Source organism: Camarhynchus parvulus, chromosome 8 (assembly GCF_901933205.1).
Source record: "Camarhynchus parvulus chromosome 8, STF_HiC, whole genome shotgun sequence".
NCBI classification, from domain to species: Eukaryota; Metazoa; Chordata; class Aves; order Passeriformes; family Thraupidae; genus Camarhynchus; species Camarhynchus parvulus.
This window is the reverse complement of record NC_044578.1, coordinates 27256827-27359258: the sequence shown is the minus strand read 5'-3', so window position 1 is coordinate 27359258 and position 102432 is coordinate 27256827. Positions and strand designations below refer to the sequence as shown.

At 43.1% G+C, this 102432-nt stretch overlaps 3 protein-coding genes across 9 annotated transcripts; 1 reads left to right on the top strand and 2 right to left on the bottom strand.

Annotated features, from left to right (window-relative positions):
• Positions 1-2423: 2423 nt before the first annotated feature.
• Positions 2424-74345, bottom strand: CEP350 (centrosomal protein 350). Of its 6 annotated transcripts, none has more exons than XM_030953052.1 (39): positions 74189-74345; positions 61577-61662; positions 59922-59965; positions 58901-59015; positions 58165-58297; positions 56573-57159; positions 55954-56064; positions 53427-53540; positions 50030-50173; positions 48583-49238; positions 48113-48234; positions 45832-46883; positions 45060-45213; positions 43886-44040; positions 42790-42979; positions 41248-41459; positions 40971-41134; positions 40183-40293; positions 39808-39939; positions 38197-38321; positions 37698-37817; positions 37102-37268; positions 36418-36614; positions 35718-35902; positions 34717-34804; positions 34209-34355; positions 33204-33361; positions 29591-29713; positions 25841-26040; positions 23535-23746; positions 22189-22333; positions 19384-19544; positions 18655-18794; positions 17744-17826; positions 15071-17118; positions 14376-14777; positions 14142-14288; positions 12946-13068; positions 2424-6490 (listed from the first exon to the last, which is right to left on the bottom strand). In XM_030953052.1, the coding sequence occupies exons 2-39, from the start codon at positions 61647-61649 to the stop codon at positions 6326-6328; spliced, it is 9405 nt and encodes a 3134-aa protein (XP_030808912.1). In that variant the 5' UTR covers positions 61650-61662; positions 74189-74345; the 3' UTR covers positions 2424-6325. The 6 variants fall into 6 exon arrangements, with proteins under 6 accessions (XP_030808912.1, XP_030808911.1, XP_030808916.1 ...); XM_030953051.1 differs by lacking the exon at positions 74189-74345 and adding an exon at positions 72077-72228; XM_030953056.1 differs by lacking the exon at positions 74189-74345 and adding an exon at positions 72077-72228 and having other exon boundaries at positions 36418-36593.
• Positions 74346-76675: 2330 nt separating this feature from the next.
• Positions 76676-87221, bottom strand: LOC115906575 (torsin-1A-interacting protein 1-like). Its single transcript, XM_030953853.1, has 6 exons — positions 86950-87221; positions 86648-86716; positions 83737-83838; positions 82826-82885; positions 80280-80339; positions 76676-79221 (listed from the first exon to the last, which is right to left on the bottom strand). The coding sequence occupies exons 1-6, from the start codon at positions 87107-87109 to the stop codon at positions 78428-78430; spliced, it is 1245 nt and encodes a 414-aa protein (XP_030809713.1). The 5' UTR covers positions 87110-87221; the 3' UTR covers positions 76676-78427.
• A 2976-nt stretch (positions 87222-90197) lies between these two features.
• Positions 90198-97934, top strand: LOC115906603 (torsin-1A-interacting protein 2-like). Of its 2 annotated transcripts, none has more exons than XM_030953913.1 (6): positions 90198-90390; positions 91138-91338; positions 92959-93288; positions 93419-93733; positions 94081-94179; positions 95006-97934. In XM_030953913.1, exons 2-6 carry the CDS (start codon positions 91305-91307, stop codon positions 95764-95766), a joined length of 1539 nt encoding a protein of 512 aa, XP_030809773.1. In that variant the 5' UTR covers positions 90198-90390; positions 91138-91304; the 3' UTR covers positions 95767-97934. The 2 variants fall into 2 exon arrangements, with proteins under 2 accessions (XP_030809773.1, XP_030809772.1); XM_030953912.1 differs by having other exon boundaries at positions 94081-94245.
• The last annotated feature ends 4498 nt before the right edge of the window (positions 97935-102432 follow it).

Below are 102432 nucleotides of genomic sequence, written 5' to 3'. Positions count from 1 at the left end.
CACCCTTGGCAGGTAAAGAAGGTATCTGTACTCCTCTATGCCCCTGAACCTGCCCAACCATCACCCTCCTGAACAGAGCTACTCTATTCTCCTCCTTTTCCCCAAATTTCTGCAAGACCTTATTCATGAGAAGGCAGGAGGGTACAGAGCTGGGGCTAGGGGTTTTGTTTGCTCCAGTTTCCAGGTCTCACAGGGTGCCTTTCCCTCCCCCACAGGACCGGCATCCCGGAGTGCCCTACACTTTCAAACTCCATTACATCTCATCTGCATTCCTGCCAGGCAATGGCCCATGCTCCGGGCTGGGTGCCAGCAGCTGGGCAGCCCCCCTCCTCTCCTTCCTGCACTCTGAAGAGCTGCTGGTGTTCAGCAGCTCCCCACCAACTCTTTTTCTTCTCAGGGCTGTGTTAATGAGAGCCTAGACATTGCAGAAGCCCTTGTGCTAGGCAGGGCACAGCACGTCTGGAGCAGAGTCAACATTTCAAGCGCTCCAGTGCTCTGCCAGGCATTTTAGCACGTGGGATGGCTGCAGCTGGCACCACATCCCCAGGGAGGCACCTGGGAGTGGGCTGTACCTGGGAAGGGAGGCACCAAACAGTCCTATTCAATCCACAGTCAAGAAGGCGGCTGCTGGCCATTGCCCAACCCAGGAGTTTCACCAGGTCCACAGGTGAAACAGCTGTTAAAGGTAACCATGCTCCAAGGCTTCTGGGAAGAGTTGCACAAACACCATGGGTAGAAAGTCAGTGACAAAGGGAAGCAACGTAGACTTGCAAATGAGGAAATGAGAGCCTTCATCACGCTGATTGCTGGGCATCCTGGGCAAGGACAGCAGGAGCAATGCAGCAGTTTGCTGCGTCACCCGCCGGAGCACCTTGGCAGCACTCCCACAGCTTGAGCCGTTCTTAAAGGAAGCCTCTTATTCAGCCAGAGATGCACAGATCAGTTTGGGTTTTTTTCAATATAAAATGCACTCTGAGCCCCTTCCAGGGATGGATGCAAGTAGACAATTGTCCAAAAATACAGGACTCATGGAGTAAAATTGTTGCAGTGCAAGGAAAGGCACAGCACGGATGCTTTCCTGCTGCTCACTAATGAGGACACAGAGGCTGCAGCACCACTTGGCCTCAGACCTTTGGACATCCCAGGATCCACCACTGCGTTTAGCTGGTTCAACCACTGAGCTCAGAAGGCTGTGACGTCCTCCTGTCTGTCTGAGGGCTGTGACGGTATCTGAGGGCTGTGACGTCCTCCTGTCTGTCTGAGGGCTGTGACGGTATCTGAGGGCTGTGACGTCCTCCTGTCTGTCTGAGGGCTGTGACGGTGTCTGAGAGCTGTGATGTCCCTCTGTCTGAGGGCTGTGACGGTGTCCCCAGCATGCTCCACTGAGTACCAGCCCTGCAGCACACTGACACTGTGGGACTGCAGCAAAGCTGCTTCCATAATAGAAGCCTGAATGCAGCAAATCCTCCTCCAGGATGAGGTACCTCTGCTAAAGAAAAGCAAAGAACAAATAACTGTGATGGTTTAGCTCATACAGGTCCCCCCCCATTTAATGCACACCGCCCTCCCAGGCAGGTGAGGAGTTGACAGTCACACAGTGTCCTCCAAGCTGCAAAGACCAATGCTGGGTTTTGTGCAGGGTCTGCAGTAAATGGAAACAAAACCTTTTCTGCTGGGCTGTACATTAATAAAAGGCACCAAAACAAAGCAGAGGTACCATAGCAGGGGTGGCCACAGGCACTGAGGAGGCTCAATAAACACCTGTGCTCCCTGGCTCACACCTTCACGCTGCCACTCCATCACCACGTGCCCACACCTGTGGTTTGGCACTGCAAGTGCTTGGCTGTCCTCTTACAGAGCTCCAGGACTTTTCAGGTGTTAAAGTGATTTGTTTTTTTCTTGTCCTGGAAAGAAAACAGCAAAGATTTAGAAAAGTTCCACCAACACATAAAGTTTCCAGGGAGCAATATTTGCCCCTTGGTGAGGACGGGATTGGTGCTGCTAACAGCAGCTCTACAGAGATGTACCAATTTAGGAATACAAAACAAGACTGAGGTTCTGAAGAACTGAATTCCAAAACTGTTGTTTAACATAAAAATGTTTTAAACCACGAGTTTTTAAAACATATTTTAAATAAATATGTGCAAGGAGTAGTTTTCTCCCACTGTGAACTCCTGCAGTGATTGCTCAATGCTATTTTCTGGTGTTATCAACAGTCAGCTTTAACAATAAAGAAATTCTAAAAAAGTTATGATTATAATTAGGGCAACTCTAATGGGATTTTGTAGACTGTGATTGGCATCCCAAGTACAGCATCAGACAGAAAGTGGAACGTACAAGGGACAAATCTCCAGGACACCGTCAGAATTAGCAACTGCTTGGGTAATTGGAAAGCTCAATTTTATAAAATCCAGGAAACAAGATTAATTTATAAATCAGTTTATTTACAGATTTTGTTCTCTTAAAGTACATTTCAGTTACCAAAGATATTTACACTGGTGTACACAGGGACCATCCTGGTTATTTTACAGTTCTTAATTACAAAAAAACCTTCCCACCCCCCTCCACATCCTTGGATCTGTCTACTGTGCAAAGCTGCTGTGGATGTGAACATGAGCTGAAACTGGCCCAAACCCCAAGTTACCAGGTTATTTACACATACACAGTAAATGGGTTTCTTTTCAGCATTTCCACAACACAGTACATGGGGAGACCGAGCCTCCCAAAAGGCGGCTTTGCAAATGTGTATCAAAAGGCTCTGCAAAATCAAGGAATAAAACCCCCTAGTAAATGCAGGTTAATTACAGTATTCCTTTTTCATCTGTATATAATTTTGCATTTAACACTTAAATTACAAATAAGTTCAATAGTTTGCTTTTCTCCATTTTAGTTGGTTTGTAAACACTTCAGATGCACTAAATACCTTGTAAGATTCAACTGTTTGTCTGCTGAAAAGTACTTTGTTTTCCTAATATTCTTAAGGTAGCAAAGAGATATGAAAGTTGGAACTGCACGCAGTTCCTCGCAGAATAGTCACTTAAAAGGTCTCTGTCACTGTGCTACTTCTGCAGGTACACACTTATTCAAGTATTGCAGAAAGCTAAGGCCACTTTTTCAAGAAAGGAAAAGGAACAAGATGGGATTTTTCAATCCCTCATTCCACCTTGTGAGCAACAAGCCTTCTCTGAAAGGCAGAAGCACTGATACTCCAGGGCTCGGCTCACAGAGCATCCTGCTGTTACAGAGGTACCCACACTCACTGTTCCCACAAGCCTGGGCTTTCCCACCTGGCTCTGAGATCCTTCCAAAGATGGAGCAGCATGTCCCCAGTGATGACAGCTGCTGCTGCCCCAAACAGCTCAGGAGTCTCAGCAAAACGTCCCAGCCTTGAATCTTCTTATGTGGTTACACCGAGATAACCAGGATGCAGAAATATCATCTTGTTCTTACAAAGGGAAGGTTGGGGAGAGAAGCAGAAATTCAGCCTGTTTGTGGGACCCCAGGCTTCCCCATATCTCCTCACTAGCAGCCTGACCCAGCCTGACCCTTGCTTCATCGCAGTAATCATCAGTCCACAAGTACTCAACCCACTTGAGGTTTTGAACATACACTCAACTCAAAGCAACTCAACACACGTGAGGTATTGAGAAGGTAATTCACGTTACGTTCAAGTCATTTTGGGGTTGCTCCTAGCAAGGATTGCTACCAAAAATAAATCAGTGATGCCTGCAAAGGAACAAAGCCATTACTTAGACACAGCTTCCTTCTGTCCAAACATCTGTTAGAAACAGTTAGTGCTTCTGTGGAGGGTACTACAGCCAAAAGACAACAGGCACATGATCTCCAACAGACCCTCATGCCCTGTCAGGCCTGACTGCACAACCTCCCCACTCCTGCTGGACAGACCAGAAACACCCCACAAGCCCCTCAGAAGAGCAAAAAGCCCTGGGGATGCAGGACAACCTTCTCAACAATGGCCACAGAATCTACAGAATAGAACCTGACCTGATGCTCCAGGTACAACCAACTCTGCAGGTTTCTGTTCCTCTTTCCTTAATTGCTACCTATAAAAATAGCAATCCTTGCTATTGAAAGAGATACACCCAGGAAAGGGAATCTGAGGTGGTGACCCAATCAGTGACACCATGCTGGTTAAATCTAGCAGCTTTAGTTTGCTTCTGTCTTAAGCATCCAAGGGTTTCCTGGTTCAGCATCATGACATTTTACACGAACAAATGAATCACTTGAGGAAAAAAAAGCTGAGCAATGCTCCACCAAGACTATTTGACTTCCAGCCAGCCAAAAGGCCCACTACTGAGGGACAGACATGCATATTCCCAATGGAGGTGTCCCTACCCACCATTACCTCCTCCTTGTTCTTCCACTCACAGAGCTCCCATGGATATGGCTCACCACTAACTCATAAGTGAGGTGCTGGCAACACTACATCTGAGAATCTGTATGGACCTCTGGCAGATCCAACATTTCCCAGTGCTGTCCCTGAAGAATTACCAGCTGTGTGTCATTGTGCAAAATGCAAATATTCCAATGATAGCTTTCAAAAAATCCCAAACAATAAACAATCCAACCAAAAAAAAAAGGTGGAAAAGAGAAACCAAACTGGAGCACAGCAGAGGTATGCACAGCAGGAAGCCCAAGAACCAAGCAGATGAATGAAACAGTTGAGATGCCCCCTGCCATGCCTGTTGTGGGCTGCAGCATCTTTGGGGCACCTCTGAGGGCTTCAAAGTGTCTGTCTACACTCCAGTGTCTGGAGAATCTGATTTCCCTCTGGGTCTTGTCCCAGGTTAGCAAACAGGGACATCCACTATTAAGGCATCAACGTTTGACCCCAGATTGTCCATGTTCCTCCAAGAAAAACACAAGAACAAGAAGAACAGGTCAGGAATCAGCACTCAGCAGATTAATCCAGCCAAATCAATCAAAACCAACCACATAATATGGGGCAGAAGTTCTGGGAAAGGAAGGGAATAGAAAGAGCTGGGAATTTTCACACAATTTTTCAGCTCAGCCCCCTCAACATGGTCTCCGAACCAGGTGCTTCGGTTTTCAGCTCCACTCCTAGACCTGTCCTTGCATCCCACCCTTTGTCACTGAGGTTTGGTTGTTCCTACCTTCACCCCCTCGTATCTGCCTCATGAAGCTGGAGGTTTTGTGTGAAGAATATGGGGCTCTGGAAGTTTCCAAAGCAGATGCTCTCTCAAGTTTGTCTGTCTCAAAACAGAAGACAGAGCAGCCAACTGCACAGGACACTCTCCTGTAATCCACTTAATAAATTATCTGAAAATAAATAAAAACCCCACAAGCACAAAACATGCAGACAGTCAAGCACCAGACACTGCTTTCTTTGGTGAATACACTCTGTTCTCTAAATTGTTCAAGTAACAGCTTCTCCAATTTCATTAGGTGACAGTAAGGGAGAAAGCTGAGGGATTGAAGGCCAAATTTTTGCGAGGAAATATTTTCCACTCCTGCATGTCTCGTGCCTGAGAAAATCCTGAGTATCCATTATCTGGGAGCAGCTGGTGCTCCAGGAAGAGAAGTGCTACACGGTAGGAGGAAAGTTGTCCACGGGCTCATCTTTCACGCTTGACATTAGGCAGAGGCTTTATCTTGCTCTGCCTCAGAGCAAAGCAGTAAAAATTCTTTACTTGTAGGCAGGAAGAAACATCATCTAACTTCCCTGGACTGGGCTGGCACCATGCTCGGTACCACATCACAGAAAAAAGATGAAAACCAGCTTCACAGAGAAGTGAATTAAATAGGCTCTGAAGCAGAAGGAACTGATGCACATTGTTAGGACTGCAGGAGAAGACGTGTTAAGATTATAACACTGTTCAGTGTGGTAAGTCTCTGCTTATGACCAAAACCTGACCAAACTGTTGCTTCTCCAAATTACTCACATTTCTAAAGACAAGTTGAGTACTGATGGCTGACCACCATTCCAGCAAAACAGCCAATATCCCAACTTAACCCAACCCTTTCAGGGAACAAACCAAACATATCAAAGCCCCAGGCCGGGGCCCTGGGCAGCTGCTGACAGTTATGTGACATAACTGCATTGGCACATGAAGAGTCTTGAGCACTCCTCAAAGCAGCCTCAAGTGAGGGATCAGCTTGTTCCAAACAATAAATCTGGTGTGAGGTCTTGGCAGCCAGTTCAGGTTCTTTTCATCCCATCTGAGCTGCCTGGGAACCCCACGCGTGGAAGTCCAGCTGCAGCACGTGCAGGGAGGAGAGCAGGTCAGGAGTCAGAGAGGCCTGTGACTCCATGGTTGGCAGCTCTGAGCTCACTTCAGCACTGTCAGACAAGCAGCAGCCTCCTCTGTTTCTCGTTTATCTGGTTCAGTACATCAACAGTGTCTCTGATTAAGGCCTCGAAGATCCCATCTGCCAACTGCATCTTGACACACAGCTCATCCTCGTCGTAGTTCACCCACTGCGCTTCTTCCTCGTGGAGTTCCTGCACCTTGGAGGGGAGAAAAGCAATAGAAACATTACAATTCTGTTGCTTTAAAATAATATTGCCTGCAAAGTTCCAGAAAGAGTCCAAAGCAGAGTCTGTCTGTCAACAACATATCTGTCTTTGTAAGAGATTACAGGAAACGCTTGGAATAGCAAAACGAACACAGATCTGTTTGAAGCAAGCTATTTCACTGTATGAATGTTTTCTACTTTTCACTCTAGCATTCATTTTAAAGGCTTTCATATTCCTGCACAAGTTTTTCACTTGAAAGGACTCAGCTAATGGGAAAGTCTTAGCCAACACCAGAAGCTCTATTAATTAATTAGTCCCTAATTATGTTTTTGCAAGAAGCTGATTCCTTGTAGCTTAAACTGGTAAGAAGTAATGGAAAGACCTTGAATGGGGCAAGGGGGAAAAGAAAGAGATTTCACTGCAGTTCAGTTTATAAAGTAATAAGAAAACTTTAGGGAAACAGCTAAAGTTGCTTCTGCATAGGAAGAATGCTTACATGTGTTATAAGACAGCATTACAACTCATTTGCACAGAATACTCCACGCTTCATTGGATTTGACAGCATTATTACAAATGGAATTTAGCACCAGTACATTCAAAGAGTACTTATTTCCTTCTATTACTAAATTGTTGACAAAGAAAATCCCCTTTTACCGCTCACTGACAAATAGGTGGTTTAGTATCAGAATGAAATATATAATTTCATTCAGCAAATCAAGTCTTATTGAGAGTCTCTCCAAACTGAACATCTTCAATTAAACTTATTAAAAATTTGTCTTTCTGACCATTTCAGTATTACAGACAAACCTAAACACACTCAAACATTTTAGAAAAGAAGGAATGAATGCAAACATCACTTGTATTTAAAATGACAACAAAAACCTGTTAAAAGCTCTGTCTCTGCTCAGCTTCAGCAGAAACCTCCTTTGCCCATAAATCTTACACTCTGAACTGAAAATACATTTACAGTGTACAAGTGGGGCAGACACCTACACATTGCCAAATTAAGGTTAAACATACTGAAAAACCCACTAACCCAGGATCAGTATGTAATAGTGGTGTTTTCTGAGACAGAACATGAACTATAGCCCCAAGACACTCTCTTCCTTTTGCCTGAAGCTAAACCTCCCAGAAACGGGTCTGTTTTGAAGCTGACAGCTGCTGTGGCACAATGCTGATTCAATAACCCCAGCAGAGTGTGAAGCCCAAGAAAAGCCTGCTATGGGAACCCCAGGGAACTGGCACTGCTGCAGGGTTTGCAGCCATTCATAAGGCCCTGGTTAGACACGGGGCTTCAGGCTGACAGCTCCTTTCTCTCTCTCTTAAGAGAGCTTGGGGAGAGGGGCAGGGATCTCATCCTGCAAACAGCTTTGGAAGAGTCCCACTGCCTGCTTACAAATCTGTGCTACCACAGCAAGTGCCTCTTTCCCACACAGCTGTCAAGGAAGAGGCATTAATGGCTTCATTAGGCTTGTTACTAATAAGGAAGAAGCAACACTATTTGCAATCAAACTTTGAAGGAGTGCTGTAGGTGAAAGATAATTTAAATGGAAGGCTAACAAGTGATGGATAATTGGGTGTGGGTTTGTGTGGGGGTGAATGTCTGAAAGAGACTCCTGAAGTCCTGAAGACACAGAAATGTGCTGCTGCAACCTGTATGTGCTGGTTGTAAATTCTGATACAGTAAACAGCAGCATGTCCCAAGTCCTGCCATCAATAACCAGAGGCATAAGACAGAAGCAGCAATTTGCAGACTGATCATGTGGTGTGGGTCTGCTTCATAGACTATTTAGATAAGGAAGAGACAGGGGTCATGAAAAGAAGAGGTGATGCTGAAAAAGGATTCCCTAAAAGCAGAAGTGATTTGGAAAAAGCAACAGAGGGTTCAAAGAGAGGGGGTGAAAATGGCTGCTGCAGGAAAGATCCTGGAAATGGGGGAAGATCCTGAAGATGAAGGAGGTGGGTGGAGACAAATGCCAGGGGATGCCCAGGGACCTTGACTGACGACATCCAAGGCTGGTAACCTGGAGCAGCTGCATGACAGTGACTGATGGGATTTTCTGCCCAGCCCTCCCAGGCCAGCAGCCACTCCACTGCTGAAAAGTGAAGTCAAGAATTAGTTAAGGTAACACTGAGGGTGGGGGAAGCTAGTGAGAAAAATAATCAGGCAGGTTAAAAGCTCTGATCTCACTGGCCTTGAACAAACCCCAATGTCCAGATCCACACTAAGGTGCTGTTTATTCTGTCTCCCTGACAACTGTGTGATGAGACACTTTCTTTACTGTGCTCAAGCAGTGAAAAGAGATACATGGGGTAAAGAAGTAAAAGTAAACCAGAGAGGAGAAGGTACTTGATCCAGGCAGAGAAAGGCTGGATGTTTAACAGAACCAGAAAGAAAAACAGTATCAATGATTAATTTTCTCTTGCCTGTATCATTCCTCCCTCTCTCAGAGGCAGAGTGCACAATTTCCTTTGGCATTAGGAGGACTTCCTCGAGCATACTTTTGGAAAACTGTGAGAATGTGCAATCTGCAGCTGCAGGCAAGTCCTGTTTATAGTGCATTCAGAGCACGTGTGGAAACTGCTGTGCTGCTTTGCAGCCCTGGCTGCAACATCTGAGCCAAGGCAGTTGTGACTCCTTTGTCTAGGAAAGGTTTGATCCATTTGTTGTGTTGCCACAAACTGCTCCTAAGTAATTGAGACAGTTTCTTTAATAATTGACAACTATCATGGCTTGCATGGAAATGGGTTTTGCCTTTTCTTCAGTACTTTGCACTTTTTCATGACAAAAGTAAAACTTCACATATTTGATACCAGGAAGCAAGATCTCTATGTCAGAAAGAAACTGCTTTTGGGTGAAGTCAGGAAAACTACAGTTTTAATGTACAGTTTTAATTCCATCTACATGAAAACATAAAGAGCGATGAAATGCAGAAGGCTGTGTGGTATTTTTTTCTCTGTGTCCTTTTTTTTTTGTATGCACACTTTTTATTTGAAATAAAACATTTAAAGGGGGGCATGCACACAAAAGAAAAACTAGGAGATAACATGGTCACATGATCCTGCTGGCCCTCTACTAAATGTCACAGCACCTAAAAAACCCCACATGAAGTAATATAATCAGAAGGAAATTTAGAGATTGACTTAGCATGTTTTGATTTCTCAAGATTTCTGTTCAAAACCAAGAATATCTCGAAAATAAACTACATTTAAGGAGTAAGTAGACTATTAGGGAGACTGAAAAGAATAAGCACCCAGATATAAAGCAGTGTCTTGGATGAAGGCCAGCAGGAGGAAGGCAGGCAGGTGCATTCTCACAGCCCTTTGCTCTCAGTGTGCCTGGAAACCTTCAGACACAGCACACAAGCAGCCTTTCACTCTCTTCTTACTGTGCACTCCCCCTGGGTTTAGATCTGGGGTGCTACAGCAGCGGCACCTCGAGCTTTCTAATTAAGCCAGCTTGGTAGGAACAATCCTGCTTTGTTGCAGAGCTTCTGCACAGAGAGAAACATTTTGGCTGTTAAATCAACAGGTCAGAAGATCAAGCACTTTGCAGCACTCTGCTGGCAGGCTCCTCAGGTGTGAAAACCAAACACATAGGTTTGGCAGTATCATGTGAGCTCTGCTTTCTCAAGCTCCACATAAAAGAGAAAGGGGCTGGCAGGGAAAGCAATGGCAGAGTTTGTTCTAGCCCCATGCAAACAGATCAGCACAGGGAGTTTTGGCTGAAGACCCAAGTGGAAAAAAAAGGAGTGGAAACAACCTATTGTCAGTACCTGAACTTAAATAAGGAGATATGAGGGTTCTTGCTGTAGTTTAAAAACAGGTTTTGAAAGATTCTGGCAGCCCTGATGTACCGAAATGTACATTTGACATTCTCCACAAAGCACAGACAGCACACATGTGATAAAGGAACAACATGAAGGGACAAAAAGGAAGAAAGCAAATACTTAGACATTCCTTGAACTTGATTTTAAACAAAGTAGCTTTTCATAAATGTGAACTCCTGTACTTGTTTATTGAAAGCCAAGATTTGCTGCAAATCCTAGTAACTGGAGCAAATATCCAGCATATCAGAGGGATCCCTGAAGAATCACAATATAAATTCTTTTCTGAGGACAGAGATGCCAGATTGAAGACAAAAAGAATGCTGCAGAAAGGAGAAAAGGAAGATGTTCTTTTGTCACTGGCACTAAAACATGATTCACCACATTGGCGTCAATGCTGGAAAAACACAGACCGAAGTGAAAATGCAACTAACAGTGCAGCAATTGGAGGAAGCTGCAAAGCTCAAGGCAGAGCAAGGAGGCAAAGGATGAATCCATCTTGTTCTCCCTTTTGTTCCCAGGAGGTGTGATGGCCAACCTAGAGGTCCCAGTGTCACAGAGATCATCAGTGCTGCTTCTCCTGCTGTGCCCCTTCCCACAGGGATGAACCTTCCACTGGGAATTAAGTTTAATATGATAACCCAGAACAGAGTATCCAGGCATAATCAGGAGAGAATAAGTTCAGTCAAACAGCCTGGCATTTGTTTCTGTGCCTGCAGAAGAAATAAAAGTCACACCCAGCTCCTGGGTCAGACAGAACTGGACAGTCAGGTGTGTTCAATCTTCTCAATATCACTAGAATACACAGTTGTCTCAACAAAAAACCGTGAAGGGATGTTTTCATTTTAAGGTTAATCTGACTTAAAATGGAAACAAAGAAACTGGGAAGAAACTGTGCTCCAAGTTTAAATACAAGTAACAGAAGCCTAAGAATCTCTGCTTTAAAGAGATCATGTTTTATTTTAACAGTCATTATCTTTACAAGCATGAAAAGAAGGTGGAGAATCAATGAGCTCATGTGTGTATTCACATGACATCCCTTACACATTGCAGTGGTGTATACTGGCTACACCTTCACAAAAACTGGAACTAAGTATTTTGAATTGTGATTTTCAAAGATGACTCTACAGCACCTAAACCTACAAAACCAATCTTACTTCCTCTTTCAGGAAGTTTCTCTCTTGTACTACTTGAAGACAATTTCAACAAAATGTGAAGAATCCTAAACCTGGCCTCTCAGTTTAGGGCTACCTCATGAGCTACTGGGGATAAGCAGCAGGTCTTGCACCTGTACATCCTCTTCTGGCCTTGGATCTGTGCTACCACAGAACTCATGACCTTAATCTGGAGTTGACTAGGAGACAGAGAAAGCTGTCCAATACTTCATATTTCACAGAGATTTTAATAAAATAGAGTTCAGTTTTTCTTGCCTTATCTCCTTAGGTTTTCAGTTAAAAGTTCCTCTGATAGTGGCTCACATCACAGTATAAATTTGTAAGAAATGCCCCAGGGACTGCCTTATTCCTAAAGCATGGCATGCTGCAACCTTCACAGAGTTATTCCCAGTGTTCAGCTGAAGTTTTATTACCATATTCTTTTGAGAACAAAATAAAATTAAACACATTATTTATTAGGCCAAACTTGTCAAAGCTCCATTAATCTTTGATGCCTGGCTCTGCATGTAAATCAGACTGGATTGTCTGAACTTCAAACATCACCTGAAGCACTATGGATGCCTTCAACTAGAAGGAATCTTTCTTTCTAGCTATGTTGCAAAAACATTAGGAAGTTGGTACACATGCATAATAGCTGTAATATTAGATCTCTTGGGGATCTAAACATAGAACTTTTTTGTGCATGCTTTAACATTCTCTATGTCCCAGAATCAAGAGTATCAGGATGTATTGGGATCTATAAATATACATTCTATTTACATACAATTAAACCTCTGTGTTGAAAACCCACCAGTGATGGGCAATTAAAACACCACACGACCCACAACTCCAAATTACTCATATATGCTTGTTGTGTGGAATCAATTCCAGGTGTAATTAAGTGAAGCAGTGTTAATGACGACTCATATTCCCAAGCAGAACCTTCACTATCATTATAGCCAATAAAGATGTAAACTAGGCAATACAAGACAACAAAGTAACTTTCAAAAATTGTACAGAACCAGACATGCTCTATCTCAGGCAGTTTTAACACTGAACTGTCTCTGCCCCAGTGGCAGTTGCATTCACTAGTTTAATTACATTCTCTCTATTACTTTCTCAAATTAAATAATATTTCTTCAAAATAAAAACATTTTATATTAAAGTAAGAGGAAAAACATATTCCCATCTCAAAGAAAAAGTTTATTCTCAGTCAAATATTTCATTGTTTCCTTCTGGAAATTCATGCTTTAAACTTTTTGGGAGTGAGTGAATTTATACTGCAGTCAAACGAGTAGGCAGAATTAACTCAAGTCACCTTCTGTCACTGGCACTGGACTTCTGACAGCTCATGTACACTTTGTATTTTTTAAACAGCATGACTGAATACTGAAAATACATTCATGTGCCACACTTCAGTCTGGTGGACAGTACCTGACAAGACTGTTTGTTTTCATCCACTTACCAGTATGTGATCCACCCGGTCTCGTTTCTTCCGCCCAAATTTCATCATCTTCTGCCAGTCTGTTTTGTGGTTAGGCTCTTTCCTCAGGCTGAACAACTTCAGTACTTCAGCAGCAATGAAGTTCTACAGAACAGTAAAGGTGAGATTTATCACACTTGAGCTAAGAAATTAAAGGTATGCACAAAGCAGCTCCCATAAAAAAGTCACACTATAGAATTCACATCAGCTTGGCAGGACAATTATTAAACCCAGAACTGGGGGGGAAAACAAGACACCCACTGCTGCTTCAACCTTGAGAACAGACATTTTTAATACTACACAAACAGAGGATTCTGACAATTTATTTTATGGGAAAATATTAAAGAAAAACAGGGTGGGAATTTGGTGTCCTTGTCCTGTGTCCCTGCTGTCCCCAGCCACATGCTTTTGAAAGTCTTCTCAACTAACAGAGTGATTTAGATACTATTTCTTTCTTTTCTTTGCTTTGCTAGACAGTTAACATGCTGTATCTTCAGCAGGTTAATCAAAATTTAGTCAACTCTCTCAATTTCAGAAGAAACAGTGCAGGTGGAAGTTTTCATTTGTGTCCTGATGAGCCATATGGAAGGTTCTTTGTGGAAGGCTTTAAGGGAGACAGGTTTTTTCCCCAGTGTCCAGCCCTGCAAGTTTAACCTTAGGTCCAGTCAGGCTCTGTGATTTTGTCCTTCCTTGAGCACTACCACCAATACATAGAAGCCTCCTCTGGCTTGCCAAATACAACAATGCCCTCACCAGTCAAATTTTGGGTTCCTCTGAGCAACTCCTGCTGTCCTCAGAAAGGTTGGTATAGGTGTGTGCGTCTGAGGGAAAAATCTAGCTCATCCCATTTGGCCCAACCCTACCATTGGATCCATTCCAATTTAACCATACAGAAATCTGCTACAGCAGCAGGCTGTCAGTATACCAATTTTATAAGATCAAGGTCATCCTGGCAGTTCTGCACAGAGGACTGAGGTTTAAAAACAACCAGTAGCAGTCATAAGGACAGGGAGGCCAATCTGTTGAGTAAAAAAGGACCATTCTCACAAATTTTCTTTCTTTCTTTTCTTAACTCATCTCTTGCTGGATACACCTCTTATGATCTTCTAACACTCAGGTAAATGCCAGTTTGGTGTTTTTTATCTTACTTTCCCTGCTCAACAAAGACTTTGTCCTACCTTGATTTCATCCAGATCATTTGGATCTTTGACTCGGCGAAAATAGGCAGATGCAATCCTACACGGTTTCATCCAAATGGGCTGATTCAGATTAGGATCCTCAGCGAAGATTTCCCCAAAGATCTCTCTTGTTAAATCAAATACCACCTGAACAAACGAAAAAGTAACAGTTATGGCTTTTTTTGTCCATGATAAAAATTTGGAGGGCGAGACCAAAATGCCTGAAGATCATACCTTTCTATAAACCTGCTTGTTTATGGTGTCTGTGTCCTGCTCTTGGAGGGTACCACTAAGATCTGCTTTAAGGCTGCAGCTTTGAAGATCGTGACCCAGCTCTTTCAGTTTCCAGAGCTCCTCAGCTGCTGCATGCACCATCCCTTCCACCTCCACTGCAGTGTGAGGGACTGCCAGGGGCTCCTCGCTCGGCTTGGTCGGCACTTTCTGCGGCTCTGCCTGGGGCAGCACTGCTGGTTCCTCAGCTTCCTTCTGCTGCAGCTTACGGGAACTCAGACCATAGTCCTCATCAAACCAGTCCTGATCATCTCCCAGCACACTCAGGAACTCCCTGTTGAGCTCCAGCTCTGCCAGTCTCTTGGCAAGCTCCTCCTGGCCACTGGCACCAAACACGGGACTCTCCTGCGAATCAAGAGCCACAGAGTAAATGTCTAAGTGGTGTCACACTGTTGTGTCCCTCAGCTTACATTTTTAAATGCTTTACTGATGTAGTTGGCAAGAAATGGCTACCAAAACAAGCCATGCACTGGGATACACAAAAATGTATGAGACACATACAGAACATACAGGTAATCTCCACATCATCCAACAGAACCTGGGAGAACAACTGGTGCCACACCACATTCCTGATTCAATCATCCCCAGCCAAAGGCACAAGCAACTCTTAACATCAGGGCAAGATGTCTGCTACTCACCGGTCTGGGACACATGTCTGGAGAGGAAAGCTCTTCTCTGTCATCTTCCAAATCAGAACTTAGGAAGAAGTTATTCAGTCTGTCTGGAATCTGCTTTTCCACCTGCTGGGGTGGAGTAGTGGCTTCCTCCTTCACATCACAGAGCTCCTGGTTGCTGAGCTGGATTTTCTCATTTTTGATCTTCTTTATTTGCTGTAACTGATTGACTGTGTCTTTCACAAAATCTCTTAGCAGACTGTCTGTCAGCAAACTGACCTTTTCCAGTTGGTCTTTTGACTTTTCTTCTTCTCTAAGAGGCAGGCTGAGCTGTGCTTCTAACTGGTTCTTTTCTTTTGTCAGCAAATCCAGCAGGGGGGTTGCAGGCTTCTCCACGACACCAGGAGAGAGATCATCTAACTTTTCAGCACATTCCTCTCCCAGTGTCTTCTGCCTCTCCAGTTTTTCAGAAAGGAAATCCGATACATCATCCACCTGAACACTGGAAATCTCGTCCACAACACTAGAAGTGAGAGGAGTGTGGCCAGCCTCCTCTTTTACAGCATCCTTCAAGTAATTCACCACTGACTGTTCTTGGGCAAATGAACCAGTAGCTACAGAAATCTCTTTTATGCTGTTTGCTTTAGATGACAACTCCTCTTCAACCCTTTCCTCAGCTGAGGCTTCTGAAACAGCTGTGTCCATGGGAGCTTTATCCTGGGAATAGTTCTCCATTGCATTTCTGCTCTGGCTTTCAGCTTCTTTGCCAGGTTTAGAACTTTCTCTATCTTTCTGCTCAGCTTTGTGTTGTTTCTCTAGTCTATCATCAAAGAATGAATCTTCATCATCCTTATTTGTGTCTAAGTGGCTATCAATACTTTCTGTAATGTGAGAGATTTTCTGAGGGGGAGCAAAAATACCATGCTTTTCTTTGCAATCAAAATATTTAATATCATCATAAGTTCCATTATTGTTCCCTTCAGGTTTATCCAACTCCACACCAGCCCAAAACCCTTTGGCAAATTTAGTGAGCCCTTTGAACCGCAGTGTTCCAGGCTGGACTTTACTCACAAGTACTCTGTCTCCAATGTTGAAATTGGACAAACTATCTGCTTCCTCTGTGATTGAAGCCGAGGCCCACAGTGGTGAACAAGCAGGAGCCTGTTCTTGCTCCACATCTCTGCGTTCAGCATTTTTCATAAGTTCTGTTGGGGACTTAAGTTCCAGCAGCCTCTCTGAGTGCATGCTGCCAGAGAGAGACCTGTCACTGAGGCACTCGCTGATTTCCCCATCGCTGCCCAGGCTGGTGGATCTGCTCTGGCTGGCCTGGGTGTGCTGGGACTGCTCCCTAAGGGATTTCCCATTAGCAGAGAGCAGGGATCCCTCAAAGTCATCTCTGTAGCGCGCCCCAGGCAGGGTTTCTTCAGCTGAAGTTTGTTTTCTGGAAGAGGATCCTTCAAAGTCATCAGGGTATGATGGCTCTTTTTGACTGAAAAGCTGCTCAGAAAGCAGATCACCTTTTTCCTCTGCAGATTTGCTGAGTTTGTGAGAAGTCTCCTCTATGCTTGGGCCACTTACAGCATCTTTATTTGACTGTCTCTGTTCTAAGATTTCTTCTGTATCACGAAGACCTTCCACAGCTACATCTAACAGTTCCTTCTGAGAGAGTTTGTTTTCAGAGCAGTGATCCAGTGAACTCTCCTGTCCTTCATCTAACGTCAGCAAGACGTCAGAACTGTCCACAGGCTTAACATCAGAACCTCCATTCTCATATTCCTCTGACTTTATGTATTCCAGATCTTCTGTAATCTCAGATTCATGGCTAATGATAGGACCAACACTGGATGCATTTACCACTTTGTTCACTGACTCAAGACTCCTGCAAATGTCTTTCATATCTTTGAGACGAGCTGAAGAGCTATCTGAGGAATCACCAGATCCTGCTCTGGAACTCTCTGGTAACACTGAAGCCAAGGAAGCTGTTTCAGAAGGTTCTCCTGCATGGATAGCTGTCACAGCCACCTTCTTGGTGTGCACAGACACAGATCTCTCAATCCTTGATGACACAGCATCTTGAAGGAAAATAAAAAGTGAATTTCAGCAGATTGTATAACCCACATTGTTTTATTGCAAACTGCAATCACAGGGAACTAAATTAATATCAAAGTGTTAAAAGAAGATATAAACTGGTGCCTCGGAAACATATACTTCTGGATGTTCTATGAACATGAGCAACTTCCATTCAGTTCCAGGGTTATAAAGCTTGTTTTCTACTTCTGTTCCTTTAACCAGCTTCCCAAGGTAAGGACTCAGTTATTTGTTTGCAAGCCACAAATACAATGAGGATTAGAACAGGAGATAATGAGATAATCATCAACTGCAAAATAGTGAAAAGTGTCTGAACTCAAGTGGTAAAGGAACAAGAAACAAAGGTTTCACTTTAAAGGTTGCCACTTAATTATGGTTTCATATACACCTCAAAAAGAGTAAACTAAATACTGAATATACAAGGTATTCTGCAAAAGCAGAATCCTGCTAAATAAAACTGCAAAAAATACAGCTCCATCACTATCATTTTATGAAGTCTCCATCCTCTCTAAAAACACTTTGTGAATCAAGAAGGAAAAGGTTAAAGAACTTCAAAACAGTCAGTATTCAAGATCTTAATCTGTAGTATGGATTCTTCCAGTTACCTACCTGCATGTTCTGAAACGGATTCCAAAGATGCTTTGCATCTCTCCGACTCAGTCAGTGATTTCCAGTTTTTTGCTGTCTCAGGCCTAAATTGGAAAAATCAAATTGCATGAATTACAGTTACAGTAGAGGGTGATGTTTGGTTGGTTTTTTTAATAGATAAAAATAGAAATGCAGGCATGTATAATTGTAACACCACACCAAAGTGGCATTATAATTATAACGTAAGTAGTTTGCGTTGTCAACATACTATGGCCTTAGAAAATGGGAATGGGGACAGAGGAGAGCCTGGAGAGTCCTGGAAACTAATTTTTCAAAAAGAGTAATCAAACTTTATCTCTTTCCAGAAAAAAAAAAGGAAGGGAAAAAAGTTGGGTAGTTTCTGTTATTTTTTCATTTGAATGCACTAAAATTGCACCATCTGCTGGAGAAAATGAATGCTTAAAAATACAGTAGGAAGTGCAGAAGATCAGCTGAATTCTCTACCCTTTAAAACCTAAGATCTAAACCAGATTTAAGTTGCAAAGATGAACGGTTTGCCTCACACAGTGCAGTGGACATAATGAGTGACCAAAATGGGAAAAAAAAGCCTTCAGGCTAATAATCCACACACAGTATCTGGCAGAATTCTTGCACAACAGAAAATCATTATTTAAAAAAAATTGAAAATAGAGCCTGAAAGGCTGGGCAGGAGAGAACAGTGAGGTGCATAAGATTACAGCCATGGTAAATCTTATCTATTTTGGGTCTGGTGGGTGACAGCAGCAAATAGATCAATTGGATACTGCCAATGTCCAGTGCTTTAAGGCACAGCAGTTAGCAGCTTTTCTTGCATCTATGATTTTGGCTAAAACAGCAATCAGTTCCAAAATAATCGCAAAAAAAAAAAAAAAAGAAGGAGAAATCCCAGCTACCTATGGAGTGGTGGTGCCTTGATCTTAGGTTTTTCAGCAGCAGCTGAGGACGGAGTTTTGATCTGAGGTTTGGCTGTTGGTGATGCCTCCAGATCTTGGCTCAGCTCTGCTTCAGTCTTCTTGATAAACTCATCATAGGACTGCACATGGAAAATAATTCCAGCTGTTAATACACTACACCACAACAATTCAACAATCAAAGCCTAGTAAGTGAATAAAGAACACACTCAGTTTCTCTATAAACCAATCTATTTAACTTTCCCAAAATCTACAGCTGCAAATCCTAGAAATTTCATACTTCCAAAACCAAATTACAGGAGCACTCATCTTTAATCCCAGCTAGGACAGTAATGTGTATAAGCACACACAACCCCCAGAATGCTGCTAGCAACCCATTACAGATACACATTTTAAAAGGGAATGGCATTTTTGCCTCAAGGCTTTGGCTCATGATTGGAAATAGTTAAATAGCCAGGTTGGATGAGGCTTTGAGCAGCTTGGTCTAGTGGAAGGTGTCCCTGCTCATGGCAGGGGGACTGGAATGAAAGGATTTTCAAGGTCCTTTCCAGCCCAAACTGTTCTGTGATTCTGTGTAATAGTCACACTTCTATCACAACAAGGTGTCTTTCACAGCTGTTGATACAATATTTTGCCAACAACATCCATACTATCAAGATTTATCTAAGGCTAATAATCTGTTACTTTGCCCTTCTTTCTTCTATTCCTGACCTCCAGTTGTTTGATCAAACTGGCTTCCTGGGCCTTCAGTCTCTCCTTTTGTCTCTTTTTCTGCTCCTTTTTCAGCTGGTAAACCACAGATTTCCTTTTCCGTAGCTCATCCTTCAGGGCCCTGATGCGTCCTTCGATGTCACTTTGATCAGAGGTGGTTTCTGAAAAAGTTATTTTCAGTCTTTACAAACTTGCACCTCACAAAACAATTCTAAGCAAAGCAATAAACAGTCATTCAGTAATTACAAAATACAGTCCAAGAAAAATGTCAAAGAATGTAATGTCAACATATTATTTAACATAGCAAGACTCTTAAAGTGGGATTTCAGGTTCTAAACACTACTATGTGTGAAAGATATAAAAAGGTGTTGCATCTTGCTTAATTTAAAAGATATAGTTAGGCTGTGATACAATAACTTGTTACCAAGTTTATTCACACCAACCACACATTTATGCTCTTCAACATTAGCTGCTTGTCATGTTGGGTATTGCAGAAATTAATTTTCTGATGTGAAATATGACTCAGAGCTGCACACCAAAACTCTGAAAACATCAAAAATCTGAAACACAGATTTACAATTATAATACACAGTTTGAAATTGCAGAGTTACACTTCATTGATGAGAATGTCACTTGGGACAGTATACTTCAAACAAAGTTTCTGGGCCATGCAGATTTTCTATCACCTAGACTAAATACATCTATGAATACAGAACTGACTGGCCAACATCTGGAAGGGAGGTCAATTTGAACAATGCAGAGATTGTCACTGTCCCCAGATACTGAGATCTAGTCTCTGCATAGTAACCCAATTCTACCAATAACTGCGCTGATTTTCTTATTTCTGCTCTAACAGCTTTCCTTATTTCCTCTTAGTCTCTCAGACTCTACAGACAGACTGCCTCAAGTCTCTCATTAGTTGTTTTTTTCCACCCACCTGACCATGTCCACTTGTTTCTTGCTTTAAATGTATACCAACATAGTGCAAAACAGGATCCTTGTCCCAGATTGCTGCTACCAAAATTAACTATCAAAAACTCTTCAAAGTGTTACCTGACATAGCCTTACTGGAGCTCCTCCCTGAGCTGATGTGCCCCTTCCTCTTCTACAGCTGCAGCTCCCAAGAGGAGGATTTTGGCTGGTTTGTTTTTCTAATGCTCAGTATCACCCGTCCTGTTTTTGGATGCTTATAAATGCTGATTACTTTACTTGGTAGCTTAGAAAGTCAGTTACCAATATGCTTTGGTCAGCTAGCAGGAACAGCTGACATTTACCTAACACATCTCCTTTCTGAACATAACAAACCACCATAATGAAGGATTCCATTCTTCACAACAGCCAGTAAATGCAATCAAACTACTGTATTCTTTTTGCATTAACAACTGTTGTTAACCATTTAAAGAATTTTTAAAAACCCAAAACCCAAACAAAAAGAATGGAATCTCACTTGCTAATCAGGAGCACTTTGTGATGCCACTGGAATTAACAGCTCCTCCCTAACAGTAAGTGACCACTATGTAATTACAGCATTTCTTGATCAACTCATAAGGGAAAGATCTGCACATGCTTTCATCTTTGACAACCTTGTCTACGCATGCATCAGACTGACAGGGCAGTGACTTCATTGTTAGTCAGCAGGCCAGAACATTTGTCTCTTTACAATGGAATGATTTATTGTGAAACCAGCACCATCCTGATCAGCTTCCCACCTCTTATACCTTTCTTTAGAATTTGAAGTCAAAGACTGTCAATATTTTGTTTTATACAAGCTTATTTTTGTGATCACTGTTGACTGCTCTACATTTCATAATGGCTTCCTTATATGACTGCTGAGTCAGAGCTTTAAAATAACTTTTATCAAGGTGCTGAAAGCTTCACTGTGTTGGAAACTGCTCTCGAAACAGAATCCCAACACAGATTACTCAGTGCAAATATGTAGGTGTTTCCCAAACAACAGACAGTACACACAAGAGAACCTGCTAATTCTTTTTGCACTGAAGACTTACCATTAAAAATTCCAAGAAGGAAAATGCTATCTCATTTGCTAATAAATATTTTGTGGTGCTCTATCAGCTGCACTGTGGAAAACAAGATGTTCTAGAGACTACAAGTGTGGAAAGAGTCAAAACAGACTTCCCAGGTGAGCAGAGTGGATGATGGTGACCCACTGGAGGGAGCTCAGGAATCCCTACACACCACCATGACTGAGACAGAAGGGAAAGGGCTGCTCTGAATCCCTTCACTTCCAGTATTCCTCCCCTCAGCATTTACTGGCAGGCAGTTTGGGTACTGGATAAAGGGTATAGTGAGTCCATGCAGGAGATTTTATAGCTCAAAATGCCTCCTTAGGCCCTATTTTACTGCACATAGACCAAACCCTCCTCCACAAATAAACCTCTCTGTCCTGAAGCATCCAGTGATTCTGGACATGGCAGAGCAGCCCCAAAGGTCTCTCCCATATTGCCATGTAACAGAGCTGTTCTGCTTCTGGGTGGAGCTGGGTGCAGAAGGAGGGATTTTTAAATCCTAGGACCACCTTAATTATTGACTCTTATCTTTTTCACATGTGTTTGCAGAACCTGCACTGCTTTCTACAAGAGGATATCAAGTATAAACCTTCTTACATTAAGATCTTCTTCAGCTGAAGAGATTAAATTACTTAATGGGAAAATACACCCACCAACCCCAAGCTTTGACAATTTCCAGGAATTTATCTGCCTCTCCACACCTATGTCTGTATTTCAAGTTTGTTAAAAGTAAAAGCTTTGAAAGAGCAATATAAACCCAAGTGAGTATTACACTTACCTGACTGTGTCATAGATAAAGATTCATCAGACCAGTTGTGAGATGTCTGGTGGGACTTCACAGGAGAATGTAGCTGTCCTCCAGTTCTGTGGCTGCCTTTGCTGGAGTCTTGCTTTGATACAGATATGCTGCTTTTGGGAGGAGACTGAGAGAAGAAAAGGATAAATAAGTAATTGCAGTTTGAAAGTAAAAGATCACTGTCATCAGGAGCCACTTAAAAGGAAAGAACAGCATGACAAGAGGACATCTCAAACAGTGGTACCTATACAACAATCTTAATTCAATCTTCGCTAGAAAATAAAACAGTAATACCAAGAGCAGCAACAGCTGACTGCTTACTTTGAGTCTAGATTTCAATAAACCTGCTTAGACTACTCTGCTACCACCTAAGTGAACTGACATGGCTCTGACTCACATGTGTTCAATACATTTGTGTCATCTGCAGCAATAGGAACTCCCAGTAAATAAACTAATAAAATTAACCACTTCATGGAGAGGGTGCAAGACAACATTCTGAATCAGTGAAACAACAGAGCACTATTTTTCTGAGGCCAGGCAAAAACTCAAAGAGCAAATGTTCTTCTAAAATGCTGCTTAATGCTTCAACATCATCCTACAAACTTTTAACACACCTTGGACATAACCTCTGGCACACATTAGACATTTTATTATTATCTCCTCAGCAAATTTGTCAAGAAAGTATTTGTAATAAGTCTAGATAAGCAGTTCTTTTACCCCACAGACACTGAATTTTCTGTCTTATTGAGCACAGGGCAAAGTTATCAGGATGAAACTCATTAAAATTATCATCCAACTAGAAATAACAATTGGACTAGAACAATAGGGCAGAATTAAGCAGCAAGCAGACACAATCTGAAACCCAAAGGACTGTGCATGAGGTTACAGGTCTGCTTCTTCATCGTATAGCTCCACTTTGGGATACATTACTTGCAAATAAGGCAAAGTGGAAAAAACAGAGCATAGCTTCCATGGCCTCAAAGAATTTATACAATGGCAACAAGCTAGCCTACAGCTAATTCACACTGCTAAACTGGGTCAGTATTCCACCACTTAGCACTGCATACCTACGTGACATACGCAAAATGTTTTGCAAGACTACCAACAATTTTAAAAATATCTAAACTCTGTGTGGAAACAATATTTCCTCAAGACTTCAAAGCACACGTCTGATCACAATGACTACTGACAGTAATGTGAAATGGTATCATAAACACAGAAAACCGATTTAGTGAATAGTGTAATCTCTACTTTGACAGGTGGGATGGCTGTACTTGCCACTTCTCTGATAGTGTGTAAGAGTACCTAAGGCAGAACAGCTCACTCACCAGTTTGCCAGGTGATGTAGGGGACTTGAAATCTTCAGAATAAACTATTTCTTCATTAATTGTACTCTGGTCTGGACTTTCTGGCTGTCCATGGCCCATGGGCTCTGATGGGACAGACTCAGCAGCCAGACTGCCAAGATCTTCTGGGATAGAGCTTTCACTATTCAGATGAGAGCAAGAAGGCACTGGAGACTCTTCCTCACTAGCTGTTTCTGAGATTCAATGGGAGAAAAAACAAAGCACATCAGAACCATCTTATGTAGAAGCTGAAGGCATGTAAGGCTGAAGGCATATAAGGTTGAAAGGCAAATTTTCTATGCTGTCTGCAGATAAAGTATTAACTGCTAGCAGTACATGTCAAACAAGCACTGTTTCACTCACCTACAACTGGTGGCGAAATAGTTAGCAAGAACAAGCCTGTTTACCAGAGAAGTATGATTTAAAGCATGACTTGTGTTCAAGAAACAACTGGATGTGGCACTTAGTGCCCTGGTCTAGTTGACAAGGTGGTATCAGTAAGAGGTTGGACTTTATGATCTCACAAGGCCTTTTACAATCCAAATGATTCTGTGCATCTGTGAGAATTGCCCAACATTCTTAGTGATTGCTGAATATCGAAAATAAAGAGGTTTTCAGGATATTCTAACATTTTCCAGACAATACACCCTGAAAAGATTATTAGGGAAACCTGTCCTTCCAGTTGACCATACAGAAGCAAGAGTCACTATTAGTCTGAAGAAGTCATGGAGGAGCATATAATCTGCAGGCCAGATCTTGAATTTAAAATTGATTACTTCCTTTACAGTAGTTGCAGAAAACATTTTAATGTTATGATTTCATCATGAGTCTCTCGAATGGCAACAAACAAAATAATAATTTGGGTTTTCAATATTCCTGTTTACTAAATTCTGCAGGAGTCATGGCATTACTGAGGCAGCCATGGAGAACTATTCAGTGTTTGAGTAAAGGCTGGGGAGAAGGACTTTTCTTTCTGAAGCAGGGCTGTGCTCCAATGTTTACTGGTAGATACAAACAGCTCTCACTTATTGATAAGAATTCAGCATTTGTGCTGAATTTTTGTTCATTGGAACTTACTGACCCATACACATATACACATATCATTTTTTAAATGTCTTACAATGCCTAAAATCCACATAACTGCTTTCAATAACAAGTGTAATAGGGCATTACTCTGAATTCCCTTTCATACTCTAAGGATGTGCTGCCTACTTTCAGTAAAGTGGGGAAAAAAAGAAAAATAGATATGTTTTTAGCACAATCCCTGAAATCACTTTCTCTCACTGCAATTCTGTTCCCTGTGCTTCAGCATGATCCACTTAAGGCAGAACTGTAAAGCTGTACCTTCCAACATCTGGGAATTTTTCCTCACAATAGCATCATTTATACTAATTACATCCTAGCATACTTTACCACAGCTACACATTTCAAACAGGTGGCATTAACAATGGAGAGGGAAAAAAAATTCTTTCCATTTTTTGAAAACTCAGACAATGGTAAAGCAGCCAAGAGCCATCCTCACCAATAGTACTAAAGCTAACAAGGAGAGACACTTTGCTCACTACTGGGGAAAACAGTTTTAACAGAGTAAGCTCAGAATACTACTAGCAAAAGATCATGTGTGGGAAATTCAGGACTCCTGGACAACTAACTACTATGATTAAGTAGAAGCTGTTTAACATTATGCACTTATTTATACATTCTAACTCTACTGCACAGGCTGATAATGTATTTCTGATTGGTGCTTTTGCTTGTTCATGTGTTTTGCATGCACTTCTCAAAATAGGTGATTGGTTATAGTCCAGGTGCTTTGCTGCCCCTCGTTATCGAGTTCTTGTGGTTTTGGAATTTGGTTTCTCAGCTTCTTCTTTCTTATTTTAGCACAGTTTATGTCTTAGTAACCTTGATGAATTCCAGAGGGCCTTGAGAAAATCCTGGTAAGAACAGTAACAAGTGAAATGACTGGTGCACCTTGTAGCCTAAGTTGTTTAGACACATTGCTACAATCATGCCATACTCCAATATTTCTGCTTTGAAAGACAGAAATACAGTTTAAAAATCGTATATACAAGTGACTGATGGGCTTAGGCTGCACTGTTCACTTGGGAGGATACAGAGCAAAGAAGAAATACATACTTAACTATGGTGAGAAACAGGCAACAGAGTGGAGAAATTGAGATTCCAAGAGTGTCCAGAAAGCAACCAAAATAACAGAAGAGGAAACAACTGCAAACCTAAGCAATCCTTCACTCTTATCATATGTGTCACTCCCCCCCAGTCCCCATTACCTTTGGGCTCAGCTCTCTGATCCCCCAGCTCTTTCTTGGCTATCTTGGTTTTGAGCAGCTCTTTGTCCCAGGCAGCCAGAGCCTGCTTTTCCATCCTGCGGATTTCCGCCTCCTCGGCATCCAGGCGCCGTTTCCACTCCAGCAGCTCCTCCGCGTGCTGCCGGCGCTGCATCAGCTTCTGCTCCCGCTTCGTCAGGAACCTGCCAGGCAGAGCACAGGACAATGCCAAACCTGCCAGCCACACTGAGCTCCCAACACCCAGCTGCTCCATTGCCACCATTCCCAGAACTGCAGTTCAGTTCATTTTCTAGGATCATATCCACAATAACTGCTATCTCCCAGACTTCTGATGTGCTGCTGCAAAAACCCCACAAGTAGACAAAGGTTCTTTTCTCTGCAGGAAGTAATCTCTACATCATACTGTAAAGAGGCTGTTTATATTTTAAAAAAATCTTCAAAATCATTAAAATCATATGCACTAAACTAAAAAGAAAAAAAGTTCCCTATTTCAGGACATGAAATGTACCTGTGGTATTAAACTGGAACCTTCTAGAAAGCCACGACCGTTTGAAAAATGAACTTTTCTTTTCTGCCAATCCCAGTGACAGAAAAATTGTAACCTCAGTTGCCCCATGGTTTTTTCCAAATATGCTATTATAAGAGAAGATGATTCTATATTAATAGTCCTCCTGGAGCTTTAATCCTTCTTCCTTTAAGCATCACCTCTATGGACTGGTACCCTTGGAAGGTTAATTGTGAGCTCACAGCATCAAGAGAATAACCATGCCAGACTGTTTCTTCCTAGCTACTAACATATCTAGCTGGTAGTTTAAGAAGAAATAAAAATTAAAGCTCACGCTGAAAATTTGTAGATATTTTCTTTCTGACAAAGAGCTCTTAAGTGATCCATGAAACCTTAGAATTGATAAAACTCTCACAGGATTTGGTAGGTATGAATAGGTTTTTGTGGACACACTTGCTCTCTTTGCCAGCTCCTGTCTCATTTCTGAGCACTGAAGTAACCATAGCACTTAACCTTTCAGCCAGTAAATTGGAAGCAAGTTCAACATCAATTGCACACACTTCCTCTGGCATGCCAAGTCTCCAGAAGAGTGTCTATCAATCTATTAATCTCCTACACTGAAAGCTTTAAGATGTTACAGAATCACTCTGTAGAAAGTCCATAGTTTGCCATTGGTACAGAAGTTGTGGTGCTATAAAAGGCAGACTTCAAAGACTTGTGATACTTTGTTTTTGCAAATGTCCTTATAATTTTCAAGCCATCCCAAGTACTTAGCATCAAAGTTTTTAAGCTGCAAAGCAGATAATAATCTCATTTGTGCTTTTTAATCTCTCATGTTTCATAAAACCCTTTTATTTACAGAGTCTGGAATGGCCAAGTGACTAATGTGCATGTCTTGCCTGCTAAGGGACATTTCTCATTTGTTCACTCAGTGTTTGTTCTGTTCCCTGGAAAAGTGAGCTGGCAGTTGATCAGAAAGGTTGAGACTCAGATAAGTCCTCCTCTAAGACAGATTCAGACAAAGGGAGCAAGTTATGACATGAAGAGAAAAGTTTCAGAAGCCAGTTAAAGACGCTCACAATCTTCTTTCTTTTGGTCAAAACAAGAGGACGTGAAAAACAGAAGCACCTCAGAATCTCTGAAACATCTGCCACCTTCAAGCTGACAGATTCCATGATTTTGTGCATAATTTTACCACTTTCTATAGACAAACATCAAACATCATCTATGCTTATGCAAAACTGACAGGCTGATGTCATAAACAGAGCAAACTACCAACAGCAATTGCATTACAAACATGACAGGGACAGTCATGATAATGTTGTGTCTTTCACCAGCACTATCAGATCTATCCACTCTTACTCTCACACACACATCAGTTCCAGTTAGTCCAGATCATGCATGTGGAACTTGTTTTAGAGGTCATTATTACAATGACCTCAATGCAAAAAGCAACTTTTCCTTCTTTCTTCACCTACTGTTTGATTTCATCAGGAAGTTTTGCAGTTTACTGGGTCCTGAGAGAGGCACCTCAAGTTGAAATAAAATGCAGAGAAAGGCTGAAATAAATGGATTCAAAGGAGCAGGACTCCTTAAAAGCAGATGTCAAATGAATTAACCCAAAAGACCACAAACAGGAGGAGAATTAATGAAATTGCCATGAAAATAATTACCACAGAAGAACTACTTAATAAGAAAGATAAGTCAACAGAAGTGATGGGAGAGAAGGAAGATTCCAACAAAAAACCCACAAGAAGAGGAGGATCAAAGCAGCATGGCCAAAGATGCAGACCCTTTCATAACCCTGGGGTTTTAAAGGCCAGAGCCACAGAATAGCAGATGCATTGCCTTAATATTTACTGCAGTCTAGAGGGTTCCAGTTGCAACACCAAGCGTACACATTTATCCTCAAAAGCAGAAAAAAAATTTGCAAAAGCACATCTGGCATCTATGCAGCTGGCAATATGGGGGAGCAATGAGGAAGCAGCAGCACTCAGATTACAGCAGCATGACTTCAAAGTCTGTTTCTCTGATGCTAACATCACACATTTCATACATGCATTTCAAATATTAGTATTAACCTGCTGCTCTAAACTGTATTTGCACATTTTAAGGTATATTGACTATAAGCCCAAACTATGAGGTTTCAGCAGCTATTCTGAAGTAGTAACCAGACAGTGGGAGCAGAGTGAACTGTCTGTTTGCCACTCAGAACATAGTAGGAATAAGAGATTAGAATCCTGGAATGGTTTGGGGTTGGAAGGGACATTAAAGACCATCTAGTTTCACTCCTCTACCATAGGCAGGGACTCCTTTTGCTAGACCAGGTTGCTCAAAGCTCCAGCTGACCTGAACACTTCCAGGGATGGGTCAGATCGCTGTGCCAGTGCTTCACCAACTTCATAGCAAAGACCTTCTTCCTTATATTTAATCTAGATCTACTTTCTCTCAGCCTAAAACCATTATCCCTTGCCCTATCACTACAGGCCCTGGTAAGTCTCTCTCCATTTTTCCTATAACCTCACTGTATATGCTGAAAAGGCACAATAAGGTCTCCCTGGAGCCTTCTCTTCTCCAGATTGAACAAGCCCAACTTTCTCAGCCTGTCTTCACAGGAAAGGTGTTCCCTCTCTTTCATTTTTTTTTGTGGATTCCTCTGGACCTAATCCTACAGGTTCATGTCCTTCTTGCACTGGGGACCCCAGAGCTGGACACTGCACTGCAGGTGGGGTCTCACCAGAGTGAAGGACAGGGGTAGAACCACCTTCCTTGACCTGCTGTTTTTCCATGCAGCCCAAAACAGAGTTGCTTTCCTGGGCTGCAAGCACACACTGCAGAGTCATTCCCCATTTTTTGGTCCATCAGCATCTCCAAGTCCTTCTCTGAAGAACTGCTCTCAAACCATTCCCTCCCCAGGCTGAACTGATAGTGAGGATTGTTCTGCCCCAGCTGCAGGGCCTTGCACCTTGTGGACCTCTATGAGGGTCACATGGGCCCACTCCTCAAGCTTGTCCAGGTCCCTCTGGAAGGCACTCTTCAGCAAATCCCTGCACTGCTCAGCCTGGTGCTGAGGGGGGAGTGATCCCCCTGCCTATGTCATTGATAAAGATCTGCAAACAGTGAGGCAAGTGTCAACCATGTCCTCTGCTGAAGAACCTCTGGACTTTCTAGGACTGAACAGAGCATGCTCTATCAAAGAGTCTATCACTGGAGAAATATACAGTTACCTGACCAATTGGTTGTAGATATACAGCTGGAATTTGGGGTGGAGGTTGGGAAAACAGACACTGAGAGAGGCCCAGTGGTGAGACGTAAAGACAGAGAAGAAGTAGTGAACAGGAGAGCAGTGTCTACAAAATAAGGAGGAAGAGTTTAAAACTAAGATAGCAATTAAGGCAGAAAGAATGAGAAAAGGATAGCATCTGGCAAAGAACTTTAAAATTAATTGCATTTAACATTGTATAGTTAATACCCAATATCTGCAGTACAAAAACTATACACTGTTATGCAGAAGGTTATAGAACATACACTTGTAACACTTGGTTTTCTGTTAATGAAAGACAAGCTATTTTCACACTGCTGTATTTTTCTTTAAATTTTGGAGAGGTTTATTACTTTGATGCAGATTTCCACAGGCACCAGTTAACTTATCTCAGTCTGACCTTTCTCATGCTATTCTCTCAAAAGAGTGTGTTATTGGTATTAAAGAGCATGCTGGTTTTGCAATATCAACAATTTCCTGGTCTGAAACTTTAAACACATTTTCTTCACCTGGCGAAACCTCAGTAAAATTATTTCTACAGTAAGGTAAGCACCAGTGAAAGAGCAAAGAAAAAAGAGATTAAATAGTTTACTTTTAAAACACAGACAGTTCCAGATATACCTGTCATTCACATTATAGTTGCTAATTGGGATTTTTTGCAACAAAGTACAGACTTGATCTCAGAATGCTCATGTATTTAATTTGAAGTATTAACTGCAGAAATAATACCTATTGTTGTTTTTTTTAATCTACATAATTGACAGCTCTGCTTAAAATGGTATTTCTTAAAACTATTACCATTTTAAGCTAATTCCTAATGAATTATCTAATTTATAGAAAAATACCATGCTCCATTTAGCTCTATCAACTACAATGCAAGCTAAGAAGCACACTAAGGAAAAGCAAATGAAAATAAGCATTTAATTTGTTATTGCAAAAATTACCATTAATGCTGCATATGCAAGGAAAGCCAGGGGAAAGTGGTTAATTCTCTTTGACAGAGCATGCTCCTGTTCACATGCAGGCTACACAGACTCATCAGTCAAAATGAAAACAAAATGATCCATTCATTCCCCTTTTAGCACAAGACAAATATTAAAGCTGCCTCCTAAGTAAGGAAGCCAAAGGATTTCCACCTTGCTGTGGAGTACAGCAAATCCAGCATAGCAGGCTTTCCCAGTTCCTTCCTCAAGTTCCTTTATCATCCAGCTTCTTCCCTTGAGCCCTATTTCCCATCCTGATTCCCCTCAAATGGCAGCTTGCTACCATTAAGCCCCAACCCAAACATCTTTATGCTATTTTTATGTGCTTTACAATCAAGACATTAAAAAAGATGCCAAGTCAGCAGTTTTTCAATCAATAAGCACTGCTATCACTACCAAAACACCTGCCAAAGGTGGGCAAAAACTGCACAAGAGGGAAATCAAGTTTTAGAGAATCATTTATGCTCACACAAAATACTTCCTCCTTTGAACATATACAACAATCCAAGTCTTAAAACCATAAAACCAAAAGCACATGACCATACAGATCACACACAATTTCCACTTGTTCTGCCTAAAAGTAATTGTTCCATCTCAAATCTTGGTATCCAGCTTTTGAACAGTATTCTCCAGGTGAGAAATATTTCCAACTACATAAAATAATAATCAAATAATGACTAAAATATCTTTAAAGGCAGAACATACTTGATATCTGTTACTATCCCTTGTAATATATAAGTCTTTATGCAATTGTAAGTGTGGCTTAGGAATGAATGTACTTTGAAAAAATAAGATTTCAAGAACAATATTGACAAAGCCACTAGCTGTTAAAAAGTAGCAAAGGAAGTCCTGAATATACAAGTATATTTGTCATCTCTTTTAGTATTAACACTGTATCTCAAAATTCCTAAGCTGCAGATTGTTTTTTATCACCATTTGAAATGTGTTGAATTTGTTTGTGGGGAAAAAATAAGATAAAGATCCTCTTTTAACAAAAAAATAAGATCAGAAGAAAAACATTTCTTGCTTGAAACCCTAGAAGTCAGCATGGCCTACAACACACATGCTTTTCAAGTCTCAAAAGATACTTTGAGAATTTGCCACTATGATGATGGGGTGGTTTTCATAGAATTTGGAATGCCATGAGTTTAGTTTTAGAAATATGACACCACAGAATCTTTTAATTATCACTGATTTTGGCTGTTCAGTTTATCAGAGGAGTCAGAATAAAACAGCAATCAACTCAGGCTAGACACAAAGGCCATGAAACTACAACAGGTTTTGAGTTTTCCCTGCTCACACCAAAGCCTCCCTTTCTGCTGTTGGGTTTTATTTTCATCGTACTCAAATAAATGCAGGGGTGGGAAATGTGCTTCTCAAATGATTGCAAGCAAACAGGCTGCTAAATGTGACAAGGACAGCTGGCCTTTACATGGCACTGCTTGCTTTGGGATGTTTTATCCAGCTGTGTTTGGAGTCTCAAGAGAAAACACATTCCAAAGATCACCCACAGGGACTGAAGTGCAGTGACTGTCTTGGTTCTAAGCTCCAAAGAATTGTTTAAGCAAAGGCTATTTCTTGTGGCAACTGGCAGAAGCCAGACTTTCAATGAATTAGTCTCAAATAAGAATTTAGGACTTCAAACTAATGAGCACAAGCAGGTAAAGTATTTGGGATGTTTCATGCACACAAATAATTCCTACATTGAAAGGATGCAGAAATAATTTTTTATCTAAAACAACTTCATAGGCAAAATGAGGAGATTAATTTTAGGTTTTTAGACACAGGAACTGCACACAGATTTTGTTATTCCTCTGGAGCCTAACAAACATTTTCAACATTCTTCCAACCTGTAAACGAAATATATTCTTAGTCACATACATATCATCTCCATTAATAAAGAAAATATTTAAAGAGTTCATCCTAGCTGATTTTAATGCAATCAGAATTAAAATTCAGCAGCTGGATAATTAGATAGAAATCACATACCTGACAACTTCAGTGTCTTTCTGTGAACCAGATCTGAAACTCAGTTACTAGTTTTTGCATAAGATAATTGCTGTTATAAATTACATTTCAACTCAAAAATTTGCACTGTAAATTCCAGAGTCTCACTCCCTGTATTTTTTCAATCTTTAAGGTTAAAGGGAAGATACAAAATACAGGCACCATTTTGACCATTTGACTTCAGGTCTCTCATTGCAAGAGAAACTCTGACAGGATGTGCTGTGAAGCCACAACCTGTCCAAATTTCTTGTACCTACAAACATTGACATCTCTTAACCTGATGTGCTTTCACCAACTCTATCAAGTACAAAGAATATTAAACCAAATCTTCTTCAATAAAATCTTAACCACATGGTCTGCCATAATGTTTGAACATGCAAGAACTGTAGCTTTTAAATTATTATGGTCAAAGATTAATATAGTTTTATCCATGCTTCCAATCAGCTGTTTTTCAGGCAATTCAGATCAAGGTGTGATATTAACACCACCAAAATTTCTGATGGCCGTTTTTAGTGCAGATTTGGGCCAAACCAACTTGTTCCATTAAAATAGCAAACTTTTTAAAAAGAAATAAAAAGATATAGTTACTTTTCATCCATTCTGCTGCGCATTTTTTTAAGTTTCTGCATAATGCTGCTGGTCTCACTGCTGGAGATGGAGATTGGGGAAGGGCTGCGTGTTTCTGCATCAGTTGGGAGTGGGCTGGAACCATTGCTCTGCTTGATGTCATCCTCACTGGGAAGCTCCTGCAGTTAAAGGGTTAAAATATAAAAGAAGTATTACAAGACTATTCCAAAATCCTTTATAAATTGTGGTAGTGTTAATTTAACTTGTAATTCTAGGTTACATGAAATACTGCTTCTGTCCACTTGCAGATTTAACTTCATAACCTCATTTTTATTTGACACACAGCTTTTAGCACACCCTTTCTCTCCATAATTTAAGTTTTCCCCAAACTCTATCCAGAACAACGACAACAACAACAAAACAAAACAAACCCAAGAAAAACAAAAAAAAAACCCTACAAAAAACAAAAAAATCACCAAACCCCAAAACAAAAAAAAAAACCCACCAAAACAAAAAGCCCCCCAAAGCAACAAACCAGAATTCAGCTACCCAAACAGGAAATCAACCTTTTCTACAGTACTACTATTAAACTTGTGTCTTCTCAAAATTTTGTGAGGAGGCAAGTAGAGGCAAGAACCTTGGCATAATTACGTTAGCACACAGCAGGAAGTTTTGGGGTTAGTGCTTATATTTAGTACTTTGGGCCTGACAAATAATCAAACAAAAATCAAAGCCTGAGAGATCTAAGCATCAAAAATCTCACATTCCCAAAGTCATTAGTTCAGCTTGAGAATGAACAAACACCATCTACTGCATGTTTAAAGGATTTTATAACTTCTCCAAAGGCATTTCCTTAAATGATGTTCTAAAGAAATTAAGGATAAATTGCTGAGATGAAGGGCTGAGATCACTTCAGGCAGACAAAACTTCCAAGTGATAGGTCCAATCTAGTATCCTTCCATTCCCACAAGCACTGAAGCTGCATGGTGAAGAGGGAAGACTCCAGTTTCTGTGCTGAATGCTCACCAGCTTGTTTTCTCCTGCAGACTTCAGTTTTTCCTGCAACTTCATCGTAGTCTGACGGATTCGCTCGATTTCCGCCTGCTGTTTAAGGATGAGCTGCCTCTCCTTCCGAGCAGCCTTGTTTGCCTCCTGGAGACGTTTAATTTCTGCCTGTTAGGTGGAAAAGAGTCAGCATGAGAACACTGACAGACCTCTCTCAAGAACACACTCAAAGATGCCCCAGTGCCCTTGCTATGGGTTTGACATGACTGCAGTTACATGAGGAAGGAACCAGGCTGAACTTCAGTAGCAAAGAATGGGAGATCAATTAATCAGAGTCTCAATCATGAGTCTCTATTATTACAGATAGACAAGGACCCTTGAGAACAACGTGCTGAATATGACTGAAATGCAAATTAAAACTTACAGGTAAGAAATACTGCTGGTTCTCCATTCCTATATTTACAGTGTCTGAAACCTTTAATGGGTACACATGGCTTTCAACAGGACTTTCCTAGAGGGCATCCCTTACCTTTTCCTGCTGTAATCTCAGCAGCAGTCCACGCTGCCTCTTTCTAATAGGAGGCATCTTATCATCCTCTCCCTTGTCTCTCAAATGCCTGCAAATAGATTGAAAGAAAGAAGTATAAATAAAGTAATAAGATTGCTTTATAATAATAAATAATAACAAAGCAATATTTTTAAAATGCACAACAAGCCTTTTACTCTTTAAAGTGAAAAAAAAAGTTTACTTTTCCTATTCTGCAGAAGAGTATATACCTTAATCCTTGGCATCTCTATGGTGGAATATTTGCATCATTTGGTCAGACAGGCACATTAAAAAGGACAGTGCAGGTAACAGGAAATCACAAAAGAATGTGCAGAAGCTCTGCAGAGGTAGCATACTCACCATTTGAGAAACACAAAAGGAAGGGCATTTGGCTCACTACCTAATACCCCTTTGTCAAATCCACAATAACAAGAAATTGTAAGAAAATGTGTGGTGAACAATGGTACTGTCATGCAGAGAAAATTACTGATTAAATCTGGCCACTGCTGTTTACTAGTATCAGTGGGTACTTCAAGTGTACTTCAGGACAAAGCATATCTTAGATTGGAAACAAAGCAGTAAGTACAACATGTATCCAGATTCACAAAATGTGCCTGAGTCAACTAAAATGACTTCACATAGACATCAAGCAAAGAAAGGTCAAACTGTCTGACAGTTTTATATCTTCCTGAATTAAGATGTGTAGAGGAATGGTTGGCAACTACCTCCTCCAACTGACAACAAACATCTGCTCTTCTACTGTTTCACTGAAATTCTTAATCAAATCCCATTCAATGTAAATATCAAAGCACATTTATAAACTGGGTCCTGTTCTTCCCAAGTCCCAGTAACAACTGTACAGAATACTGATGTCAGAAGATTAGTTCAACCGTTAATAAGGGAGCAGTAAGGTGGAAACAAAACCTTGAAAAGTAGAAAGGACATGGTCAGTCAGCAGTTATGCGTATTCAGAGCTGCCTTACTTTTTCTGGTGTTCCAGCCATGCCAGCTCAGCCTTGGTCTTCTCTTTGAGAGCCTTCTCCCGGAGCCGGAGGAGTGAGGACTGATGAGCTGCCCTCATTTCTTCCTCTTTCATGTACTGTCTTACCATCTCCATGGTAAACTTAGAGAAACTGTCTTGCCCCCCTGAGAACGGCATGCTTAGCTCCTAGAAGGAAAGATACAGTTGGCACAAAACCACAGAAATGCCATGGCTTTTTTACAATTACAAAGTGCATGCCTGTGTGTGCACATACACAGATAAATAAAAATAGATGTAGGAAGGGAAGCTGTTTTTAATCTGAGCTTTGTGTAGACCAGCTATCTTTGCCCTGTGTGACAGCTTTGGGAGGTCCCCACGCTGGGAGAGAGATGAAGCATCCTCTTTTATTTCCTAGCTGTGTGTTAGCATAGTTGGAGGACTTAATCCACTTTTAAAACCTACCTCAAAAAGTCACTCCTCCTAAGCTACAAGGTAGAGGCCTGGATAGATTGTTTAATAAGTCATCACACTTGTACAACAGTGACATACAGCATGATTCACACATCTCTCTGTTTTGAGATGCTTAGAGAACCACAGGGAGGAAAAGAACCCTCAACTCAGCAAACACAGCTAAGAACAGCTCACTTGAAGCTTATCAGCTTAACCATGTCAGCTCAGTTAATTTAACTTAAAACATCTACCTTGATAGATGACAGAGCTGTTTTGTCTGGGGACACTTCCTCATCAGAATCATCACGAGTGCCCCGCTTCTTCTCCAGATTATTTCTGCGATGACTCTCAGAGGGCAGCAAAGACCGAAAAGATTTTTCTTCAATCTCATCCTCTGTCATGGACTCATCAAATTTCAGGGAATACTCTGTTGCAACAGAAGCGGAATCTGAGGGAGAAATCAGGGAAGCTGCTTTCCACTCAGTTTTGCACCACAAATGCAATCTTAGTCTGTCTCATCTCACTAATGTTAGGGGGGTCAGAAAGACAGATAGGAGATAACTAATGTAGAAAAATGTGTGTTTAGGAAAGAGTGATTTTGAGTTAGAAGACATCTATTATTCAGCTTTGAGAGACCTAACAGATTTTTGTACACAGGTATAAACATATCTGGAGTTGCTGAAACATTTGGTGTTGTACCTGTAGGTTCAGCACATGAGCATGTGGCTAAGCTAACACAGCAGAATCTCAAAGGTTCCCATCTCACTGTGCCATTCTGTTACCTCTTAAGGCACTACAATTCACCTGGGGCTCAGCTTTCTTCACGCACTTCCCCTCATTTATTTCAGAAATTAATTCTGAAACCGCACCTCCCCCTCCCTCCCTCCCTCCCTCCCCCATCTTCAGACCCATCACACACCAGCAGCAGAGCAAACCTTTTTCATCTGGCAGGGACAAAACACTGTCACTGGGCAAGGAATCATCTGCAGCAGTGTGAGCCTGCTCTTCAATACTGCTGGCTGTCTTCTCACGACGGGAAAGCTTCATCTCATTCTCCTTAGAAGATGGAACTGAAGGGCTCTCCTGGCGGCTGCTGGTACTACTGCGTTATCCAGAGATTATGTTTTTAAAAATACTTGGCACATTTCAAAATACTTATGTTACATTACTGCTGTACACACCACGATTAACATCACAACAATAAACAACACACAGAGGGTTTGAGTTTGGCTTTAAAATGCAGTTTGGCTATTTTTAAATTCCAAGTTTCATCAAACTACTGATTGTTGGTTTTATTCTAGCTTAAAATCCATGTGATCAGAAGGTATGCACATCCTTTACCTGGCAATGAGCAGTAATGATAAACAAATGCAAACAAATCTTCTTCCAGATTTTAGAAGAATGGGTAAGTTAGAAATTCTGTTTTAGAGAGGACAACATTTTTCCAGTTCAAGATCAGAGAAGGGCTGTGAGAAACTTCAGGGCACCTAACTATATCAGGTAAGTGAACAGGACACAAAAAGCTTCTTACCTCTGATCATGAACCTTTGATCTTGAGGACTCAGAGTAACTATCAAACATTGGTGAGTATGTCTGTTTGGAGTCACCTGTCTCCTCTTTACCTTGTGATATGGCAGTAGACTCACATTTCCTGGAAATGAGAAGCATTTGGGGTCAATCTGCATTGTCTTAAACATAGGAGTAATACAGTTTTCATGAGTTTTCATCAGTTTACTAGAAGTAGTAACAGCCAGAATTTCTGAAAAGATTTCCTAAAGCTTAAACTAGGTTAAATCATCCCACAAAAATTTAGATCATCTTTTTCTACTCTTTTTTTATGTAGAGTTTCACAGAACCAGTTAATGTCACCTTTGGTGTGTGTACGCTATTAAGGGCATAAAGATGGACTCCCAAGTTCATCTTAAATGCTCACTCATTATGACATCTTAACATTTTCTGCAAAAATAGGTGAAGCAAAACCTAACAAATCCCACTTCCCCACTCCCAAGATATGAAACATTAAGCCAAACCTGTTTGTATCAGCTCGGGCCCTCAGCTGCTTCATGAACTCTGAGTGGTGCTGCCGCTGGTGGTCAAACAAGGCAGAGCTGGGAGCAGCCAGGGCACTGACAGTGTCCTGTGCTGACTCTGTCACCTGAGTACAGTAAAAACATGGCAATACAGTCAGTTTATCAGCATCAAAATGCTTCTGCAAGGGAGAATAATCATTCTGGCAGCCAATTTAGTGATTTATAACAACTGTGTAAGCTGTGAGGTTACAATGGTTTGTAACAACACATGTCACTTCTGGTGGTAAAGGTGCATACTGCTCTGTGAATGCATATTCCTCCATACTCCATTCCTTTACACATAATAAATTACAGTGTACGTTCAAAAATATTCCCAGCACATTGGTTAAAGATGTTTCCACTGCTGCATTACAGTTAAAACAAATGGCTGTTCAAGTGAGTACCTGGAGTCACTTGTGAACAGAGATGGAAAAGCTACTCTGCTGACCCAGCATCAGTGACCAGGTCATCCCCATCAGCCTCTCAACCAGCACCTCTCATGCTCAGACTTCAAACTCCAATCAAAACTTGATGAGGTTAAAACCCTACACCAAATAAAAGCTGTCTTCTCTGCTTCGTCTCTGTTGTTTCTTAACTGGTTTCTACTCAGTTTAGCTCTGAAAACTACAAATGTGTCCTTGTCTTTATCCAAGACTTCACTACCTACTCTCAATGACCAATACGCTGCATCTATTTGAGGTGTCTGAGCTTTTCTCCTCCTTTAACCCATTTTTGTCTACTCAAAAATTACTGAAACTTCACATATTTGGCAGAGCCCAGAACAAGTACATCAGTATTATTCTACAATTCCATTACTCATCATAAACCCAGACTTGGTGAGCACCAACATGTGCACAAGCTGTGAAGAAACAGTTCTGTTCACACACATCAACCTTTTGCACTCCATCCCATAATACTGACCCACATCACAGTGATTTCTAAACTGTGATGGACTAAGAGCATTTCTTGGTTACTGTATTACTTATCCATGTTTGAAGCGGCTGCTACATACTGGAAACAAGAAGTAAAAAAACTGATAAACTGATATAAAAACCTGAAAACTAGTAAATATTCTGTATAGCACAAGAAGAACAAAGAGATTCAAAACAAATCTGGAAACTGCAAACTCTGTACCAAGTCAAAAGCTTTGCTGAAGATTCTCCCTTCTCCTTTTTTTATAGATTTTATTTGTTGTTGTTTTACCTTCAGCAGTAAGCAAAATTGTAATTCTCTGCTTTTCTAATTTAATTTGCACATGAAACAGATATAGGATCAATTCTTGATGGAGAGCAACTCTTACAAACTGAAGATGCTGTGTTCACTGTCATCAATCTGTCCTGGAAGAACAAACTTCTTAACAGTTCATTAACTGGAAGATCATAAGAATATGGAACAGGGATTTAAAGCTGCTGATTGACTTCTAAGTAACGATGCCAGAGCAGCTCCTTTGAAGTCCTATCATTTGTCATGTTATGAAAGTGAAGAAGTTGTACCAAGAATGACACCAAACAGAAAATAACTTAAAAGGCAAAAAAGTAGTAAAACAGCTTTTCTCTCTCCCTGGGGCCTCACCTCACGGAGCTGGTGAGTCGCATCTGTAGAGAGCAGTGCAGGTTCTGCCTGTTTGCCCGCAGCCTTGCACAGGGGCTCCTGCCCAGCCTCCTGCCGTGACTGCACCAGCTGCTGCAGTGACTCTGCATGGACCTAGGCAGAACACACAGACAGTTCAGCTCTTCAAAATTGTCTGGCCATAGAAACTACAGATTTATTTCTCAAAATCTGGCAGAAAAAAGTTTGAAGCAGGCCCTTGAGAGTTTCTTTTAGTGTATTAAATCCTTTTGGCACTTTTGTATGTTCACAGTTTCAAATTAAGAATACCTGTAGGCATGGATTTACTGACAACATTTTGCCTCTTACACACTCCATATTTTTAAAGGGCAGTCTTACCTGGGCTGCCTTCTGTCTTGCCTCTTCCATTTGTCTCTGACTTTCCAGAGCTTCTTGTTCAGCCTTGATTTTCCAAAGAGCCAAGTCCCGTTCATGGCGCTGCTGTTGTGCCTACAGATCAGGAAAACAAGTTTTAACCATGCAAGTTCAACATGAAGATGTGATTTGCTTCAGCCACTGGTTGCAACTACCTTCTTAAAGATCTGGATCTACTCTGCTGGGGGTGTCTCTTGTGCTTGAAACAGAATTTTTAACCCACAGACCCTCTTCCTTTTTGAGGCAATGCACATTCCCCATACTCTTCCACCACAATGCAGAAAGGAGTTTAGGAGATCAATGAATTCAACAAACTAGAATAAACAATCTTGTCAACATAAGGAAACTTCAGCCAAAAAATATTGCTTTTGTGGAATAAAACAAATCATCCAGCCCAAACAACTACACTGCATGGCACTGGAACTCAACATCAATCCCAGTAAAGAATCATGCCTTTATCTGAAGAACACAACCAAAATAAGAAACACAACTAAAACAGTGATTCCAGCTAAGAGTATATTAATGGCACATATCCCAGAGTAGTTACTTCCTTGCTGTCAACTTAAAATAAGGAAGATAACAGACGTTCATCCTAAAAAATGGCCATTATCAATGTTCCCCATCATGCCCATTACAATTTCTCTGCACTGCTAACAAAAGCTTAACTTGCCCTAACTTGATAAATTTTTTTGCAAACAAACAATAAAAGAAAAAAAGAGCAAGGTTAAGACAAAGAATTATTTTCCCATTACCTTGAGAATCTGAGCCAAAGAAACACTCTCCTGCTGGGCGAGGGAGATGCCCCGTACCCGCTCCAGGTCCGAGAGCTGCCGCACGGACTCCTCGATAGCGCTCAGGTAGTTCAGCTCTGCTGACAGCCGGTGCTGCAGCCCCGCGGGGGAGAAGCGCATGCACCCTGCAGGGCAACAAACACTGCTCACCCTCACACACCTCAGGCTCCCACAGCAAAAACTCAAGGAAAAATGCTCTAGCTGCTGTGGCACCAGCATGGTTTTTACAAATACTCACCGTTTGCTCCTGCTGCAGACCTGCTGGTTCCCAGGCCCCCGTCAGGGAAGGCCACGTTTGGCTTCAGCCCTGGGGCTGAACCTCCAGAAAAGCCAGCAGGTGACTTGACTCTTTCTGCTGTATTGCCTGCAGAATCCAACTGCAACATTTTCTGGGAGCTAGAAGATGGGGAAGAAGTTGGTGTCTTCTGGGGTCTTCCTTTGTCTGAGAAACTGATAATGAAACAAAAACCAAAAGGAGTTAATAATTTTCCTAATGCAGCCATTTGATAAAATAAAGGAATAATCTTGTTCTTTCATTCCTGCACACAAACAGATCCATGCAAAGGGCACAGTCTGTTCAGTTTGCACAGGCCCAGTCTATCTTCAGGAAATGGCCTCATGAGATGGGTTTTGTCCCTAAATCCCGGTTCAGAGTTAAGTTTCTAGAGCACCCTATTTTTCCCCAATTATTAAGCCTAGTTAGCACATACACAAACACACACATTAATTTTTTTTTAAACATAAACACAGTATCTTCATGTTGTACATGACCAGACAAGCAGTTTCAGTGCCTCCTGTTAGGAGCCTGGCATGAGAAAGTCAGGATGTAATCATCTGCACGTGCATTTTAAAAAGTGAACAATTTACTATCTGCACATGGATGCAACTGATTGTGACAAGCCACTGCCCTGAGTCTTGATCTCTCTCCTAAAATGCAATGGAGACCAAAACTTAACTTGAACAATTCTTAAGATACTATGATAACACTTTTTGAGAAAAGACATTTCTTTTTTAAACAGAGAAAATTATACAGATGCTTCTTAAATTTACTATTTCAATTTTAATAGGTTGAAGAGGGTTAACAATGGCTGTTTAAATCCTTTGGGAAGAGATTCTGCTTTACTTGGCACATCTCAGGAGGTCAAAGGACCTTTCAAACTCAATCCTGGATGCCAGCAACAGTCACCAATAGAAGCCAATACCTCAGAACTGGTCTAAACCAACACAAAAAGAGAGATCATGCAAATTGTTTGATGCTTTTTAGAAAAAAGTGCAGTGAAAACTGAGTGTTTCATAACCATATTCACTGGACAATTAGCAGAAAAACTGCATTTTCAGCTAGACAAAAAGAGGTTGCAACAGAAAACATGTTTGCTTCTTTTTTTAATACACTCTTTTCCAAGGATGGGTTAATCTCTGAAAAGGCATCAACTCACAGAGCTGGACAGGCTTTGTGAGTATTAGCTGAACACAAGTAGAGCCAAAATTGTCTGTGTATTTACTGAAAAAAGAAAAGTGACTGCACAGGTTGAATAAACCTTGACACATTCCTAACTGACCTTTTCTCGAAGAGGGAAACAAAAACTGTATTTCAATGCTTAAGGTACTGAACATGACAGGACACCAGGTTTCATATTTAAAATACAGAGAAGACATGTTTTCTGCATGCACATCCTACTAACATTTGACCATTTCTGTTACTTCCCTTTTGCACATCCAAAGACATGGCTATTACCAAGCATGATTATATTTGCATAAAGTTTCACAACAATCCTGTTACCTCATCAGGGAGTGCCCAGACAAGTTTTCCAGTGTGCTGTCTGTATCTGGGTTCTGCTCATGCTCTTTATTAGACATTCTGCTACTCAATAAGGATTTCTTAGACTGTTGGGATCCCCTCTCCAATTCAGACAGTATTTTATCTTCTTCCACAGAAAAGTGGTGAGAACTTCCATTGAAAGTGTCCAACCCTAAGGAGCAACAGTAGTGTCAAAAGTTTGTTTGGTTCTACATGTGAATACCATACCATCACAAGCCCCAAAACAATGACTTGAGAAGTTTTTCCCTGATATAAGCAGCCTTTGAGTTAGAAGTCTATAGATCCAACAAGCAAGAAATGTAGAATTGGCAATGAATTCTCTTCTGTATGTTGTGTTCACTGCCAAAACAGTCACTCAGCTTTCATTCCAGTACAGTATCAGTTTAAATAAGGAAAATACATATTTGATCCTTTACTACTAATAATCAGAATACAGCCTAGCTTTTGGGGGGAAAGGTAAAGAATTTTGAAAAAATAGGAAGAGAGATAATTTAGAATGCCTAATCCTATTTTGTCATGTTTCTATTGGCTTAAAACCTAGCTTTTTTTAATCCATTGCTTATATACTACAGGTTCACCAAGCCTCAAGTTTCTTCATGCTTTTGTAATGTACAGGTTACCACAGAAACCAATGTATTTATTAATTTGTGCACTGGTGAAAACTAACTGTGATCCAAAGACAAGGCATTTAGAGAAATTTGCTGTCACCTTCACAAACATGGCCATAACTCAGAAGCCTACTTGCATTTTCTCACTACAGAATCTAAGGGTAGTTCCCACACAATATTAAAATTAACTTGTTTATTAGAAGGCTGGTTTAGGAAAGGAAATTTTACAATGCTGTTAACAACCTCTTGCTTATTCAACTTTAAATTACTGTATTTGAAGGTTAGAGAATAACCGGAGTAAAAAAGAATCTAAGGAGGAATCACTGGAGGAATGAATAAATCATTCTATCAGTATTAGATTACAGTTTCCAGATATGTAGTACTGCAATTTTCCTAACAAGAAAAGCCTTAATAAAAAAAGACCCTCCAGAGCCAAGTGTTGCACTTACTTTCCTTTTTCCCCCTCTTTTTGGAGGAAGCAGATGAGCGGGAAGACGCTGCAGACCGGGGTCCAGAGGAGTGCTGAGAACCAAGGGGAGGCTCAAGGGGAGACTTCCTACTGAGAATTTCTTCCTGAATGCTTGAATTACTGCTGCCACCAACACTAGAAAGGAGCACATTGTTGTTGATTAAGGATTTCCAGCTCTCATGTTACACTGTGCACAAGGAAACAACCACATTTTGAATTAGAGACAGGTGACTAAACTGCACTACTCAGCCCATCTAGAAAAGCAATGGTTTTGAGATTAAAAACTATGACAGCTAAGGCATTGGGAAGTTTGGTATGATATTGAACATACTGAAACATGCTTCCAATAATATGGAACACTAAAAGATGGATAACAACTGTCCTCTCCAATCTGAACTCTTAAGAGCTGTTTGACTCCAAACCTGAACAACATAAGAATGACTCAACATGTGACTGCATTTCAGATAATCTCTGGGCATACAGATATCAGCTGCCAGAAATAAGAGCAATTTTCAATAAAGGATTACAAAAGACTTGCAAAAAAGAGATGCCAATGCATCATACATTAAATAATACCAGAAGAAGAAAGAAGTTTTAATCAGAAAGAATAAGAGTCTAGGATCTACAGTCTTCAAATTTTAATCTGAACAAAAGCTTTTCAAAATTCTTACAGACAGTTTATGTATCCATTACTAAGTAAGCACTGACAAATGCTTACTGAAAGCAATTACAGATTTACCACAAAGTTTTGAAGTACTGAAGGCATTTTCAGACTTAAAATAGCTTTTCTATTTTTTCTGAATTACAAGACTACCCAACTGAGCATTATTGCAGCCACACAAGTCAGAGAACTAATTTTCACCAGACTACAAAGGAAAATAATCTTGTCTAAAGCTACCTGTACAGGCTAAAGAACAGCAAAAATTAGACAGGGAATGGGAATACTGGACTCTAGAAGAGGAATACTTGACTCCACCTAAACTCTGTTGGCTGCTCTATTAACTGCAAGGTCCTAAGAAAGTACTTCATCACTTTGACTAGCATAGTACAGCACAGCAGAAAAGATATCCAGTGTATTATGAACCAAATCTTGTATTAACTATTTTCTCTTGAATTCTGCATTTTTATTTTTCTAGGAAGTCTAACACAGGTACCTGAGGTCACGTGAAATCTTCTTGTCTGTTAAAGTGCTGCTTCCCTGTGAGGAGGCAAAGTCATCCTCGTAAGAAGCCACGCTCTCCGGAGGGCTCATGGCAGGGAGCAGAGGGCGCAGAAGGGCAGAGCCTCCGTTCAGCCTTTCTTCAAACACTGAAGTGTGGAGAGAGAGGGGAGAAGACAAAGATTATAACAAACATACATCAATTGGTAATAGGAATTTAAATGCTCTCAACAGTGAGTTACAATGACTTCCTTTCAAACACAAAATCATCAGGAGAACAGCAGTACAGCTATTTTAACACAATGGCAGTTTTAACACAACATAACTAGCACAGTCCTCCTCTTTTGGTAAATTATCAAATTCTTTACTTCATTAACACACTCCAACCAAAACATTCTGGAAGACCACTGTGCTTTAGAGTAGAGCCGTCGTGCGGAAAGTTTCATGCAATCATCTTTAAAGAAAATAATATGGAGGTAAAAAAGAATTGAGAAAAACCACAGGACAAAAATCAACTTCTCAGAAAACACTCCTCCTCAGAATGAGGAGTTCCAGGGTAGAGACAAAGTACTCATAAAAAGAGGAAAAAAAATGTGCAAAAAACGAAAGTAAAAGAGCATGCTGCATGAGACAGTTGTAAATCATGTCTTGCACAGATTCATGTTTGAGACCTCTGAAAGCACATTCCTTAACTGTAAAGTATCAAGTACATGGAGCATAGGACTGGGAAAATTCACAAGAGCTTTGAGAAATGCTTCCATTTTTACCTTTTCCATGAAGTTGGTAATTCTTTGCAAAGATGTTGATGACACTGTGGGGACTTCCCTTTGCCAGTTCGTCCCAGGGCCCCTTGCTGTGTGTATCACTTGTCTGAGTGAAAAGTGGGGAGTACCTCTCAGCTGCTTTCTGAAACTCCTTTATGGGCTCAAAAGCATTTCTTTCCCGAATGCAAAAATCCTTCTCTTTTAATGTCTCCAGCATCTTCAGTGGCAGCTGCTTTTGCTGGCCTCCTTCCTCTTCTGAGAGGTTTTCATCACTCAGGAGAGGCCCTTCACTGATGGAGTCAATGCTGGACTCGTGAGGAGTAACAGCTTTGCTCAGAGGATATGCCTGGTTCTCACGCCCTGGGGAGTCCATCTGCCTCTTGGATAAATGCCCCAGGATCCCTTCATGCCTGTTAGCAGCAGGAGACCTCAATCCAAGGCTGATTACATCAGTAAGAGGTCTGATGGTCTCAGGCAGCTTTTTGAACTCACTAAGGTTGCCTGCCCCAGGAAGGCTGTCATCAAAGGCTGTATGAGACACGCAGGCACCCAACATCCTTTGAATTCTGGCTGAGAAAGTATTTTCATTTTCCTCCCTCACAGGAGGACTCACAGCCTTTGCCCACCGTCCCTCATCCTGGTTTTCTTGCACAAATTCTGAGTTCCACGTGGTACCATAGTTGATACCAGCACCAGCCAACTTTTTGGCTTCAGTTTCAATCCTGCTAGAAAGGGAAGCAGCTGTAGCTTTCAAAGCTTCAAGGCGATCTAATTTGCTCTTATACTGGCTGGCAGAAGGTTTTACCAAGAGGTTTTCCTGTGCAGCAGATGAATTCATGTACAACTGAGGCATCAGGGACCCCACAGGGGCAGAATGGCTCCTCCTGCCCGCCAACATCGCATCACACTCCTTTGACAGAAGGTCCATCTGCTCCAGACTCCAGTGCTGGGAACAAGGGCCTCCACTTGAGCCCAAGAGAGCTTGTGGGTGGGGGAGCTGGACTCTTGGGCTCAACCTGTCTGGCTGTACCCATGGAGGCTCCATCAGATCGCTCCTGAAATGAAAAGCCAACATTTAGTTGATGATTTACACGAGTATTGATGTCTTAGATTAAAGCATTGTTGCCACAGATTTAATTTCAGGACAAAATACTTTTTGGTAGAATCAGAGGGGTGGGGAATAGGACAGTAAACACAAAGTTATTTAGTAAAAAAACCAACAAACCAAACAACACAGCACCTCCCAAATCTGAAATGCCATTGATGGTGTACTCTTTGTTTCAGGGTTTTAACAAGCTGGGGTTTTTCACTGTCAGCAGTCTTTTCCAAAAACTTCCTGGCTCCAAAAGGGAGAAACTTTTTTCCTTATCACCTGCCCATGTCCAGAACACCTCATAAGTTCCCCAAAAAACCCTTATTTTCTAACTATTATGAGGGTCTCTGAATACTTTATGCAGTCCTGTGAGTCTCATCTCTCCTCCACTACTAGTAATTTTATCTTTTCTTTATGATTTTACACTCACAGTATTTACCATATTGTTTATTTCATTCTACACATGGTAGTACATGGCATTCCTTGAACTGTTCCAGAAGAGAAACAGGTCTCATTGCACTTACTAAGTCAAGTACAGATCCTGAAGCAAGTATACATTTAAGAAGCAGACATTCATTATGTAGTTAAAAATGAAGACACTTGCACAACAGGGTTATTAAGGATATCCAAGACACTTCAGGATTTTTAGTTCCTTACACCTAAGTGTTTGGTCAGGCACCTTGACTTGCAGTAAGAAAACTTTGATAATACACTGAACAATTCAAAATTGGGAAAGCTGCATGAAAAGAAAGAGGCAAAGGCTAGTTTCAAGCAGAAGCAGAGGTGTTTGTTACTTCATAGAGAGCAACTAATGGCTGAATCTGAGACAATAGATCAAACAGCAACACTGAGCAAATCAAGTAAGAAAAACCAACAAATACATTCATATGATCTTGCACAATGGCAGAGGAAATAAGACTGTCCCAATATGAAATACATATCCCACTGATGTCAACAAAACATTATCAGCAACCACTATTCACTTTATCTATTTACACACTGGCAAATCAGCCATAGCCAAAATTTTCATATGTTTTCCTGCATCAGCTTCCTCTTTACTGCCAGGAAAACGCTGTAATTGACATAAAGACAATTACTCTCACTGGAACAGGAACTCAAGAGCCAAGAGCTCCTCCCAGAGATGAAAAGCAGGAGCACTTTCCTCTCTCCCCCAAGGCCCCATCTACTCACCTCAGTAGTGGCAGCTGCGGTTCTGAAAGGGACATGTCACTACTGGAAGATGCACTCGGAGGACGCTCTTGAGCCTTGTTTTCTTTGTCAGATTCCCCAGATGGTTGATAACCAGGTCTGGGCTAGAGATCAAGACAACCAGAAAAATGCATTTTCAAAAATGTGTCAGAGTTCAGGAGCTCTTGTTTGATTACAATTGAGAGGGCTAATATGCAGAATTCAGCTTCTCTTTAAAATAGAAAGATGATTTCCAGTCAACTTTCTAGTAGGTCTTGCTGGGCCAAAAAGCAACCACTAGCAAAGAGGCTGTACACTGAAATCACTCTGTTTAAGCAAAGCTACACGTTTTGATTTGTTCTTTTTTCTTAACTGATAACCACCAGAACAGCACAAGTCCCAATCGCCCTAAACAACCTAGCTCCTATTCCTGCAAACAACTGCAAGACCTTAAGTTAGTGAATCAGCTGTACCTGTGTTTCCTGCACCGTAGGCTGCTGAGGTGGCTCTTCTAAAAGTGTTCGTTCCAGCAAGAGTTTGGAATAGGTTTCCTGTAACCGTTTGGCTGCTGAAGGCTCAGGAGGAGGCACATTCTTCACTTTAGTAACAGCCTCCTTCTGCTTTCTGTAGAGCTCTTGGAGCCTTTTGTTCTTCTGTTCTGTTGCCTCCTTTTGTGCTTTCTTCTCTTCATTCTGCTTCTTCTTCCTCTCCTCCTGCTGCCTGATGATGTACTGCCGAACCTCATCGCTGTCATAGTGGCGTTTCTTAGAGATCACCTGAGGCTCCTCACTGGCTGCTACCTTGTCTGGTTTCCTTTTGGTTGGACTGTGGCTCCTCAGAGTTTGAGTTGGCAAAACAGATTTGTGATTCTGCTTTTCCACATCTGTCTCTTGCTTTGTACTCATGGAATCCAACTGCAGGTCATCAAGAATTCCACGTATCTCCACGGGCAGGAAGTCCTTGTTTACAGAAGCATGATCTTCTTGGTTATCACCTGGAAGAGCAGCTTCCAGTTTTCTCAGATTGGTCTCAGACCGAACTTTACTTCTTGACCTTTCAGAACTTCTTGAAGAGCTTTTACGGGTAACATCCAATCTAGAATCAGAACCTGTCCTTCCAATACAGCCTGCTGAAGAATGAGATGTCAAATATGTCAGGTAACAATCAAATTTGGGAAACAGCTGCAAAAAGAAGGATGAGGGAGGAGTGCAGATCTCGCTCTAAACACGTCTTTGCTTCATCTGGTGTCACAGTCTGAATGTGGCAGCCCTTGCTCAGACTGAGCCCAAACCCTTTCTACTCTCACCAGCCTCACCACCTCACAGGCATAAGCACAGCAGCTCCCAGCATGCCTTATTGGTCCTGTCTGAGATTCTGGATAAATTCTGAAAAAGGCTGGTGGAGGAATCAATGAATATTTATGATGCACATGGATGACATTATACTGCATCTGGAAGAACCACAATTCCTGTTAAACTGGGATGCTCAACCACAGCTTATGGATTATGCACAGCACACTTTCAAAATTCATCTGGCCATCTACCCATTCCTTTCCCTACTGGTTTCAAGAACCAAAGACAGATTGCAGGTGGTCCATGTTTTTGGTTGCAGCTTGTCATTTTTTCCAGATACCCCAAGCACCCTTGCAGCACATATTACCCCTCAAGTCCCATATGCAGGGACTATGACACCAAAAAAGTCCATAATGCACCCAGGAACAGAGCTTATGCACCCCAGCCAATGTTGTGAGCAAAATTTCCCCCCACCTCCCTCAAATTCCAGGTTAAAAATAGGAGCAATTTTGATAAGAAACTCCTATCTCAGAACATTCTATCTCAGAAGTCTGTTCTAGTCTGCAGACATGCAGTGTTATATAACAAAGTAAAATGAAGTAAGTCCAGCGATAAAAGAACAACTTACCAGACTTGGCAGCTCTCTCTCGGCCTGTTCTGTCACTGGATACAGCTCTTCTGTCCTGTTCTATTCTGGGAGCTGGACCCAGGATCTTTTTTACCAGCTTTTGTCCCTCCCGCCAGGAGGATGCACTTATCACATAGTTTCCACCTTCAAAATAAAGAATAAATAAAAGCCAAGCTCTAGAGGATTTGCCATGGTATCAGAAAGAAGTATCATTGCAGCCATTCATCATTTCTGTACCATTTAATTCTGCATTAGTGGTACAGCTGCAGTTATACAAACAGCCAGAACACTGATGTCCCAGTGTAACACCCAAAACACACTGCAGCCCATTAAAGTCCTACAAAAACTGATTTTAAAAAGAAGAATGGGTTATGCAGGTCTAAAATATACAAACAAGCCTTATAGGGACAGGGGTAATATTTCTAGAGCTGTTCAACACCACTCAAATATGAAAAATAAGACATAAAAACATAAAACCAACTAAATTGTTGTAATAAGAGAAACAAAAATAAATGTGAGATATAAAAACCCCTTAAGCTTCCTATCAAAATAATATTAGCTAAAACTCTAGGGAAAAAAACCTCAAAACTACTTTAAAGGCTTTTACAGGTAATTGGTGAGATACATGTCTTGTGAGAAGATTAAAAAATATCAAGCAGCAGATGTTTTATACTAATGCTAACTCACTGTCCCCTAGTTGGGACTTCTGTTCCAGCACTGAAAACAGTTAAGAATAAACCCTATTAGTTGATACTTAATTCAAGGACAAAATACCTTGCAGGTGACAGAAACCAAATCAAAATGTTCTAGGATTATTTTATCATCCTAAATATAATTAAATGATAACAACTAGTTATGGTGGCATGTTTACCTAATATTGGATAGATTAAATAATAGGTTTATTCAACTCACCTTTCAACACACTAACTTCCAATACTAATATTTTTTTAATAATGACCTTAAAAGTGCTTTGGAGAAAAACACAGTACAAAATAGAAAATTTAATTAGGTAATTCAGATGATTAATAATCTGTAAATTAATCAAACCTTTCAGGGGTATTTAACTGCCAGAAAAGCACCTAACTTGAATATATAATTTGCAGTTGATTTTTAACAATTCCATTTCAGGCTCTACCTCCAAGTTCTTTGCCTAAAGAAACCCAGCCACTGCAGCATGAGATCATCACAGCCAAACAAAAAAGGCACTGTACTGGCCCCAAGAGCACTTTGAAGACAGGATACCAACAATGTCAAGTGAAATCTAGCACAGCAGAATAATTGTTTTGGCAATCCCAGTCCTCAGTTTCCAACTCCTTTTCTTGTTGTTATTTTAACCTAGAAAGTCTGCAGCCCGTTATTCAACCCTTTGCTAGCAGAACTCTTCGCCTGCATTGTAAATTATCCAAGTATTTTATAAAAGAGCTGCCACTTGAAACATGTCACTACATGTTTCAGAGAGGCATCAGCCAAAGGGGTTCTCCTGCAGAATTGACTGTTCTCACATTAGTTCTGTGTGTGTTTAAAGAGCCAGTGTAAAGTGTCATCTTCCATCTCCAGTCAGCTGTTTAACTCAAACACGCCAACGGGGCAGAACACGAGCCATGGCTATTCATAGCCTTGGCCATGGTAAGCAGTTTCCTACTGCAATGACTGGAGGAGGATGGACTAGCATGGACATGACACTTAGAGCTGGTTCTAGTCTTCCAGGGATTTCAGGCCATCATTTTCCATGGATTTAATCCATTATAACAGGGGGTGGCTTTGTATTTAATGGAGGGGCTGGAGCTTACAGCTGTTGACTCCCTTGAAGGCAGAGAGGATTTCCTCACAAGGGAAAGCAGAGGGGTAGGCACTGATCTCCTCCCCACAGTAACCAGTGACAGGACCTGAGGGAATGGCCTGAAGTTGTGTCAGGAGAGGGTTAGGTTGGGTATTAGGAAAGGATTCTTCATTCAGAGGGTGTTTGGGCACTGAACAGACTCCCCAGGGAACTGGTCATAGTCCCAAGACTGATGGAGCTCAAGAAGGGTTTGGACAACGCTCTCAGGCACAGGGTAGAATTGCTGGGGTTTTCCTGTGCTCCTCTCTCACTTGGAACTGTCATAAATATATAAGACAGCTGAGTGTGATTCCTTAAGTAGGGATTGATCAGCATAGGAGGGAGTAAATCCATGCTTATCACTTGAAGTATTAGTATTTCTTACCAAAAATATTCACAAGCAGGATTTACAGCATGCAGAAGCACATATTCACTCTCTAAAAACCCTTTGTAATAATTTTTAAAGCTGATTTTTATTTCTACAAAATGTTTACAGATTATGGGTCACTGTACATAAGGAAAAATAGAACACCTTAAGAAGGGTTCAAAAGGTGCCCAAACTTGCATATATTTAAAGAAAAGAAATTGCTCTGTGTGTGATTGCAGCCATAGCTACTCACTTTGTACGAAAACTAAAACCAAATACAAAGCATATCTGCAAGTCTTCCTAATTCTTTTGCTGCCACTATCAAAGATTCACACTACTGGAAAACTAAGAAGCACTGTCAGAATTCCACATGTGCTTTATTTTCTTCTATAAGGCACTACTCTAGAGAAACCTGTTTGCATCATCTTCTCTAAATAATTAAACTGTATTTAATAATCAGTGGAATTGTCAGACAACAGTGGGGAAAAAAGTTATCAGTTGGTAAAAGAAATAAACATTTCTTTTAAAATACCAAGATTTGGAAGACTACTCGGGGAATGTGTGTTTACATTCTTTCACCAACTGAAAAAGCCAGGAGTGGGTTAAGCCAGAACTGAAACTGCAGAATAGCAATAACTTGAAACATGGAAGAACAATAACCAGAGAAAAACTAGGAGCATCCTGTTCTCTGCTTCCCCACTGAGAAATCAGCCCAGAGAACACCACTGACAGCAGCCCCTCCTCACCTGATGGGAAAGCACTTCAGCAAGTCCCACTGGCACTGATTTTAAGATCATGTCTCAGCACTGCTGATTGAGCCATGGCTCAGGCTTTAACCAGCTAATCACAGCCCAAACAGAGACAGGATCCAGAGCAGAGCTACTGCTTCTTTTTGTCTACATAACCCTGACAGATACCTGAGGATACCTCTCCCCACAAGAAATTCACACTCTGCAGCAGTTTCCTCAAGGTGCACACAGCAAGTGGAAAGGCAAAAAATTAAAATAAACCACAAAAGTGCACAAAGCCACCACTCAACAACAAAACCATACACAACCCCCACTGCAGCACAGTGTACACACTCACTACAACAGCACTGTTGCACATCTAAGAAGGCTTTTAAAGGAATGCACTTTTGTTTTTCTTCTTTGAGACAAAACTTATCTCTGAAGGACATGTAACAATCCTCCCTCCACAGCAGAAATAGTCACCTTGTTTGGACTCTGGACTTGACAATCGTGCCAGTTTTTGCACTTTCCGCACTGGTCTTGTAGATTTCTTCTCTTTGTTTCTCTCACTAGATTTTCCTTTCACTGTTGAATCCTCTAAAAACAAACAGAAGCTGTTAAGTGATATCCCACAGGGGAGAACATAGAATAACAAGCTTGCTTCAGCATCTGAAAAACCAGAACTCAGAGAAACACAATAGAATTCACTGACTGTCCCAGATTATACACCTAGATCGATGACTTCCAGTCCAGCACTTTAAAATCCTCACAGAATTTTGAATCAAGGTCTGTTTACCTATGCCCTGGAAGGCAGTGAAGCCACAGCAAGGCCATAGAGATATTTACAAAGTTAGTTTTCAATTCTAAAATAAATGTTGTCAGTTTATATTAAACAATTGTTGGTTCTCCTCTGCTAAAGATACTACATTTTACTGCTCTAATATTCCACAAGGACATGTAGTTCCTGAACTCAAGGGCTGCTGCTTCCACATTAATGCATGACAGCACATTCAGCACATCAGGAACTCTGTGGCCACTGTTCCCACTGTTTTTTGGTTCTTCCTCATTAAAAATAGGATCAGATAACCTAAAAATACCAAGATGCAACGTCCTCTATGGAGAGATCTGAAGCTTTATTTAGATGCCAATGTAAACATTTACAGCCCCTAATTTCACGTGAATCCACTCTCTGATGGATGTCCATAGGAAGCATCAGAGGCAGAACAGGATGTCATATAACAAAGATGTAAGAATGAAATTTTTGGAGTCTTTCTCACCCTTAGCACCCTTTCCTTACAAATTTTCTATAAGGCTGACAACAAGAGCAGGTAAGGCAATCAATGCACTGAGTACCACAACCCTCAGTGATTGCATTTGCAGAAAGTTAACATCCTACTCACTTCTTCTAGCAACAAACAGCCCTTTCCTGACTCCAGGAAAGTACAGGCTGCTTCCCACCCTGCTCCTATTACAGCAATTTTGTTCTACTATGGCAAATCCTGAACATCTTTAAGACAAAATTACTGGAAACTTGGATTCCATACAATATCCTCTAGCCTAACTGCTATACAAAGATGAAGACATCCTGTATGGTTTATGCTTATACATAAAAATATTTTTGTTGGAAAGAAGAGTGCTGCTGTAGATATTAGAGATATAACAGATTATTTCAGCACTAGAGAGCAAAGAACAGTTCTGATACAACTGACTCTACACACCCAAAACACCACATGGTGTAAATTTAATACAGAAGTAACACATGGGTAGATAATCTGACAATCTAAAAATAAATTTACAGTACATATTATGTGTAGCACCAGCATTTGTTTACTAGCAATCAGATATTCAGTATAATCTTTTCAGCTCAGAAAGGAGACATGTTCCACAACAGCTGTTCTACACATGGCATCAGGACAGAAGTGTGGATCAACACACACACAGCTCCTTCCTTTTGTAGGCACTGGACACATGATCCAAATGCCTTTTAATTGGATCTCTTCAACAAAGCTTTCAAAAAAACCCTGAATTTCTATAAACAGCTTGTTATGCTTGCCAAAATTAAAAAAAAAGTTAGTGTAGATTAAATGTCTGTGGAAATTTAGCATTAATTTCACAGACTGATCTGAACAGTGCAAAAATATTTGCCAAATAATTTTACTGGAAAGGAGCATCTCTTCTTTCTGAACTATTTTTTATGAGTGATTCCATAAAAAGTCCTTGGTAACTTATCAAGTTGTACAAGGAAAAAAGACAAATTGGTTTATTACTACACAGATACCTACAGATTTAAATCCCAACACATTTTCCTTCAGTCTTAAATGTTTTGAGCAAAGAGAAAAGTTATTCTGAATAAGTAAGCTCTTACTGCAAAACTAGAGGTTCTCTGGGGTTTTTATTTTCCATTCCCTTCCATTTTATTCACCTGATCTCTTCCCCCTCTCCCAGCTCAGTCAGTCAGAGGCAATTCAAGCTCACAGCACTTTACTGTACCAGCCTAGCAAATTAAAAAAGCACACTTGGGCATCCTAGTCCAGCTCACCCAGAGAAAAGAGCTGCCAATGGTACTGCAGTTTTTCAGAGTGGAGGATGAATAAAGATTGTGTCTTGGAGCAGTACATTTGAAAACAGAAACCAAAAGTGGGTTTTGTACTTTTAACCAGGAAATTGTACTCATTCATGCAAATATGTATAAAAAAGCCACAAAATTAAACAAAAGTTATTCTAATGGAGAGTTTTCTTTTTTCCTGTTTCAAAGAAATGCCATTACTTGGCATTCTTTTTGGTACTGTTTTTTTATTAGAAGTATTTGAATGAGAGAACTGGGAGAAGGACTAATTTTGTTGTTGTTTTAGTGTTCAGTAAATTATTCCTCCCGTGGAGAGAATTACAATATATTCAACACTCATTCCTTCAATTTTTTGTTCCCATGACTTTGTAGACTTGTACAAAATACGTATCTCTGTCTCTTAGAGAAAGTTTTGTGGCTTAATCAATTCTATTTGTGGCTCACCTTTTAACTGGAGTGCAATATCTCTGTAAAGCTCCCGACCAATACGAAACTCATCTGCATGCCAGATCTTTCCATCTGCAGTGCGAATCCTTGTTTCAGCAGGATTGAAACCTGAAAGTAAAAGATTCAAGAGTTGAAAATAACTCCATAAAATGTAAATACAGCTTTGTTAGAGCGGAAGGGATGGGAAACTGCCAAGTAACAAAGTAACCATGTGAATTCCTAATGCTAAATTAGAAGAAAGCAATATACCAGTCTGCCACTTGCTCGCAGTTGAAAAACAGCAGAATGGGCGAGGGAAAGATTATTAAAAATGTGAAAGGCTTTTTCAATAAGCTCTGAGACCGTAAAAAATTATTGCAATCAACGTGAACACCAATACAGCAAGCTTCTTTTTATAGTAATTCTAACAAGAGACAGGAAAAATTTCAAAGGAATGCACACTTTTTTAATTTAGCAAGAATTTCTTCTTACTTGTGATCTGTGATCAAACCATGCACCCTTATATTGCCCAAAGAGAGCTATGAGCCAGGTCCATGCTTTGAAACATTGCTCAGTGGATTGAGCTCTGCTCCCTCATCCCATACACCCAGCAGGGAGGGGATCTGCACCTCCATACCTCTGTAAGATGGAGCAGCAGGCACAGCTGTCACCTTCCTGACCTTGGGAGTCACTGTGTTCTCCACATTAGTGACCACGACAGGTTGCTCAGCATACCCCAAGTGCTGCCCTCTGCCACTGAGCTCCTCAGAATGCTCCCACTGCTTTCGGATCCTCTCCTTCAGCTTCTCCAACTTGGCATCGTGCTGCCGCTGCTTCAGGATTTCCAGCCTGTGAGCACTGCAAATACTCGTGGCAGAAGGGGAAGACACTTTCAGTTCACTGTCCTGGGACGTGATACTCTGAGAAGCTCTAGTGCTACTTTCATCTCCCCTGGAGCCACTGGTTTTTTCTTCTTCCAGTCTGGAAAGTGCTGCAAGCCTAGGAAATGGCTCATTACTCTGCAAGGCGTTGATTGTGGGTCGGTCATTCAGGTACCTCACGATGGTCTCGTCTGCAGCAGAAGGGAAGGGGCTGTCAAAGGCTCTGCTGTGCCGATCCCGCTCGTCCCTCTCGTGTGCCAGGCAGCCTGGGAGTTCACTCTTCCCTTCTGCTTCACTCAGCTCCAAACTAGACAGCAGCTGCTTGGCCTCAAGCTGGCTAGAACTGTGGTAAGACAGAGAACTATATAAATCCCCAATGTAACAGAAGGGGGAAAAATTCACTGTCAGAAACACAAATGTAGGACCCTCAAACTCAGCAATCAGCACATTCATCAAATAAATGAATTATTTCCTCTACTCTGGCTCCACTTTAAAGGCAAGTTCTTTTAACGTCTGACCTCCTTATATTTAATAGTGCAAGTCTGATCAAACAGAAAGAGACTTCTGTTCAAAATTTCATTTGTTGCACTGTCTGTCTGAAAAGAACTATATATAATATTGAAGACTATGAAATGAGCAAGCAGTAATGTCACCCTTCAATTTAAAAGAGAAAAGCCTTAAATAACAAGTATAGACATAAGCATAATTAGTACATGAGCTATTCAATGAACAACATTGACCCAAATCAGGAGACAATTAACCCCTGTCACATGCAACAAGGAGGACCACCTCACAGCTGACTCAAGTAATGGAAAAAGAGACCAAAACTTAGATGTCAGGATAATAATTGTGTCCTATGGCCCCTTCTGTGTTCTGTACCACTTTTGTTCCATGAGAAGCTGTACTTATAGGAGTTTCTCACACTCACAAAAATGTGACTTTAGTACTAGCTCTAGTACTACTACTACTATTCTTGCTCCACACTGTCTTGGTAACACATTTGGGAACATATGCTGAAGAACTAATGAAACAAAGCTGGAAAAGCATAAGGAAACAGTCTTTTTGGTTCTTATTACTGAAACTAAATACCTATCAAACCCATCAGGTCACTAATGCCACAGCCCTACCACTTGATGACCTGGCCCCATTTCAAAACAGTTGACTTTAAACTCATATTCACCAAATAAATTTGTAATATTTACTAAAAAGTCCAACAACACATGCTGTCACGTGGGCAGGTGATGGGAGGAAGCAAACCAGTTTTTGAGGAGGTGTCAAAAACATCACTGTTAGCTTAAATCTGATCTTAGCACGTTTTTCTTCGATAGTCAGCTGTCCCAGCACTAACCTGTATGAAGCCAATGGCTCACGAAATTCCACACGACTGCATTTTTTCACATTGCTTTCCAGAGTGGTTGCTCGAAGAGGGCTGCGTGAGGACTTCTCCTTGCTTGATTTGTTTTGGCTGGAGGACCGGGAACCTGAAGCAGAAAACAAAGAACGCTCTATGTATCTACCTCTCCAGAAAGAGAAAGCTCCTGGGGCTGAATCATTGACATAGTCCTTCTTGGGTTTGAGCAGCTCTCTCTTTCAACAAACTGATTTCAACAACCAGGAGCAAGGCAGTAAGTGCTTGAAACAATGACCATACTTAAAGAGAGATAATAATGTTTAAAGATTAATTATAAGTAATTAAATCTTTGAAGTTGGCTGTGTTGCCACTAGAGGTCGATCTGTCTGTTCTTCAGTAGCACACTACCAGAACGCTCTTAGTATATTAAATGAGGGCTTATTTCCTAGAAGCAAATGCTCTCCTTCAGTCAGATAACAGAAATTTAGCAAATTTCCTGTCAGAGTGGGATAAGCACTGCATGGGTCCTGTCACCCCCTCTAACCAACAGACTGGGATAGAATACTCTCCTTCCTAAGCTCAGGGAAGGAAACATCAGTTTCTTCTGGGCAAACAGAGTCTCAGGAATAAAGACCACAGGCAGGAGACAAGCTGGGGGCAGGGAGGACCCAAGCTTTCCCAGAATGCAGTGGCTTTATGCTGCCTTACACGTTCTCTCCTCAATAATACATACCCTTCCTGCTGCTCTTCCTGCTGGTACTAGCAGAGGGCTTCTTGGCATCCATGACTGAATCGAACACAGCCGTGCTGGTGGGAGCTATTTCCAATTTGTTCTCTATATGACGTAGCTAGAATTGGAAGATAATGCAAATTGGAACATTGTTTTCTATTTTTAAGCTATATTTTTATTTCCCCCCAAGTTTTTCATTTTTCACAACGAGTCAAATTGCAGGCAAGAGCAACTTCACAATGCTGATGTTGCAAAACTGTATGGTCTTATGGCCAGAAACTACTATTAAGTTTTGTTTAATAAGATTATCTAAATTAGGTTTGTTGCATAGTTTTGTTCCCTTAAATAGGCTGTTTTGAAAAAAATAATAACATGCCATTCAGAGACTTAATGCTTGGCCTGAATAAAATATTAATGCCACTTGGAAAAAATTCTGTAATACTCCCTTATAAATGGAGCATGATACAAATTCCACATGTAAAACCCCAAACTGATGCTCAGCTATTGAGAAAAAAGAGGGACATGGCTATGGGAAAGAGCTGAATTCCATGCAAACCCAAACTGCTTGGCCTCAGTGAAGTCAGATCTTAGACACTACTACATCATCTTATGCACCTAAGTTAATTCCCACAGAAATACAGCAACTGCCATGCTCAGAATGGAAAATTATTAAATCCACTGGTGTTGCCCCAGTTTCTGACTGGTTTGAGTAAGCAGAGGAGAGGTATTTTTCCAAGTTTTCAGAAAAATGTGACATCACCACTTTGTTAAATAAAAAGGTATTAAGCTTGCTGTGACAAAAGCTTCTCCTTGTGTGCAGAAAACTTTTTCCAAGATAAAGCAATGTTCAACATTTACATTCTCCAATGGCTTTGTGCTATTCACAACTTGTTGAAGAGACAATCAGTGAGTAAAATATTTTGGTAAAAGCTTTTGTAGCCACTAACTGATTTGAAAATGAGTAAAAAAACCCAAACCAAACAATCCCAAAGGAACAAAAAAGAAAGTTAAAAAATGTACTTACAGCAGCCTTAGTCTGAGAAATAGAAGCCCATGCTGCAGTTAGATCTTCCAGGGCAGAAACAAAGAAATTAATTTCTCATTAGTACATGAAAAACAATGAAATAAAATGTTGCTTCAAAACAATTTTAATTCTCTTGTTAATCAAGTTATTTTCACAACACAGTTCCCACCTGTAAATTTCCTCCATGAAAGACTGTTATCAGTCAAGGCTCATCTTAGCAAAGTTATAAAGCATTTAATGTAATATATTATGAGTTTACTAAATTAGGATGAATGCATGATGACCCCTGAAATCAAATCCACCACATATAATAGAAGATGTTTAGAAGATAAAATGAAGCTGGTTATCTACCCCAACAAAAATACTTTATATTTTTCTACTATACTACAGTTTAACTACCTTTTTTTTCCCCTTTCCATTTTCTTCTTCAGTAAACCAAGCATGAATACATGGTCACTGAAAGACTCTACTCAAAACCCCAGCTCCGAACGGCAGAATTATGAACAGTAATCTTTCTGAACTGTACACCCTACAAACAAAACAGAAATAATGTTTGTGAACAAGCAGCGGGTACTAACCCAAGCCTTTTAATCTAAACAGACAGCACCTACTCCATAAGCAATTGAGCTCAGGAGGATGTAGTAGTGTTTTCCTCTATAAATATTTACCTTCCTCAGTTCCCCTCTTTTGTTTTCTAATGGTTCTTACAATCTAATGGTTTATAAAACACAACATCCTTATGTCAGAACCATGGAGAGTAGTAGTAACAGCTGAAAGAAATAATCTCTTCCTTATAGTAAAAAACCTGCCAATTTCATTTCAGGCAAAATACAACACCACAAAGGAAAAGGGTTAGGGAAGCAGCACAGAAACAACTTTGCTTTGACTTCTAGAGATGGTGCTTGTGCACAGAACACAACAGCTTCAAAAAGTAGGCAATTTTAAAAGAAACTGGACATATCACAGGAAATAATCAGCAATAATGTTCTCTTACAGATAAAATAATAATCTTCCTCTGCTTTCAAAACAACTTCTGGAGTCCAGTTTTGTCACACTGGAGATCATATGATCGATCTCGAACCACAGGCTTAGCACGCGACTCAGTTGCTCTACAGATGAGACCTTCCTTTCTGGGAAGATTTTTTCAGGGAAGTACTGTCATTTTAAAATTTTTCTGCCCCCTCCTTTCCTAAATTAAAGTAATCATAACAGTAAAAGGCTAAACAATTTCTCCAACTAAGGGAGACAAAAGTGCTGTAAAAGTCATCCTAGCAGAGATGCATTGTTGCTATTCAAATGTCTTCACCACTCTGGAACTGAGCAACTGTCAGAGGCTCTTCCTCACTTCCTTCAAGAACCAACAGTTCCCAATTTCTGCTCCTGCACTGCTCCTCCTCTACAGCACTTAAAAAAAAATCTGTCTCCGTGCCATCTTGGCAACCATATCCCAGGCTGGCAACTGCTAATGCAGATCAGCAAATACTCCAGAGATCAGAGTACAAAACTGCTATCTGCAAAAAGGAAGCCACAGAACACATGCTCTTACTCCCAATCTGAGGCAGAAGAATGCTTTCTGGAACAATTCCCCAAAGTTTCAAACAACTCATGACAAAATATCTCCCAAAACAAGGCAGCAGAACAGAGAAAACCTTCACCTCTGGTAGAATCCTTGCTTTGGTTATGCCTCAGATTTTGTAGAGGCACCTCATTAGACTTGCTGCTCCACATCGTGTCAATTTACCTAAAAAAAAAAAAAAGTCCTGTAAGAATCAAAGAGGGATAAAGTAAAAGCAAATCTGTCTTGGTCTAAAGAGAACATAACCTTGATCATTATGATGAATGTCTACCTCATCTGATGACTTCAAACCTTCATCATGAACAAGGTCAGATAATCAGCATGAAATCACAGATGTGGTCACAGCTTCCTGCAGAAACCACGTAATTCCATGGATAAAGAAGGGTTTGATTTTGTTCCCTGTCATCAAGAAACATTAACTTGATAAAAGGAGGCCTAGAGGTCGATGCAATTTAGATCAGAGTAACAAGTACTGCAGCAAGTCTGAAGAAGTCCACACTGGAATACTGCACACACAGGCCTAAGAAAGACAGCACAACATGGCATGAACCTATAAATAGGGAAAATACCCAACCCCACCAGTGACAGACTGAATGTGTCCCAAACCTCTGGAAAAGGAAAAGGCATGGCAGAACCACATGGCAGGACACCACAGCCAGGAAAAAAGACAAGGCTTGTGCCACCATTGTTTTCCTGTGAACTTTGAAGTTAAGACTCACAGTGAATCTAAAATTAGTGTGAACTCCCAGCCACTACCACCAAAGCAGTTTTTATAAAGGAGAAAAGGAAAAAAAAACCCCAAACAACAGAAAAAGAACCCAGCACATGCTTACTGAGCTGTCTTCATAATACAATGACAACACTTCTGTTATGGAAAGAAACAATCAGGTGACCACAGAAATCCAACAGGAAGTTCTAGACCTCTGAAGGAGTCATAAAAGCACATTCTCCTCTCTCTTCTTTCATGAACTCCCAGATGTAATTTCCCTTATTTTTTAATTACTGAAAATTTCTTTTGCTCTTCTCAACACTGTGCCACATAAAAAAGCAATCAAATATAAAGATCAATCTTCTGGTAAAAGCAGACCAAAATTAACACTATGTACTACTTCCTGAAACAGATTTTTGCCCATATATTTTGTGATAAGGATTTTTATCATATGTGGTTTTAAGGATACTCACAGCGACCAGCAGTAAAGTTTGGTCTTACATTTAGTCATATATCCTGTATTTATAGCAGTAAGTTATCCCAAAAATCTGTTCTTATGCCCCAGGAAAAAAACTATCAATAAAAAAACCACAGGTCTCCAAAAGACCTTTAGTAACGACTTTCTCTGATGAGGTCAAGTAAGTGTTTGAAAGAGTAAGGAAAGAATGTATGAAAGAGTAAGGAAAAGGCATGGAAGCTTACATATGTAGGTACAAAAACACAAGTCCACAATAATTCAGAAATTCTAGAAAGGAAGGGTGGGTGTATTTCTAAGTATCCAATAGTTATGGGCATTAAGCCAAGAGTAGTTAGAAAATTCAGCTTCTAGGACAGGTGCTGAAGAGCTCATTCATGCAGAACAGCACTTTGTGCCTCACATCATTCATGCTGTAAATCACAGCACTGCCCTGCCCTGGAAATCATCCAGCTCATCCTCTCCATCACTGAGGAAAAGAGCTGTTGAGCTAGAAATGCAGAAAATAAATATTAATAAAAACGAGGGAATTTTCCATAGAGAACTGCTGAAAATACTGTATCATACCAGTATCAGTTTCTTGCCCAAACACTCTTGTAACAAAACCTACTCAATATGTAAATTTAATTGGATAACTTCTGTACAAGCAAACATCTATTAAAGGATTAAGTATCCATCCTCACGTAATTGCTTGGGATTTATTCTTATCATTAGAATTATTAGTATAGATAAGAAAACTTAATCAGGGACTATAATTGTTCTCTTTATTTCACATGTACAAATATATATCTGGTTTATTTTAGGAAGCCATGCAAATGTAGACTTGTAACACACTCTATGTATCTATATGAAAAGTACCAGATTAAACAATCTGAAATTGCTTGTTAATAGCTTTCATCCTGACACTCTAAACTGCCAGTGCTTTGCCTGAGCTGAACAGAACTCATTCAGACAGTGAAACACTTCAGAGAACACCTTATATAGTGCACTCCATACACGGTGTAAGAGACACTGAGTTATTCCCACAGGTGTGTGCTGAGGATCACCGTGGTCAATAATTCTATCTCAACGCCTTCAAAAGCCTCCAATGCCCCTCAGGAAAAGGCCATTCAATCTCTCCTCCAAGCTGGGAAGAAATCAGAAAGCATCTTGCTGTACTCATCCTAAGGCACAGCTGCAGTACCAGCTCCAAGTGTAAAGTTTGAGCCTCACTGGCTTCAGAGCAGCCCCTGAGATTCACTGAGCAGTTCTGCTAAACTCAGGCTGCTGCTGATTGAAACAAAAGCCATGTCAGAACCGAGCACTCTGGAGCTGTCTACAGTTTCAGGAAGGCAACACTGCAGCAATTTCCAGTCCTGATGTAATCATAACTCTGAGGGTTTGGGGTTTAGGTCTCCCTCTCCCAATCCTTTGGAAGGGTGGGAGAAATTTATGAGCTTTTCAAAGCCTACATACAAATAAATTATGTTGATTTCCATAAACTTTGAATTCCTATGTATTTCTAAAATAACTTCTCTCTATTGTTACAGCTGACATGAATAAGCAGCACTCTATTAAAAAAAAACCCAAACACTTGTACAATGCAATACCCTGCCTCTGCATGAAGTTCAACCAGACAGAGAAGATTCTTTAACGTTACCAAGAGTACAAAAAGGGATGGGGAATAAAAAATAAATAAATCCAGACAGTTCCCGTGTCTGTTTAAAGGACTTGCATGCAGGGTAATAGACCAGTTAATCACTAAAACAGAGTTAAATGAATATTGATCAGAGAATAATACTAAGGAAAAAATTATATCTTTTCAATCAATACAGGAGTTGTCTTGAAGTCCCATAAATAACTTTTAGATAAAATACATAAAAACTAAAATCATTCTGAAATGATTGCTTCAAAGACATCTTGTTCTGCTAAACTAAATCACCATCTCTATTTAATACTGACCTTACAGAGACTGAGCTCAAAAGATGAAATGCCAAAGAACTTCTGAGAAGACAGTACTGATGGCACAAGGTTATCTGCAGGCTGGATAAGGCTTTGAGAATCTTAAGATTGTTGGAAAAAAGGTGGAAGACTGCAGAATCAACAGAACTAATCTGATGGTTATTGGATTGCTCCCTGGGAGACACAGACATCCCACACAGGTCCATTCAAGGCTGGCTGGCCGGCCAAGCCCCTCCTTGGGTGAGTGATTAAGATACAAACACCATTGTGTTCTGATGTTTCAATCCGACATCAAGTGCTCATCTCATTCTTTATTCACATTTCCAAAAAAAAAACCTAAAAGTACATAAGAGAAGGCACAGCACAACTGCTACAGATGAGGACCTAAGAAGAAACACAACAGGAAACAATATACTCCAAATTCCTGGAAAAAACTGCATGGGAGGATGGATACAGGACCTGACAACCACTCTCTTCTACAAACACTGTTCCTACAAGAAGACACTGAAGAGAACTGACAGATCAGAAAATGCATGAGAAAGCACCAGAAAGGAGGAAATGAAAACAAAGAGAAAACCATTGCCATGTAAAAAAGGACCATGAGAAACCCACACATTTAATACTAAACATACCAAGGATGGCACTGAAAGGTACAACAGACAGCAAATCAAGGGGTCAACATAGTTAAGAGCACAGCATTTAAAAAAGAGTGGGAGATATGAAAGCAGAATATGCTTAGCAAAGATATACAAAAATGTAGAAGAGATTAAAAACAGGACTGGGTAAAAGAGAAAGAAAATTGTGAGAGAAGCAGGATATAAAATGGAAGAGAATGAGAAAGCTAGGATGGTGAGAGAAATGCAATGAACTTTTAAAGAACTGGCACAGAGAGCAGCAAAAAGGAAGAAAAAACTTGTGTATCAGTCCAATTGTGAAGTTTTTCAAAGATCCTTGGTAAGGTTTTTTTTCCTTATAGCACCAACTTGGTAAGAAAAGGAAACTCAGAAGTCATGGCACTGAATCAAGGAAACAGGAGAGGAAACTGAATTGTGCAGATTCAGAGAAGGAAGACAATGTGAGCAAGAGATCACCCACTGCTGTTTTCACTAACATTTCGTAGTTATGGGGGGAAAAAAACAAGTATCCAAGTATGCCCAGGGAACAGTGTTCCTCAAGACTTTGTTTCTTACAAAAACACCAGGGATACTAAATGAAAGGGATACCACAAAAGAAAATATGAAAGTTTGCTAAGAGTATGGAATGAAACAAGTTATTAACATTGACTTCTATGGGATATTCTCAAATGTTTTATCCACATAGTGACAGATTTTGCTACAAACTGGGTACACAGTGCACAAGGATAACATTTTATGCAGTTTAAGCAAAAATAACGCACCAGTGCCAATAAAAGAAGCAATCTTTTCCTTTCTATATGCCTGGGTGTCTCCTTGCCTTATTCAGGCAGAAAGTCAATGGGCTTATGTGGTAAAGCAAAGTGAACTGGGAGTCTGGTACAGGCTAAAAGAATTCTGCCAGGTTTTTATGCTTTATTAGTTTTACCTATGTCATACTGTAAACAACACCCTCCATGCAAGAATGAGAAGGGGTGAAAACATTGGTGAACAGTTGGATCAATCTCAGTACTGGCTGCTGCTTCCCAGGAGCAAATGTGTGAAGCTGCTCTTGCCTTTGCCTCGAGGAGAGCAGTGGGACTGGGCAAAACAAGAACCATTCATTTTCTTCTTCCCAGTGGAGATAGCACTGGAGCTCAAGGGCACCCTGGCCAGTGTGTCCCAGTGCACCCACACCTCACACAGTGCACACCTGTCTGTGGAGGAAATGGACACAGACACAAATAATTTTTTTTTTCCTGTTTGCAAAAACATTTTAAGTTTCCATGAATAAATACAAAGGTGACTTTTGAATCTTAAAAGACCCTCTGGAGCTCCTGTCTGTGCAGCTAAAGCTCTGCACTGCTGGCAGGAACAGACAAAGGTGGACAGGCACAGGCAGACCCAGTTGAGCAAATTGTTTTGCTGAGCCAGTCCACTGAAAGTGATGGAAATTATATTTAAAGATGCCAGAAACACTTTCTATGTCTTCTCAAATACCACAAAATACAATTTATTATTATATGCTTGAGTCTGGAATAAAAATAACGTTAACCTACTCATTTTTCTGGAATCCAAGTCCTTATCATATCGCATTATCTCACTGAAATGAGAGTTTAAAATATCCATAATACATTGTTCTAAGACTTGTTTTGGTTATGCATATGAGCTTTTAAAATGTTTTTTGATACAAGAGTGACATATTCTTCCTTTGGCCAGAGCATATTTTGAGCAAACTTTGCCTTTCAACACTATCAGATGCAGGCAATGTACTGACCTTCCTCAGGACTAAGGACAAATTCCAGCACAACAAACAAATGCATGACATGTTTGTCCAAAAAGCTCCACATCTCCAGAATCTACAGCTGACACTGCAGAATGAGGCAGGTCCTCCACCCACCTTCTTCCAATGCTCATTTATATAATAAGCTTTCAAATGAAATGTAAAGGAAGTGAACACCAGCAATGGCCAAGGAGCTCATGAATGTTAGCTGCTCTGAGTGATCTAATTTTAGACAATATTCAATATTTTGTCTTGTAACACAAGCAGTATATATGCCAGAAGAACTCACATTCCAAATATCATTACTTTGGAAAATAACTAAAACAAAACAAAAGCTTCATAAGTAAAATAAATAAAATGTGATCTGTCTCAAGCTAGATAACAAGAAAACTTTAAGGATACTAAGGCAGTACAAAAAAAGAGCAATCAAGATACACCACACACTTGCAGAGAAAAGAGCACTTAAAAATTTCAAAGCATGTGTCACTACCTCTAGCTTTTAACCAGGAAGATAAATGATATAAACACACATCCATCAAATGTCAAAAAAACTCCAGTAGAAAATACAAATATGTTTCCTGAGTTCTATGATGAAATCATTGGCACTAGTCAGCTACTAAATTAGCATCCAAACTGTAGTGAAGATTTCTCTATAAATGAAACATTTCTGGATCTGATTCTTTCCAACTGTATGCTGAGAATGGACATTTACCACATTCTTTTGCTATGAAAAGACATGGCAACTTGCAAAAGTGTCTCTGCTTCATCACAAGCGACGGAGAAGTGATAAAAAAATAAAACTGGCCCTAAAAAGGGACTAGTGGTTCTACTGAAATGGAATGTCTTCCTCTGCTGCATCACGTGCCACGAGGTACTCTGAGGAAATCTATTGAAATGAATGTTGTGACAGCTAGTGTAACTTGATTCATTGTTCATGAAGAAATCAGAGTACAAAGGCACAGAGAATGCATCCATTTATTAAGGAGATGCACACAAGGCTTTGCCTATCCATTCACAAGTTCTGTATTTTCTTTGACTTCAAAGATCTTAGCATTTATGACAGAGAAGAAAATACCCCAGTTCCTAGAACCAATAAAGTACTCCTGCGTTTTCTTTCCTCAGCATCAAAACAAGACTTTGTTCACTCGTTCCACCTCCGGTTACCAGAAACTGCACATTAGAAGATTTCAATTCTTGCAGCCCACAATAAATCCATTTATCAGAATATGCTCAAATTCTTCAAGCTCTGTCTCATCTCACAAGGAACACTCCATTGTGAAGGAGCCTTCTTAGAACTTACAGGCAATGCCCTCAGCCAGGTACAAGAACCAGAGCTGTCAATTTTGAGAAGGACAGCAACTTTCAATGCCTCAACACAACCATGAGCACAGAAGCAACTTCACCTGCAGCTGTGTCAACTGCAGGATGATTGCTGTTTTCTCTCAAAGCAGACTAAAGTGCATGAAAACTTCATGGAAAAATGCTCCAAATGCCACTTTCTCACCTTTGATACCTCTGCTCAGAATTGCATTCAGAAGGAGCATCTAAATACTGTCTCAATAACAACACAAGGTGCCAAAACACCCCAAACACAAAAACTTCACAAGCTGAACAGTGACCACCAGTTCTGTTTCTGACCTGGCATTACAAAGGCAGATACCAGGACTCTGCTAAAAGACTTTTTCTTGATCTAGCTAAATGTAGCAATAAGATATTTTCTCATCTTTAAATAACACCATCCCTTTAAAAGTTTTTCTGTTTCAGTTTGAGACCTCCACCTGGTGCATTGCCATGGATGTGACTTAGTGAGAAATTCTGCCACCAGTGAGAAGCGCTCTTAGGAAGCTAAACCAGCCAGAATTTCTGTTAGCATTCACTAAGGTTCAATTGACCTGGTATAATTGATTAGTTCATTTATTTGCTCTATTCTTTCTGTAGCATATTGACAAAGGTTTCAGACTTAGGCATACAAGTAATTTTATTCTCAATGGAGCAGTCCATTAAAGCCTATTATATCATTAGCACAATGATACACATCTATCTTCCAAGCACTTACATCTATGGATAAATTTTACACTTCTGGTGTAATCCAGCCACATGCCTGATATATTGACTGCACTGGGAAAGTTTTCTTTCTGCACTCAACCACCAAAGTCCTTCTGTTATCATTACTGTATCACAACACCTGATCTTATATTAACACTCATATTGATTTGAATAGCATGAATTAGTTTAAGTACATCAATAGCAGAGTTAAACAGTTCTGCTGTAAGTTTTCAAGGTGGAGTTGAGCAGATTTAGCAGCTCCACAGTGATGAAGGAATCCAAATATTCCTTGCTACCTTCTCTACCAATCATGTCACTCTGTCATAGATGCAAAGCTCACCTGACTGCATCACAAGCCAGTTCAACTCACTCAACTGGCAGTAAAATAATAATTTTTCTTTTATGGTGACTTTTCTTTCAGTTTCTCAGGTTGCTGCCGGGACAAAATGGGAGGAAAGAAGCAGCAGCAGCAGCACATGACACCATTCATGTTATGTTGTGCAGCTTCACCCACCTCCCAGAGATGGTAATACAGAATAGATCCAGTGCTGTGTGCACTGACACTCCTGATTTCAAACCTAACTGGAATCACATTAATAGCACTGCAGCCTCATTTGAGCACTCCAAAATCAATGGGACTAAACCCATTAATGACTTTATCCACAAGTCTGCTTGATACAAGGAAACCTTTTTAGCAGAAAGCAGCTGGATGTCTGGTAGAGGGGTGAAAGGAGACACAAAGTTCATCACATCCAAGTGAACAAAACCTTCAGTACAGATGTAGCAACTCCAAGATTAGATTCTTACCCATTTAAGGGATGCCTATGCTGTGGTGACAGAAATTGCCAACAAAGTTATTTCAAGACAGAAAAGACATGATCCACGTTGGGACTGGTTTATCAGGACAGTGTTCAAACCTGAGCTATGCACCAAAGCTTAGTAAAACAAACCCACGCAAACAAGATGTTCATAATTTTAAAATCACTTTCTCTCAGTCACCACCACACCCAGCCTAGGCAGCCTGCAAGATGATCCACGCCAATGAGCAACACAGAATCCTACAATGGTTTGGGCTGGAAGGGACTTGGAAGGGACTTTAAAGATCATTTAGTTCCAACTCCTGGCCATGGACACCTTCCACTATCCCAGGCTGGTCTGAGCCCCATCCAGTCCAGTCTTGAACACTTCCAGAGAAGGGGCAGCCACAGCTCTGTGAGCTCTGTGCCAGAGCCTCACCACCCTCACAGGGAAGAATTTCTTCTCAGGGCTTAAGCTAAACCCAATCTCTCAGTTTGAAGCCATTCCCTCTTGTCCTACCTCTATAGTTCCCAACAAAGAGTCCCTCTCTGGTTTCCTTGTAGGTCCCTTCAGACACTGAGCATGCTGCGAGGTCTCCATGCAATCTTCTCTGAACAGCCCCAGCATTCTCAGCTTGTCTTCACAGGAGAGATGCTCCTGTTCTCTTACCAACTTTGTGGCCTCCTCTGGACCTGCTCCAGCAGCTCCATGTCCTTCCTACGCTGGGGACACTGAACTTACACAGCACCCCAGGTGAGGTCTCACAAGAGAGGACAAGAGGGACACAATCACCTCTCTCAAGATGCTGCCCACCCTCCTTTGGATGCAGGAGATTTCCACGGTACCCTGGCCCCTTGCAGAAATGTTCCATTACTCCATAAATTAAGTTGCTTGGCTTAGTGGGAGCAGGATACCTTCTGTTTAAAGCAGCGTCACTCACAGAAACCGAAGCCTTCGACAGTTTACAGTGTTCACCTGGCCACACCCTCGGTTGTATCTAATTATCTCAAACATTACCTAATGAAACTGTTGCAGCAACCAGAACTATAGCAAAGAGACAGCAAAACTCAGCCCGTCGGTGCAGACAGCCCGACAGAGCACTGAGAACTTGCATGCAAAGCACTGAATCACTTACAGCTCCAAGTGTTTGTCCCACAAACACTTTTGGTCACTGTACTTTGAGTTTTCAAATCAGGAGAACAGTTGAAGCAGCTTAAGATGACAAATCCCCTCTCCCTCCAGAACCGACCAGTCAAGTGTTAAATTTTCAATTTCAAGACAGTGGATTGTTCATCTACACAATGAAGCTATTTGACAGACGAACCTCTACCTGCAAACTTACACAATGTGCCAGGAGATGCTCAGCTGCTGAGCTACAGCTTATACCCAGAGACAGAAACAATCAGAGAATCAGAAAATCGTCAAGGTTGGAAGACACCTTTAAGATCATCAAACATCCTAAACACCTCTGAGGATGTTAACTCCACCACCTCCCTGGGCAACCTATTCCAGTTGCCTGAGCACCCTAACGATTCCACAAAACCTACACCGACAGCAGGCAATACACCACACAAAACTGCATCCACAGGGAAAAAAAAAAAACAAAAACCAACAAAACAACCCAGTCATATCTTTATGCCTCCAACAGGCACAGAGAATGGCAGCGATGAAGTCAGAGAGCGCTCGGGGCAGATGCTGCCGGGGATGTCAGGAGGACTTTGAGCGGGCAGACACCGAGCGATGCCGCAATGCCGGGGCAGGACGCCCTGGCACGGCACCGGCACGCATTTAGCAAAGCGCACATTTAAACTTTAAAAGCGCCGTCCCGGTGTTCGGGCCGGCTCCGAGAGCAGCGAGGCCACCCCGGGCTGTGTTTCTGTTTGTCCGCAGAAACACCCGGGATCGGCGGTTTCCCCCAGAACGCGAAAAGACAACAGCGAAAAGGAGCACCCCAACCCTCTCCGTTCACCCGCCACCTCCCGGTACGCCAAGCAGCGGAAAACAAATTAAAACTAAGATAAGAAAGAGACTTAACGGGTGAAGCGGATGCCGCGGAGACGCCGGAGCCGGGCGGAGCGGCCGAGCCAAGTGACAGCCGGCAGCTCCTCGGGCCGGGCCCGCCCCGGCCCCACCTCGCCCGACGCCCCGGCGGGGCGGCACCGCCGGCCGAGCGCGGCCTGGGGCGGCGGCGCGGGCCGCTCCCGCCGCCTCCTCACCTGGTGGACGCCCGCTGCGCCGGCGGCAGGTCGCGGCACATCCCGCGGAGGGCGGGCGGAGGGAGGGCGGCCCGAGCCCGGTGCGCGGCCCGTCAGCGCCCGCTCAGCGCCGCCATTACCGGCCCGCAACTGACACGGAGCGGCGGCGGCGGCGGCGCATCGGGAACTCTCGCGAGAACCGGTCCGCCGGCTGCCGACCTTCCCAGCATGGCGCCGGCCCGCCGGGCTCCCTCAGCGCCCGCCGCCATCTTGGGTGCGGCGCGGCCGCCCTGCCCTGCCCTCCCTCATTCTCCGGGGTTTCCCTCGGAGCTTGTCTTTTCCCCTCACAGTTCTACAGGCTTGACCTGCCGGGTCAGTCCCCTCGCGTTTCTTATGCAGAGCCCTGGGTGTTGGTGCAAGGCCAGGACTTGGCAATGCTAATTAAACCCAGCGCTGATGTTGGCATTCCTGAAGCGGCTCCAGCCGAAACTAGGGCGCCGCTTTTTAGTCATTTGTGTTCATAGCCTTCATCTTTACAAAAATAATTTTTTTTTTTGTAAATGAAAGAGTCTCCAATTACACTCTCCCAAATTTAAATTTAAATAAACATTTGCAGAACTTCAGAGACATGACTGAGTTCCACGGGCTTAATTTCACTTTTATCACTCATTATAAACACGAATTAAGAATTTGTTAGTATACTGACTTCTAATGCATAGATTCCACCCCGAAGATGCATTAAAACCACCCACGCTTCAAAAATAGGTCTAAGATATTATCCAGCTATAGCAAATTATTTCCACTGAAGAAGGAAAGTTATTAGAATAGGATAAAAGAATTTCTTCCTACAGTTATTTTGGGAATGCTCCCTTCAGGGCCTGTCTACAACTTCCCCAGTCTGGTTTTCAGTCATTAGTGTGATTGTTTGGTGCCAAATTTCTTGGGGGAGCACGGGGGGTGGAGAGTTATCAACGCCAAACACTAAAGGATCATGGTAACTACCATGATAACTACTTTTTTTAGTTCACTAGAAACGATTTATCTATTTGTACATAGCCTCTCCTCTGGTAAATGATCATCATTCTGCATATAAGTTATTCCAGTATGAGAACATCATAGGAAAACACCCTAAATACTGAGAGATTACAGCTATGAAGTTTAGGCAATGCAGAATTTAATCACATTACAATTACAGGATTCTCATTTAGCTTTAATTTGGGTCTTTTACATATACAAACTAATTACAGAGTACATTTTCCTGCATAAACATACCTCCTTTGAAAGAAGAGGTCAATTCAAGATGTCAGTGGTTAAACCTTTGGAAATTATTTTTATTTCCAGCACTCTGCAAATTGGACTGGAAATGGTCAAAGTGCTCCTAGGGCACTTTTAAAATTATTTTTATTTTATAATTATTTTGATTTTGCCAGCTGAGGGGAAAAAGTGCCTGAACATGGAAAGACAAGCACAGGTCCAGTGGGAAAGAGTGGCAAGTAGTGCCAGATTCCCTCCTGAGCTCTCAAAGAGCAAACTCGCTGCTCCCAAAAGCAGGAGACTGAAAGTAATAATAATTATAATAATAATGGCAATTTCAGTCAATGAAAACAATATTACTGCAATGTATGGGAGCCCTGATTGCAGACTAGGGCAAATGAAATTATTATATTCCCCATCATCACATAGTGTTTGCTTAAATTTACTGCTTAATATTGCTGGACTGGCAGCCTATTTAAATTATTCAGCACTTTCGTAATGTACTGCCTCTTTAATTATGCTTTTAAACATAGTTTCTCTTTTCTGCTTGGAAGCAGTTAGTCTAGTTTCACGCTCCTCCTTCTCATCTCCAGGCAAACTAGGCATCACATTAGGATTTTCTCAAACATGGAAATCATTTGGTTTAAATGGAATTAAAAGGCAGTGTTTGTATTCGGGTTTTGCTCCTGTTTGCTCTCTGTACCTGCCAGTGGAACCTGACTGGTTTGAGAGTGAATCTTTGTCACTTTCAAAGATTCCCTTGCAGTGAAGTAGAAAGCTCTGATGGCCAAACACCTGACACGAGGAGAGAAAGAAAAAGACATTCTTGTGGAAAACACAGTCACCTTGTGAAATTCAGAAATAAAAAAAAGCTTTTACCTGCATACAGCCCCAGGTGAGAGGACAGGAATGCAGGAATGGAACCCTCTGCAGCTGGAGGAGCTCCCTACAGGGCAGAGCACGGCAGGGAACAGCAGCGAGCGCTGCTCTGGTGCTGGATGGAGACACTCAGTAAGGGCAAAGCAAAGAGCCACATTCTCATCTTTCACTCACTCGCTTATTGCAGCTTTAAGAAAGAGGTTTGGAAAGTTTTCCACTCCACACTGTTCTTGCACACCCCTTCTAAAATTAGAAAGGGGCAGCTGGCTCCTGCAGCCCAGAGCCCCCGGACTCCCTCCCCCCTTTCCCTGACTGACGTGGCTCCCAAGAGCCACGGAGGAATTTGGGGAAGGGTGCTTCCACCTGTTGGACATGGAATGAGATTTTCCAGGCACACAATTATAAATCCAACTGTCAGGAGCTGACAATAAAACAGGACACAGGACAGCTGTGAGGACTACAGGGCACCCCCCCTCCCTGCTCTGTACTCCTAGAACTTTGCAGTCCATCTGACAGCAGAAACAATGCATGAAAAATTGTTCTCTTATGAAATCAAGGCATCACTTCAGATTTCTTCCCACAGTTTTCCAACTGTAGCACAGGGTCCTAACACAGAATCTGGCAAGTTGTTCATGTATCATTACACCCCTCCAAAATCAGATTCTTTTTCCTAAATGCAGCATGCTGGCCATTGCACTGCAGGTGGTGCATATAGCTGTGTCCTGTACAGCAAATAATTTTATGCTGCCTTCACATGGAGCTCTCACCTTACCCTTTGTATTCAGCTCAAGCTGGATTTTTTGTTCAAAACAAATATAATTTTCAAAAACAAGGATATGAAAGCCACAACTTATTTTTTAATTTAATTTGCAGAAAGAGTATGATTTTGTTGATGTGGAAAAAAAAAGGGGGGGGGGAAATTAATTATTTTTTCCAAACCTGCTTAGCATGCTCCACACTCAGCACAGCATGACTCAGAGCAGGGTGTGAGAGACGAGGTAACACCACTGGGCAGTGCTTTGTTCTGGGTCCCTTCCACAACAGCCACTGCTGAAGGCAGTAAGGTATTTCCATCCCACAGGTGCCCACAAGTGGCAGCAGGAGAGGGGCCACACTCCCCCTTCCACCTACAAGGGACTCTCACCAACTGCAGCTCCATCTGCTCACAACCCAAGGAGCACTTTGACCATTTCCAGTCCAATTTGCAGAGTGTTGGAAATCTTGTCTGCAGCTGGTTCAGCCCTCCCCCAAAAGATCATGTTCTACTCAAAAGTTTTTTTGCTAAAGGCCACAGAAGAAGGAAAATCCCCTTCTTGGTCTCAAGGCCAGATCTGGTGTCGTTGCTCTGTAAAACCACATTTTTTCTGTCACAAACTAATTTCCTGATCTGCTGACAGTCAGGGTCACTTCAACTTCACAAGTGAGATTTCTCTAGAAGGAGCCAAACTATTTTGCAGTTTGGAAAACATCAAATGGCTCCATTTGCCCCAGGCAATGAAATAATTATACAAGGAGGATAGTAATCAGCTGCCTGTGAGGAACACAGACAGACATTACTCTTCACCTCTGGCTGAGTAGGAGTTGCTTAATGAGCTCTGCATTAAGTACCTGTGGATATTTAATGAGAGCCTTTTAAGGACAAAGCCACAATCAGCTACAAAAGGACCTGCTGCTTCAAGAGCAGGGAGAGTCTTCTAATCCTGAGCCTTTTCCCCTCCTATGGAAGGACTATATAATCTTGGTTTTAATTTTTTTTCAGACTAAGCAGCACAACATATTTAGAAGTACAGCTTTGTAGGCTTTCCCCACAGTTCACAACAACAAAAAGATTTTCCTTTGGCTAGAACAACATTAAGTCTTCAGTTTCCAGATACCTTCCTACTTTCTCTTGAACCAGGAATACAGCTCTTTAATACCTACAAGGAAGAGAAGTTTTAGAAACAGAAAATGACCTGTATTAAATATGTTTTAATTGTATATGTGTGCAATCTCCTGTCTTTATATTGCAACTTTGTCTTCTTTTTTGTGGTGGCCAGTTCTGATAATTTTTTTTTAAAGTTACTTTTCAGTAAGACTGTCCCTCCAATCAGTTCACAGTGCACTGGTTTGTACACCAAAAGTACAGAACATCCAGCCAGGAGTGGAACAAGGATGAAGTCATCCCTTTTGTCAGCTACTGACTCTTGTACTGGGCTAATGAAACAAGTGAACCATATCTTACCATTAGTTCCAGCTGGAATCAGAACTGGGGAATTAGTACAAGAACACCAAGTAAAAGACAATTCACAGCCATTTCCTCACATGTTCCCTGTCAGACAAAAGCCCTGATATTATGAAATACATGCATCTGCATCCCAGTATCTACCACTCCACTCAAGTTTCTTAAAAGTTCTGAATTTTGCAAAAGGTTGTATTTTAGGCATCTGTAGTTGGTCAAAGGTGAATGAGCAATTTAAACATGGGGAAAAAAAGTCTGACCACTTAAAATTCAGTGGGCAAGTCTTAAAACAGCTTTAGAAAACAAACAAGTATGTTTATTTTGAATCATTACTAAAATAGTTTACATAATATACAAACAAATATGCTATGAGGACAAATTTGAAAATAAGTCACAGTTCTTTTTTTTAATAAAAAGCATTTGTCCAGTGAAATGTTCAAAATGTAAATGCCATCTTTTCCTTCCTGAGCTATTAAACATCCAGAACAACAGCACTTCCACGTCTTCTTATTGTTTTTATTTCTACTCATTAAAATAGGAAGCATTATCCATTGCTGGCTCTCAATAGTTAGAACAAGTCCAGCTCTGGTTTAAGTGACCACTGCTCTGTGTCTCCCAAACTTCTTCTGCTCTTTTATTTGCTTCAGATGATTTTGATCAATTTCTCTTAACACCCCCAACCTTGCCTAGCCCTAGAAGCTCCAGCTCCTCAACAGGTTTTCCTGGTTGAAAATGTTTTTATTTTTGTTTTTGCAACAGGACAGTTCAAAGGGCTTGTGAATGAAGGATGGGCCAAATCTCTCAGCTGCTACACGAAAACATCCTATTAATTTGAGAGCATCTTCACACATTCCTTCATACTCAATAAAACCAAATGGACATGGACCAATGGCTCAGAGCATGAAGTAACAGCAATGAAATGGAAGTGCTGCTATTCTCTTTTTTTTACCCAAAGTATTTAACAATAGAAACAGGTACTTGTGAGAAACTCTTGACACGAGAGACTAAAAAACATTTTAAAAGCATGCTCTGCAAATCTGTTCTTTGCTAGAAATTTATACAGCAAGCAGCCAGCCATACATAGATACAAGAAGTTATTTTTTTAGGATATCAAGTACCACAAATAAATAGATTCTCTCAATGCAAAAATAATGATCTTAGTAAAAGGAGAAATAAACGATGTCTTCCTAAAGTTTTGTTTGGAAAGGAGATAGTATGTACATGGGGATGACATTTTATCATTTCCATCCAAATTTTACGACTTGCAAAACTTTGGAAAAGCGTAGAGAACTCCTGCAAGCAGCCAGGCAAAGAGGTACTGAGGAATTATTTAACTGACATTACTGAATTTAAGCAACCTTTGTACCCCATCTTTTCTCTTTCCCCAGAACTGTTTGGGGCAGGCTCATTTAAGGGAAGAAATGCTTGCTGAAAGGTTCTCTACAGGTCACAGATCTTTCAAGCAATTTTGCTACTTCTGCAAATGGCCAGAGATAGCTGACACCTATGTTGTGATCCAATGGATCAGGAAGAAGCTTGTGCTTAGATTCACATCACTTAATCATCATTTTTAGTTTATTTCTTATGTTAGAAGTAAAGTAAGCAATCGTGGGAGATGAAGGTGATGGCTTTACATTGTTACCTTGTCAAATGTGATACCAGCTTTATGCACCACCAGAAAAGGATCCTCACAGCAAAGCCAACAGTGCTTCAACACAGGTTCAGAGGCAGATGAGTGACTCTGAACTGAGGCACAGCAATGTTCAGCTCCAGGATACCAAGGCTGAATGCATCACTGAATACAATTTACCAACAAGTTCCTTGCTTACACTCTGTAGTTTACTTAGAGAAGTCTCAGTTACTTCAGCAGAAACAACTCTGCCAGTTGGTGGAAAGGCTCTGCACAGAAAGGACTGGTTTGCTGCTGCCTGAGCTCAGCAGCCACACTAAGTTCTTCCCTGCTCTGCCTTGCAACACACATTTTGTGTCTTCCTCCTCTCCCAAGTGCTCTCCAGCAACTTTTATGTGCACCCCTCTAGAGGGAGGCCCTTTTCAGGCCAAACAGGCAACACAAGATGAGATATCCGGCTCCACAGTCCACTCAGCTTATCTGTGTCCATGCCATTGTAAGAACTAGGAACATCTGAACTGGTGAACTTTGCCCAGAGGAAATCCCGGACTTTCTCCTCCACTTCTTGAAAGGTGAGGCCCTTTCTCAGCGACTGCTCATCCAGGAGAACTGTCAGCACAAGGGCCACGTCCTTAAACGCTGCGTTTTCATGGTCACAGTACTTGTAGAAGATTAAGGTGGAGCCTGCAGGCAGTGACTCAAATCGATGCACCACTGCCACCTTCTTGCCTTCACTGAACCCAGAGCTGAGCTCTGTGTCCACCTCCAGCTTGACAATGTCACTGTCCAGCACAGCCTTGTCCACCCCGTCGATGCTGATTGTGGTGGCATTCTGGGACGAGGCAAAAGCATTGGCAATCTCGTTGCTCAGGCACCTCAGGGCCTTCTCAGCTTCCTGGCCAGCTGTGAGCAGCAGGATTGCAGGCTCCAGATGCACATGGGAAGAGTTAAGACGTTTCTCAAGGGACACACGGGCTTTTCTCCACAGTCTGGGGTCCTGGCTTTGGTAAGTATTTTTTAGTTTCTCCATCCGGGCCCGAAACTCTTTCAGAATTTCAGCATCTCTCCTTGAGGAGGTTCCACCTTGAATTCCACTCCACAGGATGTAAAGCAATGGGGCACAAATTAACAGAACCAGTAACAAAGTCCACATCTTGTGAAATCCATTCTGTGATTCGCTGTCATCTATAGAGAGATGGAGCAAACAAGAAGAAAACAATGTTTTAAAAGGCATCAGAAGTCAACAAGTGAAAGGAAAATAAGAGGAAACAGTGAAATGATCCCATTCTCAATACTGGTACAGTAGCTGAAGAGCATAGAAAAGATGATCTAGTTAAAAAAAACCAAACCACAAAACAGAGAACAGAGTTTTGAAATCAAGCCACATTGTGAATTGACAACATTAAAAAAAAGAACATTTTTACATATTCCCACATTGACTGAGACTAAATTAGACCTTCTTCTGAAAAAGGAGCTCTTAAAGTTCATCAGTATTCCATTCACTTTAATAAAATCCAAACTAAGAGCTTAAAATGGTTCTGAAAAAGGTCAAAGCTTCTCCTACATTTACGGCCTGCAGAAAAGATCCTACAGAAAACCTGGCTGCACCAGAATCCTATTCCTATTCTTTCCTATTCCCTTAAGATAAAAATAGTTCCTGCAGCAATTTTTGCATCTCAGACACTGGTGGTCAACACTACCACAGAACATTGTGGCCTTTGGAGCAGTGAGCTTCACAAAGTACACACAGCACACAACGTACATCAAATATCAGATATTTTGATTTGGTTTCATATTTGAACAGTTAAATAACACTTGTTTAACATACTACAAGCAAAAGGCTCTGCAAGCAAAAGGATTCTGTTCCCAGTAAAATGAGTGACAAAATACACCAATCTTCCTGGAAACAGGAAGAACTGCATTCCTCTTGTCACCCTTTTACACCCCAACTTTTATCAGGACAACAACCCAACAATAGTTAAATAACATCACCACTAGCCCTGCCTCAGTTTTAATCTTGTAAACATTACAGATAAAAGACCTCAAATTCAGGTGAAAACGTTATCCTTTATACAACACCCTTCCTTCCTTCATGCTGATGACACATCCCAGCAAGCAAATCATCTGTTCTAGCAAGGACCCTCAGCTTCACACCAACTCCCAGGAACTGAAATACTTGGAAAGGCATAAAAATGGTTAAATGTTACACAAGCATGAAACAGAAGTGAAAGCAGAAGTCTTACTTTTGGCCAGAGGCTGTGACTGCTTCTCTGTTCTGGACTGATACCGAGATTTACTTCTGCCTGTTAAGAGATTAAGAAAGCAACATGAGAAGAACACTAAGACAACAATTATGACCAATCTTCCAGCAGGGAGTTGAAATCACCAAACTGCATTATTTTCAGCGAAAACTTCTACATGCAAAATTGCACAAAGCTTACAAGAAGGGTAACAAAGCACCCTGCTGAACCAAACCCAGTCCTGCTAAGCTGGAGCAAAGGTGAGGCTGTCACCTCATCCCCATCCCCAGGTGGGGCAGGGTCAAGTTCAGGGTTTTCAGTTCCTTTCCAGACCATTCTCCCCCTTGTGCTCAACAGAATTATCTTGAACAAGGAACATGACACCTTCACCACTGTCACCAGCCTGAGAAGTTCCACTCCACTGTCAGAGCAAATCTCAATCCCTGCTCTTTGCCAAATGCCAGCTCCCAAACCATCCTCACAACCTTGCCTAGAAAGCACAAGTCCCCAGTCTACCACAAATCACCCCCAAGGATTCCCAACTCTTGAAGAATTATGCAAATAAAACTCCATTTCAAGTACAAGGTGATAAAATGGAAGAGATTTAACAAGCTGCTATTTTCTGCACAAGAATCCCATGTCCCAGTTAAGTTTCCTGATTTTGCTCAAGAATTTGAGAGGCATAAAAATGGAAACTTAATTAATGGACACACTAGATAAATAACAATGCAAGACCTAAATAGAAAAAACAAAGCAAAATGTTAAATGCACAGTCTTCTTTTCCCTCTCCATGTAGCTTGGGTTGGAGGCCTGCTTCATCAGCAGTCAGTTTCTTGGGATGAGTTATGCTTTTAAAGCAAAGTGCAAGATTTCAACTTCAAAATATACTTTTGGTCTATTTAAATGGGCTCAGACAGCAAAGTACAAGAGGCATTATCCATAAAGTCTTATGAACAACTTTCCCAAGAGACCAGTATGAATATATACTGTGTAATTTTTGGTCAGCACGTTTTCTACATTTAGCCAGGTAATTAAAAAGACAGGAGAATTTATGGCACCTTGTTGAACAGCAACTGGTTCAAAGCTGAAGGCTCTTTAATATATAACCAAATCAGGACACTGTCAATGGCACTATTGAGAATAAATTGAACAAACATACCCTGCACTAGTTATTTAAAGACACTGAAATAAACTCCATAACCTTGTTTCTGTACGAATGCAATTGCAGAAGGTGCTAAAAGCAGCTCTGGTTTAAGCTGGGGCTTAACTGGCTTAATGAACTGCCCTATTCTGTAATTTCAACCCCCTACCCCAAAAGGGCACAGCCATGGAGCTTGTCCTGGCTAAGCTTATCTCAATCTTCTAAGAGTTAACAGCTCAAAATCACCTCCATTCTGTAATACAGCACAGTGCAGCTCTGTTTGCACAGAGCAGGTTTCATATTTGGGTGACAGCTGTAACTCATGCACTAAAGGAAAAAATAATTCAATCAACAGTCTAAAACGAAATCCTACTCTGCCTAAGAATTGTGCATTGTTTACAACAAAATTTGCAGAAAGACCCAGTAAATTTTGTCTTGCTTAATTCAAAAAGTCTAACTTCTGCAGACACCTTAAAGATTTCAGAGTTTTCAGTCATCTTCCAAAGTTCTTCACCCTACACCCAACTACCAACTCCTGCAGCACCTGAAGTGACACAAAAAAGTAAAACTACCAGACAAGATAGAACTCTCTGCATCAATTCGTTTTTCAAAGGCATTTCACAGATGTGCAGCTACCACAAGATGAACTTCTCTTCCTGATAGCATCATGGTTTAAAAAAAACAAAACCAAACAACAAAACCAAAAAGAAACAAAAAACCAAGCAACCCCTGCAGGTTGTTCAGAATGAAATTTGATTTACAAAACTTTGTTTATCTGTATCTAAACCTGCTGAGGATAGAAACAAGGACCAAGACTTTACTAAGAATTCAGAACATTTTTTTTCAAGCATTCTTCCAACAGGAAAAAAAAAAGGCAAACCCAAAAAATCCCCCAAAAATCTGAAACACTGGGAGTCATTAGATGAGCAGACTGGATTTTGCCAGCAAAGAAAAAATATTGCTCCTTTTCAGGAATATAGAACAACTAATTCAATCACAGCACAGCAAGCCACCACTTCTCAGGGAAAGGAAAAAAGGGAAGGTTTGTGTACAAACTAACATTCACTGCCACCAAAAGGTGAAGGTTTTGTCCCCCTCCTCAGCTTACCCCACAATGCCTCTACTCCATGCTCTGCACTTACTGTCCCATGAGTCAACTCCAAAAAGAAAAATAAAAGAGAAAGTGGAGCATTTTCTGTGGTCAGCAAGCTGAATAACCTCATAGAGAGGCACTGACTGGAATATGCTGCCTTCTCCAGTTTCTGTTTGAATCTGCCTCCTGAGTGCATGCCCATCCTCCCAGACAGTGTCCCAGGGCACAAGAAAAACCAGAAGCAGAGGAAAAGAAAATAACTCTGTCCTTTTCATCTAATGACAGGAGAAGACTAGGTTCTCTTGTTTTACTTACTCTGTGCTGCAGAAGTTGAGTAGCACTCTTGATTTTTCTCAAGGAAGTCAGCCTTTATTTCTGAAAGCAAAGCACAAGTGGAAGAACTCAGTCACCACACCAGAGATCAGAAGAGGACAGACCAACCATACATGCTTCTGGCTCTTTCTATGAAATCCTCAAGGCTAATCAGGGCAGGAGGATATGCTGTGCTGCCAAACCAAGCCTGCAGCATAGGCACAGCCTCTTGGACCTCTCTGAGCTGGAGAAAGTTACTCTTATCTATTAGAAAGGGCTTAATTTGGCTCTTCACCCCAAGGCTTTTGACAACATGACAAATCATTCTTCTTATGGCTTCTTTTAAAAAGACACGTAACTTCCTTCTGTGGCTAAAAATAATCCCATTTTTTTTTCTCACTGTATCTCCCCATTGCTTCTGCAATACACATGGAGAAAAATCTCTGAGCAATGAGCAAAGTGCTCCCTCACCTTGAACTTACTTGGTGTAGTCACTCCCCCTGCTGAAGTCAAAGATAATTCAACTCTTTAGAAAAAAGAAGAGTCTCAGTTTTCCTTGCCTGAGGCAATTAAAGATCCACTCTCATAAGTTTTTTGAAGCAGGGAAAAAACTTCTTTCTGTTTTGCTTTTCAAAAACCACACAGTTGGATATTTATCAACGTTGAAATCTGCCTTTTCTTGAACTTTAGGGTTTTCCACCCAAGCAGATCATCATCCTATTATAACCAGTTTTACTTTGGCTCAGGCAGGAGTACACACTGAAACGATCTTCTTAAAAGAAACCCTTTTTCATCCATTCAGATTTCAACTCAAAAACTTCCCCCTTTTCTAAAAGAACTGAATGATTGTCATTTTAATACATTTAAGCAATCATTTGTTACACCATGGAAGAAGTAGTGATAAAAGCTGTTACCTTTTAATGGTGCAGAAATGTTTGGTTTTTCAGTTCTGTTACTATCATGAGCCTTTGCATTTTCCTTTACTGTATTCTCTTCAAAGTAAACAGTAGTACCACCTGTCAGGAGCAAAAAAAGAATAAAAAGAGGATTGGCAAGATCATGAATCTGAAGGACCAAGTTGTAGTTTTGGAATACCCATGACCTAAATCAGTGATTTTCCAAGTTGTGAACTCCCAAAAGTTACTCTCTTAAAATGCAACAAAAAGCAACTAAGACTTGAAATACTCATGGTAAATTTGAGTTCACTAGAAATACAGCTGTCTACACCACCACACGCTTCTTTAAAAAAAATTTAGGAGTTCTTGGCTTAAAAACATGAATTTTAGGAGCCAAGAAATTCCTTACCCTAAGGGGATTCAGTGTAAACATCATGGGAGTATAGAGAGTTTTTCCCACAGCTTTGGGCACTCACAAACAATAATTGTGCTGTCTTTCTTATGCAGCATTGGGCAGAGGGGAAAAGAGACAGAAGCAAATACAGAAAGTAAGTTCCCTTTGAATGGAGTCCAAGCCATCCTTTAGTTGGGTCTCATTCTCTCCTAATCCATAACAGCAATCTCATTTCACCCCTGAGGTAGGTGGGAAGAATATAAATCAACATTTTTCAGCTGTTTGCCAAATTAGAGAGTCATTCAGCTGTGAAACCCAGGTTAGTTAATGTCATTAACTAGAAAGAGTAAACCCTGTAGGATATCAGAGGTCACAGAGCAAAGGTCAGGGCTGGGAAACCAAAAAGGATAAAGTGCAACCCCAGAACCAAGGGGCTGACAAGAAAAAGCTCAGGTATAGAATAAAAAGCTGTAGAACAGCTGGGGAAGAGAGACTGTGGCACAGCTATCAAGCATCAGCAGAGCAAACAGCAAAGGGAAGAATACAATGTACAATTTTTTTTTCTGACATTCACTCTGGGCCCTTTTACTCTTTTAAACAGCCCAGGTTCCTGCTGGGGTTCAGTGTGTTCCTGCAGCTTTTACCACATGACAAGGGCAATGCACAGCTTGCCACCTAGTGTTTAGTAATTTTATTTCAACTAAGAAAACAGCCTTTTTCTAATGTGCTCTGGCAGTTTCACACACCAGCGTATGTCAAACATACTAAGGAGAAAAACAAAACCACCAGAACCATCCAAACCACAAAAAATGGGAAAAAGCTGTAAGTTTTAAACTATGGTAAGTCACAGGTGCAACAGTTAAGTATTTCCACATGCTTAATGGGGCCCTATGACTGATTTCCCACAAAGCTCCTCACCAAATTATTTTCAGGAATGCTAAACTACATGTCCATAATATTTCACTATGTAGCCAGGTTTTACAAGGAAAATCTCCCTAGTAATTGTGACCAGAAGACCAAAAATATCTATGAATCTAAAGAGGGTTACTCAGGCAGTCCCTACTTTTAATCCCTCTTCCCTTCTTGGCATCAATCACTATTTTTTGTGTTAGAGAGACTTCTAAGAAGTTGTAGAAAAGAAAGGTCGATGTAAGACAACTTCCATGGAGATTGCTAGCACGTATCTTGAGCTCACTGACCTAGAAGCTGCCCTGATTCTAGGCAGGGGTTTTTAGGCTCTTAAAACTCTGCAAGCTCTTCTTAAAGCTCTTAAAGCTTTCCAGCTCCCCAGGCAAGTTGCCCAACCTGTATTTAAAACCTCTTAGTAGAGGCCAGGAACCAGTTTCTCAAGGTGTGGTTTTGCTTCCATTCTGCTCTCAGGGAAGCAGGACAATTCTGCTCCCCCAACAACCCAGCCTGCTTATTGCCCTGCCTCACAGCTCATCCCCTAAACTCTGCAGGAAAATACTGCACATCTACAGATGGGGGAAAACCATTTCTCTGCTGCTATATAAACAATTAAGAGTCTGTTATCATACTTTTACGCCTGTTGTGCCTATAATCCACTACAGCTGCTAAAAGCTGGGGAGGGTGGGAGGGAGAGGAGCCTCATTTTTAGAGCCATCTAATTAAAAACCCAACCCTCAGCTGCACCTCCTGAAGCAGCACAGCCACGTTTAAAACACTGAGCCTATTGTACCCTGTTAGCCACCATGTGGGAGCAAGAGCTTTTTTCATAGACAAACCTCTGTACTTGCCTAAAGAAATACTCATAACCTTCCTCAAGATAAGATTTTTTTTTCTATGCCTCCTGGAAATTCTGCTTCTGGAGCAGAATACAGGCAGGCAATTCTTGGTGACAAAAGATGGAGAACAGTCTCAGGCTAGCCCAACGCATCCCTGAGCACTGTCACATTCCAAAACAGAGAAAAGAGGAAGGAAATACAAGTTATTCACAGTTTCCTGGTGGAATGACAAGCTAAAGCCTCATGACTATGTTACACTGAGTTACCATGTTTCTATAGCTTGGAGGAAGACACGAGTTCCATCAACTAAAGCAACAAGTGGCTGCCACACAGTGCTAACACATCAGCTTGTCCAGCCCAGCGTCCAGGAGCAAGTCCCAGAGCATCCTTGGTGTTTCAAAGGAAGGAAAACCCCAGTTTTGCATTTCCTCATAAACAATGCTGCTCCCAATAAGGAGCACAGCCACTGAGGGATCGATTCTGCAGCTCAGCATATCTTATTTAAATCCTGCCTTTCATAACCAAGCAGTGTTAGTAAAATTTGAATGCTGTGGTAAAGTACTGTTCCAAGTGATGCACTGGGTAAAAACAGCCACCTGAGGGTTTCAGCGTGCCCTGCTGAAAAGGATCGCTCCTCCTCCCATCCCTCGTCTGTGGGGCAAGAGCCACAGCGGGATTTCCTCACCTATGTGCCACGGTAACACCTGCCGAGGAGCCAGAGCCCAATAATCCACATTTCCCTGAGCGTGGGCCATCCCAGCCCCTCAGGAGCTGTGGGATCAGAGCCTACCTGGCGATCTGTACGCTTTTATAGGGGGCCGCGTCAGGGAGTCCGGGGTCCCGAAGTGATGCTCGTCCCCTGAAACGAGACACGGGTGAGGGCACAGCCGGACACTCAGCTGAAGCCCACGGGCCTGAGAGCCTTCCAGGAGCACCAGGCTCACCGGAACGTTTCCAGCGGCGCGGTGCCGTCCCAACACCCCCGGAGGGGAACCACACGGCGCCCGCCCGCCCGCCCCGCTTCGCGCCGCCCCACCGCGCCCTCAACCACACGATCCACCGCGGGCCGCTGCGCCCGCCCGCGCCGCTCACCCTGCAGGGCCGCGCTGTCCACCTCCTCCCCGAGCTCCTCCGGCCGCGCCGCCGCCGCCAGCCGGGGGCTCTTCCGCCGCCGCTTCAGCCCGGGGCCGTCCGGCGGAGCCAACCCGGGGCCGTCCGGCGGACCCGCGTCGTCGTCGCCGCTGCCCACCATGCCGCCCGCTGCCGCGCCGCGCCGCCTGCCCCGGCCCCGTGCCCTGCCGCGTCCTCTTCCCCGTCCGCCCGCCGCCGCCTGCTCGGGCCTGCAGCTGCCGCCTTCCCGCGGCGGCGGGGCGGCTCCGCAGGCCTCACTTCCCGCGGGGCGGGACCCGCGTCCGCCGCTTCCGCCCGCGCCCGGAGCGGCCGCCGCGGCGTCACGTGGTAGCGCGGCCGGTTCGCCATGGCCCCGGCACCGCCCGCGGGGCCAGCACCGGCGCCCGGGTCGGGATCGGGCCCGGGCCCGGCGGGAGCGGCCCCTGCAACGCCCGCCCGGCGGCCCCGCGGCTGCTGCCCCCCAGTGAAAAAAATGCGGGACGGGCCCGGCACCTCCGCTCCCCTCCGCGGTGTTTTCTGTGTGCGAACCGATCGCAACAAGGCCGGGTTTGCATTTCTCGGCGGCAGAAAAGTGTGTAAAATAAGCACAAATAGCTGAATAGCAGAGAGAGGGAACTTGGAGGTTCTTCGAGGGACATGAGATCCTCTGGCATTGATAACACTGCATTACTCTGTTCCTTAGTGTGGGAATCGTTTTGGTTAATCAGATCTGGAATATCTCACTAGGCATTTCACTTTTCTTACCTGCTTGTTCCGATTAATTACTGGTAAACTGGGCTTTTAAAATGTGTTTGATTGCATTCTTGATAAAGCATTTTTACCCAGGCATGTGCTAGAGTTCCTATGGCTGGAAGTTTTCAAGATGCAATTTGAGGGGACTACCAGGTCTCCTCTAAACACCCTCCCTAGCAGATCAAGACCAGCTTGGAAATGAGTATTGCTAAGCAAGTAGAGACCCTTTTACAAATTCACAGAATCACAGAATTTGTTCCTGTTGGAAGGGACATCTGGAGGTCATCCAGTCCAACTCCCCAGCCAAGGCAGGGTCACCTGGAGCAGGTGACAGGAACACGTCCAGGCGGGTTTGGAATGCCTCCAGAGAGAGAGAGAGCCCACACCCTCCCTGGGCAGCCTTTCCCAGTGCTCTGCCACCCTCAATGTAAAGAAATTCTTCCTCACGTTGAGGTGGAACTTCTTGTGGTTTAGTTTATGGCCACAGCTCCTTGTCCTGTCCCTGAGGAGAGTCTGGCACTTTGTGCAATCCAGCAGGAAGGCTGGGTGAGGGAAGTGCCATTCAGCCTCCACTCCTGTGCCTGTCTTCTCTGTACAAAGATTTCAAAACAAAAAATACCCTAAATTCTTTACTAACACGCCATAAATGTTGCAGTTTCACCCAAAAGCAAGTGAATATTTGTGAGATAAGTTATACATATTTCCTACTGTACCAGCATTAAATATTGTCATTCTTTTCAGTCCTAAAAGCAGAACACACACATTGAGCATTGTTTTCTAAAGCAAAAATGAAAGAGGATGTAACAAATACCACATCAGGAAAAAAAATCAACACAACAATGGCAAGATCCTTTTTTGTAACTTTTGTGATGACTTCATGCCCTAAGACAGCCAGTCAATTTTCCTGCCAAACAACTTTTTGGGAACCAGGTTCTCAACCTGGAGAGGCTGAAATGACCCCCCGAATTTTGTCACACACTTGCCACCAGTTTTGTGACACTTGTGCTTCCATGGAAAGGGTGGCCCCTCAGCCCCAAACACTGTGTTGAAGGGACTGGATGGTTTCAGGGACAGAGGGATAGAAAATGCCTGGATTTCCATGAAGCCCTTGCCACCTGCAGCTCCTCTCTGCTGTTCCTTACTGAGGGAGATCAAGTCGTGGTGCAAGACTGATGGCAGCCAGGATCAGGGCCCTCAAGGTGACCTTGGCCCCTGTGAATCAGCCACACTGAGTTTTTCCTTCCTGCTTTTCCATTCTCCTGGTTTTACAGCCTCTGCTGCACCTGGTGCGAGCTTGGTCGTGACAAGGGAATGTGCTGAGTCTGCCACAGCCACTGTCCCCTCCCAGGCTCCGTGGGTGACAGAGGAAGCCACTGTCAGAAATGAGGTGTAGTGGCCAGCACACCTCACCTTCCCACCACCTTCCTGACATGAGCAGTGTCAGTGTTGATGCCTGTGCACATGCTGACAGCCCGGGTAACATGGCACACACATTTTATTGACCTCTCTGACACTGCCTCTGTGCTCCCTGGGCCAGCAAATGTTCCTCCATACAGCATAAAGTATTTTTTCCTTCCAATTTGAACCCAACCTCTTACCTGTTTTACAAGTGCCTCCAGTACTAGTGTGGGGGGGAAATTTAGTCAAATTCAAGTTTTTTAACAAACTAAACACATTAGTGCCATCCCCCCTTTCAGCCCTCTGCTCCCCAGACTGAGGAGTCCCAGCCACTCAGTGCCCCCTCCTTTCCAGCACGGCCTCATTTGCCTTTCCCTGTGTTTTGTCTCAGCCATTTGCTGCTGGGCTCCTCTGGGGATGCTGGTGAAAAGGCAGCAAGCTGAGTTCCAGGGGCATTGCTGTCTCTGTTCTGCTGCTCCCTGTTCTGCTGCCTTTCCCCCAGAGTGCTCCATGCTGCTGCTTTCCATGAAACGTGTCCTGGGCAGGGGCGATAGGGAAAGGGCTGGAACATACCCATGCCTATACATGCCACTGTGCAGGCACCACGAGTTAGAACAGGATTTTTTTTGGAAAAGCACTGCCTAAATGAGGCCAAGGGCTGACTCACACACTCTCAGACCTTTCCCTGCTTTGCAGCCTCTCCTCACTTCTGGGGACAGTGGGTGGGCTCCACATCCCTTTCCCCCAGGCTGCTGCTGAAGACCCTCGATGTCACATCCTCCCCAGCCTCCCTGCACTGGCAACGTGACATTTCCAGTCTGGGCTTTGCTGCCTAAGTGTTTGGGTGACTTTTCTTGTAGTACTTTTCCCAAATCAACTCTCAAACCAGTTCCCTCCTTTCACTATCGTTTCCTTGCTTCAATCAGCAACACCGTTACTGAATGCAGGAACCCGCCAGTCATGCGGAGCGCCTGAAAAAAAGCGCACAGCCACAGAGTCGCGGAAACACGGCCAAAAAAAGCAGGTTAATGTTTCCTGAAGGCTCCCGAGAAGGACTGCGGGAAGGAAAACTACAGCTCCCAGCAGGCAGCCGGGAGCCAGGGAAGGGCAGGGTTCACCGTCACGTTTGCAGCGGAGGATTCAGGGTGTGCGCTGGTGTCCTGCCACCAAAGGGCCTCTGGGACGGAGGGCAAGGGGAAAGGCCGGCGCTGGCCTCCTCCTGCCGCCTCTTTGCTCCTGATCGCCGCCCTGATCGGCTCCGAACCTGCCTGGGTAAGCGGCTCCACTTTGTTCTGCTGATTTCCTTCTCCTGCTGGAACGTCAGCATCGGGAACAGGGAGGGGAGGGACGAGCGGCGGGGCAGCGACTGCACCCCCCAGCCCCAAACCGTGTGTGGGGACACTGCTGGGGGGCGAGGGCCCCCCTGTGCCGAAAAGCTGCTGCTTTCGGAGGCTGGGCTGGAGATCCCTGTACGGAAAACCGCACGGACCGCTCTCCAGCGGGGAAAGTTTCTTGGGAGTTTTCCATCCGCTTAGTTGTGCTTGGGAAAGCCTGGATAACACCGGCGAGCCCGGCTCCGTCTGTGCCCTGTCCCAGAGGGCTTTAGCCGGGGGGAATCATGGCTGGAGGGGTGCGGGGCTCAGGCTGCGGCTCCGGGTCCGCGGGGTGGTTCTCAGCTCGCCTCCCGATCCGACACGCTGGAGGCAGCGGGGGGAGCGACAGGAGGAGCAGGGTCATTGCTCCGTGCCGGCCTGGCTGCGAGCTACTAGCTGCCCAAAAGCTCCCGGGGCAGCCTGCCGAGCCCCAGACTCCGGCCTGGCGTCCGTGGGGATGAGACAGCAGTGCCTCACCCCCCTGGCGTGTCCCAAGATAAATGCGGTTTGCATTAACCCCTGCTCTGACGGGAAGCAAAATAGCTGACAGCCCACGGGCTGAAGGTTCATATCCTCCCATTTTCACCTTGGGAATCACGGAGGAGGAGCCTTCCCCACCGTGATTCACGGTGTTTCTGCTTATCAGGTTTGTGGGCGTGTAGGTGGAGTTGGCCGGAGCAGGACGGGATGGTGGCTGTGAGGAGGGCAGGACTCGGTCAGCCTCCGGAACAGCAGGGACGTACTGCTCCCTATGAACCTCGGAGAAAGTGAAACCAAACCGTGCAGAAGCCAGAGCTCCAGGGGAAAAGGAAAATGGAAGAGAATCCAAGCGTGGATCTGCTTGGAGGTAAGTGAATCCTTGCTCCATCTGCTAGGGAAATCCCTTTGCTGCCAGTGACATGAGAAACCTGTGCAGAAGAAAAATAAACCAGTAAAAGAATCCAATTTTTTCCAGGCCAAGGAAAGCAAGTTGCTATCATTTTTTAAAGGGTGAAAGATGAACAAGTTACTTTCAGTTTTAGATTCTGATCTGCAACAGGTTTAGACTCTGTGTCCCAAGATGGCAGCACAAGGAATGCTGAAGAGGGAGATCCAGACTGGAAGAGCTTTCTTCCCCACATCCTGGTGCTTCCCATCTGCAGATGCTTAAATAATAAGCCAGTTTTCCACCACCTCTGGTTGGAAAAACTGTGGAAGAGGCAGGGCAGGGAGTAGTTTGTCCCCAGCTTGAACAGCAGGATATCTCCAAGTTCTTTATGTTTCAGTTTCTACCGTGTACTTACATTCTGTGGGAGCCTTGTTATGACTAGTACCTATGAGTGTGTCAGTGATAAAGTGATGCCATCACCAGCTCAGGTCTGTCCTAGATAGTCAGAAGTGTCACTGTAATAATCAGCAACAAAGAATGTAAAAATCATGTTCTGACAAGTGACAAGTGCAGCTTTTTCTCTGTTTTCAAATTAGAAGGGAGTTCCTCACCCTTTTAATCAGTGTTTATTCTAATTATAGCATAATCATTTATGTAGTGCTTGATCATTCATAAGCAATTTTTCACAAATAGTGTCTGAAATGTGAGCTGCACTTTGGTTCTGGGAGAGTCAGAATATGTCACAAATGCTGTTCAGTTGCAGAATCTCTCTATTGAATTATGCTCCAGTGTTTGTTTCTAATTAAATGTTGCCATAGCTCTTTGGGAGAGCAGCTCCAGCACAGAAAAACAGAGACAGAGCATGAGCAGAATTATCATTTACATTCAGACAGATGCTTGAAGTGCATTGGCATAACTGTACTCAACAACAGCCTTAGGAATTCTTCAAATCCATCACTATCTGTGAAAACCCACTGTCTCTGGAAGATGTGATGACATATTTTACCACTGAAGGAAGGAATTGCCTGCCCATCCCACCTAGGACACAACCTGGGATTGAGTTAGCTTTAGCAAGGCAGCTGTAAGGTCTGTGGTTTGGATTTGAGGGTTTAGAGGAAAAAAATTGTTGAAAACAGAGCAGTGTTTTGGCTTTTGCTGAACACAGCATCAAGGCTTTCTGTCCCTGCCCAGCAAATACCCTGGGGTGGGCAGAAGGCTGGCAGGGACCCAAGGTGGGAAAAGGGTTCTTGCACACAGTATAACATCATGCTCAGCAGCAAAAAAATGGGGCAAAGACAGAAAGGGAGAAAGGGGGTGGTCTCCAAGGTGGCCATTGCTGGGAGACTGGCCTGGCATCAGTCTGCTTGCAGGAGGTGGTGGGTGATGCCTTTACATCCTGATTCCCTCCTTCCCTTCACTCAACTGTCTGGATCTCAACCCAAGAGTTTTCTCACCTCTGGTCACTCTGTTCTCTCCCATCTCACTGGGGTTAAATGTTTCTGCAGAGCCAGAATTGGGAGTTGTGTGGGTGATGGTAAAGCACTGGGCATTCTTGACTCCTGTGTGGGTCACTGGGCTTGTGAACTCTGATCCCAACAGCTGGACCAGCCCAGGCTGAGGTGGGGAGCACAGCAGAGCATCCTGTGCACCAAGAGCCCACCCAGGAAACACCTAAGCACCAAGAGGCCACCCAGGAAACACCTGGGCACCAAGTGACAGGCAGGTGGCCTGAGACATCCTGCAAACCAGAGGAGGACTCTTCAGTGTGTGAATCAGCTGCTCGTGGGGGAGAGACAACACTCCTGGGTTCAGCTGGTCCCACACTAGAGGAGAAACCTGCCCAGGAGATTGAAGTATTGCCAGAAGAATCTGACAAGACAAGAGAAGGTGTCTCAGAAAGACCCCTGGAAAAACAGGACTTGGATGAAGGTGAGTCTCTCCCCACCCTTGGGCCTGATAACTTGGGCCTTGGCTTGGAGGAGGCAGAGCAGGAGAAAGAGTTGTTGGTTCTTGGGCTAAAAGAGACGAAGTGTAGGTCTGTGAATTTTATTCCCCACAGCTGGGCTGGGCCATGAGAACGTGGAAAGCAAAGGAGACAGCCCTGTCCACCAGGAAACACGGGAGCACCAGGAGACAACTGGGCAGTGTGAAAGTCTCTGCAAGGAAGAGAAAGATGTCTCATCAACAAGCAAGGATCAGAGCTCTGGCAGTGAAATGACACATTTGGATGTGACTGGTGTGGAAGATGTCCCCAGGGGCCACTTGGCAGAGAAAAGCAGCAGTACCACTCTCCCAGACTGGGAGCCAGAGGCACCCAGAGAGCAAGAAACACAGGAGAGCGAGTCCCAAGGCACGTTAAGGAAAAGACCAAAAGGTGAGCTGGTGGCTGCACACTGCTGCTCTTCCACGTCCTACATTTCCCACAGGCACTAGAACAATGGGATGAGATCTCTCATAGCCATTGTCACTTCCCTGGAGTCATAAGGTATAAGAAATTAATTGGCTTCTCTCTTTCTCTTGCCTTTGCTCCTGTTGTGCTGTGAAAGGCATGAAGCCACACTGCACTCTGCATTGTCTTTCTCCTTGCCCAGCCCAAGAGGAGAGAGCCAAGACTCAGGGCAGTATTAACCCAAAGCAGTGTTTCCTCCTGCTTTGCTTACTACAGCTCCATTTACCTGTTCCCTCAGCACTGAGTGGCACATTTCTTTTCTCCCGTTGCAGGGGACACAGCCCCAAACCCAGAGACTCTGTCTTCCCTGCAGAACATCACCACCCAAAACACAGAGCAGGAGAAGGCCAAAAAGTCCCTCCTGTGGAAAGGTGAGGAAAAGAAGCTTCCCTTGCATGTTACTCATCGACCAGAAGGCACTGATCCTCCAGGAGCAAGTAATAAAGCACATTTAATTACTCTTCTCTCTCGAGACCTTTCACAGCCTCTTCTGAGGGTTTGAAAGAAAAAACATCCCCTTAAATACAGGCTCAGTTCGAGCCTATAGTGGCAGCTTCCCCTGCAGCTCTTCAGCCTCAAAAGCTGGCATATTGTGGTCATCATGTTGTGAGTGCCCTGGGATGCCCTGGGGGGGCTGCTGTGCTGAGGGTCCCCCTCCCCAGCCCTGCTCTGTCCTGGGGCTCTAAGCAGGAGCACTGATGCTAATCTGCATCAACACATTTCTCCTTTTAGAAGGAGACTCTGCTTTGCCATGGAGAGGGACACAAGGCATTGTGTCTGGACCTTCTGTTTTCTGAGCAGAAGCACGGTGGCCTTTGTTCACTCATAGCATGGACGAGGGCAGTGAAAGCAGCACTTTACGTGGGTCAGACACCTCCATATGTGGTGCTCTGAACAGCCACAAACCTAAAAAAACAGAGGAAGGGGAAAAGAAGAAAGCTTGTGGGCAGCTGCAGTTTCCTCAGGAAGGTTTGCACAATCCTCGCCCTCATCCCTGGAGCTGCAGCCTCCTCACTGTCATATTAGAGTGGGAGCCAGCAGCCCTTTCACCTTTCATGGCCAACTTGCTCCACTTACCTAGTGCAGGGAAGCTCTGAGAGGGGAGAAACAGCCATTGTAGCTGCTTTCCAGCGTGTCACTGTGGGTCACTTGGGACTGACTCCTGTTCCCCGTGTTGTGTCTCTCCCTGCTGAACAGGGCTTTTCATCCTGGGCCTCACAGTGCTGGGCTTCTGCATATTCTGCTTCGGCAGCCCCACCTCCAGCTCCCAGCAGCCCCGCAAGAACCCCACGGTGGAGGCATTCCTGTCCCAGTTTGACCAGCTGCAGCACAGCTTCCCGGGCCAGAGCCCCGAGCTGTGGCTCCGCGGGCGCAAGTTCCTGCGCAAGCACCTGAACGCGTCGCAGCCCACGCAGCCGGCCATCATCATCCTCACGGCCGCGCGCCGCGCCGAGCGCACCCTGCGCTGCCTCGGCGCCCGCCTGGCCGACTGCTACTCGGCCGCCCTGCACGGCAGCACGGTGCACATCGAGGGCAGGGACAAGGCCCGGCTCCACAGCGACCAGGCCAAGCTGCAGGTGGACTCGGAGCTGAGCGCGGCGTTCCAGGCGGGCGGCCGGGCCGCGGTGGTTCACCGCTTTGAGCTGCTGCCCGCCGGGGCCACCCTCATCTTCTACAAGTACTGCGACCACGAGAGCGCCGCCTTCAAGGACGTGGCCCTGCTGCTGACGGTGCTGCTGGAGGAGGACGTGCTGGAGAGCCGCATCAGCCTGCAGCAGGTGGAGGAGAGGGTCCGTGACTTCCTCTGGGCCAAGTTCACCAGCGCCAGGAGCCCCAGCTCCTACGACCGCATGGACTCGGACAAGCTGAGCGGGCTGTGGAGCCGCATCTCCCACCTGGTCCTACCCATTCACCCCGTGCAGACCATCGAGGAGGGCGGCTGCTATGCCAAAGCCTAGGGACAAAAGTGGTCAGAGCCCCGAGGAGGGTTGGAAAGATGGTCCTGGGTGGCTCTGGTACAGGCACAACTGGTGTTACTTCTCTTCAATTTGTTTCTTGTAGGTTCCTGGGAAGAGTTTGACAGGTACAAGTTGATCCAGGACATTTGGGCAGCTGAGTCCTGGAGGTGATACACACACTTCTGTCTGGGAGATGGGAACAGGGGGTGTTGTAGAGTTCCATGGGGGAACATCAATGTGTGGGGAGGCAGGAGGGAAAACAGGACCTGGCAGGTAGCATTTCTATCAAGAAATAGACAAATAATGTTCACAACTAGTATGTCAGAAAGATGCTGGGATTCAGCAGCTCTTTCATGTCTCCCTGCCCCTCAGCTTGCTAAAGTTGTGTACATCAGTCTCACAATATATTTTATCCAGGGAGCTGCTGGAACACAGAAAGGTCAAATTCCTCAAGGCCCAACATTTTGAAGGCATGCTTGAAAAAGAAGTTTGCCAGTCAAGGGTGTGACCAGTAAATCCCTGTAGTGTCCCACTTGCACAGCCTGATTGACACCAGGCAAAGCTCAGATCCTCAAACAAACTTGCAATTCAGAGATCCCCTAAACGTCAATTACCAGAAATTCCAGTTGTCAGCACTTGAGCACTGCCCTAATGACAGGGTTCCCATGAGAGGATCCCACGTGCCAGAGAACAAGCTCCAGAACCAGAGAGCAGTGAAACAGTTGCTGCCGCTGTGATTGTGTGAAGCCTCAAGGGATTACACAGGTGAAAAAATCAATAATACAGTGTAATGTAATGCTTCCTCTCACTAAAACAAGTCCCCTCAATCCCTTTGCCACACAGAGGCTGTGACTCTCCCCTCAGGTTGATGCTTTGGTCCCACACAACAGATTGTTCTTCACCTGGATCTCTGGTCTGTGTGCAGGGCTGGCAGCCTGTCCCAGCCTCTCCCCAGGTGTCTTCTATTGATGAATGTAGATGTTAACATTGGTATTTCAAACCATGTAGGGTAGCACACCAGGTCCTTGCCCTCCAAGGGTACATTTGCCTCCCTGCCAGACAGATGGAGCTCTGGCATCTGCCAAAGCAAGTAGGAGCAGAGCTGGGTTAGCTGGTGAAGACCAAATCTCTGCCATTAACACTAAAACTCCTTGACAAAGCAAGTTAGTTTCTTTCTGTGCCTCCTCTTCTGCATCCTAGGAAGAGAAATCCAAGTCCTGGAAGCACTGTGGTTTGCCCCACACTGTGTTTTTGCAGGTGCTGTGGGGCAGGGCAGCCAACTCAGGAACACCTGGAGGGGCAGGTGCAGGTTACAGCATTTATTATAACCCAAGGGCAGCCCCAGGGGCCAGCCCCATGTGCCTGTGCAGAAGGAGCAGCTGTAGCAGACGTGGCCTTGCAGAGCCAGGCTCTGTGTCCAAACAAGAACAAATCCACAGCACCATGGTGGTTTTTAGCTGCTGCACATCAGGGTGCTCCTTACAGCAGCTGGACCCTGGTGTTGGATGGGTCTCCTGCCAACAGTGCCTTGCTGATCTGCCTCACCCAGGGCTTGGGGAGGTGCAGCCCTGCACCCTAAAAACCACAGCCTGTCTCTTCTTTCCCCCTGCTGTGTGCCTTGACCTGTCCCAGGACCTTAGTGACCCTTAACTTGGAGGAGGGGACAAAATTAAGGAAGAGGGAGGGTTATTTGTTCATGTTCTGGCCAAAGAACAGACTTTTTGGTTGGCTAGGGACATGAAGACAAGATACCACAGGGGTTTTAACTGTGATAAACACTGGGCTACATGTGAGAACCACCTGCTGGAGCCCTGGAGTACCTGCTGGTTTGATACAAGATACAGATTGCTTCCTCCTCTCACTCTTTCCTATTGCTGTACACTACTTTGGTGAGAGAAAACACTGTATCCTGCTCTGTAGGGTGTTGATGTAAGGACCAGCAGAGCATTAATCATGCTATGCCAACATTTTGGTGGAAATCTGTATTTTAATGTTCTCTCTGTCCATTTTGCATACTGTGTTTGCAATGCATAGCCCAGGTATGCAAAGGCAACTCCCCATTGCTGAAAGTGTCACCCACCTGAGTTCTTCCAATACTGAGATATTTTTATGGCCTTCTAAAGACAAATATCTGCTTGCTTCTGGAACAGGATTTCTATTTAAAAATAAATGGTGAGATTGTGAAAGAAGCCAGCAAAGTGAGACTGGAGTCTGACTGTATTCCACTATTTTTTTCTCAGCTATTTTCATTAAGCTAAAGAGATCATCATATTAGGCAAAGTTTAACTTAGGTGAGGGCTGTAGCTGTGCAAACAAAGTGAATATTTGCTTTTCCTGGAAAAACTCTAAACAACGTTTTTCTCAGTTGTTTGGGGCAAATATTTGCAGCCTTTTCAACCGAGGCAAAATTAAAAACAAACCCCCAAAGAGCTGCTGGATTCAATCCAGGCTGAAGTACACTGGGGTTTGCATAATACTTAATAAATGAAGCTGAAATCCACTGACAACTGAAATGTTTCAGAAATACGAAAAGCAAATATTTCTCATTTCAACAGATTGGTTCCACTTGATATTCCACCACTTCAGCACACTCAAACTTTTACTTTTGTGATGAATTGTGTTGCCCAGCTCTAGCCTAAACACAGAGAGGCCTGGAAAAGAAAGGATTTATCCTGTTAGTTTGGATTTTCTTCAGTCCCCTGACAACAATAGCCATGACAATGGCACCTGCCTTCACCTGGATGTCCATGTCATTGATTACCAGAAGTAAATATCACCCATCTCCTGTGTGATGCCAGAGGAGAAGATTTGGTCTTACACCACAGATTTACATGAAAATCCAGTGTCCCCAGGTACAGCAATGCTGGTTTTTGATGCAAAAACCAGGCTGCTTTTTTAAGTCTTGCAGATGAATCCAAAAGTGAGTCCAAAGGGAGCAGCTGGACAAACTCAGAAGCAGAAAGGTGCACTGGTGGGGTTTTTATGAGTCCCAGTCTCTGCAGGAAAGGATGTGTTGCCACAAGGTGCTCAACAATCCTAAAAATCACCTTGAAAATTACACAGGAGCACAACTGAGAGGCAAAACCAGTCCTGGAAGGCCAGCCTGGTCTGCTCCACCACCAAATCAGTGCTGATTATCCCTGTGAACGTGCTGCTGTCCTGGAGCTGATGCAGCTTTGTCACCCTCAGCGTTTAAAGCCAAGTGGCCCAGGCAGTGGTGCCCAGATGTGGCACATCACCCTGTGCTGCCTGCAGCACCCCTGCCCCTGGGACAGGGACATTCCTGCCACATCCCTTCTCACTTTTTGCACCAGCACAGGCTGGAGCTGGAAGAAGGCAGGGCACAAAGAGGAGGAGGAGTGAACCCAGTTCAGCCACATCGCTCATCTGCAGCTTAACCCTCCACAGGGCTGCTCCCTCAGGGGCCACTTTCTGGCCTACAAAACCTCCATTGTCATTGAGATTTGCAGATATTGGGAGCTAGAAGCTGTTTTTATTTCCCACCTCAGCCTCTGCAGGGGAAGCAGCTGGGCAATGAATCACACAAAGGAGCTTGGCCTGTGGGACGTGGACCCATGAAAAGGCTCAAAGAATGCAGCTTAAAAGTATGTTCCCCACAGAGGGAGGGGGCTAAGCCATGGCAGGCATCCCCCTGGCCTCTCCCTGCTGTAGCTGGACTGTGCAGTTGTGCTGAGGCTGAGGAGAGGCTCTGCACATCCCTCCTGAGGGCACTCAAGAGCTGAGGATCCTCTCAGAGCCAATGCAGAGGCACCAGGACAGCAGAGCACAAGGGATGGAAACAGCCTCCACACAGCTCACAGTCCTTTGAGGTCTGCTCCATCCCCTGCCCAGCAGCCCAGGGACCACTCAGACTCCTCTGGGCAACGAAAATCAGGACATGGCAATGTCCACAGGGCAGCAGACCTGGCCAGACAATGACAGCTTGAGCTGAAGGAAGCCCCTGATGTCTGTGTTAACAGAGCTGAACCCTTAGGGCTGCTCAGAGCAGTAGGAACAAGGATCAGCCACAGTCCTGGGCACAGCTTGTGTCTGCAGAGTGCCTGGATCTCACAGGTTCCTGCTCACAGGGGCAGAAAAGTCCAATTGCTCCTGCTCTGGGGCAAGCACCAGGCTCCCTGCAGCAGACTGGGCAGCAGCAGGAACACACACAGGGAAACCAGGAGGTGCCTAAAGACCTCTCCACACCAGGCCAGTCTCACATGCATCTTTCTTAACTCTCAGCCTCTATAATTATGATCCCAAGACTTTCCCTATGAGAAGGCAGCTGCTACCTGGGACAGGTGAGTTGGGAGCAGAATGCATCAGGACCTGATGCAACAGCAGCCACAGGCACAGCTTCTCCATTCCAGAGGCCTGTGGTTCCCCTTCTGATTGTGTTTGGAAGATTTTTTGGGAAACTGTTGGCTGATGGAACCAAATCCAATGAAACAAGAGGTTGAAATAATCCCAGGCGACTTGCAGAGGGCAGGGGATGAGTGTGAATCAGTCCCAAACAGGATTGGCATCCTATAATGGAAAACCTATAGAGACACAGATGGGATGAAACCATGGGTGCTACCACAGGGGAGATCCTCAAACTCCTGAATCCTTTAAACACTGCCTGGTGGCAGTACAGACCTGCTCTCTGTTACCAGGACACGTGAAACTGGAAAGCAACAAGGGGAAAGCCCCTTGTGATGGCAGAGCTGCATGCAAGGCCACAGAGGGCTGCTGCACAGGCCAGGCTCAGCCTGCTCACACATAACTTAGCCCACAGCAGAACCAGCTGGCCCAATTGCAAAGTGGCTGCTTTACATTATGGTCTGAACAAAGACAGTAGGGAAAAAAAATTAATGGAGAGAATTGGATTGGAAATTAGTAGGAGGCTGGGAGTAAGTTGTGGCAGCTTTGTTAACAAGATTTAAGATGTATTTAATCAGTTGAGTTACCAAACCTTCCCAGGCACAGGTTAATGTTGGGGATGTCTCAGGACTACTTTATCTCCCATATCCTTGTTCCCACATTGGCTGAGAGCATTCAAAACCTCCTCTGCACCTCGAGGAAACAACCACACTGCCTGAACTCAGGATGTGAAATGACAAGAGCAGCATTTTAAACACCGTCCTTCTGCCTTCCAGTCTGTACATGCATCACCCCTGTGAGCACAGGAGGCTCAGGAGTGATGAAAGGGGATGAAAGCAGGACTAGCAAGAAGGGTCAGCAGAGAGGGGCACGGAGGGGCCCTGGAGGGGAGAGCACCGGGGGCCACCTGCGTTTGCCCGCTCAGGCTCCTGCAGAGCCTCACAGGCAGATCCCCCTCTGCGCATCATCTGCGCTGCCGAGCCTCCTCCTGCTGCCAGGGCTCCTCCCGGACACTGCTTTGCACAGGGGCTCAAGAAGATCAGACGCTGAAACCGAGCTGAAACCGCTGAAACTCGCCCAGTTGGAGCCAGCCAGCCCCTTTTTCAGCTTAGGCACAGCCTCTCCCCCACCTCCGTGCCCATCCACAATTTTTCTTATCTGCGGGGCAGGGGGTGGCTCCGGAGGAACATGACACGGGGCTGCAGCAGGGCAGGACCGCCAGGAGCCGACTGAAGCTTTTCTCCCCTCCCTGCTTTTGGAGGCACAACCGTGTTCTTTGTCAGCGCTCCTCACCCTCATGTTCCCCGGCTGGGTCAGAAGCAGATCGCCCCCTCCTCCCCTCGGCCCTCCGTGCCGGCAGACAGCTTTGATCAGGAGTCCCCCTGCTGACATCCCTGTCTTTCCCTCTCCTCCCTCCATCTGGAGGCTGAAACCCTCGGTGAGGGAGCGCTGAGGACCCGATCGCCCCCCCCGCACTAATTACAGCACATCTGGCAGGCAGCAGCCGGGCCGGGGACACCTGATGCCATTTGTGCACAGCCTGTGGCCACGGATCACGGCAGGCAGCTCCGGGAGGGCCGAGCTGTGCCAGCACGGCCCCTGGCAGCATCCTGCCTAAAGCCTAAAGCTGCTTTCTGACCACCAGCACAGCCACCCAGAAAGGAGAGGGCAAGAGATCAGAGCCTCTTCCAGTGCCTAAAGGGGCTCCAAGAGAGCTGGAGAGGGAGGTCTTGTTAAGGGCATGGAGTGACAGGACAAGGGGGCAGAAACTGTCAGAGGGCAGGGTTAGATGGGATTTTGGGAAGAATTTCTTCCCTGTGAGGGTGGTGAGGCCCTGGCAGAGGTTGCCCAGGGAAGCTGTGGCTGCCCCATCCCTGGAAGTGCCAAGGCCAGGTTGGAGAGGGCTTGGAGCAACCTGGGATATTGGAAGGTGTCCCTGCCCGTGGCAGGGGGTGGAACACGATGGCCTTTAAGGTCCCTTCCAACCCAAACCATTCTAGGATTCTGTGATTCAACCGCCGCACAGCAAGAGCAGCTCCCCGTGTCCTGGAGGATGCTGTGCTCCGTCCCAGCACGGAGCACAGGCTGCTCCAGCCCGGGCAGAGGGATGCCCTGGCAGGCAGAGCTTGCCTCCAGAGGGCAGGAAGGAGGAATCGGGCAGCAAAAGCGTTTCGTGCGGGAGGAAACGAGCGGAGCGCTCCGCTCGAGAGCGAGGGGCAGCGCGGGTGGCTCCGCAGGGACCTCTCGGTGCCGGGGCGGCCGCGGGGGCTCGGAAAGGATCGCATAGAGCGCCGAGAGAGCTCC

Excerpts from the sequence above, each read along its gene's own strand:
- CEP350 (XM_030953052.1), bottom strand. The coding sequence starts at position 61,649 with ATGTGGAGCAGCAAGTCTAATGAGGTGCCTCTACAAAATCTGAGGCAT. Across the intron at positions 46,884-48,112 it reads CCGCAGCTGCCACTACTGAG|GAGCGATCTGATGGAGCCTC; the intron begins GTGAGTAGATGG and ends TTTTCATTTCAG. Across the intron at positions 22,334-23,534 it reads CTACATCACCTGGCAAACTG|TCTCCTCCCAAAAGCAGCAT; the intron begins GTGAGTGAGCTG and ends TTCTTCTCTCAG.
- LOC115906575 (XM_030953853.1), bottom strand. The coding sequence starts at position 87,109 with ATGGTGGGCAGCGGCGACGACGACGCGGGTCCGCCGGACGGCCCCGGG. Across the intron at positions 80,340-82,825 it reads CTCAACTTCTGCAGCACAGA|GCAGAAGTAAATCTCGGTAT; the intron begins GTAAGTAAAACA and ends ATCTCTTAACAG. Across the intron at positions 79,222-80,279 it reads GTCACAGCCTCTGGCCAAAA|ATGACAGCGAATCACAGAAT; the intron begins GTAAGACTTCTG and ends ATCTCTCTATAG.
- LOC115906603 (XM_030953912.1), top strand. The coding sequence starts at position 91,305 with ATGGAAGAGAATCCAAGCGTGGATCTGCTTGGAG. Across the intron at positions 91,339-92,958 it reads AAGCGTGGATCTGCTTGGAG|CTGGACCAGCCCAGGCTGAG; the intron begins GTAAGTGAATCC and ends TGATCCCAACAG. Across the intron at positions 93,289-93,418 it reads AAAACAGGACTTGGATGAAG|CTGGGCTGGGCCATGAGAAC; the intron begins GTGAGTCTCTCC and ends TATTCCCCACAG.